This window comes from Gymnogyps californianus, chromosome 5 (genome assembly GCF_018139145.2).
Source record: "Gymnogyps californianus isolate 813 chromosome 5, ASM1813914v2, whole genome shotgun sequence".
In the NCBI taxonomy this organism is placed as follows: domain Eukaryota; kingdom Metazoa; phylum Chordata; class Aves; order Accipitriformes; family Cathartidae; genus Gymnogyps; species Gymnogyps californianus.
The window spans coordinates 9,344,295-9,467,133 of record NC_059475.1 but is presented as its reverse complement, the minus strand read 5'-3'; the positions used below and the strand labels follow the sequence as shown (position 1 = coordinate 9,467,133).

Below are 122,839 nucleotides of genomic sequence, written 5' to 3'. Positions count from 1 at the left end.
CCTTCATCTAGAGAGGAAAGGATGAAAAGTCATAAAATCTCTATGGTGATAAAATCCTGGGGTTTGCCCTGATTCTTCTCCCTTCAAAAGAGCCACAAGAGACATATGGATCTCACCAGCTCTCTGCATGCACTCCAGCCCGCTCCTCCAGCCTGACTCTGAAGAGCCTGGAGAAACCAGAGCTTCGTCTCTCAGTGGTTGCATCTCACATTTCCATTTAATGGTTGGAGAGAGAAGGGAAAGATCACAAAGCGCTTTCTGAGCAGGACAAAGAAACTGAAGATCTGTGGGGCTAATAAACGGTTGCTGCCTTTCTCCACCAAACACAGAGACCAGGCAGGTCCCACTCCCAAGACCACCACCTCTCCACAACACCTTTGCTGAATGCAAAAAAGACCAGGGCTACCGAGGTACACACGGGGTTCGTATTTATTTATCGTAGAATGAGAAAAGATACAGCATAAGGAGTGAATGCTAAAAATACGGACCATGCCGGAAATGTGACTCATATCCACTGCTGATCTCCTGCCAAACCTTTTAAATACTCCTTCTCCCCTCACATATCTGACCCACTCCCACTAATTCTTTTCAGACAGCTACTTCTACAGGGTACAGCCCCAAACGTGAAAAATGCTGTGCTTTATCGGCCGTGCTATGCTGTCACCTTACAGACACTGCAAGGTCACAGCATAGCAAATACATTTGCCACGCTGTAGCCACAGTTTAACACAGCTCAACATGAGGCTTTGGGGAAAGGTGATTTTAAGATGATTTTATTTTAAAAACAAAACTGATTTCACTCACTTACCCCCTCCAACCCATGACCCCACGCGCACCGAGAGGAGTGTGCCCAGGCACGTTGCCCTGTGGCCGGGCACTGAGGACCACAGCCGCGGCCACACTGTCTGAACCAGGCTCCCCACAGCAATGCTGGGGAAAAGCCCCATCACACCCCCGGCATCTTCCCAGGCTTGCAGCCCAGTGCTGGGTTTGGGTGTGCTTTTTGGAGCTGACACTGGGCTAAGACTTCTCTCTCTCCGTGGGCTCCAGCCTTGCTTTTCATCTTTCTGCAATTACCTCTCAGTGAAGAGCTCAGTGATTCCCCGTTTGCAGTTTGTCCTTCATTTTAGTCTGGGTGCAGGCTCCTCCTGATTGGGGTGTCCTGAGATGTGTTTCGAGCTGGCATCCTTTTTCTGCCATCCCTTCCATTCCTTCTGCATCCAGACATCCCCACTCGCTCTCTGTGCACACCAATCTCACCGTTCCCACCAAACCTCTCTGCAACGGAGTACCATGAAAACATGTTCTCCATGTTTTACAGTTTTAACTGTGACATCCATTACACAATATTTCATAACACATTTTGCTTGAGGTCACTTATGTTTTTCCAACACAAGTCCTAAAAAAGCAAGGAAATGCCAAACAAGTGGAAGCTTTCTAGGTGTTTCACCTACAGCAGTGATTTCTATATCATTATAAAGAACTTCTTTTTAGCCCTCACATGACATGAAAACACACATTATGCAATACATCATCTTTACTAATAGTATGACATACTTTAATAATTACCCTGTCAGCAAGATCAGCATGAACGAGGACTGATAGCATAACTCAAGTGAACAACTTGTTGGAGAAGGATGAAGTGATAATAGTCTTAGGAATGGATTGCCAATTAGGTCAAAACACAATGGACTGTACAGATTTTCCTCAATTATCACTCATTTAATGGCCTGCCAGACTTACAGACCATACAAAGGCAGGTTTACTGTGAAAAGATGCTGCCTTGGAGAATGGCCTTAGAGTATTCCTGGACATTATAATCAGCTGTCTTGAGGAGGCTGCCATCCTGCCTCCCGAGACTCTGCAACACAGCAACAGAGAGCTTAACAAAAGGATTCTCCTCACTGATAGAAAAAAGATATTTAATCTTGTCTGGCAGCTTCAAAACAATTCTAAATTAAGAAAACGGATACTTTGATTAAAGTAAAATTAATGGTAATATAAAGTAAAAGTGTTAGTACATCTGATTATCTTCTCTTAAAGATACATCTGATGTTACCCAACAATGATTTTAGTATATAGGAAGCCTGAAGGAGAGCAAACCAGCAATTCAGTGGCAAAAAAACCCTCCCAGCTTTAGTGCACAGAAGATTATAAAGCAATAGATATAGTTTAAATGTTCCAAAAATATTTTTCTCAGATAAATATGATGAAAATATACTGTGATCTTTATACAGACCAAAAAATTTAATAGTGACATTTAAGGTAGGTGAAAAATTGAATGAAACTTCAATATCCTGATAGAAATGGTTCCATAATTGGTACCTAAGTGTTCTTTTATTTTTTACATATCCTGTAATGATATTTCACAAAGAAAATCAAGAAATTGTGAACTCAATAATTATGTTGTATGCAAAATGAAGCAGAAGTTAATCTAATAAGGTATTAATCTATATGCAATACAAAGCTGATCATTTCGTAAACTGAAATTTTCAAATATAAACTACCATTACAAAATCCTGTTATTTAATTATTATCATCTGCCCTATTTTACAAAATAACCTGCCTCAGGGAAGCTGAGACACAGCTGGTAGAGTCACTTCTCAAGGGCCTCACAACAAGTCAGAGGACACGTGCAACACCAAAGTAAGTCAGAAGCCTTCACTCAAAAAGTCCTGGGTTTGAGAACACCATGTTCTCCCTTTCTATTATTTTTACTGACATAACATAAAGATTTTGCACAACAGTGCTGAATATCACATGTAATCAACAACTAAAACCTGATGTTATAAATGTTACTTAAATTGGAAAGTTAAGTATTCCAAAATTAGAAAATGTTCCTCCACAACAGCCTTTGATTGCACCCAGACATGCCACCCTTTCCTCCGAATCCTTGCCTTCTTCAGCAGAGGGATTGGATAGCACTCAGGAATTAAGATATCTGTTCATTTTTTTTTAATCATCCTCTTCATACCATGTATTTCCCATATTTGCTATGTGCACCAGATTTTAGTCATGAGTTCTTGTTTCATGTTTATCACTGAGGATGCTGTCCCTAACAAAACTCAATTGTCTTGTCTGTGCCCCAAATAAAAAAAGATGAGTTTTCTCATCATGGATCTGAGGTACAGGGAAATTAATGCCAAACTTTGTCAACCCCTCCCTGCTTTTGGATATAAACTTGAAATCCCAAGAACCTGATTTTTCAGAGTCCAAAACAGAGAGTAATTACTTCATTTTCTATACTGTCTTTTGAGGGAAGCAAGTATTACAGTTTTATCTGATAGACAGGAAAATATAAATAGAAAGATAACTGACATCTCTGTAAGCACATGGTATCAGGACACTAAAAGGACTCAAACTCTGTACTAGTCATACATTTTTCACATCCTTACAAAGCAATCTACCTCTTTCTCTCTCTTCTCTGGTAACGTCCCCAAAGATATTTTAATTCATAGTTCTCTAACTATACTCTGGGCACCAGCATTCATGCATTTAGCTTTGAAAACTGCTGCTTTTCTTTCAGATTTGAAAGATGAAGAAAGGCTTGTGCATCTAAAACATGCAATTTTGCCAACTCTGCAAGCTGTTCCTAATAAAACATCTCATCTCCTCCTATAAATGTTGTCCTGTTTACATCCCTAAACCATCCCAGCTACCGCAGTGCCGTCAACAAGGTGAGCTGAAAAAGTACAAGGCTTATTACAAAGGAAAAAATGAATCTTGAATTCACTTCTTTGCTGAAGATCTTCTCTGTGAGACGATCGTTTCTCATCCATCCCCATCAGAGGTTTTGTATATGTGGTATGCACCAAAGCATAAGCAGAACATGTACAAACACTAAACGTTAATAAGCCAAAGACACAGGGAGTGGTATCTGAACTCACTCGCAATTTATCCAGATCTGTATAGATAGCAAAGCCATAGACTCTTCACACTGGGTCTGTAAATTACAAAACATGAAAGTCCTATTGCAAGTAATCATAGGATTTGCATTCTTTAAAAAAAGTCTTAAAATTGTCAATATGGAGAGCAATATGCTCTATAGCCATTTCCAGCGGAGTTGGTGCTAGATGGGAAGGTGTAATAATTTCTGCTGAATTAGCAAAAAATTAGCTATTGATTGCAAGGGGTTAAAAATAGCTGAATCAAGACATTAAAAAATCATTAGGATTTGTATTTTCCTTTGTTCCTGTTGAATGCAACAAATATCTCATTTAGCAGAAATATTCATGGTTAAGAGATGATTTCTCTGCAGAAGAAAATCAGACAAATGGCTTATTTTTAACAAATGCTTTTAATTTACAGAACGCATTTTGATGTGCCTCCGATTATCTGTATTTCTAGCTTGCCCCTAGTTACAGAGAGATCAGTGCTTTTCTAGAAGAGGCTGACTTGATATGTATGCTCCATTTTTTTATACCATTCAGCATTAAATCAGGAGGCACGATTGTTATCCTTCTCTTCAAAAGACTTTATAAATGAAAGCAATACTTTCATTTAAATAGTACTACAAAGTGTTTATCAAGTAGTTTGCCTATAATGCAAGCCAACAGCATATTTGGTACCACTAAATTAAATGTAGAGTTACCTCCGATTCACACACTGAAACCAAGAGACTCAGGAGCAGAGTCAGTGCTTCACTGAAATGTGTATTAATCACTTACACTAAGTCAAGTTGTTCAGATTTTTATCTGTCATAAATCAATGTAAATCCACTGATGTAACAGTCAAATCACGCCAAGGAAAGATCTGTCCTCTTTAATATTGTTTCATAATCACTTAAGGAAGTACATATTCTTAATGGAAGCAAGTGCATGAAGTTCTCTTGCAGTTATTTACCATTTTAATAATTTTGTTATTTGTGATCAGCTTGCTTGGAAAGTATTATTTTAAGTGAGAACTTGTGATTTCTCTTCGGAATAGATTTAAATGCTTAGAAAAAGAATAGCGATCCCCTCAGAGTAAACGCTGACTCTAATACTTGAGTAGCACCAGCGGCATGCCCAGTGTGGTTGTGGTCCCTTTCCACTGTCAGAACAGACAAGAAAAGAAGAGCTTCCACAAAAAGCAGGCAGAGGCCGTGCCCAGCCGAAGGGAGCTTTCGTGAGCCGGAGCAAGGGGAAAGCAGGTAAGACAGGCAGGCCAGAAGGAGATGGGTAGTACGTAGGTGGTGTGTGCCAGCAGGAAAAGTGTGAGAAAAGAACTGACGCGGTGGGATCATAAAAGTGAAAATTATGCATCCACACATTTTATACAAATTGTTTCCAAGTACAAGTTGAAGTAATGCTTCATATATGTATTGTGACAGTAGAGCCCTAAACCCAATCTTACCAGGTGGACAACAATGAGATATGAAGAAGGATTTAGACGTAAATTGGCAAGCTGAAAAAGGACTATAGTGCTCTCTGACATCGGACAATAGATTCATTATTAACTGAAAGGATCAAACGAATGCAACTTAAAAAAGCAGCTGACAGAGCATGTGAGAGACTAGGATATTTTTTTAAGACTCGCAGAGGAAAGTAGACATTTTCACAAAATGTATAGACATAATACAAAAAAAATAAAGTAAAACTATTAAAATATTCGTTATAGAAATATAAGCTAAATCAGAATGTGAAAAGACTCAGCATTTCCTCCAAAAATGAGGCTGTAAGATGAAGATTTTCCGGGCAGTAGCTTGGGTTGCATTTTGACAGTCAGAGCAAGCAGATATTCACCTGAATGTTACCAGCTAAAAGTGCATGTGCTGCAATTACATTCCACTTAGAAAGGTGGTTTTTTTAAGTGGGTGTCTTAGAAACTCACTTACCTGCATCAAAGTCACAGAATGCTTCAGTACTGCAACAGCCTCTGCAAATATACAACCTTGTCATGTTGTTATATCAGCTTCTACAAACCTAAGACTCATAAATCAAAATTCTGCTATCTTTTCTACAAACTACAAACAGTCTTTAATTAAGCACGTTGTAGTCAAATCAGAGATCAAAGATACTTTCATTTTGTATGTCCTGTATATTCAGCACCCAAGGGAATTGTGTGAGGGATTTCTGCAATTCTGAAATGGATTGAGGACTCCAGGGCTCAGCTTTTGACAATAATTCTTTGTGTGATCCTCTGGAAGGTATTTAATCTCTCCATGCTTTTGTGCCCCACTTGCAGTATGTGTAAAAAGTGATCATTTGAGAGGCAGTGGTCTCATCTGAATTAATTTAACGTTTACAGAAGTTCAGTGAAATTCTTGAATAAAGGCATGACAAGTAGAATAGGAAATGGCTTCCCTTCCTAAGAAAACTGCAAGGGAGTTAGCATACATCATCACAGAAAAGCTTTACCTGAATAGGTAGAAGAGTGAGGTATTTCAGATATGAGAAGAGTGGGTTTTTATTAGGATAGTGAGTCTGCCAACGAGGCTAACTGCCTTGTGAATTAGAGACCTTTCCAACAAGCGTTGTGATAGTGCAACACACCAAATGAGAAAGAGGTAAAAAAGAAAATCCTAAATCCGTAAAATAATTAGCTTTCAATGTTACTATAGAAAATACTGATGTGTAAAAATTCACCGGCACAAAACTCAGATCATGATTCAGTTATTCTGGAGGGTTTCTATTTACCAGAACGGCCCAGATGATCAGTTAGTATAGCAAACACTTCCATGCAGTTCCCTGGAAAACAGCTCACAGTAATAAATAAGGCACAAAATAAACATATCTTGTAGGAAATTCACTCACGTCACACATAGTTTTAGAGCTGCTATTATAATCCATTGCAAACAGTCAAAGCTCCCATCAGCCAAAAAGAATCTGCCCAAAGCATCTGGAATTTGCAGGAGGCTATAGGATGTCTATCGTGATGGGATTAACAACCCGGGTCTTTTCTCTTGGATTTGTTGCTCAGAATATTTGTACTGTCATAAAATGCAAATTGGATCTTTGAAGTGATCTTCCTATAATGAACCTCACTGTTTTTTAACCAAAGGTTATAGAAACTGCAACACACAAAAATTAAAAAATCAGTGTTTAGTTGGACCCTTGATGCTGTGACTGAGGCAACAGTATTCATTGCTCTGGATAAAAGAAAGTAATAATTTAATATTGGAAGGCATGGAAGGACTCATTTTACAGCATGCAGGATCTAAGCAAAACCACAATGATTTATTTTATGGCCTTAAATAATTAAATATTGAATAACTAAATAACTAATTCATCTGTACTTTCAACCATTCAGTCACAATGCTCGTAAGACATTATTTCAAAGTGGTAAGAAAGGAAGCGAAGCCAGTGACTCCTCTCAAGTCTCTTGTAACCTAAAGCTTGCACAAAAGTAGTCCATTGATTAATGGAAGTTTTACAATACCACTGAACCTTTTTTGGCTGCCCTTCTACTCATAAGGTCTCCCTATTGGTAAATATTGTCTGAAAATTACTGATTGTACGTACGTCACGAAACAATACTATGTATGGTAATAGATTAAATTTGTATTTACCTATTCTGTGGAGGAAAAAAAATCTACAGCAATAAAAGACATTAAAGACAAAAAGGTGTGCTAACATAGACTTACTACTTCCCATGAGCACAGATTAACACCAAGGGTAGCTGGTGAGTGGGAGGTTGCCTAATCGGCAACAGCAAGCGAGTTGGTAGATGTTTCACTAGAGCTACATCAGCAACTCTACAATGAAAAGATTAGATATTGGTTACATTTTGTCAGTATTTCCCAAAGGCCTTATAGCTCCTGTTCTGTCCTCAGGCTAGTATATAATCATCATCCAGTCAGAAAATCTGCATTATGTTGTGCGCTGGCGTGTACCCACAGTGGGATGGAGAAACCTGTGTTAGTCATACCACAGAAGATGCATCTGTAAGATAAAAGTAAGTTGTGAAAGGACTCATGAGTTAGGAGCAATAAATAAAATGGTCGTTCTGGTACCAAACACCGATTCATTCTTCTAAACCTCTCTACATTATCAAAATGACTACTACAGGCAACAAATGCAGAAGCAGCATTAGATAATACCCTCTCAGGCATTATAATAATGTACCTTTCTCATCATAAGTTGGCAGCAGGAGAAGCTCTGAGCTTTTTTGTCCGGAGCAGTGAATTTGTCAGGCTATCCAAACAGAAATGTATCAACAACTCCATGTTTTTCTTTACAGCCCAGCTTTCTTACACCAGTTCCTTCGGCTCCCTTTCCATTACATTCAAATAATTTTTTTATTTTTCCCACCACACACACCCACCATCTCTATTCTTCTCATGTTGTGAAGTGTTTGCAGGACTGATTTTGTGGGCTGTGCCTATCACAATCAGATGTGCTTTCCAGATAACTTCTGGGTTAGCCTCCAGAAGATGCACTGCTTCTGTCAGTTCATAAGGTATGAGAACAGCTAGTCTAGGAAATGGTTCTTCAGATGGCAAATGATTTTTAGTAAAGCTAATTCCCCCCAAAAAACAGTAGACAGGACACAGTAATATTTTCTTCTACCTAGACAAAGCTTAGGACTCATCAAGTGTTTTGAATGGACACACTCAGTGTTTCCACTGACTTAGACACCCTTAGCATGATCGCACTGGAAACAAATACAAATATGTTTAAAATAAAATACAGAATGAGGCCAAGAAATTTAACAGCTAAGCTATTCCGTAGTACAATGAGTACTTAAATAGAAGCAAAAAGCCTATGCTAAGATTGTAGCAGACTATTCTTATAGTCTGGGTTAATAGGATTACTAAACACAGTTCAACTTAATTGTGAAGGTCCAAGTTGTATACATTTTTCCTGTCCCATTTCCAGCACTGGATTTTATAAATTTCACATAAAGCATTTGCAACACAGAATTTCTTAGGAGTTTCTTGCTCTTCCACAACTACACTATAATTTATGTGCCATATTGTTCCATTTCTCACTTAAATGCATCAGTTTTTCTTGCAATGTATTTTATTTATAACAAAATCTGAAAACATTTGACATATTAGAGCATAAATGTACCTATACTAACTGAAAAGGATTCTCTATAGATGTTATTAGTGATGTCAAATGATCAAATTAGGATTTCCTTTGTCCATAAGCATTTTCCTGCTACATCCCCTACAACGCTCTGACAGTAACTGATACTGAATCAGACTAGAGGGTCCATAGGACATTTCACAAAAACAAAGTGAGAATCTATTACCGCTTCTTGCATACCCTGGAGAATAAAGTTTGAGGTTCTGTACTGATTCACTCCCAGAAGACGCCAACTCAAATAAATACTCACAACTGCGGTTAAAAAAGATTTTCCACCACTAGGGAAGGACAGACAAGTACAGTCAAGGATTTCTCAAGCTCTTAGTAAGCTATAAAATATACGCCCCTCATCTCCACCCTCACACTAAACAGTCAGCAAATATTGTGGAAAAGTAAATTACCTGGCAAAAATGTAATTTTGGGTTGAGTGAAACAGTTAACAAGTTCGATCAGTCATTTCAAAGAACACTTTTTTAAGTGTATTGAAAGTTCCAATGTTTCTCTCCGCAATCGTGTTAGTTGAATTTTCCTGCCGCTAGCAGTTCATCTAAGAACACACCGGTTTGGAATAAGTAAATAACAAGTGAGAGGTGTGACTCAGCCAACTCTAACTAAAACTGAAGCATTACAGTAGCTATTGAGAGATTGAGGGGGAAAATGGGAGAAAGTAGTGTTACAATGATGGTCTTGACTTAAGAGTCCTAGGGATATTTACACGGTCAGCAGATTGACTGATACAGTCAGGTGTAATTCAGAGTAGGACTATAGCAGCAAAGGAATATGTTTGTAAGAGATAAAGAATGACAAAGCTATGTCAAGATTTTTGCACTGTGCCTGACTGCAGTATAATCAGTCCTGGCCAGTAATAATACCATCAGCTGTCACTGGCAAATAGCAGTATTTTATTTCTAATGTGAAATTGGAACCTTTCAGATGTACACAATGAAAAACCCTGATGAATCTTAAGTATTAATGGAGTCTACAGTATTATGTTGTCCTTTCAAAATAAGTCGAGCTGGAGAAATTCTTGGTGCAGCTTCAAAAGGACATCCTGATTAGGCTCCAGGATTGCATGTGCACAGTCAGCATAATCTCATGTTTTCTCTGTTATCTACTGGAGTTCTTCTTATAATTCATGTAATTTTGTTCCTGTATACCAACTGATCCAATATTTCAGTTGATTTAAGAATTACAACTGACATATTTTATCTTGTCAAAGAGCACTTGCCTCTTGAGGAAAGTCGAAACTGGAAGCAAGGTACCAGAGGGAGATTACCTCAGTGCCCCTGGAGCAGGGAGGCCTGCAGGGTGCAAACCCCTTGATATCACTTGACATTCTAAGGACAACAGCAGGAGAGAAAGAGATATGGAAGCCAGGAAAAATGCCAATGAAAATTTAAACCTTCAATCAGGTCAAGTGTGCTGTATCAATAAAGAACAGGTTTTGACCAAGTGGGCCACTGCTCTGCAGTGGAGGAGTGCTAAGCTACCAGAGCAGGCGTAAAAGTTTGTGGCACTGACAAACCATGTCAGATATCACTCACTACTGCCACTGGAAACTGGCTTCAGGAAACTGCAATACACCAAAAAACTCAAAACCAAAAAACCAAAGATGCTTTCCCTCCTGAGAAGATCATTCACATTAGCAATACAGTTCTGCTTTGTACTTAAAACCAAAACTTTGGAGACCTTTCAGAGTGGGAGCCTGGAAGCGGCTGTGGGCTGAATCCTGTGAGCAGCATGACAAAATGCCTGAGCTATGCAGAGCCAATTTACTGCAAAGCATTTTGCTGCAAGGCAGCAATAACCTCTACCTTCCTCCCCTACCATCTCAGTTTTGCTGATAGTAGTTTTTGTGCGCTACTGGATCACTCTATGTAATGACCCATGTTGAAATCATTAGGAGACAGTTCAGGTTTTTCTACGTTAATGACTGACACAATAAACTGTGTCTTATTTAACTGCTCCATTGTCAGAGCTTATAAATGTAACTTTTCAGAGCTGCCTTTATTTTTCACTACCTTTATTTCTAATGGCCTTAGCCAAATCACATGGAGATACTTCCAGTGTGAATTAGAAACTTAATTATTCTGTGGAATAATTTTGATATGCATATGGATGGTGAAAATGAAGCTACAAGGCCAAATTTTACCTCCGTGTACCTGCATAGGATGCAAGGCAACTTGATTTAAACCACTAGGAGTGGTGTTGAAGGGCTGAATTTGAATGCATCCACTCGTTATTTTTGGAGTTGTTCTACAAAACACTACATTTCTTTGGGCTAATCACGTATAACAGCTGAGTCCATAACAATATAATCATATATGTCCAGTCTTAGACCTCTGTTTCACTCTAGCAGTCCTAATAACACACCTCCAACCTGCTCCACATTCAAAATACCCATCAGGGAACCTTGGGTTTCAAGCTCAGATCCTGTACTCTTCCCTTTATCCCCACGCATGAGGAAGGAGGTTGGTGGCAGGATGGGGTCAAGCACTCACAGGGACAGTGCTATCCTTTCCAAAACAAAACAGAAGAAAGAGCCAACAGCTTCCAGGACTGTGTTAGGCAGCACACTGCCAGCAGGTCGAGGGAGGTGGTCCTTCCCCTCTGTGGTACCTGATGGGGGAGTGAAGAAGATAGAGCCAGACTCTTCTCAGTAGTGCCCAGTGACAGGATGAGAGGCTATGGGCACAAACTGAAATACAGGAGATTCCATTTAAACATAAGAAAAAAACTTCTTTGCCATCAGGGTAGTCAAACACTCAGTTTTCACAGAAAGGCTTTGGAGTCTTTAAAGCTAGCTGTCCAACCTGCTGCACTAATACTTCAAGTATTTCCACTGTATTTCATTACTAGATGTTCAGGTGCCGACCTGTACACTGAGGAGGAAGACAGTTGGCCTCAAGGAGTCGTGAAAATGGAATAAAACTTTGAAAAAATGCATGCTTTCTATTTGGCCGCAGGCTGCTGTCCCTGTCCATGCCTCCCAGTAAAAATCACCACAGGAATGGCATGCTACAAAACTGCTGGCTAGAGAGTTGGCTGACTTGATGGAGATCGTGATTATTATTGTTATTCTACAGGTGAAGAGAAGCGAATGTCCTTCTGAAGTTATTTACAAGCAAAGGTTTGCCTAGCTCACGTATCTCCCCTCACAGAGTTTGCCAGACCCTTGAACCCTGCACAGAGACCACCTGAGTCAGGCTTGCAGTGCCTGATTAAACACGCCACGAAGTCCACCCACCCGTAGTTGTGCCTCCATCTGTATCACCAATATGACTTGCCTCATTGCAGGGAAGGGGTACGGGCAGTTCAGCCTCAAAAGTGTCCTCTCAGATTATGAAACTGGAGAGGACCCTGATGTGTACGGTTTCAGATAGAAGATCACGCTGGTGAACATGAACACATTTTCTTGCTGCATCACGTTCAAGGTAGTTCCTAGGAAAGGCAGGGAAGGAAGGGCATGTTTGGGTGATGCAATGGCTGCTGGGTTAGCTGGGGGACCGGCTTCATCGCAGTGGTTTGTTTGCAGCCTCCTCGTTTAGGGATTTCAAACCCACCAAACTGAGATTAAGCACCACGCAAGCAAATCTTAAATTCTCTTCTCTGATGTAGGACTTGAATATTGCCTTCTGGGAATGAAGCAAACCATAAACAGACATGTTAAATATAGTTTTGCTAATAATTTCACAAACTGCTAAGGAGGGATTCTTGTCTTTGCAGTGATTCTGTGACTTCAAGTTTCATATACTGTGTCATTTTATTTTGCGGGTGACCTCCAATTCTGCAAAGGCTTTCAGGTGTGGTGTTATAAATTTAAGTCTGAAATGAGCTGACCTGCTTAATTAGGATGTCTATAGAGTTTAATGAAACAATTTAGTGCTTCAGTGTCTTCCCTGCAAAAGGACCCTGATTTCTCACAGCTACAACAGAGACATCTAAAATTGCAACTTATAATGCTGTTTAAAAAAACTTCTGCACAATTTGGCCACATCTACAAAGCCTATTTCCCACAGTTCCAGTCATTTAGTGGAAACCTTGCTTTTTTATTTTCCTGATATCCTCCTGGAAATTCTTCAGTCTTTCTCCCCACACTTCTGGGGAAAAAAATGTATTTGGCAATCTCAGGTCTTCACAAAATGGTGGACTTGGTTTTGCTGCAGAGCAGCACCTGTGGTGGCTGGTGCATCAATTGGAGAAGGCGTAACGTTCACTTGTGTAGTGCAGGGGCTAGCTCCTGGTAGGGGAAGAAAAAATGAATAGCTGGTCCATATGTTTCTGAACAATCCTTAGTTCAATTCTTTCTTGCTAGCAGATGCAACCTTCTGTAGAGGATGCCATCTTGGACAAAAGCTTCTGTTATTAATGTGCTAACTATTTTTTCCACCTCTGTCTCCTGCTATCTACTGTTTTCCTAAGCCTTTTTGAAGCTGTTTCTTTGCTACTGCTTTCTCCCAAGCAAGGCAGCAGAAGTCATGGCTGTTGCAGGTGAGAACAGGTCCCAGTACCCCATAGAGCTGAGACCATCGCTGATTGCGTGATAAAGTTTGTCCTTCCTGAAAGGGTTTTGTAAATCATTGCCTCAAAGTGTGCAATGTTGCAGCACAGAGTTATAGTGCAGGTTTGTTATCCTTGGCAACGGGAATGAAATAGGAAAGAGTACAGCTCGTTTTCGTTGTAGTGCCTTTTAAAAAAAGAAGTGTTAAAAGATCATTATTAGCACAGTGAAGGGCTCCTCTGAAGTTACACACAGATACAGTATTACCTGTGCACTGTACGTATAGGAATTATGACGCAGGGGACACTTGTCTCTACCTGTTGGTCAATAACCAGAATACGGATGCTGTGCCAGATCATGCCTATGAGACCTATGAGCAGTGGGTCACCTTCCACACCTGGGTCTCACACACTGGAGCATGGCATGCTGGGATCCTGCTCTGCACGATGGAGTGCCTTGCAGGAATAGGCTGGTAAGGAGAATAGGCAGTCCTTGGTTCTGCATGGACAAGACCTGGAATCGTACATCAATGCAATGACTCCATAGGTTATCTTTAGTCACTATTTAAGTACTAATATTCATTCTTTGGAGCCCTTGAGAGAGGGGATTGTGGTTCAGGAGAATAAGGTTGTGGATCAGATCTGTCCTGATAGACATAGAGTTGTTATGAAGGCAGTTGAGTCTGAGAGTAACCACAGGTCTCTGCAGATCCTACAGAAAAGACCCTGGCACTTTATTCCCTTACTATGGTTCCAGTTGTGTACCTGTGGGGCAACTGGAAGGGAAACACCTCAGAGAAAGTCATACAGAATGGATGAGGCTGGCAGGCGCCCCTGCAGGTCACCGAGTCCAGCACCGCCCATTAAAGGAGGGTCAACCAGAGCAGGTTGCTCAGGGCAATGTCCAGTCAGGTGTTAAACATCTCCAGGGATGGAGACTCCATATCTTCCATGGGCAAAGCTGGAGCATTTGACCACCCTTACAGCAAAAAAGGTTTTTCTGCTAAAGAGAATGATACTTTGGCACAATGAATAAGCTGAGGTTGTAAACTATTCTTTTACGGTAAGACACTATGAAATTCAACAGAGAAGGACCTGTTTTCTATAGAACTCTTAAATGACCCTATAGGAATCCACAGAGTGCTCTCTGCTGAGCTGTAGAGGTTTTTAAAAGAAGTTTGATTTCTGTAAAACCCACCAATTCCACCCTTTTAAAATTCTACAGGCCTATTCTCCTGGGGTTTGTTATCCCAGAAATCCAGGTCAAGAGCAGTGTTCATCTACCACTCACTCCAAACCTCAAAACTAACTGGAATAGGTACTACGTAATGTCTGCAAATTGCACGCTTCTCCACAGCATATTCTGCAGTTGAATAGATGCTCTGATCAGCATTAGTGCTACCACTGCAAGCACTGCAGGTGATATTCAGATTTTTGTTTCAATAAGGAACCAAAACAATCTAACCTGAGCATAGCAAACTGCCACTGTAGAACTGTTGACTATGAACTAGACATTTTCAAAATAGGCATAAAGCTAAATACTACTTAATTTTTGTTGCATATTAATAGACTTTCAAAAATGGCTGATGTGAGCTTTTGATGCACCAGGATGTTCGATAGGTCAGGGGCAGCCAAAATCACAGCTGCATTTGTGGTGCTGATTCAGTCACTCATGCCACAAAACCACAGGAGGAGCATTTCCCAAGCAGGGAAGGACAGTGTTTCTGTGGCTGAGTCATTACAGCCTCAACAAACATTCTGTAACTAGAGTTGTTTATTTTAACAATACTAAAGAGCTCCGGAGAAATAGCTGTAAATATTTATTACCATTTCAAGATTGAAATATTTCTGCCACACTGCGTCCTGCCAGGTAACCTCCTTGGCAGCTCGTTTAGAGGGGAATTAAAATTTCCCTCTAAAAAAAGAGCTAACACTGTGAAGCCCTTTTTATAAAGCATCATGAATCATAATCAATTGAAGACTTAAAATGAAGGAAAGGCAAGAAATACCCCACCACTGATGTACTGCACTGGGACTCAGGACATGCGAGTTCAACTCCCCGATCTCGTCTACAGCTTTGATCTTGACACAGTCAATGTGACAGGCGGTGCCATGTCAGAGGTATCACCGGTGGGGACTCCTGTACCTGAGGTTGCTGAATTCTTTCCATAATGCCCTATTTTCACTTCCTTCTAGGTTTGCTAAACTGGAATATTCAAGAGGATGTTTTATACATAGATGATTCTTAAATCAAACTTGGAGATATAGGGATGTGGGTTTTCAATAAAACAGATTACGTTTTTTTTAAGAAAACAAAATTAGGGAGGAAATTTGCTATTTTGTCTTCTCAAAAATTACTGCAGCTCTTTCTTTGAGAAATATAAGCATACAGATGCTTTTCAGCAGGGGTGTGAAATACAGAAATGGAGCTATCTTACTGTAAGAAATGTGTCGTTTACTGTCCCTATGACTATCCAGCCAAATCTATTCATTACAAGCCTCTGAAAAATGACAGTTCACTCATTCTAAAGACCTGTTAGAATTTGGCAGCGTTGTCAAAACTCCCTCTTCTCAACACGTATGAAAATTGGGCTTTAGATTTCTCAAGCTAGACACTCAGAAAAAGAGAAGTCTCAAATTTGATTTAAATTATTTGCATTAGCATCACGAACAAGTTCTCTTGTGTTCACTCTCTACATTCAAAAGCACAAAGCCTATCTCGGCTGCCTTGTCCCAAGAGACCTTTCCTTTTCTGCAATTCACTGTCCACAGCAGAAAACATCTTCCAAATCCTACAACTGAGGCAGTGGTCTCGCAGATAACAACCCTCATTTCACAACCCTGGTTCATTCCTCGTGCTTGATCCATTCTTTACTGAAATAGATAAAAGCTTTCAAGGGCTTAAAAAATAAATAAGAAAAGAGACTACAAAATTAAAAACTATTCTGTAAGCATTCAAAAGGTAACATTAGCCTATCTATTTCCAGACTTCTGCACCCTCTTTGCAACGTCATTGCTATGTCAGTGCCATGACTCTGGTTATACCCTAATAAAACAACAGCAACAACAGCTTCCCACCACCACCAAATGGTTCTCACGTCTGAATATTGTGCATTAAGGTAACGGCATTTGTTCTTTCCAAATATATGACCATAAAGGGGCAGATGAATCATACAAGGGTAAAAATTAATAGTACAGTTGTAATGAATTAATACATCACTTTACATTTTACAACCCTACTGGTCAGGCCACTATAAATTTCATAGGAAATACACATAATAAGCAATCTACTAAACAAATAAACCTATTTTAAACTACAAACTATAGAATGATCCTTATTTACTTCCACACATGACACATCAAATAAAATACTAATTTCACATTAAATAAAAGTCATTTCTAGGAGACAAGAAATTAAAATCTTTAAGATCAATCTAGTTAAATGATTTTACTCCACAATTTGAAATGCTGTCTGGTAATACTATGCAAGCAAGAAAAAAAATGAGTTATCCAATCAACTATTAAAAACTCCTTACCTTGGCTATAATTAGTGCAGTTTAGTGTGAGCTGTAAATTGCACTGGTTACATTTGCAACTTAAAATCCAGTCACCTCACCACTTAATTATCAACATATATAGTTTAATAATAGTTCACCTATTTCATTTCTATAACTGGGAATTCTGCTAAATATGTAAAGACAATAGTTAGTAAATGATGATGTATCATTGCAGTGCTACGACCAAACTGGAGTGCTGTCAACAGCAAGTCAATAAAAACAGTAACGTGGAGGCTTCTCCTATCTTGATCAGCAATATTTAGCAGTGTTCAGTACATTAATAGCAAATGAATTCTGCTTGCGATGCAGAAACTCTCCACGCTGGGCACACTTCAGCTGGCGAGAAGTTGCACGGACATGCACTTCACGTGCCTCACCCCACCTACTCACTCCACCCACTGAGCCCATCCAGACGCTGCCATGAGAAATGAGCTGCCTGAGAGGTTCAAAGAAGCCAGTGCAAAAACAGGTATCAGATGTTAAAACAAAAAATTAGCAGGTGTGTATCAAGTTCAGATTTCCTAATGCGATAACCGTTAAAAATAGTAATACTATCAATGTACACCTTGAGGCATTAGTGTAAACTACTCATATCATAAATGACACTAATAACACAGCGAGTACATTGAAGGTGACAAAAATCAACACCGCAACAAAATCAGTAAGAGATTTCATAGCTGTAGTTAGAAATGAACTCATTAAAGATGCAAAAAATTTAATGATTAGTGCTACACTACACATGATTTTCCATTTTGATATGAATATGAGTTTATTATACTGCACTTGTAGTCCAAATATCTGCCATAGCAATTTGATATAATTGTTTTTTCTGTTAATTTCATTAAATTACTTTCAGTGCTATAAGTAATAAAATGCTGACTCCATTTCACTACTGACTGACAGACACTGCTCAATGTATCTTGTTCACTATCAAGATTTAAACTATGCTCATACAGTTTAAAAGCTCTGAAAGCCCTAATCCAGCAGAATTGAATATGTTTCCTGAGGATAAGTAGCAGCCTACCTTCATGTCATGTTTTACAATATCTATTCAGAATTCAGGAGTCTCCTGAGAATTAGGAATGGCAGAAAAATAGAGTTTACGGAATAAATTCGAAGAGGTTTGATTCAAAAAATATTAGCTTGGCAGAACAGAAGGCATTTTTAGAGAACCTTCCTGCACTATCTCTCCTTTATGTTTGCACAATGATAATTGGAAAACAACCCAAAGCCACTGAGTTTAGTTTCCATGATCTCAATCATGTAATGCAATTTCAACATTTATGGAAAAGATTAATTAAAAAATGTCCCATCCAGTTCCCTGAAATAAATTGGCTGTACTTTCAGCTAGGAAAAGTGGAAGACAGACATGTTCTCACTTGCAAATGCTGTCATCACCAAAGAAAGCATCACTGGGGAAAGGGAGCAAAGATCAGTTTTGTGGTGCCAGAAGTAAGATGTTCACATTTTATTCCTGAACACCTGATTTAGGAAATACATTAGCTGGATGGCACAAAATACCCATAGACTCATTCGGGAATTTGAGTGGAAGAGAAGAGGAAAACTACTCCAGATTAAACTCAAAGCAGTGAAGAAGGCTTTGCACCATCAGCAGCAGACTGAACAGGACACAGAAGCATTACGCACTGTTGGGGAAGGACTACCTTTTAGTCGGGTATTTGTACAGCAATTAGTGGTAAGAAGCCTGGGTTTAGGAGATATATAATAAATAAATACAAATAAATGAATATAGTCAGTAACAATTCTCTATTCACTACCATGATCGCTCCATGAATGATAATTAATGATTTCAAAAATCTCCCTTCACTCACCTTTTTTCAGGCTGAAGAGTTTTGATACGTTTCTCCTCATGAAGAGGAAGATGATGATGGCAAAGGCCGTCACCCAAGGCTGATGATGGTGATGGAGACATACAGAGAGTTGAGCAGATGGGATAAACAGAAGCGTTCATCTATCTCCTCTAACAAACATGTCACTGTTCCCGTGTTCCTGTCACATTAATTTCATTACTAAGCACCACGGAAAGAGGCATTAGGGAGCAGAGGGAACTACCAGGTAAATGTACACATCCCTTCTATGGCAATGCACTGGTTAAAGCGCACATGGAGAGTGTGCGTGACACCTTTGGTATGACATACTGCAGCCTCTGCAGCACGCTGCTGCTTATTCCATACACAGGAGCACCCCATCCTCAGATCAACACCAGCTCTGGCTGCGTGTGTGTGTGTGTGTGCATGCAAAGCGTGCTGCAGCCGGCATGCAGGGAGCTGCGGCTGTGGCTGGAAGGCTTTCTCAATTCTGTCAAGTTTTGCAAAATAATTTTGTGAAAGGGCCAACCGGTGGGATTATTTCTAGGTATTCTGCCCAGTTCTCGCTGGGCAGATGCCTAATGCAGTTGTGCATGGAGGAAATAAAGGATAATTTGGAAGGAAGACAAAGTCTGGAAAAGTAAAGGAGCAGTATGAGGTTAAATATCCTGATAATATGAAGAAACCCTACAGACAGTTCAATTTAATATCCCGAATCGGCATCCTGCAGAGGTGTAACCCTTTTGGCATCCACTGGCCAACCTGGGAGAACAGCCTTGCTTCTCATTGCAGGGTGAAAGGCAAACATACATCCATGCAGAGAGAGCAAGGAGGAAACACCGCTCTGTGCACAGCTGCTGCATAGTCATCCGCAGTTACAGTAGCAATCTTGGTATAACCAACCTGTGTGAAGCAGTGTGGGTGGCTCTGAAGTCAAATGCAAATCATGAGTGAATACAATTTTGAGGAAATAAAGACAGGGAAAGAGCTAGTTTCCATTTCTTTCATATATTCTGAAATTGCAGTGATTGTTAATCCATTAACATATAAATCACAGAGCTGGGCATCTTGCATCGGATCAAATATTCACAAAAACAACAACTTTAAAGCTATCACCTTCAGATAAACAGATGCTGGCCTTATAGAAACACAGGGAAAAAAGGAGGGACATAGAGAAATACATACATTTGCATACAAGCAATACATTTACATACAAACAAATACATGCATTTATTTAATATGCCAGTTGTCCTGGTTTTGGCTAGGATAGAGTTAATTTTCTTCCTAGTAGCTGGTATAGTGCAGTGGTTTGGATTTAGTATGAGAATAACATTGATAACACACTGGTGTTTTCAGTTGTTGCTCAGTAGTGTTTGTACTAAGTCAAGGGTTTTTCAGCTTCTCATACCCAGCCAGCAAGAAGGCTGGAGGGGCACAAGAAGGTGGGAGGGGACACAGCCAGGACAGCTGACCCAAACTGGCCAAAGGAATATTCCATAGCATGTGGTGTCATGCCCAGTATATAAACCAGAGGCAGTTGGCCGGGAGGGGCGGATCGCTGCTCGGGAACTGACTGGGCATCAGTCGGCAAGTGGTGAGCAATTGCATTGTGCATCACTTGTTTTGTATAGTCTAATTCTTTTAGTATTATTATTGTCATATTATTATTATCATTATCATTACCATTATTTTTCCTTCCTTTCTTTCCTATTAAACTGTCTTTATCTCAACCCACAAGGGGTTTTTTTTCGATTCTCTCCCCCATCCCACTGGGTGGGGGGAGCAAGCGGCTGGGGTTAAACCACGACACCAGTCTATCATAGCTACCAAAACATTCATTGCCATATGAAAGAGCAAGAAATACATATGGGCACATGCATGGGGCAAAGATTCTTCTCACCTATAAAAGGGCATTTGTGCACCATCTCGAGAGCCATAGGTCAGAGACAGAGAAGTAAACAGTAGTCTTTGCTCACAGGCAGTACTGAATAACCCAAGCATATTGTATCAACTCTGCTTAACTACTGCAAAACGAATGTTGTTTTCTGCCAACTATTTTTAATTCTTCTCTATTAGCAACATGAAGGGCTGGTGCTTTTGGTAGTTAACACTAAAGGCAGATATAGATACTCTGAGCTGAACAAAAGCTACTAAAAGAATAACCTGCAATACGTAACCTTGCAAACAAGATCAGAGAAGCCAGTGCCTGCACGGATGACAAAACAAACACGAAACTAATACAGCACTTGGAACAATTCATCACGAGTGCCTCAGGGGCAGATTTACAAATGATGCATGCAAGTGCCTCATAAGACTTGCAGGAGCTGCCAGCTATGAGAGCTGCCTAACACCTACTCACTTGAGAGGCCACCAGCCCCTTGAAAAGGCAGTGCAATTTCTGTGCCTTAATTACTCCAGTGATTTTGCAGGCTCCCATCTGCAACTGTAGGCACCTAAACGCCTTTGGAACTCTCACCAGTCAGCGCTCTGGTACCTACTGTCTCACTGAAAATTATTGAGCACTGCTGTCTGAAGTAACTATGGTACTTTTAAAACTGAGCCTTAGAGATCCTCAGGTACTTTTGAGTATTTTTTCTTTGGCAAAAGGACAAAAAGGACAAATGTGAGAAGAAACAGGATATTGTAAAACCTCAGCTTATGGCCTGTGAAAGCCTTGATGTAAATCTTAGTTGCAATATTATACCCACTAATGAGTAGTATTACTCCGATATCTATAACATCTAATACCAGGACACAGGGAGTAACACTACGGGTTGCCGCATCAGTTTGTCATGTCAAGAGAATTACAGGGACATTTCGGCAAATTCAAAAAAGGAATGATTTCTTACTGGCATCCTCCCTTTTCTCTCTTGTAGCCATGGGAGCAGCTTCACAAGCCCTGACCCAGCTACCAGGCAGTGATGAGCAGGTCTTAGTTTCATTCCAGGCAGCAGCACCTGTGATGAGCGAGGGAGAGAAGCTTCCAAGAGCCTGGCTTGCTGTTTACTTTTAAGCATTTTCTGCAAGCTCCAACTGGAACATATTGCTATTTTTGCACCAAAGTTTATGTTAATTTCATCTTGTTTTACCATAAAATCTTAAATCACACTTTGTTATAATGTAAATCACTGATCTGAAAACTACACACTGGAATGTGTCCTCTTTTTTTCTCTCTCCAAAGTAAAGGCTGAGCACCAGTGATCTGCGTCACCTCTTTATGGGATTAACCCATAAACTTAATACTGGTTAGCAATTTCTGAATAATCCCTCAGAGAAAAAAACAACCTTATTTTCAGAAACATGTTGAGCGTTTGACACTTGATACCTTGACTGCAAGATATCTTGGAAGGCAGAATATAATTTTATGTCTTCTCTAAAAATGTGCACTGAGGTTTTTTTGTGGGTTTTTTTTGTCAATAGCATTGTGGAAAACTGCTGAAAAGTTTCAGTCACTGCCACAGTGATAAATCCAGGACCTCGAGGTGCAAGTGAGTACTCAGCAGGATAATGCACATGGAATAAAAGAGGACTATTGCATGTATATATGTGTTTGTGTAAACAAGACCGTGTGCTGACAGGATTTTTGTTTCAAATAAGAAAAGCCTGGAGAAATAGGTCAGACCTTTTAAGAGCTGATTTGTGTTTCTTGGTACCTTCTGTTGGCTGAATGAATCAACAACTGTGTTTATGTCTTTCCAGTTGCACTTATAGCAGTTCTTTCCATGGAAGTGGTGACAGACGTTTGTCATCGCTTTCTGTCCCTAAGCCCAGAAGCGGCTCATGGCTCCCTACCCAGCACCATGGCAAAACTCAGGTTTGCTGACCAGGGTCAGGGCCAGGACCCTCCTGCCACAACAAAACAGGAATTGCTGGGGAAGGTATCCTCCTCGCACAGTAATCCCAGCTCCCCCCCGACACCCTCAGAAGCCCCGTCATCTCTTCTCACCTGGCTCTCCCGTGCTGCCAGCTCCCACCGCCCATGCCTCTGAACCCCACAGCCCCACAGTGTACCCCAGAAACCTCAGTCCTTCCCCCGTGTTCAGACAGTGGCTCCCCACCTACCCCCCAAGACAGCTGGCTCCATCACACACTTCTGCTGGTTGGGAGCACCGGGAAACGGCAGATAACGGCAGAGTGTTTGTTATCAGCCCCCTTCCATCTTTGCAGGCACAGATTTCTATGAAAGCAGGAAGAACCTGAGATGGCAGGCATCTCTATCTCTGATGGAAACTGGCCAAAGGATTAAAAAGTTACCGAGGAGGGTTGTACGTTTGTCAGTCTTTCAAAGGGACTGAGAAAAGAAAGGAAAGTAAAATCCATTGCTTTAGTTTTGTTTCCCTAGGAAAGGAAGCAAATATTACAAAATGTTAGCTAGTGTTTCTTGCACATTACCTTTCAAATTGTATTGAAAATTGATGCATTTACAGAATCCCATAGAAGTTGATAATATTTTTGTTAAAGATTTGTGCCAGCACCCATCACCTAGTGAACTGACTAAGGGAAGACAACCGTGTACCACAGGGCTTTAGGCAGGCTCTGCAATATATCCCCGGTGGTTTGGGTATACCAAACTTCAGGGTCAGCACTCCCATCCCTTTTCAATGGGTTTTGTGCCAACAACTAAGCAGCAGAATCCAAATGTAACTCAAGAACAAAACGCTACATTTGTTTTGATCACATTAAAGTCAGAAGGAGCTATTAAAAGAAGCTGTAGCAGATGACTGGGTCCCGAAGAACCACAGGCAATAAATTCACGTGGTAGTTTTGTTTCATAACTTAAGTCCTACTTATTCTTTCTTTGTCTATTCTAATTACTCCCTGATACGGAATTAATGTAGAAATCAAATTAAATGCTCAGGAAAGTGTACGAATCAGCTGGCCTGAAAAAGCAACTATTAAAAACAATGAGGTAAATATGTCAATTTGGAAATGCGCAACGTGTTTCTGCCTGAGTGAATGTACAAACACAAAGATGAAATGGAGACTCGTGATGCCAAGAAAGGAGCAGCGTCTCTGGGTCTTACGGAGGTGTTTGATATTACCGTGCTTGTGGCCAGGTCTCGGTAGCCCGCTACATTCAGAGAACAACACTGCTTGCAGATGGCGCTGAGGAGAAATACATTCCTATCTATATTGCCTCTTTTCTGCAAAACCTCTCAAAAAAGTGCTATTACACTGAGATGGTCAACACTGTAAACTTGTAGTGGGGATATAGCACTAGGACTACACAGATTGTCTAAACTGAGTCGATCCAATTTAGCATAAAGTGGAGATGGAAAGTTGATGTTTTACACTGAGATTAACTCAGCAAAAGCAACCGTGGGTAGAGAAATAAGTCACAGTAAAATGGATAGGTGCCTTCTCTCTCCTCTGGATTTACAGTGAGAGAACTATCCCATGATAACTTTCACAATAAATACATAAAGAAAAGAAATGGTTTTCAATACAGCAAGATCTATGAATGTATTACTAACTCAGCATTGGTGATGCTCCTACAATTCATGAAATTTTGGAAGCAAAATGTGCAATAACATGGATTTTAAAAGCCTGAGTTCATTGAATGTAAATACTGCTGTCAATGCAGTGAACACAAATGCTAGTTAAAGCAAATTAATTCTTTAAAGCTGATGATACGAATAAGCGTACGCAATTTTATCTCTTAGAGTCTCTGTAATCAGGAGCCATGCAACAAAGCCCAAGCAGACAACACAAGCAGTGTAACTAATACCTTTCAGACACTTGCATGCTCCAATAAAGACCATGAAGTATTTGACATGTGCCGATACAGTACTTGAGGAACAGTGAGCAGCCAGTCAATACAGAAAGTACTTACTATACAGAAGCCCCACAGAACTAAATGCATAGTACATGCAGCACAATTTCCAACACGGAAACATCGCAGAAGAGTTGAAAAACTCCAGGCGAATCAACAAATCACCGCACCACAGACACTGCCTATTTCTGGGTTGCAGACCGGCTCTGGCCACTGCCTGTACGACCTCTGGTACATCGGCGCTGAGCCCCTGCAGTGGGGGACACACTCAGCGCAGACTGGAGGACGTGAACCCTCCCGTGGACAGTGTCTGCATCTGCTGGTACTTCACCTGGGACTTGCTGGTGCTTTAGCTGGGACTCGCTCATTCGCCTCAGCTCTGGCCTCAGAGGTTTGCTCTGGCAGCAGGAAGGCTCACTTCCACTATGTGTTCGTACCACACACAGACAATTAGAGAATGGAAGCGAGAACTGCAAGTTTAAACATGAAGTTCAGTACAAAAAAAGAGATGCAACCTTGCAAATTCTGCTTATGTTAATCTCTTTTATTCCGAAATATTGGAAGAATATTTACTATTTCTTCAAGAAGCTGAAGAAGCCCCCTGGTTTCCCAGCTGAGAGAATACAACCCCCCTACAAGTGCTGGGGGAGCCACAGGAGACGCTTGTTTAAGTGACTTCGCTATCTATTTTCTTGAATATTACTATGTTTTCTCTAGCAAAGGCAGCTTAACCAGTGAGCCTAAAAATACTCCTAAGAACAATTTTTACCACACAATGGGATACGTACATCTTGGAAAGTATTTTAAAATAATCCCTGTTATACCCCATTGACAAAAACATGCACCTCATCTAAATGCCACTCTATCAACACTGTCAGTATATATTTTAAGACCAAAAAATAAACTCGTGCATAAAACTCCATTTATGCTAAGTTTTCCAAATCATATTGCCACCTCATTTATAAGAATCCACTTGTATTAAATAGAAAGCAAATGAAGTACATTCTTTGCTCCAAAATGAGATTATGTTTCCCTTTTAGACATGCAAATTATCCAAGGTGCAGTGGTAATATTTGTAAAAAATAGTTTCCCTAAGGAGACTGTGGCATCAGCTAAAATGGCAATCCTTCAATTGTTTACAAGAATAAATGCCAATATTATCGAGAGGAGTGCTGATATAACAAAAAGGTTGAAAGTGTTACTCTGATGGGAATAAGTCTTACTTCATACAGGAATAGAGTAATAAAAGAGCATTACTTTTCATTATATAACTGCTATCATGTTTTTTTTTTAATTTTCATATGTTTAAATAGTATTGAAGAGAAAGAATGACATTCTTCTGATATTAAAAAGACTGTAAAAGAGGAAGGTGTTCTGTAATTAATAAATCTTTGTTTGCAGAAGTACACATTCAGTGCTTAAAAGGCAAAACCATGTTATTTCTACCAAGATATGCTGGAACGCCCAGACATACACACAGATACTGAAAAGGTGGAATTTGCTGCTCGCAGCAGCTTTCACACACACAAATTGACTTACTGTTTTAAGAACTTGGTAGTTTACTAGTGGATGATGTGAGGTAAGAAGTATGCATTTTTGAAGTTAATTACTCCCAAACTATTTGTCTACGAAAGCAAAGGAACCAAGAGAGACCATAGAGAGACCAAAATTTTATAAAAAGAGAAACATGAATCAATATACTTGATTGTCTTCACTCTCAACCAAACAGTATTTGGATTTAAAACCAAAAAAAAGCATGAGTGGGATGACTTAAAATACACGTATCACTGTATTTTTCTCTTCCTTCTAGAAAGAGAAGTCAACAACATCAAAACAACAATTACATGCCACTCTGAACTGAAATAAAGTTCATGGTATTCCTGAAAATGTCATATCCACATAGAGCAGAGGCACAGATGTCTCAGTACTACACCATTTTAACTAATGCAGGTAACTTTGTACTCTGTTGTCTGGCTAACAATTGTGTCTACTGAAACAATCTATCATTTATTTAAGGGGAAAACCAATTTTAAGAAGGCATGGATAACTCAAATATCCCACTACGGTTATTTAGCTTCCAGATTATTCCTTACTGTGTTTTATTTACATTGCCCTCGTCACTGAAGGGCTCAACAGATTAGCAGTACAACTTGTTGGGCACCTTAAAACGGCAACTTCAATTTGTTTAAGCATGCGCTTTAGGAGAGCGTCAGTGTCATCCTATATATTAAATGCCCTCCATAACAGTTTCGCCTTTTTTCTTGGCCATTATTGTAGTACAAACAGGCACAATTCCCCCTTCTGAAAACACCTCTCCCAGGTGTATCTCTATAAACTTAGTGCTATTTCACAGGAGAAACAGCCCGTACTTCAGACCCAACTCGCAGATCAGAGACTCAGTCCACACCCACTGAGGTCCCTGGGATTCTTCCTATTGCTTCCCATGCAAGCAGGACCAGGCCAGATCTGAAAGTTAAGATACCCATGGCTAGACCTAATTAGTCATGAAAATACCCAAATAGCTTAAACAATTCAACATCAATACAGTGAATTTAGGCTGGCTACAATGATGTTAAGAATTTTTCTCTGTGTGCACAAGTAGATGCCATTGATTTCAGCAATAATTGCCTAAAAAGACAATTTCAGAATCAAATTAGTAGTTATATAATTGTAGAAATTATACAGAGAGATTTCTTTGATTGGATAGTTTTAATAATAGCTTGTGCCGGTTTCGGCTGGGATAGAGTTAATTTTCTTCATAGTAGCTAGTATGGGGCTATGGCTTGGATTTGTGTTGAAAACAGTGTTGATAACACAGGGATGTTTTCATTATTGCTGAGCAGGGCTTACACAGCGTCAAGGCCTTTTCTGCTCCTCACCCCACCCCACCAGCGAGGAGGCTGGGGGTGCACAAGGAGTTGGGAGGGGACACAGCCAGGACAGCTGACCCCAACTGCCCAAAGGGATATTCCAGACCATAGGACGTCATGCTCAGCATATAAAGCTGGGGGAAGAAGAAGGAAGGGGGGGATGTTCAGAGTTATGGCATTTGTGTTCCTGAGTAACCATTACACGTGATGGAGCCCTGCTTCCCTGGAGATGGCTGAACACCTGCCTGCTGATGGGAAGTAGTGAATTAATTCTTTGTTTTGTTTTGCTTGCATGTGCAGCTTTTGCCCTACCTATGAAACTGTCTTTATCTCATCCCACGAGTTTTCTCACTTTCACCCTTCCGATTCTCTCCCCCATCCCACTGGGCAAGGAGTGAGCAAGCGGCGGTGTGGTGCTTAGTTGCTGGCTGAGGTTAAACCACGACGGCTACAGAAATCTATCCCACGTATACTCTACATAATACGCTACATTATTGTAGCCTACAGTTAATATTGTTGAAAATAAATTGCGTTCTGAGAATACGTTTCTGTAAGATTATTTCTTTAGGATGACTTTAATTATCGGCATTACACTGAAAATATTGGATATATTAAAATATCTGATAAACTTTGAATATGCCATACTTTATTGTCTCAGTCCTGTTCCCATTATCTGTTACTTTTAATTCATCGTTGATTTTTCAAATAGCTGTCGGCTTTTCAACAAAATACACACTGCCCAGCCAGTTCATCTAACAGGGATCAGTGTTCTGCAGGGTGTTGGAGGACTGTAGTCTAATTTCAGATAAGCATTATATGTGCATCCCTTCAAGCATTTGAAGAGTTTCATTAATTGCAGTGGCTGACTTGGGGCCTTTTAGAGGACAAAAAGGAGATTAATATTAAAACACCATTCCAGTCTCCTACCTAGGACACCAAGACCCACACTGCAAAAAGAAGGAAGCCAAAGTCATCACAAAAGGAAAACAAACCAACTGAAATCTCGCCCACATGAAAACCAGTGGTAGAGTTTCCATGGGCTCCACCTGGGCCAGGATTTTCACCAGTGTATTTCCAGCTCCCGAATAAATTATAGCAAGAAGCACAAGAGGTCAAGCTCTGTCTAATACAACCCTAATACCCCAACTCTTTAGATGCATTCGAGGAATAAAGTCTTAACAGTGTTCACCTAGCATCCCATTACCTCTGCTTGAAATACGTACAAAGCAAAGAATATTAGACAGTTTGCAACTGGAAAGACTAGTCAACTCGCTTGTCCTCTTCACCTAATCCCTACTCCCTTCCTCTCTTAAACTCATTCCTATGCACAGCTCTCAGCACTTGGCTTGATGAATTGATCTCAAGTTTCAGCCACACGGGCGCTGCTGGGACGGCAGCACAGCCCCGAGTGCCAGTTGTGTACGGAGACACCAGGGACACATGGACACACGTTGACTTCCAGGTGTCTCCATGGTTGTTCATGAAACAGAAGTAAGGCATGAAGCCCGCAGGAGAAGTATCCCCTACACCCAAGTAGTGTTTGGTATTCCAGGAGCTTATTTTCCATGCATCTTCTTATAGTTTATATTCTTTTAGTGCTAATTATTCAAATTTTGGATATTCTGTTTGTCCATACAGGAACATAGGAAATGCCATCCTGAACCAAACAGGATCGCTCCAGTCTCTGTCAGTCGGTGCAGCCAGGCACTACCAAAGAGTGCACCAGACCTACATTTTAGGAGTTCCTAAAGTACCCATTTTTGTGGCAGCGAGTCCTACAACTAGAGGGAGTGTGAAGCAGCATTGACTGGTTTTGAATTAGACTTTTTTTTTTTTCTCAGTTGCTGATTGTCGCCTCATTCCTAGTGCTAGGAGACAAAGCAAACAAAGAACAGTATTTATCTTTGTTCCATAATATTGTGACATTTAAACAGGGTAAATGGGAACTGTCAAATAGAGATTTTGATATTGCTGATGATGAAGGACTGGATTAGCAGAGAAAGGATTTGATTAATGACGAACAAAAAGAGGACGGAATAATTAATGCCCAGGAACGAATTTTTATGGACAATGAATCACTTTAATTTTATATTTCTATCAGACTACAAATTTGATCTAATATTCTTAGATTTCAATGAGGCATTTGACTTTATATCTCACGTTTTGATTAATAAAATATAAAATTAATATGGTGCATATGCAATAGATTTTAAATTATTAAATTGAGCAGCAATGCTTCTAATAGACTCCCATCGGGACTGAGTCTCAGCCTTGCACTCAACATTTTTATCAGTAACCTGGAGGACATCAAAACTATCTATCTCTGATAAAAGTTCTCAGATGACGACTGGGAAGGTGATGAACAAAGCAAGCAGATGCAGTCAAGTGTCAGATCACACATCTGGAAATAAAGACTATAAACCAATTTCACGGGATAAGAGTGTCTATGGAGGAGAACAATGATTAAGGGTTATGTCTACTGAGCAGGCTGCAGCTTCCACAAGTAGGAAAAGCACTGTAGCTCAGGGGTTGTTAATCTTGCTTCTCTTGATTATACCAAAGTCTGTAGAGTAGACTTAATCTAAAAAAAAATAAACGTTGGAAGCAGAGGTGAACAACCAGATCAATGGGAACTCTTAACAGGAGTAACCTTAATTCAATTCTTACATATGGGGAGATCAGCACTACAACAAAAAATTATATTACATCTGACACTGGTGCCGATGCCTTTTCCTGATGAACCAGGAATACCAGACCAGCTCTGGAGGCTGCAGTCCCAGAGGGACATCAGACTGGAAAGACTTCAAAGAGGACTCACAAGAATGACGAAAGACATGGAAAATATGCCTTTGATTGAACCATCTGAGAACTCAAAGCGAAAGGCATGACTTGATCACAGTGTATGAGTAGCTATGCATGGAAAAGAGATTTTGGAGCTCTTCAGTCTGGTAGATCGGGTGGCTAGAAAATGCAGCGGGACAAATTCAGTTTTGAAATTATATACATTTCCAAGCATGATAGTAATGCCCTTCACCCATAATTGTGGTGAACTGCCGAGCCCCTGAAAAATTTTAATTAGGATCATATAGTCTTTTAAAGGTTACCCAGAGCTGGCACACTTGTATCAGTCACTAAAACAAAGAGAAATCTTACGGCCTACCTTATGCAGAAGACAAATTCAACATCAGTGACTCCTTTGTGACCTGAACGCCTAGAAACCTTTTACCAATACAATTTTTCCCATGTTCTGTACTCCTTCTTATGGCCGATCACTACCCTTCTCCAACTTGCATTATTCTTTTGGATGTGAGATGAGCAGAGGAAATGCTGCATGTGCTCAGGGACAACCCAAGCTGCTCCACAGGATTTTTGTATATGGCTTCTCAGTAAAACGTAAAGGTGTCTCAGACCTCTTGGTAGGCGACAAGCTGGTAAAATTCCTTTTGAAAATAACTCAATAATTTCATATTAATTATGTGACAGGACTCCATAAGCTTTTTATAGGTGTTTTATTAGCCAAAGAAAATAAAAGGTAGGTATAGAAAACAATGCTTTTTTTAATAGCAGTGGAGCCACAAACAGCACCCCATAAAATGTCCAATCAACACTCCTGCTTATTCGCCTAGCAAAAGACCACTGCCTGTAGCCAATTTAGAGCCCAAGCTCTAATTCTCCAAGCTCTAATATAGGGAAATATATTGATAAATTCAGCAGGCTGCAGCTTTGAAAACATCTCTGTTACTAACCACTCTGAGCAAAAGCTGGGCAATTTCAAGTATGTTTATGGACTGCCAGTCAACAATGGACAGTTTTTTCAAGTCTACTTTTATATGAATATCTAATTCAGCAGCTACACTCAGTACAAAAAAAAAAAGGGGTTGAGACTTTCAGAGTGAGCATCAAGAAATTCAGATAAACCTAGCTGAGAATACTGGACTACTACCACCATCAAGCCCATATTGGTCTTAAAATCATTCAGCCAAGATGTTTTACCACAAGATCAGAGAAGCATTTTTAAAATTACAGTATCATAGAGGGCCAGACCAGAATATGCTAAACAAAATGCAAAACATCAGTTTCAACAATTTCTTAAAACTACCCCTAAAAATTTCAGCTTAAAGACCTCGTATTGAAGACATACTACAATGATAGAAAACTGTAAAAATGCATTCCCTTTCTTAACTAGCCATGACCCCTATAAAAATCCAATTTTTCATCACTGATACATTCATCTGCCAAAGCTACTCATCAGATTAAAAGAAAACTACACAAAGAAAGAACGAGGCAAGTCTGTAATGGTTTCTTTTAAATTAGCCTTTCAGAACTTCAGTGACGAACAACATCACATAATCTAAGTAGTTTTTATTATTTTCAAAACAAAGCACAACTATTTGGTAACAAACTGTTCCCAAGGATAAACTTCCATTTTTCAACTCTTTTCTTACCATTTTTACATTGGTTGCCAACATATTTTGCTGGCCTCAGTTATTTCATTGTTTAAGAAATACCGTGGAAGACTAATACATCTTTGTTTCCCATTCCTTTGGAATCTGTTTTTTGACATTTTACTTTCCATGCATTTAAATGTTTAGCCTTTCTTTTGACTTACTAACACTTTAAAAATCTGTCTCTTAGCATTGTAAGTTACACATATTTATGTAACAATCTTCTTGTGTTATCCTAGCTAGTAAATATATAAGGTTTAATTTACAAAATCCATACCTCTCAAACACAGGGCAACAATTTATTTAAAGACTTTTTACTTATTTTCAGCTAAAGACACTGCGGTGAAATCATCATATCCCTAAACAGTAGAGTGATGCAGGATAGTTCTGCTGCTTTTTTATTACCTGGTATACAGATGGATTTTAATTTATATTGGCTTGCTTCAGGAATTTTTTATCACCACCCATTTGCATGAGCACTTAGGAAAACGCATGATCAGTAGGTATATCGTGTACAAAGACTTTCCTAGAGAGCAACCAAAATCACTACATTCAACATAGAGGCTTTTTAGTCATAAGGAAAATGCATACACATGAAGGCAATTCAGGAGAAATTTCAAAAGAAGAGTTACTGCTGCTTCCCCAGCTGGTGAATCAAACCTGATGATAATACCTGAAAATTGGAGAATATGCCCAGAACACTTACGTTCTGTGCTTACAGTCTTGCATAGTTTTTCCTCTAACTTCTCCCATGTATTCTTCCTATTCAAAGTCAGTAGGAAGCAACCAGGGTATTCCCCTTAAAAGACCAACACTGGTATATTGCTAACAGGTGATAAAAAGATAGACAAGGTATTGTAAATAGTTTCAAATCTACAGCAATCTGTGGTGGAGAAAATGTGGAAACAGGCACTGTCTTCTAAGTCTGGACTTTTTATTTTTTCCATCTTCAAATGGTCTTTCATTTTTCCTTCCTTCCTCCTGCTCTGAGAATACAGAAAGGAATTTTCCCTGATTTAACCTCAAGATCAAATAGAAATATTATGTGTGTTACATTCTGCTATACACACTGTATATACCTCATACCTGCAAAAGTAATTGTTATTTAAATATTAATAACATAATCATTTCTTTTCACCCAAAAGGGGCCCATAGTACTTATATCTTCAGACCTTCCATTTTCTGCAATAACTCCTCTTTTTAAAAGGGAGTAGTCAAACTGAGTCACTTATAGCTGCTGTTGAGAGGCCCTTAAAAGCACCATCTGTGTTCAAAGGTGCACTTCAGACACCTATCGGCATCGTATCTCCATTTCAGAATTTAAGAACATTACTGGCCTTTCTTCTTGTGACAACAATTATGAGATGCAGATGTTCCCTTTATATTCTTCTGCATGTATGTAGGACTGCCACTAAAATGTCAGTTCAACGCCTGGACTTTGCTCTTATTTGCTTCTTTTTCAATTCCAGATCTTTTGTCATAGACTTTTCAAATCTAAAACTATTGAAAGTTATGTTTAAGGAGGAAGAAGGGAAGACCCTGGTGGTTTTTCCAAAATATTATTTCATTACTCTCTTGATAAACTCTGAGGATTCATTTATGGAATCCAGAAATCTTTGCTGTGGATCCCTGTTTTTTGTGTATTTGGGTTTTAGGCAGGAGAGGAAGAGAATAAGCGAGGTATTACTAAGCAATTTATGGGTGTGAGGGTTTAGGCTTCACTAACATTGGAAAGAGAGAAAGTTCACGGCAGTTGCCCATCTTCTGCTCAACTCCTCTTGGAGCTGCCAGCCTAGCCTCAAACAGTCAATGAAGAAGACAGTGCGAGAGTGATCACAGGCGAGACCACTAACTGTAAAAATAAGGATAAGCCTTTCCTATCGTATACGTATATGATCCAGCAATGACTACAGAAGTCTCAAACGCTCTGGTGACAAGGGCCACAAAATGAAGCTGTTTGTCTGAACAGGGGATAAAGGATAATTTAGCCTAGCGCCAGCCCAGAGGCACCAGGACCCCACAGTCTCAGAGGAGGCTGCAGAGAAAGGAGATGTATCACCCAGGCTACAGTGGTGGAAGTTCCTCATCTCTGGTCCTTTATACAGCTGTCCTCTCACCTTCCCGAAGGCAGTCTCTGAACAAGCACCTCTCTCACTCAGGCGCTATCTGCCATGCTCTGTCCCAATCTATTTTACCTGGATTTTTTTTTCTGTTCTTTTTATTTTGGTAGGAAAGCTCCTGCACACCTTCGACTCAAGTATACAAGTGTTATTTCCTTGAATTTTTAAAAACTAATTTCTAGAACATGTGTTTGCCTTTTATTCACGAACCTGACCCTTAATATTCAAGAGGCAATCTCAGGCACAAAGACCAACTGTGCCAAGCATACTACAGCTACTTCAGCAGCACACTGCTCTGTGTGAGATGTACAGAAATTGTTTTTCCTGTACCCTGTACTTCCTCTAACTAAATACCCTCATTGGGAATGTTTTTCTGTGGGGTGTTTTAGCTGAGAAATGCTTTACGTCCAAAGCCCATCAGTGCTATCCCACCTTGGTAGTAGGAAGGCAATGTCTTACCCATGGCCCTCAGGATTAGCAGTAAAATGCAGATTAGTTCAGTAAGTGCAGTAGTTCCTTCCTTGGACGCAGCAGAAGAGAGTTAAAACAGTAAATAACCATTGAAATGCTCTTTTTTTTTAATGAAATGTTGACATGTTTGGACATTGAAGCCTAAATTCATATGCAAATATCATCAGTATTTACTTCAGCAGAAACAGCCATTCCCACATGACTAAGAAAATGCCATAAACAGAAAATTACTTACAGTCCCCTTCCTCTTGTTCATCAACCTGACCTCAAGCAAGTGTAAAAGATTTCAGAAAATAGTGCAGTGAAGATTAGGAGGATGCAACATATCCAATACACTACCGGCTGACTGAACGTGACTGAAAATAAGATTTGAAAGTTCTTCTCTAACCATAGATCTCAAACAGCCAGTCAGCATTCCTTACGGGCAAAACATGGATACACTTCAACCTCATCTGAGATACCAGTTGCTTATCTTAATCTACAGAGAACAGTTTCATCAAAGTTGTTTCAGTATATATGAATTTAAAGTATCCTGTATCTATATGAATATTAAAACCAGATTATTTATTATCAGCTAATGTGGGGAATAACTCAGACCCAGGAATGTAGTGGAAGAATGTAACTCGTGACTGGTGGATCTATACCAAGTGTACCCATCAAATCCTCAAATCCTCCCAAAGAAGCATCTTTTTGCATGCTCCCGGTGGCCTAATCTTTCAGCCCATGCTGTAGATTCCTGTTTTGTTTTGAATAAAATGAGTCAGAATTTGAACTTTTCACTATTCTTTCACAGGGTATCTGAGATACCTGCACGTATTTTGTTCTGTTGAGATAATCAGACAGAACATTAAAAGAGCAACGTGACCAACCTGAAACTATTGATTTCCTAAAATGCTGGATTGGTAATTCTGGAGAGTAACCACAGGAGGTGTAGAGTGCCTTTTGCTATGTCCTCACCAATTTCCTCAACACGGAGCAGGATCCAGGGAAGGACTCGTGCCCCGACATGCTCGCGGTCCTCACCTCTGCAGCGGCTCCTTTGGCAATGGGAACGCCGACCTGTACGCTTCCAGATGTGCCAATTCTGGTGCTTTTTGTGGAGTTTCAGGAGCTGAGAGGCATGGAGTCAGTGCTCAGGTAGCTGCCATCCGTCGAGAGCCACGGCCCGTAGGAGGTGGGACTGGCAATTTAGCAGCTGGCACGGAGCACTCTCCAAGTTGTTCAATCAAAGCTCCAGCTGCGAGAAGCAGCCACTGCGCTGGAGGTGTCATTATTGTTTTTGAAATCATTGTTAATTAAGGTGAGATCTCACTGTGCTAGTGCTCAGCAAACGCAGGAAAAAATGGACCTTTCCCTGACAAGTTTATCATTCAAACAGGCTACACAAACAAGCAAAAAGGATGATGGAAAATGTAAAAGGTATATTTTAACATTTCTTAAAACTTTATTTCCCCAGGCACCCCACTGCAGCCGCTCTGATCAGTTGATTAAGCTCATGGGCAACACAACTATGAGCAACGTGCCTTTTCCTCCGTTTTACTCAAACAATAGTGCCATGTGTATCTACCAGCTGAGAGACGGTCCACCGAGACCAGATCAGCTTTCAATAGCTGACTTTCAAAGTTACACCTATTTCAGAGACTGCCTCTTTCTTCTTCCTGCAAGGAAAAAGGTTGCCCAGGATCATGCCTCTGGTTCACGCCTCTGGTTCACGAGGGAGTTTTACCCGGCTGGAGCATGGTAGGAGTCAATCCAAAACCGCACGTTCCCTCATTCCTTTTCTGGCTCATTACTTTTTCCTTTCTTGACAGATATATCCAATTTGACCGAATTTTTGCAGTCGTTATTCTATAATCCATCAGAAATCACAGTTATGTACTTCTGATTATGGTGGACAACGTAATTTTATTTTCAACCTGAATTCAAGTGGTGGTCCTGGGGATGACATATAATGATTAACTCCGCAGGTCACTGAGCACTTTTGTATGTATCCAGCTAAAGAAGCATAAAATATTTCTAAAATTAAAAATAAAGCTTCTCATCTGCTGTTTGAAACCTAATCACTCTGTACTTGATGGTGAAAGTGTCCCGAGGCACTGACCAGCACTGAGGTCTGGTTCTGAGCCCCTAACACAGAGATAACGAATTTCTCTGCTCCCAACGCCTGGTAGCCCAACGCCTCATCCTGTCAGGATCTCTTTTCAGGGAGATCTTTTCCCTTTGCGTTGAATTTTTATCGAGGTCAAAGGAAATGTTGTTACCATAGCTATTTAAAATCATCTCAGGGATCAGGAAACTTTTGAGTTGTCTTCTGAAGCACTAGCACCAGAGTAAAACTTCTCTCTTTACCCTCCATGCCCTCAGCTCCCTGCTTCATCTTCACACACAGTGATGCTGCGTGTTGCACATCATAAACCCCACAGAAGAACCAAGCATTTATCTGCGAGTGTGTACATATGGACAGGCATAATTTTCCCATAGATGCAAATATTCCCCAGTGGAGAAAGCTGTAGTAAAACCGGTGCATGACACATGCACTTCCCAGTGTATAATGCATCACGTAATGCCACTTGGACTTGGCACATGGTGGTAGACCTGCTCTATGAACCATATACATTACAGTAATAATTACAGAAATCAGTAAAAGACCGTTTGCTCAACAGAAATCTAGAACTACATATAGACTGCTCTATGTAAACATATAAAAGTTAACCTTCTTAGACAAAACTAATGTTCTTGATCGAAAATCTGGCTCCACTACGTGTCTTGCCCCTGACTTCAATGGGAGACAGCATTTCATGTGCTATACCTCACTGGAAGACAGAGCTTTTTAGGTTGATCGACATCCTATTTATGCACCTTAGCAATCGTAACTACTGATAAACACTGCATAGGACTAATAAAGTTTTATTTGCAATTTCAGCTGTAATGCTCAAAGCTATTAACTACAACAGATTATGTTAAGTACCTTAACGTAACTACCTGATTGTCTAAAATTCCCAGGTAATGCCTATCGGTGACAGTATTTTCCACTGTGTGTGCTATGCATACTATTGTTACGTACTTTGGCTTCGCACTATTGTAGCTTCTCACCTCTATTTTTCCAAGCTGTAGGCTATGAGGTACCTACATATATGGTTTTTAACTCTATTGGATTTCCTCACTTAAACGTGAGATAAAGGCTGTGTCATAAAGACATGCAGACCACAAAGGAAGAAACAGAATATTAATACTTTTCATTCTACTCTTGAATCTAGTGATCAAGTGTGAAGAGGTGCCTTGTTGCATTGTCAGAAATACCTGTTTTTAAAATTCAGCTCTGAGAGGCTGGCTACCTCCGAGTGAAGATACATTTCATAATTTAGACGTGGTGCAAGAGTTCATGTGAAATCCAGACTGAATTGACAAGCACGGGTAAAAAATTAGCCATTCCTCTGCTCACAGGTCAATTTATCTTATAGAGATAAATCAAACCGCAGTATTTACATGTTCAGAACAAGTGATGAAGTATGAGGCAGGGTTCCACCAACGTACAACGTGCAAATGAGAAACCTTATTATATTATGGCTATAAAACTGACATCAATTGTATATGATTACTGTACATTCATGTTAACAGCTTCGAAATGTGGATCCACATCCCTGCTCTTTTCTTAAATCCATGGGACTAATCTAGCCATATACCAATTTTAGCCTCTTTCAATCATTTTAGCATAGCCTTGGAATTATATTTGGCATCTGTATCTGGCACATACAATAACTACTAGCAACAGTAATCATTTCTGCATTGAGGTCACTGACTATATCGACTGCTGTAAGAAGTTGGGAGAGCGCAGAGTACTGCTTGACTCAAAAAGTCAAGGGAAATAGGAAAAATATAACCCAGAAATTGTTGGAGCTCTCAGCTGCATTTGAGATGTAGCGCTCAGATCTCAGCAGAGCTTGCCCTCTCCTAACCCCTCCTTACCTTCCCCTCCTCCCTGCCACACACATACAGAATCACTAGAAATGATCCTTTGGTTTAACAAAAGCCTCTGCCCGTCCCTCTTTCTCTGCAAGGAACAAGACCTAATCCAACCAGCCCGTCCCAGAGGAAAAGCTGTTATTTGTGCGTTAGCCAGGAAGACCGGGGAGATGATTGCAGCGCAGACTGCCTACAGGAAAAGGCAGAAAACCCGAGCACCCCCTTTTCACAGACGAGCCTCTGTTCAAAGAGCAGGTAAAAAAAGGACGCAGAAGACAATGAGGAAGAGCCTGGCTTTCCCCCCACTCACAGCGTTACACGGCACAGGGCAGATGTCACGTTTTCAATCTCTCGCCTTTGAAAGCACGGCTCAGACACACGGAAGACCCTCTGCCGCTGCAGCAGGTGAAGCTGTTCCGCAGGCGGCGGCAACTTCCGCGCAGGGAAGCCCGAGCCGCCCCGCAGAGCCGCCCTTTCCCCGCGAACGGCGCCTTCTCCGCGGGCAGGGCGGTGACAGCGGCGCTCCGCGACCGCGGCGCTCCCCGCCGCCGGGCCGCCCCGGCCGCCCGCCCCCCCCCGCGCCCCCGCGCCGCGCTCCTTACCCGGCTCGGCCCGGGCGCTCGGCAGGAGGGCGACGATCACCCCCAGCAGCACGGCGGCCCCGGCCAGGCCCGCTCCGCCGCCCGACGGCGGGGCGCTGCGCGGCGGCGCGGTGCCGGGCTCTCCGCCGGGCTCTCCGCCGGGCCCCGCGGGGCGCGCCCCGCTCCGCCCGCCGCCCGCCGCCCGCCGCCACATCCCCGCGCCTCGCACGGCCCCGCCGCGGCTCAGCGGGCAGCGCTGCCCATCGCCCCGCCGCGCCGGGCTCTAGAGCAGCGGCTGTGCAGGGAGGCGGAGGCGGCGGCGGCGGCGAAGGAGGAGGAGCGGGGGGCACCGCATGCTGCCGGCGGCTCTGCCCGGGCGCCCGCCGCGGCCGGAGGACGCGGGGCCGGTGCCCCTCAGCGGCAGCGGCGGCGGCGGCGCGGCCCCTCCGGCTCCGGCGCGGAGAGCGCCGCGGAAGGCAGCTTCATCGACAAAGGGCTCACGTCGCCGCCCGTCCCGGCCCCGCTCCCCGCCCTCCGAGTGCGGGGAGGCGGGGAGCGGAGGCGGCGCTGCCGGGGCCGCGGGGACCCCATCCGCCGCCCCGCGGGGCGCCCGGCCCCTCGCACCCGCCTGCTCCGCCCCGGCGGCGCCGCGGCTGAGCCGGGGCCGTTCCCGAGCGTTCCCCGGGGAAGCGGGGAGAGGCCCGGGCGGGCGGGCAGGGCGCTGTCCAGCGCCGGCCGCCCCTGCGACCCAGCGGCCGCAGCAGCCAGGGGAGACGGGTGGGGGGCAAAGCCTCTGCCCTCTGTGCCTTCGAGGGCTCGTTGAATGCAATATCAAGCTCTTGGCCCCGACCCCCTCCCTCATTTTTTGCAGCAATTGTGCCCAGCGCTACCTTTTCGGTGTAAATGAAGCTGCGCCCGCCCACAGTGGTCCTGCGACCTGGCAAGACTGAAAGTCCTTCTCTGCTCACCTTGGGAGCCATTTATTGCCAGCTGATGTACCTGTGAGTCTCACGGCCAGGACATCGCCAATGATGGCCCTCATTACCTGAGGTGCCAGCGAGCACCTCTTCCTGCGAAGCAGCCCAAGCCCTGCCACAGCACAGAGCACCACTGGCAGCATTTCTGCAAGTGCAGAAACAGCTCTGAGAATAAAGAAGCTGGTGCGTACCGCAGGGGTTGACCAAATTGGCAGCTACCCAGTGTGTAAACACAGGAAAGGTCTTCTCCTGTCACCCCTCTCCTGCACTCACTTGGTCACTCCCTCCCTGCCCGTGACCACGCTCAGACCCCCAGGCTGAAAGGGGAGCTTCAAAGGACAGAGGTTTGCCTCTGCGATGCTTAAAGGTACACCAGGAGACCAACCAGCACGTAAAACATATTATGGACATCAGAGGAGGTAAGCCCCAGCAAGAGGCAGAAGCTGCCTCAGTCACAGTCAGACCAAACATCGTGGCAATTCATTTAGTGTTTTCCATAATTAGTATTTGCAGCAGAGGTAATGTGAATTCTTTATTCTAATATCATCTCTTTCCTGGCGCTGCTTCCTTGAGTTCTTTTAGTTCCTAGATCATGTCTGCAGGCAGCAGACAGTGATGGTGGGAGGAGGAGCAAAGCAAAGGTGGGCTCGGGGTAGAATGTGCTTCAGGACCCCAAGAGCTGATTCTGAAATGGTGCAGCATCGCTTACGTGCGGGAAAGCTACCCCGGCCTCCCTGCAATTCCAGCAGAGAGGAAGAAGTTTTTCTGATAAATTCTTAAAATTCAGGTTTGAGGTAGAGCAAGCCTCAGCATGGGCTAGCCACAGCTTGACATCCTGCTACCCAGCTACTCACAGCATCCCCAAAGTCATAATGATCCATAACTACATATTTATCTGACTAGTTTAGCACACTCAGAATGTCACCAATACAATTACTCGGCCACTAATATGTCCCATTTGTGCCGTTTTACTCACTTTTTCCTCAAATCACTAATTCATTCTATGCAAAATTAGCTTCCACATGATGACTACTAATGATTATCCACAGAGAAAAGATGGCAGTTGTATGATTATTACAAAATGGATAAAATGGATAGCTTACTCATCACTCCGGTTTATTCAGGGCCAACATATTTAGTGCAGGGCCCTCTGGTGGTACCTTCTGTTACCTTTAGGGAGTCCTGTGTAAAACCCATTTCATCATTTTCATATTTTTCTAGGTTTGTCATAACACAATCTTTGTAATAGATCCTTCAATAGGTTAATTTTGACAGTGCTTTTTGCTGATCTAGCTCTTAACCATTATAGTAATCTCTTAATTTTCCATTATACAGTATAGATGTGTGTATTTTGTATATAATGCAAATATTTTTTTCCTAGCAGATTTAGTTATTTCAAAGGATTTTTAAAATGCATATTTTCCAGAATGATGACGGGCTAGGATCTCTTACAGCTAGTGAAAGATCACTGAAGTTTTACCAAGTAACTGTAGTTAACTACTTCCTAAACCTACCTTTCCCAATCCTATTTGTCTTCATTTTCCAGAAAGGTAATTTCACCCTCTGGGGGGTATCTGTGCATCCACACTTCGTGCCGAGATTTGCTTTCCTACATACGTGTTCTCCTAGAGTGTGCACGTGCTCTGTATACTTATCAGGTACGTTTTTTTTGCAAGCAGCACATGCACGTTGCCCGTGTATTACCTTCCGTGGTTACACATGTGGAACAGGGAGGCGAAGCGTACGTACATCTAACCTGGTTTCCTCTCAGCTATGGAATCCTTAATGCTAGAAAGTAGTCCATATTCTAGAAGAGATGTCTCACTACAGATAAAGAAGCAAGACGCTCCATGCCAGTGAAGATCTACTCTAGTTGCCTGTGGAGATGTATTGAATATTTCTCCACAGGACCGGTATGTCTCTCGCAAGGGAAGAGTACTACTCTACCACGCTATGTAACAACAAACTGTAAACACCGAGACTGAAATTCATGTTTGCATGGATTCTCCTGCCTTTGCCCCAGAGCAATAGGCTGACATCATCTGTATGACCTTGGTTGAAATGATGAGTAAAACCTAGATCCAAAATTGCCTTGCTTGCAGTGACCTATCACAACCATTTTGAGTCTTGCTTGTCTTTAAGAAGGAACCCATAGATAAGAATCTCATCTATAGATGAGAGGACATTAGTGGCCATGCAGCGACTTCTCCATGAAGCAGGTGGCAGGCCATGGTCTCTATCTTTGCAACAGAACAGTTAGCATTTTTCATTTTGATGAATAAACAGGCCAAGTTTATGAACACCTCACTCCACAAATACAATCACAGAATGGAGTCTAGTCTCCAGGCACCTCTACCAACAGGGTGTAGATGCTCCTAACCTGCTACTTCAGGATTTAAGAAGAATCCATTCAAATGTGTATTTCAGTCTCTCAGCATGAAGCTTCATTCTAACAAAGAACACACAGTGCTGTTCCCCAAGACAGAGGCAGCTAGAATTATCCAAATCTGCTTAGAGCACGTACTCACCTCTCCTGAGATAAACTGCACCTTCTTACAGGTGAAAGGTAGGAAGATATAATTAACATCAATCACCGTCAAACCTTATCCATGATTTAATATGCCCTCCTGGCACAGCAGAACATCAGACTGACCACTTCAGTCACCGTGTCATTCAGTGTGAGAAGAGAGGCAGGAAGTGCTACAGCATTTCTCTGGTGTTCCCCAGAGCCCTGCACCACACGAGACATGCATGCCGAACATTATCGGCCTATAAGGAAGTTACAGCTCTTTAAGCGGGGAGCAGTAGTATTTCACAACCCTACGAAAACTTTGACTCACACTGCCTCAATTCATTACAGGAGCTGCAGTCACAGTATGCATGAGTTGCAGTGATGAATGTGAATCTACCATGATGGTCAGGACTGTACTGCTTTGTGAGTGATACCAAACAGTAGGTTCTCTGTTGCCTCCCAAAGACTGATCGTCTCTCCAGCTGAAAACCTAAGCTAATTCATTGAGAAAACATAGCACCATCCTGAACCCATTTGTCCCGCTACGGATCTGTAGCGTGTGACAGCTCCATTGACTCTGAAAGCTTTTCCTTGAATGAATCTGCTATCGTAACTGCAGTATAAATTTGTCCTTTGCATTTAGTGACAGGGAAAATACTCACCAAATTTTAAACCAGTGTTAGTCATCCTAAAGGCAGTTGAGAGGAGGATTACTTACTCATAATTGTCTGTCCTAGTCCTATCCTTCCACAGGACAGGAAGGAGCACAGGGGACAGTCGGACATTATTACTAATAGAAAGCAAGAACAGAAAGGACTTCACAGACAGCATATTCCCTCTGAAAGGCTCAGGCTGCCTTTCCTTGTTTGTTAGAAGTTGCCAAAAGCGAGAGTGTAAAATACACCAAGGCAGTGGCCCTATTTGCTATGGGAAATGCAGGATACAGATACCAACGTCAACATGCATTTAAAAGTCAACAATACGTGAGTCGAACCGCAAAGAACAAAAAGGAAGCAGCTTTCATAGCAACAGAGGTGTCTGTAGAATTTGGACAGATGCGTTTTCCTGTAGCCTAAGGTACAGTGCTGCAGGAAAAGCTTTGCAGACAGTATGACCAACTTGCACTGAAGAATGAGCAGCTGTGAAAGATCACTAACAGCAGCACCTCGTGTTTAGCAAAGTAAAGCTTTCTGTCAAATTCTGAAATATTTTGGTATCAAAAATATATTGCACTGTCATTTCAGTCTTTTACATTTCATTTATGACAGCACCTTAAATGTGGTGTTAAGCACAGAAACCATGCTACTTCATAAATATGTACCCAATAGCCTGCTTCATGACAGCTTCCAAACCCCTAGATTTCAGTAAGCACTGTAACCCCATGGCAGTAAGCACTGTAACCCCATGGCAGAACGAGCACATTTGGCTGACAACAGCACCGGCAAATGCGCCTTCCACGGACGTCTGGTCCATACCAGGCTGGCCATCTGGAGCCACTGACCGCGTGGGGCCATCTGCGGCAGCGGGAGCACCTTCCTGCTGGCCAAGCAGCAGCTGCCACAGGCTTGGTACGAACTTCAGCAGCAGTGAAGTATCTGCTGGTATCTGGGCCGGATAACCTTTCTCTAAGGTTGTAGAAGTGGGACATTCAGAACAAAGAACCTTCAAGGTTTGGCTACACTAAAGGCAGAATCTCAAGATCCTCCTAAGCAAATCTTGAAAGTTAATAAAATTTAAAATTTCAGAAAGAAGAGAAGCTTAGTCAAATGACTATATCGGAATTTTAGAGCCCTCCCCAAGAATCTTCATCGCCTTTACCTTAATCCAGCCTTGATGTAACACAGCAAAAAATGAAAGCCACCAAAAGTCATCTGCTGCAATATATATTTTAATTCAAAGTGAATCTCGACAGTAATACACCATAAATTCTTATTTTGACACTCACCAAAATAGTCACCTGGAAAACCCGCTTTTTGTGACAAAGTACAGAAGGCTTGGTCACATTTAAATCACTGAGAACTAGAAAGAAATACTATCGCAAACTGTAAGAGACATTACATCCATAAAAAATTTTCCCAGTCCTCATATTGTAATATTGCACAGTGCAATTGCTACATGGCGAACTAGTGTAGCATAGAAATCCAAAGCAAAAAAAAGCCACAAGTCTACAAATTGTTAAACAGTAACAGTTCAAACTTATTAATCAAGTCTCTATCACTGGGTATTTCTAGAACAAGTCTTCCTACAGCTTGCAGTGTGATTTAACTTTTACTTAACACAAACCAAGTTAATTAGCAGTAAAAACAGAAAATTTAAAAATTAAAACCAAAAAAGTTAATACAGTAGCATATTTGACCAATAAAACACCCTGAAGTAAAGTTAAAAACTGAACACAAGAAATTCATATAAAATCTTGCAAATTAAAGTAATATGCAGATATGCAATTCCATAGTCATGCAGTGTTTTATTTAAAAAAGGCATTAAAACGGTAACGTGTATAAATGCTTCTCAGAGGACGACTTTTTTCACAGAAAAGGCCCTCACCCTGAAAGCTTTTTTTTCTGCAGATGGGCCCCGGACACTTGCAGTGACAAGAGTCCATTCTCTCGAAGTGTATTGCAGGATGGGGGAAAAGTCACCTGGTATATTGAATTTAAGCTGTGGCAGGATCCCAAATATTTCGTTCTTTGAAATGCAGACATTTCTAAAATTACAATACATAGAAAGAGCAGCAGATCTAATCTGGGGCGCATTTACAGCAACTTTTTCCTGCATACGATAGGATACTGTTGTGATATACAGATAATTGTGTCAATTTAACAAGCACGTTAGCTTAAAACCTTAAGCACAGTAAAAAGAAAGTACAGTAAATACATTAGACCAATGAAGATCCCCATGGCCCCAGAAAAAATGCAGTATTTTTTTGTTATCACAATACAAAATTCATTTACTCCATTTGCATTGGTGATTCTTGGTGTGTCCATTGCCTGCAATGGAGTAAGCACCAAAAAAACGTCGCTTCCCAACACAAGGGAGTGAACAGAAAACTATCTGCTGGACCATAGAGCACAAGTTTGAAGTGGTAAGGTGGATATCCAATTTGAGCATTTTCTTGACTCCCTATATTTAAGCTTCATATATGTGTTGACAAGATTTCAAATTCATCAGGATACTCCTAGTTTCTAATGTATACTTTATATACACACACTTGTACAAAATGCATAGAGTTGATTACTAAAAACACTGAAACTTTCGGGAAAAGTTAGGTTTCTTAATTTTCAGTGTGATTAAAAATGTACTGCTGGTATTTTTATTATTTTCTTAATGATCAAATACTGTTGTATTTTAGTTATTACTTAAAAAATAAATCAAATGTAGGCACATTTATTTCATTCAGACATTCATTAAATAAAACACTGCTTGTGTTAGTGGAGTAAAGAAAAAGATTACCAGTTATTAGCTTATTGACAGAGTTAAACTCAAATGCTTTGCACCCTTATTCCAGTCAACATTGCAAGGATTGTATTCCAGATTTTGTTTTAAAAAAAAGTTAAGTCAAGCCTGCAAGATGCAGCTTCTTAAGTGTCTACACAATGCCAATATGAAAACATAAAAAAAATTAAGTTACATCAATACATCCACTTATATGCAGTGATGAGCTCAAAGTTAATGGAGATAAAATACTGATGCAAATAACACACCCCAAAAAAACATATGCAATCATCTTCCATCATTTACAGTATAGTAGTTACGACACTTCAAACATGAAAACAAAATTAAAAAAAAAAAAACAAACAAAAAAAACACCAAACCCAAAACCCGGCTTCTATTTCATGTAATTAGACTTGTACAGAAATTAGAAGGCTAAGAAAGAACTAGTTAATCACCTAATTTCACAGCTATCTGAAGTGGCAATCATTATATAGCAGCTTATCTATGATACATTCAAGATAAATGATACAATTTATTACTTGCCCATAAGCTAAAACACAGCCTCAGCTTAATACCTTCTGTAAATCCCATCTCTACACTACAGTATACTTGAGGTCTATGAAAAAGTAGCTACCTTTTATAGGAAATGGATGATTAAGTCTTTGGTGCTGCAAAAGCAACTTCATTTGAACAAAACAAAAAAACGAAAAGACACACTTCCTAAGGAAAAAAATAATGCAAAAAGCATGTAATTTACGTCCCTGACGGAATGTATTAAATAAGCAAACACCCGAAACAGGCTAAAACAAATACTATAATGTAAAAAGACTAAAATCTCTCCCATGCATAAATGAAAGATTGCACACAAAGAACTCACATCTTTTCAAGCTTCAATAGTAAATATTCTGCTACTAGGTATTAAATACTGCATGGTTTGCTCAAGCTAAGATGAAACCACATCATGGATCAATGAGCACTTGGCTTTTTCTTTCATTAGCTAGTCAGTCATGCCTACCGCACCTCTAAACATTTTATTATATCCAATTAGACAAACACTTTTAAAATAAACTACTTAGGTTGTATTGCAGTTCCATTTACCAGTATGAAATACTGTGTTTATGTCACTACTCAATAGCTACTGAATCAACTTTTCTTAAGCACTACTAAAGTCTTGTCTTGAACCTAGATCATTCTGGGGGAAAAAAAGACAGCAAAATTCAGCTACAGCAAAACATGCTGCCTTCTCGATAAGGAAAACACACCCAATACTAAAATCATACCACACAAAACCCAAAATGAGCATTACGCTATCAAAAAATCAGCAGATCTGAATTTTTAAGTGCTGCAGTCCTCAACATTTATATATAAGTAATAACATTAACAACCTCAAATATTTAAGGCACTATGTGTAGGAACAGTTTACAATGCAGCTGAGATTATTAGGACAACAACATTTAAGAGCAATGTTTAGGCTTTTTTTTTTCGCCCATGCAAAAGACACATGCAATGTGAAGAACAACAGCTCAACTTTTAGATAAGTGACTCAACATTTAAACACCAAGATACGCAATACAAACAAGTTACTTCTACACTGTACTGCTGACACATGTGCATCTGTTGCTCTAGTTCTGTACACTGAATGGCTTCCCAAATGTAGACGTGTCTTGCACTAGTTAGAAGGCAATTTTATAAAAAATAGCAGGAGCAAAACCAGATTTCTGCTCCCATAAGTCACCTGTCTAAAGTTACTATATAAGAAGATAACATGACCAAAGACAAGTTATACCAAATGTGCAAAACACATTAAAAGTGAGTTTTTTTTAAAGCTCAGAGTTGTTTAAATTGCACCCAAGTCTACATGATTCAAAAAAATAATTTTCCTGTTGTGCCATGGCTAATATTTAATAAATACCATGTTTCTTCTTAAATCAAACTTCTGTATCATTGAGCTTCCTCAATATACTGTATTTGAGTTCTCACATAAATGGATACTGGCTGAGTTTTGTTGGACTCAATGGAAATCCTGTGTAAGCAGGTGATGCTGCAATGTACGAATGCGGTGCGAAAATTGGTTTGTACTGAGTCTGATGAATGGTTGGGGAAGGTAAGAGACGGGGATTTATGCCAACTGGAACTTGGTGTACTATACCACTGGGATGAGATATGTTGTACGTTGGATGTTGTAACAAGGGTCTTGAGGTACACGGCGAGGCAAGGAGGTGGGCAACAGGTGCAGCAGTACTAAGGGGCGCCGACGACGGGTACGGAAGAATAGCAGGCTGTCCTCCAAGATGGGTATTTCCAGAGAGATGCGCGTGCACAGTAGTGTGATTTGGACTTCCTTGCGGAAGGGAGAAAGCGTGACCGGCAACGCTGGCTGGGATGTAAGCCTGCTGCCTCCGATGCGCGTAGTTTCCGTTCCATTCCTGCGGCCCAGATCCAAAGTGCTGAACCTGTTCACACAGAGAAATGGGCAGGTCTTAAGACTTCTAAGTATAAAGAGAGTTTGAAAAATGGAATAATGCACTAAAACTAGTCAACTTAAAAATCAAGAGAAATATAGAGACAGGAATAATTAAATGCTTAAACAAAAAAAAATGATTAGCTATTTAGATAGTAGCACAGACAGGAAATCTGACAATAAGAGATGGTAAACAGAACATAAGTTATTTTAATGCTCTTGCAAAAAAAAAAAAAAGATAAAATGCCATGCTGGGCTGTTTTAACAGAAATACCATGTATCACATGAGCAAGGTGCTTATTCCACTCTACTCAGCACTGGCTTGGCATCAATTGGAAGTGCTGCATTCAGTTTGGGCACCATAATGAGGCACAAAGAGGACAAATAGGAGAGAAATTTTAGAGGAGAGCAGAAAAAATAATAAACGGACTGAAAATATCTGAGACAACTAGGCAAACAGAAGTCTAGGGCTCTGATCACAGGAAGATGTGGCAATCATTAACAGTTATAAGGAGAAAGACTAAAAATCAATTTCTCCTATTAAATGATGCAGACTTCAAACTACATGGGGCATCTACCGAAAAAGGAAGGATCAGCATAAATTTCTGTAATGAAAATAACGTTCTACACTTTCTGCCAAGAGGCTGAGGAGCTGCAGTCATTGAAGAGATTAAAAATTAATACTATGCTGATCATATTAAGGTTTGCTTAGAATTAATTAAACCAATCCTTCTGCATAATCATGCAGAAGGGGAGGTGGTGTCACCCACCTAAATGTTTCTTTCAATCCAAACTATTCAAGTCATTATTGGTAAATCCTCTTATCTACATATAGCATGCTTGCATTTAGTATTTAACTTACAATTTAATATTCACAGTTAGTTACTCTGCAAGACTTATACAAACAGGTACTGCTCTTATATTAAATGTACCTCCAGATATCTAACCCAAAGCTCAACGCAGCTACAGCTCAAAATTAATTAATTAAAAGGGGCTTAAACTTGATGTCATGTGTCAACTTCAGTTCTCAGCCACAGTAGACACATTTACTGTGTTGTTTGGTAACAATAAAAGTAGCTTTTAGGTTAACTTTGGGTATCTTCCAACATTGGATTGAACTACAATCGCAACCTCTTCCTCCCCCAGCTTCACTACCTGGCAGCAAAGGTAAGAAACAGTTGGGTTTGCTAAGCTCTATCCCATCTCTGGATACTCAAACTACAAGTGCTTTCATGCACACTACTAACAGAGCAAGACTGAAATATAGCCCCAGTTTTTAACTGCACACTATGAGCATTTTAGCATTTGGATGTAGGAAAGAAAATATGCTAACATATTTTTCATTTTGTCTCGTGCTTTGATTTTGTGTAGGCATTGATAATTTTCCCAGTAAGGCTTTTCTATCATTTTTAAAAATAAAGTCAGCTGCTTTAAGAAAATGACCAAAAGTGAAAGATACTTATGACTTGCCCAGTAAGTCGGAATCCATTTTTCAAGATTTGAACACTTCTGCAATCAAGCTGTTGAAAACCTGCAGTTGCCATTTACAGCAATTGAAATTGTGAGCATTCAGCATGTTTGGAACCTCAAAACAGAAAAAATACTTCTTAGATGTGAGTAAGTACACATACCTGACTGAAGTTTGTATGTTGCTGATGGAATGCTGATGTCAGTTTTTGCTGACGGTTTCCTACAATAGAAGACTGGTTTATTCTTCCCAGGACAGACCGACCCTTTTTCAATGGCTGGCACGTAGCATCTTCCAAGATATAAATGAACAATGTTATGTTTTTGTTGCCACTATTCTCTTCTAACAAAAGTTAAACAAAGTTTCATTTGCTTCAGCATACAGGGAGAAATAATAAAATAATACACTAATTAAAGTCTTAAAAAACAACACAATTTAGAAGTGTTTATTACAGATTAGCAGATATGAGAGTAGGTCAAAATCTTCCTATGTATGACTATTGAATAGATATTCAAATTTCTATACTTATCTACTGGTATAGAAAGAAAAAAACCACCTGAACTAACTTACTTGTATTCACCATCTGCTCATCAAGATGTAACCTGTTTTCAAGTCTCATTGGTGGTACCACTACCGTGCAAACAGCTGACTTGGTTTCAGGATTAACTGATGCTCTTGCTTCCTTATTTTTATTGGTATTAGCTACAAAGCCGTTTTCCACAAATGGGCTGTCATGTCCTGAAGAGTCTGAAGTTGGGGAACCATCCACCGTATCACATCCACTTTCCTGTTCATCATCTGACATACTATCAAAAAATAAAAGTATTGCATTGAAACAAATACATTTTCATAATATAGATGCATTTTATTAAAAAACCATATAAAATTTATGGAAGTGAAACTACTCAAGGGTGGATAAAAATGTTACATTTTAGTTATACAAGCACAGACGTTCAGATGGCAGTTCAATATTCAAACTCATTCTACCCATACATTGCAAGGTTCAGAGAAAGGAGATAACTTCTACATAAAGACTTAGATGTGCAACCCAAGTTGCACTCACTTTTTAGTTTATTTTTTAAATAATCTTGTACTTATAATCCACCTGAAATTTAGATTTTTAGGCCAAATAAAGGGTTGAAGAAGATTATTGTGTTTCTTCCTGAATCAAAACATAAAGGTCGCCTGATGGTTATTACACTAGCAAAAGAGAACATACTGATCCAATTTCCTTCTAGAAATCAGCCACATCCTGGAGCCTGCAAAAAGCTGTCCCTGGGGCCCGCGAGAGTCAGGATGGGATAGAGCGTGCTGCGGAAGCAATCTGCGCAGTGGCAGGCAGCTCCCTCTCATCTGCTTATCAACCACCAGCGGCTACACTAGACCTTATCTACTGAAAAATTAGGTGTCTCTGAAGCTCCTCCGGAGAGCACTGCCTATGCGTGACTGAGATTCTTTTAAACAGATTTAGATTAAGGAGACAAACGCAACCCTCTGTTTACACAGCGGTTATTTTGGCACTGGTGGTCTGTGAAATCCATCCTGGTCAAGTGGTACAAACTCATTCACTTGACCGCTGCTTTTACCAAAGCAGCTAGAAGGGGAAAGAGGTGGAGAAACCAACTCATAATAATAGCCTTTGCTAACATTTATTGAAGAAGAAAGGGCTAAGAAGATGGTAAATGCCAGCTGCCAGAAGCGAGACCACAGTCCAGTCAGTGGAACCAGAACCAAATACCTTTTAGGCAGCAAACAGTAAACAACCCGGGAAAGGAAACTAATTTATGACAAGGTATATTGCCAGAAAAGATATTAATCTCACTTGTGTATTATTTATTACACAAACAAAAGGTGCATCACAGACCCATCACTAACAACAACAAAAAAAGAAATTTAACTAGTCCTCAACTGGGACTCTGCCAGGTATGCATTATATAGATAGAGAGAGACATCCTTCACTTAACGGAGCTAAAATGAACGGTATGGGGCGATGAATAAGTAAGTGTAGGTGCTAACAAAGTTCCCAGTTAGAGAGGACAGGCATGAGAATTAAGAATTTCTATGAACTAGAAAAACATGAAAACCCCAGTTCATATTAAAAATTGGTGGAATACATGCTTAACTTAAAACATGCAAGTACCAGCAGGGAATTCACTAACCCCTAAACATATGGTCAAGTCCTTTGGTGATTTTACAGCTAATGTAACAGGTCCTTATAGCATGGTGATTAAATTAAGACAATATAAATAAAACCATTTATAAAATTTAATTTTTTGTGAAAAGTACTTTGACAGTATGAGGGCCAGCACAAAAACCTGAAGTCTTAGTCAACAGAGCTAGGTAATTCTGAATAGTTTTTTAAGTAACAAATACTGATACTGTGACAACTACTGAGCAATCAATTATATTTCTATATTCTTAACTTTTCATTCAAGTTACTAATTATATGACTTACTGTAAGTCGAATGCTAATGAAACCAGAATCTGACGCACTCCTCTGCTATTGACATAAAATTGAATTACAGAGGGGAACTGAATTACAGGTCAGTTCCTTGCAATTCAAAGAAAACTAAAATCAAGCACGTCTTTATAAAAAAAAAATGTCTGAAGTTTTGAATGTTTTGATATTAAAGAATATCATAAGCAGGATTGACAATGTTAAATATCAACCAGTAAGACAGCCTGATGCCTCCCAGTATAAGACACATCTTGTTACCTAAATCTTTACTAAAATTTAACCATGTGAATGGAAATTCTTCAAATGCTTCTTGTTATTCTCTTGTTTTACAGTCAGAAATGACAAATACTTGAAAATAAGACCAGGGAAATATACCTGGCTTAGTCCATCTATGTAACTCTGGCAACTTTTTATTTTAGTATCTCCAAAGTCCCAGAAATGGTAGAAATCTGTCTGGGATTATCTTCTACATCAAGTCACCCTAAAAAAAAATGAAAAATCTATCCATGTGCTCCATTATTATACTTTTGTTGTTGGATCTAGCAGTTGTGTCCGCAGAATGAGTTGGATCAGTTTAGTAACCTAATAGAAAACTAATCCACCCAAAACCCCATGTGACTGGATTAAGTGTAACATAAAGCTGCATCTTGAGTAAACTTAAAACCTTTCCCTAGTCCTAGCACTCAGCAGACTACACGTCACCTCCTTAGAATACACCTTCCCAGCCCTGGACAGTACAAAGAATAACAACCCACTGCACCTTTCAGTGTATTCAGTGTCCAATACTGCAGAGATTTGTTCACTGAATCCAAAGATTTCAGGCCTTACAGAATACCAAATGGATGTCAAAGTTGTTTATGCACAGGTTTGGGGGTTTGGTTTTTTTTTTTTGAGGGGAGAGGATTGTGTTTATATAAACAGAATTATTTAAATAGATATGTTATCCATTAAAAGGATCATTAAGTCAGGCTGTCCAAAATTTAAAACATATAAAACTGCCTGTACAGACTAGCAGTTCCATTTCCTTGTCAATACATGCTGTGATAGAATCTTTAATTACTTTAAACAAACTTTTTTTTCATTAAGACTCCAATCTTACTCATTTTGCAAAACGAAACTGCTCCAAGTCTGAATCACTCTTTTCTATATAGAAAGCTATTCTACAGAAAATAGAAAGCGAACTGCAGAATAAAAATAAAAGAATTGGTCGTGCTTACAGCAGCTGCAGGTTGCTTGAAAAAAAATGAATTGTATCCCTAGGTCACAGAATTTCTATGGGATATTGGGTATATCATATTAAACCAAACTTTTCACCAATACCAGCAACTATATATTCCAAATGTTTCTTGGTCCCCAAACTCATATCTAGGCATCTGATTTGTAGAAGTGCCAGGTACTCATAACTACAACTAAACTTTCAACATATTAGCGTGCTGAAAGGGCAGGGACCGAAATAAGAGGGAAAGTCCCAACCAGGACATCCCAAGTCAGTGGGAACTTCTGACTGTGTCACAGGTCCATGTCTTACGAGTGTCACACAGATAGATGCTTTAGTGTTAAGCTCTCAGGTACTGTAGCAAAAATGCCATTCCTTTTCAGAGTTACATTGAATGCTTTCCTAAGAGTGAATTTTGAATAATGTGCAAAAATGAAGGCTTAAGTAGACATCAAGCAGGGAAGATAAAAATATTTAAAAGCTGCTCATGAGAACAGTGTTCACATAAGGGAAGCTTACGTTTGGTAGAATAAAAAGGGCATCAATGTCATTAAGGATTACAATACAAGATACACAATGGGAGAACAAGAGGGTACAAAAACTAAAGATTTTCTGGTAACTTCAAATCTGTCACATTGTACTTTGGCTTACTTAATTTTGCAACCTTAGAAGATTTTTGTTCTAAAGGACGTTGCATGCAACATTTTTATATTTTCTGTGTAAACACTATTCATTCAGTATTCTCAAAACTTCCAATGTAGCAAGACAGATCTGTTAGGAATGACAGAAGAACAGTCTATGCTGTGCAACTGTAGGCCAATAAATTAATTTTTAAATACATCATTTAGCCTCACCAGACGGCAACATAACAAAACTTTGGCATTTTTTAGTATAAACTGAGTCTGCTGTATACTAGGATCTTTCTTTTTATTGAAAGGAGCGCAACTTTTTACCTGTTGGATCTCTTGCAAGGAGATGGACTAGACTGTCCTGAGGAGCTAGTACTCAGAGTGCTGTCAGGACTGCTCAGAGAACACACGCGGTCAATGTTCAGGGTGTTCTGGCAGGCTTCACAGTCAAGGCTACCTTTACACCTACCACACAAAAAGAAAGTGAGCAAACATACCATCTCTCATTCATTCTTTCCATACGCCACTGACTTAGGTGTAATTATGGAATAAAACGGGATCAAATATTAGAAAAGGTCCCTTAAATGTAAATTAATATCCAATTCCTTGTTTCTTTTACATCCAAAACAGATTTTAAACCTTTTCAGTGTTCTTTTGGAAATTCTAGACTAAACATGCATTTTTTTTTTTTGAAACCTACTAAATGAATAAATTTTTTACTGAATCAATACTAAAACAAGTAGATAAAAGATTTTACTACAACAGTTCAGAGCCTTGAAACATTTGACAAAGTTTAGATTTAAAATACAAGTTCCTCCAGCTCAGAATCATTACAAGTAAAAATAAAGTCGAACAAACATTAAACTTTTCAGCATTCATTTAAAATGATACATGCTTCTTTATCTGCTTTGTGAAAGAAAACTCCTTTGGGGGACCATACTCAGCATCTGCTTTTATACCCAAATACACACCTTTTCATACTGTTAGAGAAGTATTTTTTACCCATATATATGTAATACTATCTACAGGATGCTACTGTTCGAATGATAAAATTGATTACACAAAGCCAGAATCTTCAATAAATAAATAGGGTATGACAGTATTAAGAAAAAAAAGTATGCTGGACCTAAAACCATATTCTGGTTTGAAAATGCCTAAGGAACATAGATTAACGAGGTAGACTTTTGAGAGTATTTTTCACTTTCAAATAATATGCTGCTACAGAGTTAACTTCTTGGTGAAATTTGATTAGAAGTGCATTGTTTGTCTTTTTTTAACTCAGATTCATTAAATACAGTAGCTATGCTAAGACAGCTATATTTAAGTAACACCTTAATAAAAGTAAACATCGGTTCTCACTCTCTCAGTGAATGCGTTCGTCCGATGTCATCTTCATCTGTGTCACTGCTGATGGTGATCACGCTGACTGCTGGGCTGGGGGAACCGGCAATGAAGATAGCCTGGCGCTGTTTGGTTGAAAGAGATGAATCAGGGTCCAGCCTGACCGATGCTTCACAACAGTTACTCTCCCGTCCTTCTGAGTTATGATTGTCCTGTGCTTCTATACAACTTATTCTCTTTACAGCCTTCAGGTTAAGTATCTTTGGAGATATAAAGGCTGAATTTTGGATATTGGTATTTTGTAACATGTTGCTCCTGTGAAGAAAACACACCGATTGACATTTAGTGAATCTCTACCAACAGACCTGAAAACTCTACTATTTTCAACAAAAACAAAGAAAGCAATGTAGGCTAACACACAAATTTTCTAAACTAATACAAAGAAAAACATAAAACAGTAAACACAGCCATAAATACTTGGCATAGATGATTTCAGACATTAATAAAAAAATCCAAACTACGTAATATCTAAGACTGAAATTTGCAACAACATTGAATACAATACATTGAAAATCTCATTTTCTTATAAAGGAAAAAAGAAATTAAAATCCCATTTGGGCAAAAAACAAGCAAACAAAATCTGGCCAGATTTCCTGCAAAGATTCTCCCTGAAAACAAAAGCTGGTAGCCTCTGGATGAAATCCTTGCTTAATACAAGACTGCTGACGTTGCCCTTTGTATCCCATGCTTTCCTCTTTATTGAGCATCCCACACCTTTGCAAAGACTGCGTATGGCAGTGGGGCATATTTTCTTCAGCAAGCAGCTCAAGTATTTTTGGCTACCAGTGAAAGAAAGACTATTCTTAAGACGACTGTAAGGCACACTGCAACCCTGTTATATAGTGTCACTTTATTTTTAGTTGTCTAAACCTGATATATCCTGATGCACATAAGCTTATGAGTATCTCATTAGAGCTACCTCAATATATTCTTATACCTTCCCAAAGGCTATAAAGACAACCTTGCTATCATGATAGGCACATACTAATCAACAGGAACTAAAACTCTTACTAGTGCAAGTATTCTTCCATCTAGTCTGTATTACCACAATAACACTGAAAACTTAGGGCAGAAAGGACAGATTTTCCCAAAAGACCGTTTAAGTACAATTGTCGCTAACAAACATGCCACTTTTACAGGTTATTCCTCTGCCCACTGAACAGCAATTACAGATACACTGTCTTTGAATGTTAGAAATATTCTACCAACCTGTTCTGACACAGTTTGTTCCTCTTGGTAGCTGCAGGCTGAGGCCAGACAACATGTGCAATGCCCACACTAATTGGCTGAGGGGCAGACAAGGTTATCTGATGTGTTAAAAGAGGCTGCGGTATCATTGAATTGTAATGGGTGCCCTGGGTAATCATCTTCCTGCGGAAAAGTGAAGGAAGTTTTAAATTGCAAGACATTTGCATCGGCATCCATAGATATTGTTAAATCAAAGCCATTAAGGTATTGCACAAAAATATGTGGACTTACCCCCAGTCTCCAAGCCTCTGTGGGCCAGCCACAGGATCAGAGGCCAGAGATGTAGCAGGAGCTGCCACTGGTGCTACTTGCTGCCATGTGGGAACCAGTATTTGCTGGGTCTGATTCGACCATGTCTGTTGTGAAGCAGAGAAGATTTCACGACACAGGGAACAACTGAATTTACATTAGCTGCTTGTAGTTCAGCCCAAAACAGAAGAGGGACTGCAATAGAACTCTACAGGGCAAAAATGTTTACTAACTAATAATAAAACAAGTAAGATTTTTACTTTAAAGTAAGCCAACCTGAGAAAGGATTCCTGCTCGAATCTGTAGTGGCTGAATTGCGTGGGCTTGGGTCACCAACGGAACTGCATTATCCACCCTCAGGGAGAAACTGGTGGGTTTACCATGGTTTGTAGGAATTCCTATCAGGGAGAAAAACACACACCCAAGCTTTAAGCAAAACACCAGTGTGGCATATATTTTCTGAGCAAAATGCAAACATAAAGGATAATTTTTATAACATTTTACTATTTTTTCTTGATGTGTTTATGATCTAATTCCGTAATTTAGACTTTCAAGCCAAATAAATCAACACCTAAAAGATTTTTGTTCCATTACTTATCTGCACAAATATTTGATGCTGTAATTTCCAGAAAGAACTGCCAATAGCTACTATTTGGAAACACACTATTAGAAAGCGGACTGACTTTGGCAGAAAATTCTGCAAGCTAAGCATTTACTCTTTATCACAAATTACATTAAAAGTATTTGAAAGGAAGGAGACAAAAGTAAGCAGAACTGAATTTCAAAGCTTCTCACAACTGACTCCTGCACATCTCATGGTCTGTATTTCCAGATAGCTAAAACTCATTCCTCTTAGCTTTAGAGCTGGCAATACCACATGTATAATGCCCCTATTTGTTACCATCTCTTTTGTGGGAAGCAATGCAAAATTTTCTGTGTATGCCATCAAATATTTGCAGTAGAATCCATAATCCTATTCCTCCCTTCATCAAAATAATGCAAACCATAGCACTATTGGAATATTACCACAAGAGCATAATAGGAAAAAGATGCATCTCATGCTCTGTATAGATTTCATTATTGTTGCAGGAAACTAACAGATGTATAGCAATGCTGCAATGTTTACAATTAATAATAATTTTTGACATAATAATGTTAAATGAAAATGAAAGAGGAATTTTTTTCAACAGATATTGCAACAGAACAGCTATGCTAGAAGAAAATACTGGCTAGGCAAATATACTAATTTCATCTTCTAACTGCACTTTGTGTCTTGTGCTTTAGTCAGAGACTAAGCAATGGGTGTTCAGAGGTAACTACTAAAGAACTACTAAACTAAAGATTAAAAGTGGATTTTTTTTTTTTTTAAATCTTTACAATAAAGGAGGAAAGAAAATCTTCATCTGATGTAATTCTCTCACGTCACAACACAACAGTAACTTATAACCATGCAGTCCAAAGCTTTTAATTTTGAAACGCTGTTGACTCATTTTTTCCATATAGCCATCTAGAACAGCAACATCTTAACTCTGCCAGAAGTAGCGAGCCTTAGCACTTCAGATATTCGACAGAGCAGCCAAGCAGGGAAACCTTGAAGTAGTGCCAGATACCATTAATATCCCTTTCCCTCCGTGCCAGCAACTCAACTTGTCACCTATGTGATGAAAACAATATATTCCCTTCATTCAAGCTGTAGCAGAATTTAAATTTGGAAATTTATCATCATACTAAGAATACGGTATACAGATCACAGATAAAGTGTTTGCCTGTACTGTTTCCTTTTCTATAATCACTTTATTCATCTGGGTATAATGAAAACAGCAGAGTTTTTAAATTATGGAATGTGTCATTGTGTAAAGCATATATACAATTTAAATAAGAAATTACTTAGTCATACTAAGTGCTCCAGAGGAAATCCGTAAGAAGGTATGCATTTAGCTCATACAGCGTCTGACACTCTGCACGGTGAATACTGGGAGCTTTCATGAGTTTCTGGAACCCAAGATAGATGCAGCAGCCACAAATAACATTACTGATAAAGTCTGCTCTATCTGTCTTTATTTAAAGAGATAAAGACCTCCTGGGCTCTAAGTTTAGGTTAAAAGTGTTTTGGGGTTTTTTTTTCAGAGTGAATCTAGTGTGATTTCTAGAACTTCAAAATGCAGAGGGAAAACTAAGGAGGAGTTTGAAAGTCATTCTTAAAAAAACCTACTTCCTATAAACTCCATCATTTCAAGATCTGATCTCAGCGTGAAGCTGAACATCACCAAGACAGATAAATTGCATCTTTGGAGATGAAGACTATAATCAAGCTAACTTAATAAGCAAACAATATAAACTACCTTTCCTTCTCCACAAATGACTATTATTAGCATAAAAAGGCTGTTTTTCATCAGCTCCTCTCTGATCAGCCCATTATAAACAGAAAAAACAAGTTTTGCTTGATATGTTCTGAGATCTAAATGAGGATTTTAAAGACTCCTCCAAAAAATAAGACCTATATTTGCATGATGCAAATGCATTTGTTCAGGGAAACAGATGTCAAATGCATTACCATGTGTCCTTCTAGAGATGCATATACTTATTTGGTCGTTTCCTACACTGCAGAAATACTTCCATGCTAGCATTTCCACCTCGCAGTCTTAATGTTTCTGAGAATTGAACCCTCAGACAATTATTTCTTTCAATAAATACAAAATTGTATGCTTAAATCAATCTTATCCTTTGTAATACAGGAGAGTTCAGCCAAGCTGCCCTTTCCTCCTCACAGCATGATGCAATAAAAATTCTCAGAGATTTAGTTCTGTGTTTTTCAGCCATCAGAAAGCTGTGGCAGTTCTATCTAGCTGTCCTGGTTCATCATAACCATAGGACAGTAAATGTGACACTGTTTACATAGGGCAGCTACATCCTTAAAAGAAGCCCCAAGTTTCCAGATGTTTTCTTAAACATTCACTTGGAAGTCCAATAAAAAACCCCAACTTTATTATCCAGACATATTTATCACAAGAACTGTTATATTTTCTTATCCTTATCCCTAGGATACCCTAGGGATGTAGTTGCGGCGGGGAACCACCAACCCCTCCACCAAAACTACAACCAAACCAACAAACAAAAAAACCCTGACACACACAACCACCAAAAAAGAAACAAAAAACCGCACCACCAAAAAATCCACCACAACACTGATATTCCTTCATCTTTCTTGTTTCCTCTCAGATTTTATTTCAGAATACTCTCCTTTCTTGCTTCAGCTTTCACATTGTGTTCCTCCATTTTATCCAAGATACATATATGTTACATATATATATATATGTGTGTGTGTGGTATATGAAGATGGGCTCTGGATTGCGTAAATCGTTTTCTGCAGATGCTGATTCGCTATTTCTTTCAGAAAGGTGCAATGTATCTGCATCTGACTCACGCTAATTTTTTATGACATAATTAAGTTCATTTAAATATATAGCTTAAGTGGATATAATGGAAAACTCAAATACTGCCGACAGACAGTAACGCTCATATTTTAGGAACTATAACAATTACAGTTAAACATACCTTGAATAGTTGGAGGACATATAATCAATGCCTGTTGGAAAACATCACTGCAACCAAACTGAGCAGTTCCTGCCTGCAGTGGTATCCCTTGGTGCAAAACGGAATGGGCAGATGCAGTCAGTGCCTATGGGAACAGATGCAATACAGGCAACGTTAGAACTGTGAATCTAAATCTCTCACACGCTTGTCCCACCAGCTTATATAATAAACTACTAAAATAACTTCTAAAAATTAAAATTTGAAATACATTTCACAGGAAGCGAACGCGTTTGGCCGCTGGAGGGCACTACAACACAGCACTGCTTTGCTGCATTACTGCTTTGCCACCCCGGCTTGTTACTTAATTTTGAAACGTACTGAATTCTAAATGGTTTGTTTAAGAAAACACTAGGATAAAAAGAGAGTAAAAGACAGAAGATTTTGTCACTTAACACATGTACTTTTTTCAATTCTGAAATTAACTAGAGAAACTGTATCAACTGAATTTAAAATTAAAAAAATAAATAAATGTGTTTTTACCTGACTTCTTACTGGACCAATTTTGGTAAAGCTCGCAGTCAGATTAGCTGCACTGCCTGAGGCAACCGGTCTCATAAGTGATGTTTTATTGCGATTACTTAAGTCATAGAAATTTGATCTGCATTTGCAAATATCCATGATATGAAAACAGGACTTCACTCTATCAAAACCAGAAAATAAGTTGCTTTAATTAGAATCTTATGTTGTTAAAAGTATAAAACAATTCTCCAGAACAAGGGGAGAAAAAAAAAAAAAAAAATAGTTCAAAGCCCACATTTCCCAGTTCACAGAATGGCATACACACAAATAGAAAAAAAGAAATACTGCTATTACTATGTTCATGTCAAGTCTTTGTAACGTGTATTTTAAAATCAAGAAAAATACTGCTATTTCCTGATCCTTGCATCTAACACCATTTTCTAACAACTGCGTACAAGCAGGAAGGATAGTAAACTAAATGGATGGACAGCTCTTTCTTTCAGTGAAATGCTTGCACTTTAGGAAATCCACAACTCCAGAACTGCAAGAAAACTTTCAATATATTCCACATTAACCAATGCATAAAAGAAGGTATCTGAGACATTCACCTGAAGAGGACATGCCCACCCTAGCTCTCAATGACTGACAGGAACTAAGGCTCTTCATACTTCCAAAAATCAAGCCCAAGTTTCTGCAGTGTTGGAATTTTAACAACCAGGCATAAAAATAACAACTAAGAAATCTATTGCTCTAAATGTTACTTTTCAGAAAAAAACATAGTTATTCAAAGTTTCCTTGACGAAATAGATGTATCTAGTATTTGAAAGAATTCTCTAAGACATTACAAAAATGACGACAGATTTTTCTCTCTGATAGCAGAAGAAACAACACTATTATACACATGAATCACTACAACGGACATTTAAAAAAAATAATTTTTGTGTGTTACATACTGGTTGCTATGAGGAAAATCAAGGAGGTGCTTCATGGTAACAAAAGAATGGTTCAGGGTCTCAGCTGGAGTGATTCTTAAATCAGCATCGATAAGCAACATTTTCTTCAACAGACTGACAAATTCCCTCCTATCTGCCTTCTCTGCCAACAGGTCACTTCCTTCCAAATCCATCACCATGTTCACCTGGCATTGAACAATACAGTCAGATAGAAGACATGCATATTAGTTTAACTCTTTCTGTTATTGCTTTCTGCTATAAAATACTAATATTCAGTGATTTTAATCATGTGGGGCACTGTGAATTTGCTAGCTTATCCCAGTACCGTTGGCTTGGAATTGGTGACTTTTTTCTGCACACACACTACTCCCCTTTCACCCTCCCCAGCTAAAAAATCCTGAAGGCTTTATTCCATTCTGGGACTTGGAATTTAAGAAGTAAGATTTGGGATAAAGATCTTTATATGGTCTAGTTTAAACTACAGCGGTAATCTTCAAAAAACAATTTCAAACATGTATTAATGCCAATCTTGCAAAAAGATTTGATTCTCTTTTCAGGATATGGAAGAGAATGAAAAATTTCCTTTTGTTATTGATCAGAGTTAGAAAGCTAAAGAAAAGTGAGGAAACAGTTACATTTTAAAAAAAAAAAGGAAAAAAGAATTATAATGAGAATTATATTGTTAAGATAGCAGAATTATACTGGAAATTATATAGTTAAGATAGCAGGATCCATATGCATACTTTTTTTACCCAGAATGGCAGATAAGGTAGAAGAAAAAGTATACATTATACATAAAATTAAAGGGTTCCCCCACCACAAGGACAAGTACCATTGTTTAACACAAGCGATGACAAAGGAAGATCTTAGGGCTGACATAGCTAGACATTTTCCTCAGCGCAACTTACACAGAGAAGAATGGATAAGACTGATATACAATAAAGAGTATTCTAAAAGGTGTTTATTTCAAAACTAGTAAAATGTTTGTAAATCACCATTCATTCCCACACATTCCTTTTGCAAAGGAAGAATGCTTTAATACTCACATGCACTATATCATCCAAACTGTTGAAAATATACTTTCTGGCCTCTTTAGACTTCATACCTGTCTCTGCCTCATGCTCTTCCAATGTCTCAAAAAAGAAAAGGAAAGCTGAGTTTAGAAGTTGACAATAAAGGTCACTTAAAACTACAAGGTAACTTTACCTATTTATTGACCTAAAGAACCTGTTTTTTAAAAAAATAATTAATATTTCAATTGTATATTTGTATGCTGCTTTACTGACTACTTTCATTTTCTAAATCAAAATACAAAAACTACTAAATTTCACGTCTGACTGATCACAGTATGGATTACAATAGATAGTTTGTAAATCACGCAGGAAGTGCTGAAAGCCTAGCAAAAAATTGTTTAATGAAACTCTCTCATGTGCTTATATTTTTATATATCACAGGTTTTCTGTTACTTGTATTTTACCTATTTCCTCAAACTCAGACCTTTAACTCCAAAGAGCAGCAACATCATATTACCGCAAAAAAATAAAAGAAAAACCAGGCAGACTCTGTTCAATTTCTCTTTGCTTTCTCTTTGCTTTCTCTTTTCTTTCGTTATTTTTATACTTTTATTCCTCCAGATACACAACAGTTGGTGTAAGTATTTTAAATATTGACGTATGAAACAAACAATTAAATCCTAGAAAATGAATGCGATCACCCATCAGTGATTTATGAGCTGGAATACCACTTTCTGTTACAATTTTCCTCCTTCAACACAGACAGCACCAGTAGGCTGGTGTTGCAAGAGGCAAGGCAGGACTGCAGGGAAAAAAAAATTTTAACATAGAGATTACAGAAAAGTTTCCAAAATTAACTTTGACAAAAACTATGAGTAAGGACCAATGGTCCATACCAAAACTCCTTTCTTCCCCCAAAACAGCATTTAGTCTGATGCAAGAGAATTAACGTCTGCAAGGTAACCGCTTCTGAAAATGGGGAGGGTTGTTTGCATCAAGAACTCGTTTAGATTCTCCAATACGGAGAAGCCAGATGTAAACTGTCACCTAATGATCAACCGCCCAAAAAACCAGAATACTGGAATAATCAGGACTGTGTAATCGGAGAATCCTTACATAACCCGACCCCGCAGTGTTACAGCAGGGCAGCACTGGCCCCGGCCACTCGGCCCAACGCGCACCGCGCCGGGGATTTACCAAGTTACTGTGGAGAGTTACGCAACTTGTGCTTTGAGCTCGTCAGCTGTTTGTTACTGCAGGAGTTTTATCTCAACTGTAACTGTTTCCTGACTCCCCATGTCCTCCATAAATTCAGTGAAGCTGTACCATGAAGCAATACAATTTTAAAAAAATTAAATATATATATTTGCATAGGAAGTTAAAGCTCTGCTTATGGCCAGTATGCAGTGATGTTGCTTAGAGAGGAGCAAGGTGTGCAGACCATAAAAGTATGTTTTTTTAATTTCATCTGCTTTCACTGTATTGCAGCTTTCAGCCAACAAAGACTGTTTTAGCAGGAGATCTGAAGGAAATGAGCTGTACAGTCATGTTGTTTCTTAATCTCCTTTTTCTCCTAGGAACTTCTGATCGTGAAGTCAGTTTTGAACAAATTTTGACAGAGCAGTTTGGGCCTCAGAGACAAATTCTTTAAAGTGAAGTGAAAAGCAGTAACCAAGCAAGGGCGGGGGGGGTGAAGGCAAACCTCATTTAGTCCCTCTGGAGATATGAGACTTAATTTGAATTCTCCACCTGGCAGCCATGCACTGGCCGCTGCACCAGACCTGCCTCTGGGCCAGCCAGCAGGAGGAAACAGCATGAGCTTGGAGCGCTGGTTTTGGGGAACAGGAAAAATGGAAGGGATACGGAGCAGGGACTGATAAAAAACACAGGAGATGCAGACGGGAGCTAACGGTATTGTAGTGAATCTTGGCCTCTCTGGTTTCTTTGCTCACAAAACAATACGCTGTTTTCTACTACATTATACTATTTACCTTTAGTCTCCAACTAGAATATGGTGCATCCATTTCTCTACAGAAAAATCTTGCAGTTTTCGTTCCCATGCTTAACAGCTGCTCTCCTGGCAAACCTTGAGTCTGCGAAATGTAACGAATCTGAGGAAGAAAAAAAAAAGGGGGGGGGGAAATAATTTAGCTCTGATTTTCAAAAGCTGATCTGCACAGTTAAAAACTTGTAATTTCATTTAAAAAATGGCAAAATTAAGCACCCTCAGAGCACCATAGTTCAACAACTACATCTTACATAGGGGAGAAACCTAACACTGAGCGCTTGATACTGCTCTCCATCTCTCAGAGAAAGCCATACATAAACAAACCTCTGAAGTGACCTATATAAGCAAGCTTTCAAAGTTCAGTCACAGAAATGAGGAGCTGGGGAGAGTGGCTGTCATTACCTCCTTAACCCATTCAAATCCTAAATGTAATATTTTCATTCTAAACAGGAAAATTAGTAGGAGTGCTTTGCTTGTGTACAGAAGTTTGATGATGTTTTTTGCACACTCTCATTATACAACTCAATAAAAATCCTTCCTGTTTGCTGTTTCCAGTGTATCAGCCTTACATGTTTGACACACCTGCATTTCAAGGAAATATTCCACTTGGAAAGGGAATGCATGTACAACCTCTAGGCATCCAGCAAAAGACAATGCCCTTGTCTGAGGAAATCTGCTACTGAAGGCGATGGGAATGGATTAGCTTTATGCCTGAAGTGGTCAGATGCTCTTTTCCACTGAAATGATCAACATGAATTTATTTTAGAAGATGATTTACTATGCATTTTGCATTACCTTTCTCATAGTTGATGATCAAAGTATTACTTAAAATAGTTAAGATTCAAGACTTCGACAGAAATGTGTTGAAACAACACGTTATGACGTGTTTTGTGTTTTAACTACTGTGCATGCCATGTTAACTCACTATACAAGGGGGGGAGTTATCCCAGAAGTAATATTTCTTTAAAAATTAAAAAACCACCTTCAAGAAAGATGAGTTGGAATAACAATTGGCAAAAATTGAAAAGTGAGCTTGTTGTAGGTCGGGATGGAGGGAGTATGGATTCCAGCAGCCAGGGCTGAAGGTCTGAGAGGAGCGAGGGCTGAAGGGCGTTGGGCAGGGTCCCACGCCACACGCCTCCACAGAGGAGCTGCTGGTGTGGGCCAGCCCCTGCAAAAGGTGGAGTAGCTGGGGAAGAAGAAAGAATGGAAGAAAGGAAAAAATCAAAAGGAGAGCGCCGTGAAATACACTAAACCAGAAACTGGGAGATAAGAAGATGAATTCAATGGAAGACAAGAGGACTTGAGAGCTCGAAGCACCTGAGAGGAGAAAAACTGACGGGCGGTAGAGAGGAAAGGTACACGTGAGGCTTCTGCTGAAAAATAAGTGACAGACCAAGGTGAGGAGGAACTAAATGCAATGCTGCCAACTTTTGGTATTTGGTAATCTCCATAATTCCCTACATCAGGGAGTAAAGAGAATCCCACTCTGGCCAGAAATGTTTCTAGATCATTTAGTTGCTTTCTAAGCATATTATAAAGTCTTAGAAATTAGGGGGGAAAGACAATGCATTAATTCAAAAATCTAGCAGTTAAGCACCTGTGCCTGTTTTTAATGAGTATTAAAGCTCAGAAGACACAGCTATTTTCCACTGATAAGTAAAGCTGTTACTGGTTATAATCACAAATGAATATAGTAACTAAGAGCTTCTTCTCAATGGCTAGCGTGTTGGTTACCATATCCTAGGAGGACAGGGGGAAATGCAGCACAAAGCCCTTGCCGGTTCATTTACTCAGTGACACACACCACATAGCAGGAGGAAAGGAATTTCCTTGGTAGCCATCTCCCGATGACTGCTGTACTCATATGCACTGAGGAAAACCTTGAATCAAATTTTTCTGAAGCAACTTTTGCAGACCTGCTTGAGCACAATGACAAGCCTGACTAAAGTAAGGTAATTCCTGCTGGTGCAGAGGAGGTTACAGCTCCTCTTCCACCACGACTTCTCCGACATGAGGATCAGACAAGTTGCTAGACAAGTTATTAACTGATGCTTCCAGCAAACTTGAATGATCTGTCTGTCTTTAACTAAATGTCTTTTAAACTCAGTATTCACTTGTGAAGCAAGCAGAAAATCTTATGGGCATCAAGATTAACCCCTAATCCATGTAGTCCTTTGCATGAAGTACAGCATCTTGGAAGGTGGCTGTCATTGGGGACAATGCTGTCTACTTGCACTGTCCGGCAGTATCTAGAGGTTGAGCCATGTTGGCCCTGGGCCTACAACGGCAAGAAACAAGTGACAGGAATATGCTGTCATAAGGACCTGGCTCTCTAAAACTGAGAAAAGACGAGCCAAGGAGCACTATGAAGGTCGGCACTCTGTGCGCTGTACTAAACTGCTTCCATCTGCCTGGGTTTTGTACACGACAAGATGGCTGCAGTACAGTGGGGGAAAGAAGGTCTTTTCTTTTCAAATGAGACTCCGTATTATTCTGAAAAAACCATCCTCATAATCATGAGATTGAGCTTTACACTGTTACTGCTCTCTGTACAAAAGTCAGAGGCTCACAGCTATGTAAGCCTGCTGGCACACGTTAATTAACAGTCTGGGCTGCTGCCATTATGACGAATCACAAGTTAATTTGAGGAAAGAATCGGGACGCAGGCAGCATTTTCCACCATTCAAACTCCTACTTCATCATAAGTGACTGAAGATGTGGTCCAAAGCCACATTCCACATCCAGAAGCAGCACCTGCCTATATGTGTGATCATGATCAGAAGACCATGAACTGGGCTTACAGGTCCTTCCTCACCCACAGCAGCATCCCTTTTAACACCTATTTACAGCAATACGGGGTTCAAAAGTGGAAGTAATCCTGGAAATTACATATTTTGCCCCCCCCCCTTTTTTTTTTCTTTTTTTGAAAGTCCAGATCTTCTCCTGCAGTTTCTTTCAAAATAAGAGGTAAATAAATTTGCCAAGTTCTTGGAAATTTTTGAGACAGTATTACAGATTCTTTCCAAAAAACAAATGCTTTCACTTTTTCCTTAAAAAGCATAGTGAATTATATGGTGGTTAGTTGTTTCCTCTTTCATTCTCCATTTTAACAGCAATACCTTGCACAAAGGTCTTCTAAATGCATCAAAGCATCAACCCATGTTCCACTCATAGCTCACTGCCTACCCATGAAACACTGAATTTTGTGTACATGACGTAAACCAAAATATGAAATGTTACCAAAATCAACACAAAATCAATATAACCCCTGACAGTGATTTCAACAAATGAATTTTTAGAAAAAGTAGATCTGATCTGTAAGCACAGGGAGCCAAAAGTCCACTACATGAAGATCAGGATTTGAATAACCTAAACAACATGCTGGAGGAACTGCCCCTAAAATGAATGTTGAATCAAAGATGTAGAAGTTAGTAAGAAGCCAGTGCTGTTACATCTGGGATTTTCAGATTTCTTCACTTTCAAAGTTCAAAACCAGGTGGGGATGGTCAGAATACTGATTATGTTCCTTCCAAATTTCCACATTATGCTAGAAAATTAAAGACTTCTCTCTCAAGTGTTTTAAATAGAAAATGTTCTACATCTTCCATTAGAAACAACTTTTTTTTCTTTAAGTCAGCTCACTAATGCCAATGGTGTCAGTAGTTGAAAACTCCAACAAAGCAACAACAGCTTCAAGCTTTACCATTGCATATATACAGTATTATTGCGACAGTCGATTCTCGTTCCTCATGAAGTACAGGCTCTCAAAACTTTGAGCTAATGTTGGATTTCCAGAAAGCATCAGGAAGTATTCAGAAGACAACTAATCCTGACATCTGAACAAACATTCCAGAGTCAACCCCGTTCACAGCAAGTGAAAGAGAGATTATAATGCAATGATGGTAGCCACAAACTTTGGTTTCCATCAGAAAAAGCAGCTTCAATACTAACATTTATTTTGCGAGACAGGGAAAAAAAAAAAAGGACAAATTGAAATTTAATTCAGAAAAGCAGCGCAATATACAGTTCAGCCTAGAAACAGGATTTATGTTTCTAGGACAATCAATAAGACTAAATTAAATGCATTGAACAGACTTGAAGAAATACTACTTAATAGGGGATATTATTAACATTTGAAATCCTGGATTTAATGATCTGAAATTCTTAAGTTGCAGAAAATGTGCATATGCTTGTGAAATTTATTCTACTACCTGGTCATATTCCAGTGCTCCCGGGTACAGTGGCCATCCAAGAAACAGCTCTGCAATCACACACCCTAACGACCACATGTCTATGGCTTCACAAAACGGCAATCCCAGTATGATCTCTGGTGCTCTGCAAATTAAACATGGTTACTGAATTTTTTCCTTGGGGAAAAAAGGTAATTCAACAATCCAACATGACAAAAAAAAAAAAAACCAAAATCTGTTATTTGAAAACACAGGCTAATTATTTCAATAATATCATAGCATCAGAAATTGCATTTTTCTTTATCTAGATAATCCATGGCAAAATTTTGCAGCTCCGAGATTTTTTTTTTCCTACAAGTATCAGTTTACTATGTACATGAAAATAATTGATATGCCTGAAAAACAGAATGTCACTGATTCAACACTTTTGCCTTTCCTCCAGTATGTCCCAAATGATTCATCCACTCAATGTCATATGCCTGTAACTACATTCTAAACACAATGCAGTCATTTATCTCAAAAACAAACAAACAAAAAGTTTTATCTGAAAATCCACCTGCACACTTCCCAACTGGACAGTACACTTAAAGCTATTTAAAATATCAATTTAATTACATAACTGCAAATCCCTTAATGCACTCAAATCAGTTCAGTGTGATCAATTTTTAAACCACTTTAAAAAAAACAACATTGCACTTGCTAGAAAGACCAGGTCTTATTTTTCACCTAAAACAAATGTGAATTATTTAACCAACAGCATTTGAATTTATTTCTGTACTCAAGAACCAGAAAAATTGGTATTGACACAGCTGCTAAAGGGGCTTTTAACATTTCTGTTCACGTGGAACAAAACTCAAGTATTTCACAGATATCCATTTTAATTGCATTTGTTCTTTTTAAATCTTCCCTCCCAGTTCATTCAAACTATTAACAAAAGGGAAAAGAATTAAAATATATCTGCGTGCTAATAGAGAAAGATGCCTGGAGATGTAAAGTATTATTTAAAGCATCACACTATAAAAGTGATTTACTTTTAAAACAATCTCTTGTTAACTTAACACGTCACAAAACAGTAGGAAGGTGGTTAAAACTAACAGGGTAATTCCCATTGCAGCTAGGCAGAACAGTAGCATTCAACTGACCAGGTAACACGCTGGTGGGGAAAACTGCGACTTCTCACCTGCGTAAAAGCTTAAAAACCTTACACTTCAGCACATGCTGGTGTATCATACTGACATTCCACATACAAAACAGAATCTCTGACCATAGTAAATTCCTACATATCTCATTTATCTTCTCCTCTGACATTTGCCTTTATCAAAATATTCTTTAATTCACCAAAATGTACTGGATTGGGAGCAAATTCCTATTTTCATGCTACAGTGGGACAGAGAAGCTCTTTTGTAGTATACAGCAGACCAAGAGCTGCAGCATCTCCATCCCTTTTCACAAGGAGTAGTTGGCAGAAGCTGTATGTAGACATACTCCAAGCTCCACGGATGCACGTTCACCGCCGGGGAAGGACTCCTGAAGCTCTGCCCCATCCCTGACCAGTGAGACCACCCAGGCTTCTGCTACACGCAAAATCCGAGACTTTCCACAGATAAGAAAGTCTACAGGACAGGATATTCTGTTAAATATTTATGCATTTTCCATTCATGCCAGCGCTGCAGTTCTTCCCATCCTTGTCACAAACCGTTTCGGATGCGATTATATGAAGGATAAATCTTGTCACACTGGCAGTGAAACTGGAGAGGCTCAGTTTTCCACTGCCTTCAAAGATTTGATTACAATAAACTTCCAGGGATCAAACATAACGTACTTTTGTAATGCGGGATCATGACACTGCAGTAAGTATTAGCTAGTTTCGTTATCCGAGAAATAAATTTAATATATCTAGATGCCACAAGACTAGAAATAGCCGTAAGAAACGTCTGCCTTCAGCCGCTGGCTTGGTGCCAGCCTGCATATGGTTGTTACAGATCTCTGTTAAAATACGCTTCCTTTTGTTGTATTATGTTACAGCCCTGAATAGTTAATGAATATACACACAGCCTATGGATATAGGGGCTTTAACAAATGCTTCTGCTAAAATAAGCTCTTTAAAACCTCTTACATTTACTCAACGGTTAACATATGCACCGTATAAAAATAGCCACAGTCGGTCAGTCTGTCGCTCGTCTCTTTTGAGTGACAGGATTGCAAATAAAAGAAGGATAAGGCTAGATAACAATGACAAAAAAAAAGAACGTTTACTGTATTTCACAATATAGTAATCTGTTAGTTTTTCATGGGTAGCAAGTAGTTCTGCAATACCAATAAAAGTGCTAACAAATCTAAGGAAAATGTATGTATTTAAGGAGAGGCAAGACCGGTGCTCCTCTCTTCCCAACACCTGACCTACCATGGAGAAAAGAAGAGGAAATAAATGTGCTCTCAACAGGGCTACCCACACCTCACTACAGTACAGCGAACAAAAATCATTTTCAGGCTAGCTTGAAGTGAGGAAGATTAAGAGCTGCTGCTCCACAGAAGTGTCAAATTCACTGTTTTTCAGGTTCAACGTCTCCTACCATGGCCTCATGCTGATCCTTAAAATAAAGCAACTCTCCCACAGCAGACAAAGTTACAAGAGAACTTGTACTGGGTTGGATTATGTTTAGATTGGTTTTAACCAGCTCAAATATTTTTGATAAAGGAAAACAGTTTGCTAATGGTATGCTCAAAAGCACCTTTTTTTTCCTCTCTCCTTCTTTTAAACTTCCAGTTAAAATCTATTTGGACAATTGGGGAGGAAAGGGTTAAAGAGGAGGGAGGAAAGGGTTAAAGAGGAGGGAGGAATTCCTAATTTTTTTTTTTAAGATGATCCACAGCTCTTTTTTCACGTAAGAAATATTTTTACATACAGCTTAAAAGGAAGATATTCCCTTTCCTAACTACAACTAGAGACAGTAAGTGGTAGGAACTCCAGATGTCCCAACAGAGTCACTTTAAGATCAGATTACTCAAAAAAGACTGTAACTTAGTACTTCTCTCTCTCAAAACACCACACACACACACTCAACTGCTTGGTATCTACTGCAGATGACAAGATGCCAGTACACCTGAAGCTACTGTAGTCCCCAACTTAGTAAATAGCATCTGTTTTCCCATACCAAGACATCAACAAGGAGAACACCAGAATTTTCTAAAACTCTTAAGGATACCAACTCTTACTTAAATAAAATTAAAAGCAAGATTTTACAGAGAGAGCACCTCTTTCCTTCTTAACATTGATAAGGAGTTAACATTGATAAGTAAACATCAATTTCTCATCAATGTTAATTAAACATTAATTAAAAACATTAACAGAAAACTTCATTTAGAATTTGAAATGCAATATTACTACACTGGAAAGATTCACTTTATTAAGCAACAATTCGAAGATTAACACATCTGAAATCCTCCTTTCTCGCTTGACACAACATGGCTCAATTCAACTCTCTTGAAGCAGACTTTTCAATTGGAAATATCTAACAAGATGAAAGATGCAAATGAATATTTGCTTCAGCTTCAGCTGCTTGTTTGGATAGTCACATTTCTATTTATTGTATCACAGACCATGAATATACATATTATTCTATAGGGTTTTGTAAGCTTATGAGGAAAGAAACCACACAATTTGTTCTGTTAACTTGCTTAAAGACCAGAACATTTCATAAAATAATTTAGCTTCAGCATGTTAGCCAGCTCAGAATGAAGCAACAAAATAAGCACATTTGAAGAAAAGTGAAATAATTCCTTGAGGGCGGGTTAAAAAAACCCAACCAAACAAGCAAGCAAAAACTACACAAAAATCAAAACCTTAGTATAGTAATAGAAAAATTATTCCAACCTTTACACTGGGGGAACAAAGAATAAAAAGCAAAAATTAGCCATATTAAAAAAATAAGTCATGATAAAAACTGTAAGAAGTCAAACCATTTCAAATGATCACTACCTAGAAGTCTTCGGTCAGAAATCCAATTTAGAACAAAAGTTAAATGAAAAAGCTAAAAACCAACAGTTAATGTACATAATAACAACTGAAGAACAGCATAAAACAATAAAAACAGCAGCTTCCTAGAACTGCTAACTTTATGAAAAATTCTGTTGAATGCACAAATAATTTCTCAAATATGTTCCCACTGAAGGTCCTATAACAATTATACATACTCCCTCACATATCAAGGAAATGAGATTAAAGACTGAGCAATCTTTATTTCTATTTCTCTTCTGGCAGTATGAAAGTGTCAATGTATCTACTGTCTACCACATGCCATTGTTTTATTTATTGACCAGCAGGTTGCCACTCTCCAGATTAGAGAAGAATATATAAATAGCCTTCCTCCCCTCATGTCTCCCACTCCTTCCAACACATCCATGTGATTTCTCTCGAAGACCAAAACCTTTAGCCACCACCTATACTAACTTCCACGCCAGAAGCTGAAGGTAACGGTGCCATATGAGGAACACAGAGCTACTTACTCTCCCCAGCTGCTACTGGCTGCTCCAAAGATGCTGGACATTGGGAATGCTGGTATATCCTTGGCAGCGTTACCTCTTCATTACAGGTTTTGCAGTAAAATTCCTTCCAAGCGGGCATATAAGCCTTATCAAGGCCATTTTGACTTTGCAATTTAAAACACACTGAGTAAGAATTTTAATACTGTCTCTCCGTAACTTTTGGCTTCTAGATATTCATATACTTGAAGGTAAATGCAGACAGCATTTCTAATATGAGCATGCAACACAAAATTTATACTCTTCTCATACAAGCCAAACATTACTACCCCTAATTACCACTGTTCATTGCAACGATGCCTAATACTTCATCTGCTCAGGACACAGCACACTGTCATCATTATAATGAATACTTGTGCAAAGAAGTCATCAGAAGGGTAGGATGTTTATCTTTTTTTATTAATGACTTGTTCAAAGCTATCCTACGGATCAAAAGAACTCATGTAAACAAATCCAATTTGCAAGAGTTATAGTCAAAACAGATTACAGACCTGAGAATAACACTTTTTTCCCCCACTACCATTACTAACATAACACAAGCATACACTTTATGAAAGAAATAACTAGGTATGGGCTGTGAGATATGTAGTTCTTCTTCTAAAGAAAGGAGGTCTAAGAGAAAGATCAGATACAGTGAAGAAGTTAATGTGAGATGGTAATGGGCATTCTAACAAGTATTCTCACGTATAATTCATTTTCTTCAACTACCAGTCTTCATTATGAATGTGGAGGAGTGCAAACCTTTCTAAGAGATCTGCAAGAACATAGGAAAGACTCTAGGCTAGAGGGATCCAAATCAAGGTGGCAATACTCAGAAAAAAACCCACAGGCAAGTACACTTCAATAATCTGAAGGATGCAATAGGAATGAACCACATAATGACAAAATCTGTGGATGATGAAGGATATAAAGAACAGTTGGTTCTCTAGTGCATTTGTGATGGACTTCAGAAGGAACTTCAAACATGCAATTAGATCAACACAATGACAGGCAGTAGAGCATACATGGTGTATAGTAAACCACAGTGAAAATTAATGCACATTATTCATTCATTAATTAATTACCCATAAGAATTAATAGGTTATAAATTAACCAACTTTCCAACAAAAAAAAATCTAGACAACTTTACAGATTACTCGAGAAAAATATCTTACAATTGGGAGTAAAAATAATCAGGATATCAGTGTTTATTTTTAAAGGACAAAGACATATTGAAAATTATTATGCCTTATATATGAACTAGTGATATTCCCTCACCTTGAATAGTGTGTGTTCACTTTTGAATTCTGTGTTCAGTTTTGGTCACCCCCATCTGAAAAAGGATACAGCAAATAGAAAAGACGCAGAGAAGGACAATATAAATTAAAAGACTTGAAGAGACTAAGGTACAAGAAGAAACCCTGGTTAGAACTATAAAGCTTCAGGAAAGAATGAATTATCAGTAACATTACTGAAATTATACATAAAATAATAGAAGAGAAGCAGCCAGGTGTTTCTAATGCCCTGCCTCACTATAGAAGACCAAGGAAACCCCCACCCCCTCTGAGATTAAAAGACTGATGTAAATATAAAAGTTTTTTTATTTTTAAAAGCCAGAATACAATTAGCCTTTGAATCATGGGCCACTGTTGAGGTAAAAAATATTAAGAGTATTTAAGAATGGATCAACAGAAAAAACATCCACAACAGCTCTAGATTAAACAGTAAGGTTCAATGTATAATAAAAACAGCCATCAGCTGTGTAGAGCTGGAAGAAACTTGCATCAGAATACACTGAAGTATAACCTTCTGTTATGGTAAATTTTCTCCAGCGACAAAATACCAGAATACATAGACCACGGATCTGTAACATATGTATCTCTCATTTCCTACATATTAAAATCACTATTGTTGCACAAAGATAAGAGCTACTCAAGTAAATCCCAAACTAAAAAGTCTCTACAATCTTCTTCATGGTCAGAATAATTTTATTATAATAAAATTTACTATATTATAAAATGTATAGAAGTCTATTCTATAGAAGTCCTTCTATAAATAATAATAAGTTTTATAATATAATTTCCTTATATAATTTCCTTAGAATAAGAATTATGTCAATAAAACTTATAGAAGTCTTTAAAAAAGTCGTTACAGATAAGATGTTCACTTGAGTGTTTTGTTGGGTTTTTTTAAGAACACTTTCATAGTTGAATCGTCTCTTAAGCCCACCGAGATGTTAGAATACAAATTGGTAGTGTCATGTGTTAACGTACATTTGGTCTTTGAAATGCAAGTATGGTACACTATGCCAGACAACAAGCTTTCCTCCCTATCCTTTGAATGCAAAACTGCATTATAGATTTACACTCACAATCCTGGCTTTTCTTGTACAGTTTTCTAGTGTTCTTTTAACTCTGCTATGATTAGGCATTAGGAAGTACATAACTAGCAAATTCTGATTTTTGTTTGTTTGTTTGTTTGTTTTAAACTCTAAGAAGGTAAGAGGATTTAAACTGAAAGCAAAAATGTACGTGCTCAGAAACAGACTCTGGAAACATTAGTTAAGCTGGATAGGGGCATCTGTGTCTTTGAGGTGGCAGGAAAGAATCAAAAATACCGCTTTGCAATTTAGGGCTATGTCACCATATATCACAAAACACAGGGAGAACAAATATGTTCAAGAAGGTATGAGAAGTTATCCCCTCCTTCATAATTTCATTCCTCCTTTGAAGGAGTTTGGTGCACTACCAGACCCTCACGTGGCAAGCGATAGTGAAGACAGGAGGAAATGAGTCATCGTATCTCCTGTTAACTTCTAAGGCCACGGTATTGCTGTGGTGGTGTCCACAGTGCTGCGCAAAAGGAATTCTCATTTCCTGGTAGAAAAAACTTCATTTTAGCATAATAAAACTTCTTCATAGAACTATGCAACGTTCAATGGCTAGAAAAGACCTACTTAACATCACAGCCTTCCACTGTTATATGTAACGTACAAGACTGACATGCAGCTGCCAGTTTAACTTTGAACCCTGATCTGACCTTGAGAAGGAGACAGGATTTAAAAACCTTATATAGAAAGTAGCCCAAATATGTAACTACTCACAAAAAGAAGCAATCACTGCAAAAAGAGTTAATTTGAACATAGCGTTCACAATGGAAGGGGGAGAAAAAAAAAAAGACAATAGGAAATCAAACCAGACAAATAACAAATAAATCTTAGGTAATTTCATCAAATAAAGCAAAATTACAAGCAACGCTCTTTCCTGATACTGAGAACGAATTTTGTTTTGAAAGAGCCATCACTAATTTTAACCTAATACACCTTCTTTTACCACTTACAAGAAGTACTAAAGATAATAAATAGTTATTCCTTTTTTATTTTTTCCAGCTGAGAAGTGATTTCAACACATTCTTTTCCACTTATTCACTATCTCTAGTGAAACGAGATATGGATTTTATTAAAACCAGAAGATGTTTATGCTTCTGTCTTTTCATGATTTTGTTTTTCCTCAGAAAAACTGCAACTTACCAAGTGATTTATTTATGTACTTGATATGCTAAGCAGTTTTTAAATTACATGAAAATTAAGCAAAGTAGATACTGAGTAGCAATATAACGAAGAAAACTGTGTGCAGAGAAACTCTTCAGATGCTTTACTGGTAAATAAAGTCTGCAATTTAATACATTTTATTTACATTTTGGATAACAAAGTGTCACTATGCGAAGTATCAAATGAGGTTACTTACCGATAACCGAATTTTGACAATATCCTTTGTGTAGTTGTGCTTGTATGCTTTACTCTTAACTGTGAAACCACCTTGCAGTGCTTTATCCTTGAAAGTGTCAAAGGTTGCAAGAGATGGTTGCACAGACATTGCCTCTGTCCTCACCTGCAGCGGGAAGCACGCTCTGCCTAAACATCGTGCTCCACTCGTACCGACAACGTCAGGGTGCTGAATAAGGCACACAGTTCGGATGGCACACCGAAGTCACCCATGACAAGTAACTCCCCTCTTCTCAGACAGGTGAGTTCCCTCATCTCCTGCCTTCCTACAGAGTACACAGTTGTGTGGGCAGCCTCCCTGTCCTGGTTTCAGCTGGGATAGAGTTAATTTTCTTCCTAGTAGCTGGTATAGTGCAGTGGTCTGGATTTAGTATGAGAATAACGTTGATAACACACTGATGTTTTAGTTGTTGCTAAGTAGTGTTTATACTAAGTCAAGGATTTTTCAGCTTCTCATGCCCAGCCAGCAGGAAGGCTGGAGGGGCACAAGAAGTTGGGAGGGGACACAGCCAGGACAGCTGACCCAAACTGGCCAAAGGGATATTCCATAGCATGTGGTGTCATGCCCAGTATATAAACTGGGGGGAGCTGGCTGGGAGGGGCGGATCGCTGCTTGGGAACTAACGGGGCATCGGTCGGCAAGTGGTGAGCAATTGCATTGTGCATCACTTGTTTTATATAATCTAATTCTTTTAGTAGTATTATTGTCATTTTATTATTATTATTATTATCATCATTATTTTCCTTCCTTTCTGTCCTATTAAACCGTCTTTATCTCAACCCATGAGTTTTTGGGGTTTTTTTCGATTCTGTCCCCCATCCCACTGGGTGGGGGGAGTGAGTGAGCGGCTGCGTGGTGCTTAGTTGCCCGCTGGGGTTAAACCACGACACTTCCAAATCCTGCCTCAGAGTACAGGGGATTATACGCTGTTACAGGTGCATATGTATGCATATATACACATGCACACAGATGTCTAAATTCTTGTTTTGCACATCTCTTTCTAGAAAAAGACCTAGACACCGTTTCTTCTGCAGCTTTGCAAGCAGTGATACTAACTTCCCAAGCTGCAATAACAGCCTATGTATCTAATTTAATGAGACTGTCTCTATCATAGCGTGTTGTTCCTGACACGCCTCCCTGTATGCTACAACCACCTGCGGGGGTTTTTTTCTCTCTTCTTTTCTTTCTTTTTATTGGGGCAGGACGGGAGGAGGGATGGGAAGGGAAAAGAAGCAACACCCAGAAAATGAAAACATCCAAAATCTTGTGCCAAAACAAAAACCAAAGCTGAGCTGCTGAATTGTCCAGATTATTTTTTAAGAAAACCTAGCTTGAAATTATCTTACTTGGAATAGAGATAGAAGTTAGGGCAAGCACAGGTAACTGTGGAAGACCACGCAGTGGGGCAGGTGGCAACCACAAACTGGCCTCCACCTGAGGAGAGGATCAAACACTAGCAACGATTTCCAGCTCTGAACAAGCATAAGAGAAAAATGAGAACAGCACAGTGTGGGAGATTTCAAGGCCTCACAAATCAGAGACGCCAGATCTTAATTCCCCCCACCCTTTGCTTTGTTATTGTTGATTTTGTGGGAATATTAACTTCTAACTCTATGAAAGTCTGCATGGACTTGCAGTGCCCAAACACACCAGCTGAAGAACAGGTAGGGAGTTTCTACAAAAGAGTAATAAGCACGGCAGTATTTGCTTGTAGCATCCTCGTAAAGAATAGCAAGACCTTGTAAGTCAGTTTTGTGTGAAGGCTTCTTGTGCTTTCACCCCTGATGATGACACTCCTACATCTGGACTGAGGGTACAAAGTCATGGTGGTCCTAAAGAAGCAAGCAGCCTGATCCCGCCGTAAAAACCCTACCAAGGGACTCCCACCAGACACAAGGCAATGGAAAGAGGTATCAGTTTCTGATACGACTGATTAGCATGAGGGTCTCATTTATTTATATTTAAATGGATTCTCACTTTGGCATAGTTCAGGTAAAATACCAGAGAACGCAAGAATATGGCTGTTATGTCAAGAATCATGCGAATCATAATATATTACTTTATATTAACTAGCCATAAAAAAACCCAAACAAGACCAAAGGAAAATCTACCCTGAAGACACAAAGGAAAATTCCTTTCATTCTGCAGCAACGCTTGCAGAAGAGTGTGCCCTCCAACACAGGGCAATGACATGCCTGTCTGCTGCAGGTCAGCAGCTGAGCCGCAAGAGCTCGATAAACCATGAAACTATTTGAAATAATTTTCTAGCATACATCTGTTGCACAACAGTTCTTCAGGTAGGCATACTGCACTGGAAATGAACATGCCTTACAGATACCTGAGAAGGTAAGAAAATTGCTCACATCCTCGTCCATCGTGAAAAGATTATTTTTTTTTTTTTACTGCTGATGTGCGCCCATCTGGATGATGCAAAGTGATATTCTGATGAAATCTTGCAACTCAGACTGACAAATTTTGACTTAAAATTACATTTTTTGAATTACAGAAAGCTCACCAAAAATAAACACAATTGTTCCTGAACAGACAGAGCGATGTCATGTCATTCATCTCTCTCAGACCTCGAGATCATTCTGTATTCATACAAACTAGCATCTTTTATCTTAATACCTTCCTAATGTTCTACGTAGTATTGGAATAAGGCTTTCACAGTCTGTTATCCCGACTTGTAGGCTGAAGGCTGTTGCCCATGACACAATCCCACCCTCAAAGAAAAACTTTGTCAGAAGAAAAAAAAAATAAATAAAAAAAAAATTGTAATTTTAGAAAAATGTCAGTATTTTCATTACAGAAAAATTATGTAGTGATACTGGATCATAAAAACATTGTCAAATCAAGAATCAAACACTGACAACATGACGTCACGGTAAACAGAGACAGTAGGCTTGTTACAGTTGTTTCATTTTAAAAAGAAACAAGCAAAAGACTCGTAGGAGAAAAACATTTAAAAAGAATCATATCGGATTAACAGTGACATCTGATCACTTAAAATTCAAATATTCAAAGCATATACAATTAAAAAAAAGTAGCGCCTAGCAAAAAGTCAAGTACTGATGCGACAGCTCCACATAGGAGATTCATGGCCTGTTCACTAAATAAATGGAACACCAGAATCCATTTCACTTTGGATATTCCCCTATATAAAGTATTATCTAGTCACTTAATAGCTATGTCAGCTGCTAAATGGAAAAAAAAAATTAATAGAAACATTACAAGAAAGTTATGACAGAAAACCTACAGAGCAGCAACTGGGACAGGTGGGTTAACGTACATGAAATTAAATCTGCTTTCTCGAGGTTACACTAGTAGAGACTTTCTGGTGAATACAATTATTTTTAAACACTTGTAGGTTTGAAAGCTACTGCTAGATTCATACCTAACAGATATATGTCTGGCACAATGTTTTATTGGGATCTGTTGCTTCCATACAACAATGCAGAAAAAAATCACCCAATGTACAGTACGCACTGACGTTCAACAACCTCAATTTTGATTTCTATACTGCTGTAGTAATTTATGATGCACTGGCAAGTGAAGCAACTGGCTGACCTGGTGAGTTTTTCCCATACAAATTTCTATGATTAGACCCCTGGTGTAAACATGACACCACCAGAACAAGTCACATCCTTACCCAGGGTTTAGTGATCCCACTAATACAATCATGGGAAAATACTGAAGAGCCTATGCTTTGGGGCAGTATGGAAAATCATCTGTCAACGTTCAGACAAAACTAAGAAACTACATTAGAAAAATTAAAAGGTTATTTTTTTCCTCCCCAACGCATTAAACTTATGGACTGCTAGCGAGGAAAATTACACAAGTCTATTTTGGTAGGCTAGACTGTAAGACTTCAGCCTTCCAGTATGTCACAACACCTGCTTGCCACTGCACTGCAGTCTGCTGAAAGAATCCATATGCAACAGTCCCTTCATGTGTTTCACCCCAGCCTTGAACCCCACCAGTACCAGTCTGAGGGGTTTTCCCTTTTTTGTTCTCCTTAGATACTTTTTCCTCTCCGATTTTTTCCTGGTTTTCCTTCCCTGGTATCCCATTTTAATTTATTTGTCCTTTCCTGTTGAAAGGAGAGCCTGTCTATTCTTAGAAGAGTTTCAGATCCTAAAATAAACTGCTTAACTATGTATCTATTACATCCAGATTGATGTCATATCAGACCCTGACAATATGCTGCAACAGGAACGCGACTACAGCAAAGAACCCCAGCATTTCTGCAAGCTCTGCTTTGCAAAGATATTTAAAGTAACATTACATACAAAAATGTAACACACGCTACCCAAACATTAAAACTTAGGGTAGGGTTTTCTTCCATTTATTCTTCTCACTACATAAATGTTGATATCCTTTTTAAAGCAGTTCTTGCCTAATATCTAATACTAAAAACCAGACCCTCTACCACCACCACGCTAAAGAGGAGGAGATCAGGGTAACCAGATTACACTGGGAATTCTTTTTAATCAAGCAGAATGTTATAATTTTGCTGTCAGAGCAAATAAAAGTTAAAAACAGGTAGTGCAGTTTAAAGAAAAGAGATAATAATGGGATCTAGATAATAACTGGATAATAATGGGAGCCTTTCATCCGAGTAAACCCTTTGAGTCCAGTCCAGGACACTAATAATTGTGAGCAGCTCATTATTTATGGCTAAAAACTTCATTCTGTTCCCAATATAAACAGACACTCATGTTCGGAAAAGGCACACTTGTTGACAATATTAACAGAAGCAGCAAGGATCAAATAGACGGGGAACTTTCCCCTCATTTACAGAGGTGCTGCTGCTCAAATACGGCTGTAGCACACCGATTGCTCAGTGCCTTGAGCTGGTGGTGTATAATAATTTTTGTTTCCAAGAGAAAAAGTAAAGGTAAGCTATCTTCACTGCCCGCTCTTCTCAAGGTACAGAGAAAATATTACACAATTTCACAAGACTCTGCAAGACACTCTGCTGGCAAAGTGTGAGGAGCAATAAACATTTCTGAACTTTAAAAAATACCAGTAGTTATTTCAAGAACTCAACCGTCCTTTCATTTGAACTATTAAAAAATGCATTAATATAATACCAATAAAGATTATGAAGCACTCTCAAATATGTCCTAAACTGAGAACTGACATATATACCACATAAAATCCATAATCCATCCAAGTACCATACTATGTCAGGGAGATATTCTAGTTTCAACTTTCAAATGACTTGCACCAAAATACAAAACCAAAACATGACAACTAAAAATTTATTCAAAATGCCACAACTAACAAAAATTGCAAAAATAAAACCATTGGGAAGTCTGACTATTTTGCATGTGATCTAACCTTTGGCCAAACCCTGAACACTGCCCTAAAGGCTAATGTATTATGAGAGTCTACACAGCAGGAGTATTTACTGGGAACTCCTGCTCTCTGAGAAGATAAAAGCTAAAGTTCAGTTAACAAATGTCTAAAAAGGTATTTGTGATTTCCTTGGAGATATGGAGAATTCACACTTGTTTTGTTTCCAGCATACATGAATTTTTCAAGGAAAAAAAAAATCCTCAAATCAAAGCATTACCTTTTCTTAATCCCAGGAACTATTTTTAGATTATGTTGTCATATCACAAATTGATAGGACAAACTTTCAAAGGCCAGCCCTGTGTTATGTCATTGCTTTTTAGTAAGGCTCCCAACACTAGCCTTGCTGTGCCTTCACTAGTAGAGTTAATATTTCCTTTTGAGTCAAGTTCATTAAGTTTTCTGGGATTTTTACATTGTGTTTTTCACTTTTAGGAAGAAGTCAATCTAAAAATGTAAATGTAACCTGCATATGTTAGAAATGAGATTAAAAAAGAGACAAACCTCTTCTTGAAATGAAAAAACCCAGCTCCCAAAAGCGGCCCACTACCGCCCCGTTTCAGCAATGTCCTGAGTTTGCTACCTGCAACCTGAACAGTCCCTACACACACACACTTCTATTGGTGGGGGAAATCTTTGCATTTTTCTCCTATAGTCATGAAGTTCCTGTAGTTCTTTTTGGTCCCTGACGTTGGCCAAAGATTATAGGTGAAATCAGACAGGATCATTATCATCAGCTCAGTGGGATTTTTGTATAACATGAATTTCCCCAAAGTCAGTTTGTCTGAATGTTTTCCTTGTGAAACTTTGATTTTAAGATTGACAGCAGTAGAGAGTCAACTTTTTATTGACTAGACATGAATAAGAAATGATATTATCCATGAATAGGGTAGCATAAACTATCACAAGCAGAGTAATATACTTAAAGAAATCCTTGGCAGTAATCCCACTGCCAAGACAGACCTATAAATTTGTTTAGAAATACCCAGGAAGAACTGCTGTCAACCAGCCTTGAAAAGGCTCCATAAACAACATATACGTTAATGATGCTGCTGGGACATGAGCAGCAAAATTATCCACTATCAAACAATTGCCGAGATGCTGGAATACTTGAAGATTTATACAGAAATAACCTCTTGAGAATAGTTAGAAAAAAGAACAGCATCAGATCTACATCAAAATAGAAGAGACTTAGAGGCTAGTAACATAACCTTATGAGGAAAGGAGTCCATTAGAGCATAATGATAAATAAGAATATTTTCATTAGTCATTTGAGAACTAGACTAGATGACAGTGACAAACTACTTTATTATTATTATTTTCTCACTCTGACACTGCAAATGCCCTTAGGCAAATCAGCTTGTACTATGATTCAAGATCACAGATTTTTTAAAAACATAAATAACTAAAAATAACCAACTGGGAAAGACATAAAATCCAGCAGACATCCAAAAAATCCCAAAAGCTGCATTTTTTGAAAGAAATTTTAATCTCAAGATAAAAATCACTATAGTCTGCAAAAAGTACATCAATGACTTATCAAGTCTTGGTACAGTAGTGTGAAGCAAAAAGCCTAAAAGGCAAAAAGCTGCTTTGGTGAAGTACCAAGGAAAGAGGTCTTTACCTCACTTAGACACCTCAAGCAACTGTCTTCTGAAATAAAAGGCAAGACGGTCCTGTTCCGAAACAGAGATCACTACATTCTGCTACCATTTTATGTTCTCCAATGATGGTCAATGTAATATTACAGCGTTCACTTTAAGGCTTATTAAGCATCACGTAGCAATAAAGTGCATTATGATTACTAAGTTTTCTCCCAAAGGCAGTTACAATTCCCTAGAATAAGTGATCATATACATTTTTACAAGTTATAACCGTTAACAGTGGAGCATATTTATGGACATGCTGCAGTTACACCTGATGTAAACAGGTTTACCTGATTTATAAAACTGTAGGTGTGACGGTTTCTCAAAGATGCCAGACCCATTTCTAAATCTTTTTTATTTTTTTAAACATGACAAAAATAGACTCACTATCAATTGCATATCCCTGATTTCAGTTTAAGTTCACATGCAGTCCATATGAGCTGTGGCAGATGACCGGTTGCCACTCACTTGCTTCCATTATCTTTCCAATGTCAAAGCAGCATGGTGAGCTATCAGGAACACTAACCAACCAACCTAACAAGCATAATCAGATTTTATCTGCCAAGATCGGGGGGAAGGGGTGTTCAACTTTGGTTGATTAGTTTCATCAGGGGAAAAAGGAAAAAAAAAAAATCCTATAGTCAGCCTCAAACATCTGAAACAAAAAGTCTGTGCTCAAACGTTTTACATCTGGAAGGTTTACGGACTCTATAGCAGCATCTTTTAATAAAGGATGGCATGGCAATCTTAACAAGGCACACTGTTACCAGCTCTACCAACTTCAAGCGAGCTACCAAAAATAGCCTTTGTTCTACAGAATAAGCACATACCTCACTGTGCTGTGTATTTCTTAAACCCCACTGGTGTCAGTATACCCACTGAAATGAGAGACAAGTGAAATCATAGTTTCTTTGTTTCACTGTTCAGTGTAGGAAAAAAAAAATGTATGTTAAAAATCTATGAATTGACAGATTGAAGTTACAATAGGAGTTAACTGAAGTAAGTCATCATGCATTTAACCAGCTATCTTCTTCTAGCTGATTTGAACCGTTGCTTAACTGTCGAACCACTGCCTGTACCCCCAGGAGAGGAAGAGGACAGGAGCTGACTCTGTCCAGGGGAACTCTATGGTGAAAACTGACCCCTGGGGACACCTACTTATCAGGTAGCTGAAGTACAGAGCACTGGCTTCATAAACTTCTCCAAATCATCAGTGTGTCTCAACGCAAGCTTGCTGTGATTTAAAAAGCGGTGCATAAATGCAAGAGTAATTACAATTGTCATAACGTTTGGTACTTTCTAAATAGTAAACAGGAACAGGCAAAAACTAGCTGATGAAGTCAACACTTACATGCATCAACACAGCTTTAGATAAGAATGTTCTGAAATAAATACCACCCAAAGCCACTGCATGTGCTACCGCTTCAATAAGAAGTTATTGCTGTGTCATAACCGTACCAAAAAAAAGAAATCACAAAAATATCGAGGCAATGTTTACAAGTTGCATGATTACTTTAAAGGTAATTATTTAGCTAGAACACATGACTTGTATTTCCCTATGAAAGGCTCTCTACTTAACTGGATTAACACACTATTGATAGCTAAATTCCACTGCCGGAGGCTACTGTCAAGTCATCATTTCCAGAACAAACCTATAAGCTATTTTCTTTATCCTGTGTGTGACTATTACAACAAGCTCATCATGAATTTGCTCCCAAAGTGCTCTAAAAAAACCTGCTGCAAAGAACATTCAAGAGATGCATGACACAGGATTACCTGTTCTAATGAAATTAGACTGTACATCAGTCACAGGTTGGAAGGCTAAATACATTTTGCAGCCAACCAAGAAATTAACATGTAATTTTTCAATACTATTTTTTTAGTTTAAAGACGACTCAATTTTGATGCTGTGAAAATTGATTATCACCTAGAACTCAACTCCTAGACTTTTCCTAGGGAAAGCAACTCCAGCGTTGCACTCTCAGCAAACATTTCTCATGAAAATGTTTCTGGTTTTGCTATGAAAAACAACACTCACAGATATGTACGCTCACTTTCTCCATCCACTTCTTAACACACACGCGATACATAGGAGATTTATTAATACACGGAGAAGTTAGCTAGGAGAGAACAGAAGTAACTTACCTCAAAATAACATTTCTTGCACAAACATGCATTCAGGGTAATGCTACTGGAAAACACACCCTGTTCTGCGCTGCTCACCTTTGCAGAGCCCTCCCTCGCCCTTCCATTTCTGCGGGATGGCAACACAGAGGCAGAGCAAGGAAGAGGAACTCCTGACCCCTCCATTTTCATGCAATAACCAAGAGCCATGTCAATACAAGCACAGCCCTCATTTTTTTTGTTATCTCATTCCGACTTCTAGCATCTAACTAAAATCAGAAAGAAGCGAACTTAAAGTGGAGTCATAGTTTGTTCCTACTGTGCTTCACACAAAACAGAATCGATTTTAAAGTTAGGTTTAGTAACAGGAACAACAACAACAAAAACCCAACTCGTTCCAAACTGGTGAATTTTGAATTCTAACTTCCTTCCTCCTCTCCCAGCAACACTCTTTGTTTCCTGATGTTTATAACGCTGGGTGGGAGACAGAGCACAGGGCTTCCTAATGCAGGGCCCCAAAATGCTCTTATGAAGGGCCAAAGGGGAATAACCAAAAAGGTTAAAGTACATAAGGAACACAATCCAAAGAAAACATTTTCGTTAGGGACAGGACAGGCTGATGTGCTAGCTGCAGACAGAGGACTCAGAAAACAAGTTACAGTTCTCTCATTCTGTACCAGCAAAAAGTACTACGCTACTGTACACAAACAGAGCTGCTCGGAAGCTTTCATGAGACCATCTTTCCGGCACAATTTACCCTATTTTCCTGGGCTCTTGCCTGGCTCAGCAACATCAGCAGCCAACAATCACATTTCAAAGCATTGGTCACTCATGCAATAAAATCGTCTGTTGCACCACAGAGCAGCTCCTCATCAGGACCTCTTTATACAACAAATATAAAATCTATTTCATAAAACATAAGCGGACTGTGGAGCTCCACTGCTGGATTTGGCCATGCCAGAAGTGTATGTCTTCCAAAAAAAAAAAAGGGGGGGGGGGGGGGCAACAAAAAAACCCTACCTCTAATGTGCTACTAGACACAAAAGGTCCAACCTAAGGAAGCTAATGAGCTCAGACTGCCAGCAGCTAGGAGAATATATTAGGAACTATCAATACAAATGTAACTTCTTTGCTGCTTTGTCTTTGCTTAGGCTTTCGGTATAGTCACTATCAGAGACTGAATACTGACTGGATCTTTGATCATTCAGAGCTGGTTTTATATTCTTCAGAAGGTTATTAGAGGCTCACACGTGTATTCTGCAGCCCTTTGCCTCATCCCACCTTTTACTGAATGGGTTATGTTTGATACAGGAGAAAATGAGATTAAGCAAAGGAAGAATCCCCCTTTACAAAGGAAAGGATATTGTACTAACATCTAGGTCTACTTGAAATACATTTGTTGTTTCACAGGAATGTGTGTCTAATAGTTATTTTTATTTTTGTAAAATGTATGAAAAACATTACCCCTAAGCATGCATTTGTCAGTTGTGCGAATTCCACAAGTCAAGTTTCAAAGCATGACAAAGTTTTCACATTTTTCTTAGGCAAGTCACACGTGAGCCCAATGAAGAAAAAAAGACTATGGCTAATAAAAAAACCATACTGGAAATTTAGTTTGACTATAAATTAAAAGTACAAAAATTATTTTCTTTAAAATCCAGTTTAAATTAAAAGTTTCACAAAGAATAAAAAGAGACTGTGTTTAACCACATCATAGATTAAAACCCAGGGAAATGGGCATTAACCCCTTTTAGCTACCAGTTCTTTAGTAACATGTAACAGTCCACTCAATGCAAGGAAAAAAAAAAGGTGTAAATAGAATAACCAACGTACAACAGATTTAGGAAGAAGAAAGAAAAAGATACTTTGACTTGCAAAAGAAAATATTCTTAATTGTACATAGTCCCTTTTCAACAACTCCCTTTGCATTCCTACTTCTTTCGCACACTAAAAATTCTACCGTGCCACGTCGCCTTGAGCCGGCAAGGAGCGTGGGAAGGGTCCAATTGTGTAAGATGTTATTAAGGCAGCAAAGCTGGCTACTTAACTGAAGATACTTAAATACTCAAAATAATGACATAGCTTAGCCAGCAACTCTCAGACCAGAGAGCTGCCTACCTGTAGCGTAATAAGGAGTTGTTCAAACACACCCTCCCCGTGTGCATTCTGCGTAAGGTATCCATGCCCCGAGGGCTGACGGTGGCAGCCTTGCGTGTTTACCATGTTTACCACAAGGCAGAATAGGACTTACCACTATTCCCTGTGCACCCACATGCTTCTAAGTGATGGAAGGATTCCCCAACCACGGAACTAATTATGGTATATCAATAAGGTAAATATGTCCCCCCCTAAAAAAGTTAATTTACAAGCATAAAGTATTTTTTCTTCAGAGTAGAACAGCAGGAACTTGAACTCCTAAGGATACCTAGCAGTACTGATAGCCCTAAAGAGGCATCTGCTCAAGATGCTGCAGTTAAAGGACAGTGCCTAGCAGAAGTATGTGAAGAATCCCACGTGGCAGTCCTTCAGATGTCAAGCACCAGAGTGTATTTTAAAACAATCTGGGCTAATATTAATTTTTCAGATACTTTCTCATAGGCTCAGACCTACAAAAGTTTGGCACAAAATACTACATACTAGTTAAAGCAAGTAAGACATTATAAAATATTTGTTTCTACAAGGGAGGTTTAAAAAAAAAAAAAACAAACCACCCAAACGAAACCACACAACAGGAGAAAAATTAAATACAGCAATGTGCTGCTCCAAGAAGACAGTCCTGTAAATACAGGTATACACAGCTACAGTTTTCTTGACGTAATTCTGAGCGTGCACTCTCTTCCCATTCCCCAATACATTTTTGGGTGGGGATGTCTCTTCCTTTTGGGGGTTTTGGGCTTTTTGTTTGTCTGGTTTTGGTTGTCGGGTGGAGGCTTTTTTGTTTGGATTTTCATTTGTTTGTTGGGTGTTCTGTCTTGTTTTTTTTTAAATAAAGTTCCCTGCCCTGTCTGCGTAGTTTTCTGTTCTTCTTGCAGTGGCAGTGCCAGTCATGAGAAGCGAGCATTGAGCAATGAGCTGGAGAGAGAACTAATAACACAGGCTCTTAGCAAACATCAGGAAATTATTTCCATTTTAGAAGTCAGGAAGCTTTTGACACATTTCTCCACAGGTCTTTGTGCCAGATTCTGCTGAAGAAGAGAATCTGCTGTCATGCCACACAAATGTGAACAAGCTTATCAACAACCACTGGACTTAATTATACTTTGTTGTGGCTGTTTTTTCAGATTTGCACTACTTCTCTCCCCAGACAAGAATGAACAATCCTAGATCTCTATTTTGCCTTCTATAACATGCAAGGGCAACAAGCATATTAGTTAGTTAGTCCAGAGCTACACACATGCTGACTAGCCAGATGGCTACTGCAAAACAGCAAGGATAACAATGAACTTCTCTTTTTTCATCTTGCAGGAATCACTAGTTTGAATCTTCCCTCTGCTCTGCAGGTGCTGTTCGTACTGCTGGTATTGGCATCTTCAGGACTCTCATCTGCTGTCAGATTTGGTTTGAAGTACTAGAAAGTTATGGTAGTATTGGGACAAATGCACACTTACACACGTTAAGAAGTCAGCCAAAAAAGCTCAGCTCTGAAGTTTTTCCAAAAATCCCCACTAGATTAGACCCACCCAGCAACCACCTTATTTTTTTATTGCAGGAGTTTCTTGCTTTACCCACTTCAGAACCACGACTGCAGGCAACCAAATGTCCCCTCCATGGTCACGGTCCATCTTCAAAACAGGTGCTTTCGCTTGTCCTCACAGCTCACCACTGGAAAGTTACAGATGCAACATACACAGAGAAACTTCAGAGATTTATCCATAACTATTCTCTAAAGATTAATGAAAAAGTGAAAGAAAACATTCAAAGAATTTTTAAGAGGAACTACACTAACAGTCTTGTGCAGAGGAAAAATTAAGCTACATCACTGTAACTTAAGAACTGAAGAATGAATCCACTCAGATGACTGCCATTAAGCTGCCATTAAACTACAGAATACTTGTACTTTTTTATTTGCTAATACACACTAGCCTGTGTACTGCCTTTCATTTTTGCTTTCACCTCAAACCCCGTAAGTCAGTTGCTTGACAAAACGTTAAGTTTGTCTCACAAAAGAGAGTTCTTTCTTAAGGCACAGCCCTAGAAAAAAAACTAATGTTTGAAAATATCTTTATAAACTTCTGAACCAAAGCTGAAATCAAACCACAGCAGCAAGGGGAAACGAGTTGCTGCATCTGATTTTACGCATGCTTAAGACACACAAGCGACGCAATTCATTAACAACAAAGACTGAGGGCATGCACACGTGTGAATACATGGCAGGGGGACATATACATAAAACACAACCACACCACCATATATAGCAAGACTTTCACGTTATTTAAGCAACTAGAAGTTAACGGACTAGCTTTCTAAAAGGTACACATTTTGTTACATAGTCCCTGGCTCCCCAAATGGCACGCATTAGCCCCACTGCCGCAGAACGGCACTGGAAGTAACCAGGGGGTCCAGCCCCACACCAGCCACCAGCTCCATGGGTGGAGGGTTTCTGGTTCCTCCTCTTCCCGCTCTAGCACCACGCCAGTTCCTGTTCACTTCTGCGCCAAGCACAGGGACTCGGCTCTTCAGGAGCCCTCCTGAAGATGCCTGACGAGCTGTTCCCTGGTGCACGTTTGAGCATGCCACCGGCAGACTGCGTCGCCTACTTCCCGAACCGCAGGAACGCTGCTCCTTCACAGCACTCGCCCCTGCGGTGGCTCAACACACCTCCCCTGAAGCGTGAGCCCGGCACCCACCATCAGAAACGCATGGAAATCCAAAACAAGCACCACGCACAAACTAGGAAAGTGCAGATCTCCTGGGTCGGGAGGGGGAACAGCACTAATTACAAAGTAACAAACTTTTAGTAGAGGTTTAAATCTGTCTGTAAGGGAGAGGAAGGGCTAAAGTTACTGTTCTGCATTTGGTATTCCTAATTCACATAACACTGTCTTCTGTGAAATGGTTAAAGTTGATACAGATTATTTATCTTGGAGGGATCTAACCTATATACACTGGTTAGCTAAATGATTTAATGGTTATTACACCGGCATTATTTCATACAAGCCTGTAAGAGTCAGCCAGTGGTCTCACGTAAGCTCGATTCTCCCTGCACACAGAATGAAAATGCTGAAGTGTCAAAAAATAGCTACAAAACAGCAAACCACATACAGGCATGACCTCCATCCGATCTAGTAAATCTGCATTAAATATCAGACTTAGTTTTAGGGCTTCTCTTTTAATTTTACACCAGATACACTCCCCCCGCCCCAACATAGAGGTAATTTGATATCATTTGTACACGGGCTAATAACGATGCTACAGATAGAAATATAAAGAAAAAGGTGTTTCTCATATGTAAATACTTAATAATCATAGCCAACATAACCTCAGAACAACCAGAGATGAAGCAAAATAAAACTAGTGCTAATTAGGTTTAGGCAATCCTGAAGTTGCTCTTTCAGGAAGGCAACTGCATGGCTACAAACTGACTATCCCAAATGGCATGTGGCACCACTCCATGAGCAACCATCCCTGTGGAACAGTAATTCAGAGGGCAGGGTGGAGTACTCGGGCACTAACGACACACACTAATTCCTGATTATCCTTCTATGTAATACCCTACAGTGTTGCAGTTTTTTCCCTTGTTAAACATCTACCAGTTTCGTAACTTTTTTGGTAGGTTTTTAACAGCTAAACTCCTGCCTATATTAAACATTACGTTAAATGGGAAAATTACACAGAGCAAGACAACACTAGGGACGTAAGTGGTGTTGCTCATGAAAAAACAGGTGTCTCTCAACTCAATGAGAGAAGAAACTCATACAGTTCATCTACCAGTAAGGCAGAGAGACCAGTAAAGAAACAGCAAGAAATAAACTTCAGTATCAGTTAAGCACTTGACTTTTGTTAGTGCCTCTCTCTACAGAAATTATTCAGCATAATCAGATGGACATCAACTCTAACTACAGAGCCTTCCCAGCTACTTTGCACGTACAGGAAAGCTTTTGATTTAAGAATACTTTCTTAGTGGAAGTTGTTGAAATAATTCAAGGCTAGATGAAAACCAAAGCACAGTCAGAAGCCATACCGTATAATCTACAGATTATATCCTCCTGTTCTACTTTCTAGGGCTCGTTACCAAAAACGCTGAGGCCCTCTGCTCCGCTTCTAGCTACTCTTCCAGAGATGTACACTGTCCAAAACTGGCTGCATCTCCACACAACACTGTGCCAGAGTAACTGTCTCATGATGGGAATAGCAAGTACATCAGTGCACAGACACCAGCCTGCAATCCCTTGTGCTACTGCCAAAAACAGAGGAGCAGCTGGAGGTCTCTCCAGCCCTGCTGTCACCCACTGGTAACGGCCAACACAGAATTCATTCATCAGGTAGTTCTCTAGAGAAGCCAAAAACCTATGGTATAGGCTCTGGATTTACCGTAAGACAAAGTCCAAACCCCATGAACTACAGCCACTTTACTGAACTCAGAAACTTGGCCACACAGAAGATGCAGAAGATGTTTTAAATGCACCTCAGAAACCATATTTACGGGGGGGGGGGGACACGACAGGTGTGTGGAAATGCTGTTGAAAATTTCAAGGTGTTAAAAACACTCTTAACAAAATACATGTAGCCAAATAGCATACTTTAAGAAATACACAACAGATCTTGAGCTAAAACAGTACTGGATGGCAAGAAGTGAAAGATTAATTATCAGGAGTGAGAAAATTAACAGCTCAAAATTTTAAACAGTATTGGGGTTCAAAAAGGCACTCAGTACAACATCCAGTGCTATTATCGCAAATAATGCTTTTGACATTGGACCTTTTTCGCAAGTATCATTAAGTGCTACTACCAATTTGCGACCTACAGCATACCCTAACAACTCAAAGCAATTTTAAAAATAATGCAGTTTTTCAGTTGATGAAACTACAGTAGCATACAGCTTCAAAGCTTCATATAGTGTTACATTTATACAAAAGCCTTGTACATAAGCAATGTAACATATGCAGTTTTTCAAAGAAGTTATGAAATGCACATATCCAAAAGTTATCGAGGAAGTATGTTTTATTGAGAGAAAGTAATAAAAATAATGAAAAACCTGTTCCAATTCAATTCCTAGAATGAATTTTGGACAATTAAAAGACATTTTAAAGTCACATTAGTTTTGAACCTGCAACATCCAAAAAAAAAAAAAAAGAGAAAGTTCAGTTGTCTTCTTTACGTACTCATACACACACACACACACAGAGAATACTGATATTGTTGCTAAAGGAACGGTTCTTTTTCCAAGATTACCTATATACACTACACTTGAAACAATAAAGCATACTCTCGTGAAAGATTTCATCATGACGTATCTGGTGTTTTTAAATATTCTGAACACCTAGTACTGAATGATTGACTATAAGGGTGAGAACCTATTGTTCTCAAAAATATCCAATAAGGCATTCAAAATACTGATAAAAATTCAACTACAGTGCAATTCTGAATTAAGGGAACCATGTAACGAGGTATTTTGTGACAGATTGCTGCGCTGTCCTGGGACAACAGAAACATCCTTGGCATTTATAAAGGGGAAAATGGCAACATTTACTATAGTCCTTAGAGCCTAAAACAAAACTCCACAAACATTTCATTTTTAGCACTGAGAATGCTTCCAGTGCAAGCAAACTTCACTGGCTGCATCTCAGTTGCACACAAACAGGGCAACTGGCAAACTGCTCTGTTTCACTGCTTTAGGTAGTTTTAAATATGGTGGGCCCAGCACACACCATGAAGGTAAGAGTGAGAAATCCTGAATCCCGTGGAGCATTCGCCATGAGTTTAACAGAGAAATGAGAAGAGGTTTGACTTGCCTGCTCTGAAGATGCACTGTGACTATCTTTTTTCCCCCCAAAGAATAAGGGCTTCATAGTCAGGCTCCTACGCTGCTGCAATTCAGATAATGTAGTGCATTTTACAGAATATGTACTAATTTACTACTGATATAAAATTCCAGATATCATGCATTTCCAAATAAGCTATTTTTAATAATTTATCCTTGAAGTACATATTGTGCACTGAGAAAAACATTCTGGTCATAATTCTGACTTTATCTTTATGGCTAGTAAACAAAGATTAGACTTTTAGAAGCACAAGGAAATTCAGTGAACCCCAATGTATTCTGAATTTAGTATTGTTTAAGTGGGCCTTCACTAAGAAGTGAGGATGCAGTTGTTTTTCCATTACTTAACAGGCTATTGGTCAGCTTTTGGTGTTCAGACATGAGAGCTGAAGTCCGCTTGCAGTCATACCATGCCATACAACAAGCTGGACAACACCGCACGGACGGAAGACCGCTCCCCACCGTCCATCTTCCATGGAGGCTTAGTACTACTAGCTTGTGCTTCTGCCCACTTCCAACAATGAGCATGTGGGACAGAAGGCCATAGCATTGTCCCCTCTCCCACATACTTTGCACCTACGCCTGCAGGGAGATTCAGAGTTTTATTAAATGCTTCATAGGGATAAAAACAATTTTACTTTTCTCCTCACTAGCACAACCTTGTCTGCATAAAGACTCACCTACTCACACGCAAGTACTACTGGTTTAAATTACATTATGCCTACCCTTCAATCAACTGTTGCTGTCCAGTTACCAACAAACCAAGATTTTTAAGCACAATGACACTTCCCATGTTCTTAAGGTAACATCACAGTTTCAAAATGCAACTGCTTGAAAACATTACCTGTGAACTGCTTTTGACTTGCTTCCCCCAGCCCCCTAATCCAATTTCACATGTTAGAAGGTATTTTATTAACAGTCCAAACAAAAATCCCTCCAAAATACTAGCTAGCACTGCAGGATCAAGGACCTTCAAACATATGATATAAAATTTGACAATATGGACATTTCAGGCAACGTATGTTCATATAAATTTTAATTTTACTTAACTACATCCCAAATACTTATTTTTATGTCAGATGCCTCTACCACTTTCCAATTAATGCCAGAGTTCACGAAAGGGTTTTTTCTTGTCACTGGTTTGTTTTTTTAATCACGATAGTATTTTATTGCTGGGTTTGGCCTGAACCAGCATGAGTGTTAAATGTTCTAAACGTGCCCACATTCTCTATTTGCACTTGTTCAACCTGCTTGATTTTCAGATCAACTGAGGCAGTTTGCCTTCTGCGGCTAATGGGACGAGCCCCCAGCTGTGGTACATCCTCTCCCTTTCACAGGCTGTGTCAGCAGAGCAGCAGCTCGGCCAATCTTTGTGTACTCAACCACGCAGAAGACTTCTTCCCTACATGTCTGCTTCATCCTCTTCACTTGTGTTGGATGCCATGAGCTGATGCAGAAGATAGCCTTCACCCACAAAACAGCTCTCCTTCAAAGACAAGGATGCCAGATGGAAGAGACAGGGGCTGATGTATAGTCTTTGCTTTCAATCACGTTGATTTAGATCTAGTACTACCTGCTCTTACAACAGAAATACACAGTCATATTTTCAAAACAGGCACAGTGGGAGCAGTTAAGACACAGTATTTACAAATATAGCGTTGTAGCTACTGCTGATATTTTCTGCAATTAAGATATCCGATATATCTGCACTCATGTAGAGATGTATGATGAACAAATCTTTGTGACAAATATCAGTGCAGTGAAAAAAAGGATCGCATTTCAGTAGATCTATTTTGATGTGTGAAAAATAAAAGCTGCTTCCCAAAACTTTAGCCATGACAAAGTTAAGTCTATTGTTTAACCCCAAAAACCTGAAATACAGCAAGAAGCAAAAGCTCTTTCGCCTTCAAGATTATGAAAGAATTTCTCTTCTGTTCAAACCAAAGCAGTCTAAAGACCAAGAGAACCATCATCAACTCTGATTTAAGTTGTTGCTCCTGCCATCACTATTAATTTGAAATCCAGGCTGACGTTACTAGAATCTCCAGCAGGTACATGGTACCTTCAAATGCTTCATGTGTTATCCTGGCTTACGTTACTCGGAAAATCTCTGGCTCAGAAAAATGACCAACTCGAAGGCTAGCCGCCATTTCATCCATTCCCATCCCCACAATACTCCTCTGGATCTTCAGAGAGGATTAAAAAAAAAAAAAAAGAAAAAGAAAAAAGTTGCAAATTTACAGTAACCCTGCCATTTTTTTTCCACAGCGGGGGGAGACACACAGGAACAAAAAAAACAAACCCCACCAAAAAATCTGATCTTATTTTCTGCTTCTATGAACAGAGAATAGTGAGGTATTAGAGACCATGTTACGTTGACTAGAAAATAAGAGAATTGAAACTACATTTGTTATCAAATAGCTATATAAACATGAAGTTATGATGAGCTGAGATTGCCACTCCTGGAGGATACTTATAATGGTTTTGGTTAGGTCCTAGTAATCGTGAAATAAAAGTTTAAAATAGGAAGTCAATTAAACAATTTATGAACACTATGCAAAAAGTGCAAACAAAATCTTGCCAAATCAAAGCAACTTCTTCACAGGCACAAGCCACAAAAGCTTATCTTGACATTAAGTTCTGTTTGCTCAGATAAGAAAATAAACCAGCAATCACAGCCCTGCAACTTTAAAGGGGGAAAAAAATTTGTTAAGTGTCCCAATTCACTTGTAAAAGCAATTCGTTACATTATCACGACTCTTTTCTTATATATACTACTGACAGTAACCATGCTCACAAGTACAGCAGCTGACTTCGAACATGCTGACCTTGAGCAAGCAAATGACCTTAGCAGCATGTACTTCTGGCTTATTTCATTGCAACAGCAAAACAGCCTCACCATCTATAGTAGTCTAAAGTCTCTGGCCACCACCCCTGGCTATTTTAAGATATCCCAATACACTTCAGTGATGCACAGTTCAAAGTGATAGAATAACATCTGCTAGCATGTTGAAGTGCAAGTTGTTTACAGAGGCATTTTTAGCTTGCTCTCATACTGCACTTCCCTAACTGACCGAAAACTCAATTAACAGAGCTTTGCTTCCTGTTTAAATATCTAAAACCCAAAATTTAAAAAAAAATTTGAGCAAGAATATTAGGCATCATGAAGGGAGAAAAACCAAGACATCCCACTCTAGATAAAACTAATTTAGAAACTTCAAGTATGTGACAGCAATGGGTGGACTTGAAAAAGCAGTTGCTTCCTGAGATGTCAATTTTGCACGACTTCTCTCCTTGGTCATCCCTATAAGGAAAATCTCTATTAAGATAGGTGTTTATTTGTATACAAGCTTTTAGCTGATATTTTAAACATATGTAAGTTGTATGTTGATCTGATGGTAGGAGAAGATAATCGACAAGTTACTCAGATACAACGGATGTGTTACTCACTGAGTCATAATAACCCATCCTGCTAACAATCCTAACCTACAAAAAGAAAACATTCAATTTAACAAAAACACTCTAGGGAGGTATTGTCAGCCTGTGTTCTCTGGAGTCCCTGCAGTGACAAGGACTACATCTAATCAAGTTACAAAGGCCAGTGAGAAAACAAGCCTCGCCAGGAATTTACAGCCATGAGAATTTTTTCCTAATTTTGAAGGAATGTGTTTAAGAAAGAGGGAGAACAAATAAATCAGATCAAATAAGTTTCATAGATTTGAGGGGAAAAAAACAGCATAAGCTTTTGGTGGTTTATTCTGAAACTAAGTATGAAGCTGAAAAAGCCATAAATAAAAAGCTGTCCTAGTGCAACAGCCTCAGAGCACGCACATAGCCCTTGCTACATCCCAGCCCATGGGCAGTAATTAAGCCACAGAACTCAATTACTTTATTCTTTTTCCAAAACCCTTTAAAGCAGAAGAGATCACACCGGATCGTATCACTTTTCCAAGCTGCAGCAGAACTGACTGGGCAAGTGAAAGCAGTGTCAGGACCACAGGACACAATGATTATCACTCTTCCTCCATCCTCTCTGATCCTTCATGGGAGAGGAGGGTAAGGGGGGGGGGGGGGGGGAAGCCTGCTCTCATCCAACAGGAATACATCCAACAGCAATTTTTCCATCTCTCTGAGCTGCGCTGCAACACTAGTGACATTTGGCATTTTGTCTGGAACCACTCTATGTTGATTAGCAACTATCCTTAGTTGGAAGGCTAGATGGAGGATATCACTGTTCAATTCAGGAATGAGTTGACTCTACTGAGTGCATCTACTCACATCATTTGCTTTTCCTTATGGGCACGTTGCTGAATAACTAGGATCGTATTTTACTGCTGTCACCAGTGGAGCAGAAAAACATTTCCAAGCTATGAGAGTCCCTTAATAACCAGACACCTTCCTTTCTGCCAGCATCACTCAAGTTGTCCATCAGCCTACCACAGGTTCAGCTGGTGCCCCGTTTTATATGGACATCAATTATATTGCTTCCCATACATTTCATTTTCCCAAACTAAACAGCAGTTTGCATACGGACCGCTGGATCCCAAGAGGAGTATCCTTCCATCAGGAAAGTGAGTGCTTGTTCTCAAAACATATTTTCAGTAAAATTTCCAGCTGTACTCTAACAGCAGTATAATCTGACACAGTGTGATGAAGCAGATGTTTTCTTCGGAGACAGGAGGCAAAGGAGGAAACGTAACTGTCAGGGCAGCTACACAGGCAACTGGAGTAGCGACTGTTCAACTCCCTTCAGAGGCTGTGCCTAAGGAGCACACAATGAAGTAACATACTCACTCCTACACCTGCAATGGCTACTGTTAAGTCCATGATATTAGAAGGATTTTATGAATGGTAAGTTTTGTAAGCTTTACCGAAGTCTCATTTTCAAAAATCCTGAAGGAATCCATCAGGAAGACAACCCTGAATTTAATCAACATGAAGGTGATTCCCCTTGAAAAACAATTAAGCAATAACTCCTCCCAACCAACAGCAAACCCTACAAATCATGAGGCTCTGCACACACAAACACTGCTATAGCTCTCCCTTAGTGATCTACGCTCACCGTGCAATGCAAACATGGCGATGCGTTTTAGGAATTCAGTTGGTGTTACAGCCAAGCAACAAGTGGGAGAAGAAAAGTATCAGAGAAGGAAGAGGCTTCATCATTACCAAACCCTGCCACGTAGATGGTACCATTAGATGGAACTGTGCATCCTTTAAATACAATTTTACCCGCTCTGAACAACAGCTGAATGGTACGGATGACAGCAACGTGCAGAAGACATCGCTAACTGTCATGTGGGTATTAGCTAACGAGTAAAACAGAACTCCTTAACCGCTGGTGTTGCACACAGCTATTTCAAAAAGGGGAAATTATACACAGGTTTTAACTGAAGCGTCTCTGGAGAAAAACTCCTGGGGGGAGTGCCAGAAGAAAGAAGAGGTCTGCTGCGAAACCAGGCCTAAAGAGTTGTCTCTCAATTCCAAACGCTGAGAAGGCCATTGCTTCTCACGGCAACAGAAAGGAAAGTAACTCTGCTCCCTGAAACAGGTGGGCAGGACTACCTTGACCATTTCAGATCACTCTGCTCTTCTGGGAGGTTACTGCTCCTTAGAGCCTGCCATTTTGAAGCTCCTCTTCTCACACCCGCTTCCCTAAATACATATAACCTCAGCAGAGGGGCAAAGCAAAGCAAAATGACTTCCAAGAGGGAAACACCATGCCCTGGGAAAACTTTCTGCCTCGCCAGATGAGCGCAAGACACCAGACTTAGAAATAAATGTGTTGATTCCCCTCCTCCGCAGCCTGCACTGTGCGATAAGGGGAAAAGATTTGATTTTGGATGCAACACTCCCCTTTTCATGATTTGGGACACAGTTGACCAAAAGGACAGCAACATAATTCTCATACCATTTCCATATATGACAAAAGCTTGATCACCTACGCTGTACGTAAGGTTTTTTTTTCTTTTCAAAATGAATACACTGCCTAGTTATTTACCTACTTAGATCACTCATAAAAGGTCAACAGTCTTAACATGTGAGGCCAGCAGCAAAGAAAAGGCTTCAAATACCAGATCTCTCTAGCCCACAGCTATTAAAATCCAGACCAGCATAAAAACAGCGTGTAAGCACAGACACTGTCTTTTAGGGAAAGAGTATTCAGAATAACATTTCATCTTTAAAACAAACAAAAAATAATAATCTGTGACTTAAGACAGTGTATTGTGGTTAGTATTTATTCATATCAATACTCTAATTTCTAGCAATATAGAACAGCCAGGAGTTTCCAAAAGGTAATGAAAAGTCAAAAAGTATTTTTATACTTGTTTCAACCATTTTCTTACTTTCTCTTTGCTTGACAAAGCTGAAACAGAAATAGGAAACATCAAATCATTATCACTCCATCCAGTTTGTCTCCATTTTTCTGCTTGTCTACACCCTTTTAAAATTCAATTAGTCTCACTTTTTTACGCTCTATCCTCATACGAAGTACTGTAATGCCTCCAATAGTCTTCAGTATGTCACCTCTTCTTCTGCTATAGACTAAGGTAAGTAAGGCAAGTCAGCCCATTGTCCATTCACCTGGCTGTATTACATTCCCTGCCTTAAGCCCTAATCCTCTTACCACTTATTTTTCCAGTTCATTACTCACTTCCTCTTACGGATGTAAAATACTGACACTACCATTCCAAATAAACACCGTAACATTAGACTTTGTGGCATTCTCCATTCTCGTGATAATTAGCTTACGACAGTCCCATGAACAAGAAAAAAAAGCAGTGACAAGATCCGGGCGGGGGGGGGAACAACCACCACCAACCCTTTCTCTTTATTCACTTTTGCAAAACCTCTCTATGGGTTTCTCTTGAGCATTCAGTGTACGCCTCTACAGACACTGGTGGGCATACGCTTTCCATAGAGGAAGTGCAAATCCTATTCTTGAAAATGACCATGGCATAAGTTAACAGTGCTGCCAGAAATAACAGTTCCTCCCTTCTCCCCAGGCCACCTCCCTCCCTCCTCACACTGGCACAAGCACTCTGGCAGAGGCGGGGTGAGCAGAACGAGGGACAGGGACAGGGTTAGCATCACCCTCGGAGCAGGATGGCACCGGCACCGCAGGGTTGAGAAGCGCCATCCCGATGCTGCAGGGATGCAGCCCTGCTTCCTCTCAACCTACGCCGTCATTCAAGGGCATTTCATTCCATCCCTTTCTAAGGCCTCAGATCCTAACATAGTCATTTTAAAACAAAATGTTTCCGCTTAGTAACTTTATCTTTAAACTCTTGGGCCTGACTGAGTGCTTTTGCACATCAGAAAAGGCCAGGTTCACATCACATTTACCTAGGAAATATCCATATAAATGTTTAAGTAGTGTATTGTGCCTGTCACTTGGTGAAGCAAAGTCTCACGCACTGTCATCTCTGACCACGCAAGGATCCCCACTGGTAAGAGCTACAGGTAAAGCTCATGACAATACATACTGCTTAGCACAGAAACAATTTCCAAAGATTGTACACAAGAATACAGATGGGATCACACTAATAAAAGAGGTGCTGTAGGGAACAAGCATTTTTTTAAAAAACGTTTCCAATTTGAACTCTAATTGGATTAATTTAGCTTGAAGCTTTAAATAAAAATCTATTTAAACGGATGTTTTCTTGCTAAATAACCTAAACAAACACATAGCATGACTGAGCTGGGGGGGGGGGGGGGGGGGGGGGGGGGGGGGGGGCGGGGGGGGAGATTTCAGTGTCCCAACTGCTGCTTGATTTTTTTAAAGGGTTTGTTTCAACATGTCATAGTCAAACAAGTCAAACCTGCACTATCACTCCCACCCTTTTCCAATGCAAAAAACATTTAAGTACAGTTATATTTTATGAAGTAGCCCCTTATTTGATTGACAAGAAGCACAATCTCTTGCAAAATAAATTCCATTTCAATACAATATATTCTCTGAAGGCCTTTCTCATTCCTCTTTAAGGCTTTTCTCTTCAAATTTCCCTGGCATCATCTACTTTGAGACCTTCTGGATGAAATTTTCTAATATTATTTATGCTAGTCAGGTACTTCCAAAGCAATAAAAAGAAAGTTTGAGAAACTGCGTGCCAAACTACACAAAGTTAATTTGAATCACCAAACTGGTAGAAAGCCATGCATCCACGATGAAATCCAGCATGCTAAAAACCTTTTCAGAAGTAAATCTTTTCAGAAGTAAACTTTCTGCTGAAAATAATTTAAGTATAGTATCTTTTTTTTCAAAATTAAGTCAGTTTCAAAATTATCTCAACCAATATTTAACTTGAATATAACACCAAAACTATTCAAGTAGATAGACCCTAACCTTTTTTCTTTTTGTATGTCCTTTTTACTTTCAAAAAAATACTGACTTAAATACTACTTTATAGAAGCATTATAGAAGGATTATAAAACTATACAAGATAAAAGAATATGATCTTCTACTGAACAGCCTGAATATTTACAAAGCACTTAAGTGCAACTTAGTAACTAGGGAATTTTAGGTGCACACGTTATATGAGTCTATGAATATCATTCAACATCACTGAGCCAAGACAAGCATACAAACCCACGAGTCTCAGTCTTGGGGGGGGAAGAATATTTTTGAATGTACATCCACAACGAACCCCATTTACTCACACTTCAGTGCATGTAATGCAATACAAGTATTCAAAATGCACACAAGGTGCCACAGAGTTGCACATTGATCTTGCCAGCGTACAGACCTGCTCAACCTAGCAGGCATGTCAAAATTCTATATAAAGTGTAAGTGCAAAGGAACATCAACCCAAGTAAAACGAAACTACAGCTAAAATTTGTACATAGGCAACTGAATAAGTGCAACAATGCTATGTCTAATGAGCCATCTGAAATAGAAAACAAAAATTTGAAACTAGTTAGTCAAGAACGAAGTACTACAATAGGACCACCCAGTCCGGCTGCCTACAGCCTCTCCCTTTGTCAGTTCTTGGGGAGGCGGAAGGGAGAAATGGCAATAGCTCACAGTAATCTGTAATTGCTTCAATAAATAAAAAGCCAAAATACGTAAGGAAGTATTCTCAGACCACGCATCTTGAGTATCTGCTGAATTACGAACTTGTACAGAACAGCTGATGTTAAGATATTTGCACTTGTCTAGAACCTCTCAGAATTCACGCCGCCTTTTCAAGACTTGCACGTTTTTGTCCTGAGGGGCCCGAAAATATAGTATGAGTGGTGTACAGCTATTACACCAAAATGAACTCTCAAGTTACTTAATTTCTTATTTCCTCTCGTGCACATTTTTTTGTAATGCGGGTATGCATCAATCCATATAGTTTCCCAATTTAGTTTTCTGTTGACGAACTTTGTGCAGTTTTTAAACCCTTAGCTGCAGTTTGTAATTAAGTAATGGGGAAATGCAGGTGATGAATTAGAATATTTTATATGAGCACTGTACATGAAATGTTCTTGTTTACAAGCTACAGTCCAATAATAGTTAGATGCTTCTGGCATGAACTCCAATCACTAATTTCATCAAGCTTAGAACTGCATTGCACAAGTTTTCACTTCCAACATGAATAGCTGTAAAATATTTAAAATTTTCTTCAAATTACTCATTGTCCTAGTTTACTAGCTTTTTACTGAATTTGCAGAGACAGGCAATACCCAGGACATACTATTGCCAATGATGCAAAGCAGAACTGAAAAAGGTCTTCAATCAAGACAAGTTCAGCTTATAAAGAAAACAAAGGACCTCAGATGGTAAATATTAACAGCTTTTACATGTCACACAGATTGGATAACTATACAAAGAAAGGATTAAAAAACAAAATCAGAAATATACCTCCATTTTGAGGCCAATGCAGAATGCAACCACATACCAAAATCACTTTAAATGCCCACCTGGTTATCACCTTAAACATTTAAGTATCCTATCACTCACTAACACCAGAAGTTCACTGAAGTCCACAGCTGCTGAAGGCACTCAATCACAACTGAGTTTATAAGAACTAGGCAAAATATTTACAAGTGCTGGAGAAAAACAGAGGCATTTACATAATCTTTGGCAACAGGATATAAAAATATGGCACTTCTAGTACGCTGTCCAGCTGCTTACAGAAAAAAACACATCATGTTAGGAAGGCAGGAAAGGCATCTTAATCAAGCAAGTGAAAGCTGATTTTTTTTTTCTATTTTCCTTTTAAAAAGTCTCATCAGAGGTCTCAAAATAACAGTAAGTGATGACTTCAGAGTGCAACACAAAACATACTTCTAGAAAAAAATAACACTATAAAAACATTCAGAGCAAGTATTCACATTTAAAATGGTAACCAACCACTTAATCTTAGTATGGCCTTCATTCTTAGATGGTTCTTACGTCTTCCAAATTATTCTTATTAGTTATCTGAAAGAGTAATTATTTAAGCCATTAATTTTAATAAATGCTAAAACCTTGTTCTATTAAAAACAAAGTAAAAGACACCTACCTGTAATATCGAGATTGTAAATAGGTTGAACAAATAGTCTTTGATACATGGCTGGCAGACCCAAAATCTATTACTTTAACCCGGTAAGGCTGCCGAACAGGATCCACCAACATAATGTTCTCCGGTTTGAGGTCAGCATGGATTAAACCCAGACTTTTTAGTTTTTTCAGTGCAGTGGCCACCTGTTGCAGAATAGGCCGTATTACTTTCAGTTGCAGAGGGCTGAATTTGTTTTGTTTCAGGAAGTCATATAAATTCTGTTCCAACATCTCAAAAACCAGACAAGTATGGTTACGATGCTGAAAGCATTCGTAGGCTCTCACAAAGTTAAATTCATCAGCATTTTCAGTACTCAGTCTTGCTAATATGCTCACTTCTATTTGTCCTTGGCGCGCATACGAAGGATGATTCTTCAAGATTTTGATTGCCACAATCTCATTTGTCCCCCTTTTCCAGCACTTCACTACTTGTCCAAAGGTCCCTCGCCCAAGGAAATCAAGAACCTCATAAGTGTTTTTCACAGAGCACAATACCTCATGCTGTACTAACTGGTAATCTCCATCTCCGCTTGTACCACTTTGTTTTGAAGTTGCAGCCGTTGTCACAACCGTCACGGGGTTTCCTATGTTGGTTTGCAACATTGCAGGCAGGATGGACAGTTCATCAACAATCTGCATCGTGCTGTTTTGATTATCCAGCTCTTCGCTCTTACGCTTCAATCCACATCGCTGGGGTCCTTCCAGGATATCTGATCGGCTTCCTTGCGTCCCAGTCCGAGGTGCCTCTAACTGAGCTTGCTGCGCCCGCGCTGCTAACGCTTTCGTAGCACCTGCAGTATTTTTTAAAGCAACAGCATTTGACTGCAACAAAAAGTTCTGTCCTCGAGGTCTGTCAAATGGGTTTTTAGTCTGAAAGAAAGTACTAACCCTGTGGGGAGAAATTCCAAAGTTTTTACCATTCACATAGATTTGTGGGTAGGTTCTTTCGTGGTACACACAACTGCTTGGTTCTAGTTTGAGTTTCTTCACACTACAAAAGGCACTTGACTGGGTTTGATAAACATATGGTGGATAGACCAAGACTTGTGAGGCCATACCTACGGAGGGAGAGAAAAAGAAAAAGCGAGTGAGAATCCTGCATTCACATTTCCAAGCTTTACAGCAGCTTCCTCTTCTAAAAAAAATCAGGACACGAGTATATTTTCCAAACGAGCTAACCTAAAGTTATTTCATATTTAATTTCTTGTGGCCAATAGCAACGTCCTCATGCCTTAAACTTTTACGTCACGTACGCTAAACACCAAGAAAAAGGCACCGGATGGACCCCAGTGTAAATGACTACAAGGTTTCAGGGAAGCTATGACTTATACCAGTCCGATCAGCTCTCAGAGATGAATTCAATACCAATAATACTTTAATTACATCACTTTTTCATACCAAGCACATGAAGATTCTGGCAATAGGTATTTAAATTGCAGATGAGTCATATAAAATTTGAGCCAGACATTGCAATGACTCTGATCAAACGAAAACTAACCAAATGCATGGCATAATTATTCTGAAGCTGTGATTTGATTTATGCAAATTAACATTTAAACATCTTAAGAGCGATTAAAATAATCATACCATCACCTCAGTTTAGCATCCTGTAATAGTTTTTGCCCCAGCAGTAAAGAAAACTTCAAAGCCCTTTCCTTTCCAAAGCTGTTTGCCCAGAGCCAGACAATGCAGAAAGCTGAGGACCACCGGCAGCTAGGCTCTCTCACCACCAAATATTATGGGACTGCCACTGGCCTCCTGCTCCATGCCAAGGATTTAAGACTAACTCTCAACCTCAAAACACGGGCAAAAATTCTCCAAACTCTTGAATTCTCTCCTAAATAACATACCCCATTACAAAGTGCCTGGTGCACAGCATAAGCATATTATTGACTATGGGAGTTACCTTCTTTTCTATAATAGTTATATTTAACTGAATCATTTATCCTGATCACATTGCTTAGAGCTCCAAAATCAAGCCTCACTGACCACCCCAGAGCACACATATGTCCAAGCCTACTTGGAGCTTCCAGCGCAACCTGCACAGCTTAGGCCAAGCCAAACCTTCTGTCAGCAGCCTACTGTTCCTCCAGTTCTTCTGGGACAACTCAAATACCGGATTTGCCACATCTACTCCAAAGACAATAAAGTCTCAAAATAATATTTTTTTCTTAAAATTTTTTCAAGGTTCCTGCTAAAAAACTCCGTTTGCTTTTTCACCAGAATCCCCACTTACAAGGTGTAAGTGTCATGCATGTGCATGAGAGAAGTAAAATATTCAACCTCAAAAAACTTCTACACTTCAAAAGTAAAGAAACCGTCCCTCTTCTCAAGGTAACGCTACTGTGTTATCCCAGTGTGCTCACAGGAGACTTCAGACGGCCAGCATCTCCTCCACGACTCGGAGACAAATCTAAATGCCAAGCAGACCAAGGAGCATGGCTACACCACTAAGCCCCTGGGCAGAAACAGGTCCGGCGTGAGCAGCCAAAGCTGCGCTGCCCAACAGGAAAGAGCCTGGACATCTGACCCACCAGCGAGAGGCTTGCTAAGCCGCAACAACCCCAGCGGGTCCATTCGTCCTGGATCTGCCGTAACCAAACAGCAAACGTCTTGCTTGGTTTAACTTCTGGAGAAGGTATTTGCCCATGTAAGCGCGTTGCCAAAGCTGATGGCATGAAATCAAGATTACTTTGAAAAAACAGTGATAAACCTACATTGCAATTAATGAGGTTTTCTGAAGACAGGACAGCAACCCAGTGGGCGGGAGAATGGGGGGAGTAGAGTCTTTTAGCACTGCCAGAGGACCACTCAAATCCTTACATGAGCCTGTTGGGACCACTGGCGTTCAAAAACATCTAAGTTTTCTATAGCTCATGCTGTTCAAACCAGTCCAGAAGGACTGGAAGCATATAGTCCCAGCTTTCTCTTTTAACATTAATTTCAGTTGGATGAGAAAAACTAGGCTATCATCTTTTGGGGTTTCTGTGTTTCTTACAGGCTTAACTCCAGAACCGTGAACTCTGACCACAGTAACAGCTCTGTTCTCAGATAGGAAGTGTTTATTGAGTTCTTATGAGAACATTTTTAGCAACTCCAAGAAAGAAAAAAAATTAAGCGCTAAATTAAAGTGATGACATACCCTGGGAGAACAACCTTTGATGTAATCATGACAGACTGAACTAAAGTCAAACTTTACTCCAGAAAAGTAAAAATGGTCTTAGAGTTCTTGTATGAGCACCTAATTTCTTACCTTCCCCTAAAAACTTCTCCTTTACCCCCATTATTTCGTTTGTCTTTTTTTAAACATGTACTTCAAGATGCAGTCTTATTTGGAGAGGCTACAGTATCTTCATACGTTGCCATGAAACTGGCACATTAAAATCCTGCAGCATCCTGAGACTGCTTAAAGACCTCTGCCATGCACTCATACGCAGTGCTCAGAAGACATTTCAGACAGAAGCACACTCTTTACTATACATTAACATATATGCAATGAAATACACCAGAACAGCATATAACTATCCGATATAACCAGCTGCTGCAGGTCTTTGCTTTGAGAAGCAAAGTTGATTAATAGAATTGATTTCCCCCCACCCAGATGAAAACCCAGCCCCACACCCAGACAGCAGAGCTGCACAACAAACGTTGAAGAGAAAGGAAAAATACCACAACACCCTCTACTCTAACAGCACTGCCATGCTGTGGGGGCTCTTTTGTTGGTTTGGGGGTTTTTTGTGGTTGGGGCTGGTGGTGGTTTGGTTTTTTGTTTGGGTTTTTTTTTTTTCCCCTGGGGTTGGTTTGTTTGTGGGGCTTTTGGTGAGGTTACTATTTTGGGGGATTCAGGTTACAATATAATCCTACAGATAGTTACACTGGAAAGAGTAATGAAGTACTGTGTTACAGGGGTTTTTCGGGTTTTGTTTGTTTTTGTTTTTTTTAAGCAGGTCTTCTGGTAAAAGAAAATAACATACTGCACATTTTCATCTACCACAGAGTGGATCTTTCTTTCCCCCCCTTGTCACAAATCATTTCACTGAGCTTATACATCTTTCTGCACACTTCTTATCAAGACTACTCCTGCTTCCTCGTACAAACCGAAGCTTGTCAGACTATATATACGTTAACAAGTCCAGCAGCACAATGAGACAGGGATGTGTAGAGCAAAGCAGCCGGTGGTAACGGAAAGAAAAACCTCACTCTGTGCTCATTTCAGGGAGGTTACTTGAGTCTGAGCACTCATGAGCAGTTGGCGTACATCTTCCAGTTAAATTTAATTTAAAATAAAAACCAAATATGTGTACTACAAGACCACTCCAGGATGCAAACCAAAGCAGAGTAAACAAAACCATCAGAAGGTGGTCTGAAAAGCACAACCCCCAGGTGACGTACCACAGGCAGCCTCCGGCTACTCAAGTAGCTTCAGACTCGATTTTCAGTTTTAGTCTCAGAGAATTCTGTCCATTCCCCCTACAAGTGTTTTTAAAGCCCTCTTCTCCTTCCCCAAGTGCAAGATGACCATCATAACTTCACTCCAGCACAGTGACCGCTCCCGGGCAGAGGCACACAAGCTGAAATTGGCTCCGGAGTTCTCCAGCTTGCTTTGCTCCAATACTGAGGTTGCTGCGTGCCGCCTCACATGCCAGATGCTGCTAGTGAATACTGCAGGGGATGTGGAAAAGAAAGCCTGTCTTGAGACACCTACCAACTATTATTACCTCTAGATAGGCTCCCTTTGAAGGAAATTAGTCTTCTTGGCTCTAAGTTTGAAGTAGAGAGAACTGGGAAGTCTACAGTTGGCTTATTAAACATTAAATTATAGAAAGTGTGTGAATTTTGATCAGAGTTAAGACTGAATTCTGTGCTTCTGAAGAAAGTACGAACAAAGTAATGAAGTAAACACATTTCAACTAAGTAAATTCATTGTTTATTCATTTAAATAAAGGAATAAATATGTTTTCACAAAGTAATGACAATAAACAGGAGGCGCTTCAGTTTGCCCCCCTCCAGTGAAGCTTCTCTCTACAGAAACTGAATAGAGAACCATGCAGACGTTGCTCAGTGAAATGGAGCACCTCTGGTAACATCTTGCTAATGTTCACCTAACTGTAACGATGCTCTCTACTAGATTCTTAAAATTACATCTCCAGCCTTCTCAAGCAGTTCTAGGCAAATTCATAAACATGACCAACTTGGCAGACTGTAACAACCTCGAGAAGCACAGGCTGTTCCAGGCCTGACCACCATTAATAATTAACTATAAATTGACATTTCCTCATGACAGAGTAATGGAGGTGTGTAGCAGAGTAACTAGTTAGTAAGACCACTGCAGTGGGGCTGAAGAGAAATTGCCACACTACACCCTTAATTCTTCTGCAAAATAAACAGCCCCTTTTAACTGTCCCGACAAGTGCAATCACTATGTTGCTGCTGTTGTAGTAAAATCCCCAGCAGGCAAAGCCTAGCCAGTGGCAGCCAGGTATACTATAGTTACAATTTAACTCCAGAAAACTTGTTTTCCAACTTCTTTCAAGCCTCCATGGGTGAGAACCGGTTCCAACACACTCATTCCTTCTTGCAGCGCAGCCGGGCGTCAAGGGAGGCTTTCTAAAACCTCAGTAACTTCCAGCAAATGCACAATTTGAGCAGTAGCACTTATGAAGTGTTTTATTTACACTATGCATCACTTTGAAAACACCGTAAGGATACTGTCATTTTTCCCAGGTTAAAAACATGTTCTTTTTATATTAAGTGCTGCCCAACTTTTCAAGTTATTTAGCAAATACAAAGCTGAATTAGTTGCCCTCTCTTTCCCCCCAGAAGAAACGTTATTACTGGTAGTAGCAGCACCTCTATGTTATTGTTTATTTTGGATATGTAGCTGAACAAGCTGTACTGATGTGAGCGCTTTCATACCCGTGAACTGTGCACCCTGAGGAATTCCCTTACTCCAGCTGTATGATTCATAACAAAGCACTGGCAATCGAGGTTTCTTGCAATTTATAAAGCAAAATGCATCTACAGAAAGTACAAAGAGTTATGAGATACAAGCCCAGGGAATCCCACGCCCCGGTCTCCTCAAAACCAGCTCTGCGAACAGATCTCTGACCCATGGGAGAGAGGGAGCGGAGCAAAGGAGAAAGCACCAAGGTGTTTCAAGTAACATGTGCCATATGAATTGTTTCCTTGCATAACCATGGAGGCAATTCTGGACGTGAACTGCACGGGCACACACACGCACTCCACCACAGAGAAGAGTGAGATGCAGAGGCACCTGTGCAGAGGCAGCTCTGATGCTAGCTCACCAAAGAAGCCAACATCCAGTTCTAGGGGTAGCAACCAGACACCCAGAAGTTTAACAACAAAAGCAATGATTACGATCTTTGATTAAAACACGTAAGATATTTCAGAGCTCAGGAATTTTGGCCCACCATACACCAACAAAATTAAGCTGACCCAATGGTAGCCTTTGCCTGACATGAAACCTCAGCCCTGCACAGATGAGTGACAAAGGTTGAGGCTGGAAGGCCAGAGGTTGGTTCCAAGCTTGGAGAGAGTTTTAGTGAGAAGCAAACAATTAAATGATCCAATTTTGCAGCTGTAAGACATAGTTACTACCCACCTAAGAAAAATGTTACAGGGCTGACTTTAGATTTGTGCAACATTTGAGATATTTTTAATCGGACACTACCAATGTTGCATTGATACCAGAAACTGAAAATATAAGTTCATTTAAGCGTGATGCGAACTAGTCTCAATTGCACCATTGTCTCAACACTTGGAAACAGAACCGACGCCATACACTGGACACAAACATACTTTACATAAAATAGCAGAGTGAACTCCTATGACTCAATGCTGTCATTTGTACCAGTAGCAGTAATGAAGAATACAATCACTATATTAATATTTTCCACAAATACCAAAAGCTAAATCTTGTGATGCCAATATGACTGCAATCATAGTTAAAAAGACAAATGGAACAATACTTCAAGCATTTATTTTTCTGCTGGGCAAGAAGCTGTTATGCAACTGAAAAGAAAGCACAAGCAGCACAGTATTGGCCACCAGCCCCAAATGAGAGCACGCTCTCCAAATCAGAATGTGCCACCATCAACACAAACGGCGCATTTCAACCAGCTGGGGCTTCACCAGCCTAATCTCTTCTTTTAAAAGACTAATTCTTTTTGAACCCGAAAACAGTAGGCACACTGAAATAAAAGTCCCTAACAGCAGTGTTTAGGAGAACCCACACCTTCAGGTTCTGCATGACAGTACAGTGCTGAAGGATGTATTCAAACTACTGCTACTGTCTGTCGCTCTTCAATGCGGTAAGAGGAATCAGAGTGAGTAGAGAGGTAGGACATAAAGCCATGCTTTTTCCATTGCTGTAAGTATTTCCAAAAGATTTTGCCACCTTCCCTAAAGTAGAAATGAAATTTGATAGAGCGGTTTAGCTCAAACTCCTGTTGGTAAACCACCTGTTCAAATGCCACTGTCTTTTTAAAAAAAAAAAAAAAAAAAAAAAAAAACTTCCTAAACAAATATGCATGCCATTTTTCCTTTTTATTTCCAGCCATTTTATTTTGATTTCATTGCTTAATTTTGCATTCTTAGTCTGCTGGGCTTTTGTTAGAATTAGAAGCAGACCAACCTGGCTAAGAAATCTATTTAGAAGTCTGATTTTAGAATAGCTCTAGACAATATCAAATGCAGCTCCTGTAAGAATATAAATCTAGATGGCTATTTTCCTTGTTGCTACTTTACCTTCACAGAATGGCTGGCATGCCAGAACAACTGCATGCCCATGAAGGGGACCTACTTACATAAAGTTGATTCTTCATCGAGTCCTCTAAACTACTCAAGGTGGACGAGGTTCATTCAAAATTATCTTTTTCCCCTCTTATTATAAAAGATTTTCAGCTGGACAAAGCACACATCAGTACAGTGACGCATAATTATGGTTCTCCCCACAGGACTTGCATGTTAAATTTGCAACAGCGCACATAAATAACCTGTTGAGCTCACTGAGTCTGACATGTGATGCAAAAATTTGCAAATCATGGTCTACTGTACCAAGAGAGCACAGTTCAGGAGGTGTATAAAACTGTTTCCTACACACTGAGAATTACCCAGCAGTAAGTAACATTTGAGTTAAAACTTTCCCCAAATACAAGAAAAATCATAATCGCTCTTCCAATAGGACCAACAAGAATTTAGTTATCAAGCAGTTACTAAGTTGCCAAGACAGCACACCTAGATCATATTAAATTCCTTCTGCAACAAAAATATTACAGTAAATAAGAACCTTAGCCTTTGTTTTAAATCTGGCAACTGTAAAAGAATTAAGACATCTAATCCAACACACTTCTCTCGATTTATCTTCTTCTGCTACCGTTTTCAGACCAGTCACTTCAGCTATACCCAGTAACAACCTTCAAACGTATACAGAGATACACACACAAACATATATATACACACACCCCTCCAGTAAGTATGTTTGAAAGGTTTTTTTTATATATACACACACAGAATGAAAACTCTTCAAAGTCCCAATTTATTTTTTTCAGCATACAAATTCCTTACTTAAAACTGTGTTTTTAATATTTTGCTTTTATATAACAGGTGTTTTTCTTTCACTGTAAGCAACAACATCACGAAGATAGCATTGGTTGCTCACTGAAAACAGCTGTATAAGTTAGATACGGCATATGTAGAACAATAAAGAAAGAATGGAGGGAAAATAGGTGTTTACCACTTCTTTCAGATTTCTGAAGATGTGGAGGAAGCAGCGTTTCCAACGGGCAAAAACCAGTGCATTAGGAATGCATATTCTCTCACAGAAGGTTCAGCCTTTTGCCTCCTAACAGATCAATAACTGTAATAACCCATATTATAGTGTTTCCCAACACCATCAGTGCAAGAAATCTCTCCCTCTCGCCTACACAGAGGAACTTATTGATTTAACTATACAGAAAGGTATGCAAAAAGAAAGGCAAGATTACATGCAGCATATGACCCCACTAGCTAGAGCCTAATACTGATAAATGTGCATCAGTTTTTCCTCTGTTGTATTCCCTTCCATATTTAATAATCTTCCAATTTGCAGCATAAATAAACTTTTAACATTCACTCATTTTTATCTTTAAAACAAAGTTTAGACATCTCAACCAACTTTAAAAACACATTTAGTTTCAAAGACCGCTTGTTGCAAAGAGCTCCCAAATTATTTCTTGAGAAAAACTCCCACGATGTCCTCTTGCAGGGCTCAGAGCTGACACAGTAAAAGGAAGAAGTTAGCCCATAGCAACATTTCAAAAGCCATAAAGAAAAGGTATTAAAAAAACCCTTTAGAATCTCATGAAAGCAATCCATTCCTATTAGGCTGAATACCAATTTATTTCTTGAATCACAAAATAAGTTGATATTAATAGATAAGGAAAGAGGAGACAAAGAGCTTTTTTCTTCTCTTAGGAACAAATCCTGTTCCTTCCGAAGGGCTTCACAAGTAAGATCCCAAACACCAAAATTCCCATATTAAACAGATTCAAGCACTGAAAAATAAAGATCTTGTGATGACCTCCTCTACCCCTATAAATAGTTCAAATCTTCAAAAACAAGCGGTGGAAAAAACTTCTCAACTAGAACAGATTTTAGACAAGCAAGCAATTCTAATCATTTAAAAAAAAAATAAACCACAGAATAATTGAAAGGAAAATGGTAGGAAGTAGCAGATGACCTAAGTTTCTAGGAAAACACAGGAAGGAAGAGGTTTACAAGGCAATGATGCACATTAACAGCTTTTCAGTCAAAAAGGCAGAAAGACATCTTACAAGAAACAAATAAAAAAGCCTTCTGGAAATTGTGCAAGTTCCACCAATTGTTGTGTACCAATACAGGCAAAACCTGCACAACACAGAAGAGGGAAAAAAATTAGTACATTTTACTCAAACTAGTGGAATAAGGTAAAGGTTAACACACCATTTTTTGTAAACACTGACAAAGGACCAAAACAAACTAGTAAACAGAGACTGTGGAAACACAGGAGAAGAAATGTGTTTTCATATCTACATATGAAAAAGTATATTACTTTTGTAAAAGTAAGTCACTGAAGTTTCAGATAAAGTTGTGCATATAGATAATTTTTATGAATACCTGATGCTAGTGGTTACTCTTATCTTCCAGAGGGAGCTTAAACGGCCAGTAAAAAAAAAAAGTTTCTTTGCTTCCCTTATGATAAATTTTGTATCGATTATCAGTACTGAAGTTTGTTTTCTCTCTGCACTTTTGCATTTATATGACAACCTTCTCATTCAGACCTTGAGCCTATGCTAGCTCCTTTCTGTGGGCAGGCACTTGTTTCAGTCTATACCAGCAGGATCGGGAAAGGTTCAGATGTCAGTTCACATCCAAAGACCCTAGGGAGCAGGCCTGGAGGGATTTGGTCACACTAATAAAAGCAGCAAACATCTTTGCAATGAAGACACTCCAGCCCCACACAAAGCACAGCTGCACCAGTTATCGCAATCCCAGCTGAAGCTGTTCTACTGGCAGTTTTTCCTGCCCAGGGACCAGTTTTGTTATCTCACTTTATCACGATTCAAGACAAGGTGAGCACGAGGTGAGGAGACCCACTTCCATCTCACAGTTCACCTTCTAACCAAGAGTCAAGTAAAACTCAAGTAGAACTCCTAAGATAACACAAAGCAAGTTTTCTCGGGTACTGGACACCGCTCTCCCCAAGGCAAGGCAACAGGCAAGCTTCAGCTTTGTGATAAAAATCTTGTCTCACCCAGCAATTTAAGTTCCTGCCAATCTCACGCCTTGGAAGTTAAGTGTCCCGGTCACATAAAAACAGCTGCAGGACAATACAGTGTAGTAACCTAAAGGAGCACAGCCTCCAGTGCAGAGAAGGGTAAGAAATGCTCAGGTCGGCGGATTACAGAGAGTGGTTTCCAACAGGCATGGAAAGTGGCTGTGAGCATCTCGGACCTGCTGCCACACCCTCCTCTTTTAACCATGTTGTTAATGGGACTCTGCACGGGTATTAGGACCTGAGCTTTTCTGTCCCTACATTTTCCACCACTTATTCTGAACGGGTAGTTACTGTGGTGCCGTACATATCCGGCAAGTAACGTTTATACAAATACGAAGAGATTTGCATTTGACAATAGCTGACTTTTTACATGAAAAGCATTAATCATATTTAATTTGTAACATGCTTTAAAAAGCACTACAATAGTTTTCTAGAACTGTTAAATTATTTTAGCAAGAATGGAAAGTCTCACATTACTTTAAAGATTACTGATTTTAAAAATAGCTTTTTTGATGGGAGTGTCACTCATAACATGCAATACTAATTTTCTGTACATAAGAATCCAGTTACTTGTTTAATATTGAGATAGTTGCTGTAGCTTTGATCATACCAAAAATATATGAAAATATTTCTTATATCTGTTTTGTCTTCGGATATTTCACTGGGTCTTATTTTATCGCTGTGTTTCAGAACTTGAACTTAACATTTTTCTAGGCTTCATCCTGTTATACCCAAATACTGTAGGGCACAATAGAGCTGGAGAAAAGGCCATACTTCCAAAAAGGAGTATTTTCTAATTTTTCCTGAAAACACAAGGTGAAAAAAGACTGTACAAAAAGTTTACATAATGCTGGGACTATTAAATATGTAAAGTTAATAACATAGGCAGAGATATTTTGAAATTAAACTGATTCCAAGTCATTGAATAAGAAAAAAAATCAGAACTAAACTACTTGAATTGACTTGCTTAAAAAACACTCCAGTTATTTGGCTCTTCTTCCATTATCAAGCAAAATTGCTAAGCTAGAGATTAACCCCATTTTGTGAGAAAGTTACCCACTCTCAAAATTGAAGTGAAATATTAAGATACTATATGAAAAGAAGTGACGTAATGTGAAAAAATACTACAAAACTGTACAAAGATTATCCCCAAACTGCATCTAAAACCAAGACACACCAATTCTTGCCATCTTTCCCAACATTCACTATATTGAAATAAAACAACTGAAGAATTAAGGAGGAGGGGGGAAGGCCTACCCTGGAGGAAATACTACGCTATCAAATAAAGTCACAGACTAAAATCCACTTCCACAGTTACATGTTGTTCCTCTGCTCATCTGTCACTCAAAAGTTAGTGCCTCTGAAGAGAAACAGAGCTTCAATTTCTCTAGAAATCTGTAAAAGAGATAGAGACTCTAAATCAAAACAGTCTATAAAGGGGGGTGGGGGAAGCCAAGAACAGGTAACAGGATTCTCCAGGCTTTATGCCTCATTATAGGTTATTTCAGGTCAAATAGAGGGTGTTCACTGCCTGCAGAAGTCAGAAAAAGGTAACCCATTGCTAACCTATTTCATAGCACTAGCTATTGAAAGTTGCTTTAAATATAGTTAACATCATCATTTAAGGTGCACTGCACACTCATCAGCCATCTCTAACACGCTCAGTGCTCATCCTTCCTAATTTCTTCACATTTGGTTTCACACACAACCCAACCAGAGTTCTGAAATACAGTTTCAGATACCTAGAGATCCATCTCATACTTCACCCAAAGAATGAGCTTTTCTTCCAAGACCTGGATTGAAAGTAATACATTATTTTCCACTCCATCTCAGAATTTCAGTCAAGAGATATAAAGAAAAATAATATTTCGGTGACTTAGGAACAGAGACGTTAACTTAGTAAAAGCTCCCCAGCATCGACCTGAATTCTTACTTCCCTGATTTTTAAAGGCAGGAAAATTTAATAGCAAGACCAGCTGAAAATAAGTATTTGACCAGCAGTGAGTTTACATAATCCATCTACAGGAGCTTCATAGTTTCAGTGAAGAACTGCTAAGGATGTTTTCTTCATCAAATTAATCCTATGCCAAGACTTCTGAAATTCTCCTGTAACTGCACTGTAACATCATCAGGGAACTGAAGAAACTCAAAAAGCACAAAAAGGTACAAACAAGCTTTTTCAAGGTATGAAAGGTGGATACCATTTCACAAAATTCAACCGTGAACGCATAACTGAGGAGCGCTGGTATCACCACGAGGACATTCTACTTCTATGTTTCTTCTTCCCCCCATCGAGTATCACCAGTTGATTATCAGGCCTGCTCTACCCGATTCATACTCCTGTTAGTCAATAGATCAGTTTACCTCAGCTGTAATGCTTCTGCATATGGAATGAAATAATTATATATTCAGTGAAGCTAAGGCTGGTCTAATAAAAAAAATTAAAAAAGCATAGATGTTCTCGCTTTTTTCCACAAAGTTCTGTGCAGAAAATGATACTGCCTACAGTAACTATTCTGTAGGTGCACAGCAGTAGTATGCCACCACACCTCACAGACCTCACATTGCAATAGCAAAATTTAGCTCAACTAAAAGAAGTTTTCTTTCTGTACTTAACATTCCTCTGAAATACATGTCCGGCCTCAAATGACAGCGCTGTGCCTGTTACCAATGCTTTTCTTCCCCCCCGACACACATAAGAAAGCCAACTACAAAATTCCTGTTTCAAAATGCACCGTTTTGTCAAAAGGATCTTTGTTGCTATAATCAGCATACTGGCAGAACGGAAAATACAAGAAAGAGAACATATACTGTTAAAAAGAAAACTATTCTAAAAACAGGAAGAGTGCAATCCCTTAAAATAGTACAGAAGGGTACATCCCTAAACACACAAGCTTGGAGAAGCACAGCCCAACATTCCTACACATTTAGGTTGGGATTTTCACGAGAATTAAGCATAGTTAATTCTGTTCTACTCAGGAGCTGGTAAGGTAACACTCTGCCTCTAAAGTGCTGCTCAGCCTTCCATCCCCTTTAACAGACATAATCAATCCAATAGATGCTTTTTGAAAAATCACCTCCAAAACAACATTTGTTTTGAAGCAACTGCTATAAATTGAAGCACACAACAAGAAAAGCAATACACACAAATTCTAATATCTCTATCAGTTATGTCAACTTCTGTAAGATGAGTTGAAAGCTCACTCTTCCTCCCCACACCCTGTCTTTGTCTCTGGCATCTCGTTATGCAGGAGCCGGTCTCATTTCCCTGTTTCTGTAGGTAGTTGTTTGAAAGACAGGAGGGAGGAAACATGCAAACACAAGAAAACTGAAACAAAGAAAAAAATCACAGGCACTGGCAGAGACCCCAGGTCAGGGGCAGCTTTCTGAGCAATTTTTTAATGAAACTTTATTCCAGCTGATGGAACCTCTCTGATTACAAAGTGTCCTCCAACCCAGAGAGCCACACACCACCACCACAACCCAAATTAGAGCATCTAGCCAAACATATCTATGAAAAAAAAAATTTACAAGCACAACCGATGCCACACCCTGAGCAAGCAGCAGAACTCGCACTACAACAGAAGTCCCCGGTAATAAGTGCATTAAATGAAAACTCTAATTCCTGTTCTACATGATTATAAACATCATCTCACCGTGCGCTACCATAAATGGTTTGCGGCAGCACAGATAAAGCAGTCACCACTGTTGTATCAGTATCAGTTTTCTCCCAGTAAGTCCATGTTAACACTTTGCTCTATTTATTTGCGATCCCACCATGCCACTTTGTAATACAGTCTTGACCTATTTTCCAGGTGCTTAATTAATCTCTTTGCTGGCTGCCACGCTTACTAGACAGTTACTATGTGAATTTTAAACTTAGTTTATAGAAACCTTTAGCAAATTAACTCTGTTACGGAATTATTGTTATGTCGGAAAGTAAGTCCTCACAGTCCAGCCAAGCTTTTCTACTTTGTGTGAAATCAATCAGAGCACAAACTTTTTGCAAATGACATAATGGAAGGTAATACTGGGGGGAAAAAAAATTATCACAGAAATATGCATTGTTATCAACAACTGCAGCTTTAATGTAATTGTCTCTAATGTTAATAACACATTTTCCCACAATTTAAAGATACTAAAGTAACTGAAATAAACAAGGTTATACGCAAGCAGGAAGATGCAAAAACATCAGAGCGCCACATAATCTCTGGGAAGGCAAGCCTGGGAGTCTCAAAACAACTTACTAAGTTAACAAAAAAGGAAACCATCGCAGTTTTTGGCACTGACGCTTTAAGTCAGACGCAACAGTTAGTAACAGAAGTATAGCCTCAAAAGTAAGATATTTATATACATGTAAGCACGTAGCACTGATGATTGAGGGCTTTAAGTAAATAAAAAAAATAAAATCACTATTTCCTACAGCGTTAAACACATGCAAACGCATCTGCCAGTTTTATAATTGATACCACGATGAATCAAGAACCAGAACAAGCCCAGTACGATCCCTGCTGCAATCACTACATTAAAGCCACCAGCAATAACCCCATCTGTTTTTACAGAACTAGTTCTCGGGAACTGACCAAATTTTAAAGCGTCAACTTCCTTTCCAGTTGTTTTTATTTACACCGGCTCCTCAGCACCATTTGCTCCCCCCGTCCCAGCACCAACTTCCCCCACAGCGCCAGAGGAGGGGGTCCCGCGGCTCTCTTCTCGGGGGTCAGGGCGAGGGAGGGGGATCGGGTCCCGCCGGGACTACGAGGAGCCACCGAGGCGGAGGCAGCCGAGAGCAGGACCCGTAACGGGAGGAGCCGCCGCCGCCGCGCCCGGGCGCCACCCGCGGGACTCCCGCGCGGCGCGGGGAAGCGGCCGCCGCCGGCCGGGCGGCCCGAGCGCACCATACAAGGAGGAGGCGGCCGCGGCGCGCCCGGGAGCGGAGCGGGGCACCGTCGGAGCCCGCCCAGCCCCGCCGCCGCCCCGCGGCCGGTAACGGGCGAGGCGGGCGGCCACGCCTCCCCCCGCCGGGCGGCGGCGGCCTCGCCCGGCAGCCGGGGCCGCGCCGGCAGGCTCGGGGGGGGGGGGGGGGGGGGGGGGCGCTTCCCCGCGCCGGGGAAGGGGAAACTTCGGGGAGGCGGCGGAGCAGGCGCCGTCAAGAGCGACGGGAAGGGGAAGCGGCGCTGCCCGCTCCCCGCCGCCGGGCTCCGGCAAGGGCAGCGGCGCACCGCGCCTACGCGGCGGGCAGCAGCCGCCGCCGCGCCCCGGGGCTGAGGGGGGTAAGGTCTGCCCCGGCCTCTCGCTCCGGAGCCCCCCGCGGGAAAGAGACGAAAGCCGCCGGCGGAGGCAGCGCCCCTCTCCGCCCGCCGGGAACGGCCCCCGCTCCTCTCCCGGCCGCTCACCTTCACGGATCGGGCCGCACTGGCGTCCGAGCTGGAGCTGCCGCCGCCGCCCTGGGCATGTCCGGGAGCGCCACGGGGAAGCGCCGCTCCGGCCGGGCTCAGCCCCTCACCCCCGCCGCTCCTGCCGCCGCCGCCTCGGCCGCTGCCATCTTGTCCTGGCGGCTGGGAGGGAAGAGCCCCAGCTCAGCCCGCTCGGCAGCCCGGGCCTCCGCCTCATCTTCCCGGGGAGGGACCCAGCCCGCCCCCGGCCGCCGCCTCCTCCGCCTCCGCCTCCTCCCGCCTCCGCCGCTGTTCTGCCCGCGACGGCCTAGCGGCGCCCGCCGCCGCCCATCGCCCCGGAACGGCGGGACGAGGCCCCGCCGAGCGCTGCGGAGGGGGCCTGCGGGCCGCACCGCACCGAGGCCCCGCTCCGGCGTGCCCCGGCCCCGCGCCCAGCCTGCGGGGCCCAGCCTGCGGGGCCCTCCCGCCCGCTCCGCCGCCCGGCCCGGCCCGGCCCGGCCCGGCGCTTCAGCGGCAGCGCCCCCGCCCGGCCCCGCCGTGCGACGCCCGCCGCAGCCGGGAGCCGCCCCCGCCGCCGCCCTCCGCTGCGTCCCCCGGCGCTGCGAGGGCTCCCCCCTCCCGAGCGCGGCGAGCCCGCAGCCGCCCCGAGCCCTCTCTCAGCCCCTAAGCGCATAAACAAAACTCCCCCGCCGGTCGCAGCTCCCCTGGCTCGGCCGAAGCTGGGCGCCGGCGCTGTCAGTAACGCCTGGCGCTTAGCCTGTCCTACCGCACCGATGAGGCGAGGCAGGTGTGCGGCCATCATCTCCCCCAGCAGCAGCTTAGCGGCGGAGCCGAGGCAGGACCCTCTGCCTCTTCACCGCCAACTGACGGTCCCCCCGGGAAGCCGTGTGAGGACAACTTGAGATGCTCCTACCGCTAACTCTCCTCTGCCCGCCCCAGTCTGTCACTACCTGGAGGAAGGCAACCTCGTGCTTTCGGGGAGCTCCCCGAGGAGCACCTGCAAAACCCCTAACAGTCCTCCAGTGACGGCAATCCTAATCATCAAACACCAAACGGTGAGCTCTTCTTCCCCATCTCGTTAGCTGCCAACTCCCATAACATTCACAGATACATAACGTGCATGATGAGGAAACTGGTGTCAGGGAAAAGACCTGACTCTGAAGACCTGCAGCTTAGAAGATGACAATGTGAGAATGAACATGTGAACTCCAAATTCGTTTAAATGAGTGCTTTTGCTTTATAAGATGAAGAGACTCCCCTACCCAGCCCTGAAAAATAACTGAAGCACCAACC

The 122,839-nt window shown here is 40.0% G+C and overlaps 1 protein-coding gene across 1 annotated transcript; it reads right to left on the bottom strand.

Moving 5' to 3' along the window:
- Positions 1-47,839: 47,839 nt before the first annotated feature.
- On the bottom strand, positions 47,840-121,596 carry HIPK3 (homeodomain interacting protein kinase 3). Its single transcript, XM_050897499.1, has 16 exons — positions 121,547-121,596; positions 105,297-106,392; positions 69,413-69,536; positions 65,182-65,301; positions 63,224-63,310; positions 62,178-62,362; positions 61,246-61,405; positions 60,727-60,850; positions 57,448-57,569; positions 57,154-57,278; positions 56,884-57,045; positions 55,633-55,929; positions 54,598-54,738; positions 50,541-50,776; positions 50,134-50,261; positions 47,840-48,494 (listed from the first exon to the last, which is right to left on the bottom strand). Exons 2-16 carry the CDS (start codon positions 106,388-106,390, stop codon positions 48,018-48,020), a joined length of 3,582 nt encoding a protein of 1,193 aa, XP_050753456.1. The 5' UTR covers positions 106,391-106,392; positions 121,547-121,596; the 3' UTR covers positions 47,840-48,017.
- Positions 121,597-122,839: the final 1,243 nt, after the last annotated feature.

Bases quoted from the DNA above. Each gene is read 5' to 3' on its own strand.
- HIPK3 (XM_050897499.1), bottom strand. From the start codon at position 106,390: ATGGCCTCACAAGTCTTGGTCTATCCACCATATGTTTATCAAACCCAG. The intron at 69,537-105,296 runs GTAGGTGTCTTT...TTTAATTTGCAG, and splicing joins TTACAATCTCGATATTACAG to AGCACCAGAGATCATACTGG. The intron at 57,570-60,726 runs GTATGTTTAACT...TCTCCCTGATAG, and splicing joins ATGTCCTCCAACTATTCAAG to GAATTCCTACAAACCATGGT.